Source organism: Stenella coeruleoalba, assembly GCF_951394435.1.
Source record: "Stenella coeruleoalba genome assembly, chromosome: 6".
NCBI classification, from domain to species: Eukaryota; Metazoa; Chordata; class Mammalia; order Artiodactyla; family Delphinidae; genus Stenella; species Stenella coeruleoalba.
In genome coordinates this window covers 109,620,691-109,729,058 of record NC_137151.1, presented here as the reverse complement: position 1 = coordinate 109,729,058, position 108,368 = coordinate 109,620,691, and the positions used below count along the sequence as shown (strand labels likewise).

The window sequence follows — 108,368 nt, the reverse complement described above, 5'->3', positions numbered from 1 at the left end:
TGAGCCCAAGGGCAAATCAGCGGATGAGAACTCTATGAATTCTGTGTGGGAGCAAAGGGGACAGGCACTCAGTCGACGGGTTGAGTCACTGTGAGCTGACTCAAATCAGGGTGTTATTGAAGCATTTGCGGGAGAGTAGGTGAGGGAAGGGCCACCTCTCCACATACCGGTTCCAATCCTTTATTTCTGGTTTTAGGGCTTCTTTGAGTCGCCCCCCACTGTGGGCCACCACCTTGTCGCTGATTGAGACCTAGTGCAAAGCTGCTTTGCCCCAGTGCCCTCCCCATTGCCCTCTGGAGGGGAAGTTCCAGGATGACCGAAATCTGGATCATTAAAGTGACTTTGATGCAAACTCTCTGTGACTTGCCCTGAGGCAGGATGGATCGGGTTTGGACCTGGCCACAGCCTTCAAAGTGAGAGAGGTGGGACCAGAACAAGGGTTGCGGTGAGGAGAGCACAGCCCCTCACTGCTGCCGGAGGCTGCTTCTGTCTTGTTTTCTTTCCAGTGACCATTCCTGAAGTGAGGAAAGCGAGGATGGGACCACAGCTGGAATGGCAGCCTTCTTTACACACATCCAGCTATGCTGTGTGGTCTAGTTGCCCATCCTTCCATGTCAGACAGGCCTGGACCCTGCTGTTGTATGAGGGTCTCCCACCTCCACTATTACAGCCCCTGCCAGGGCTCTCTCACTCTTTGTGCGCTCAAGAATCAACATAGAAGTGCTGTAGTCAAAGTGTACACACATTAAATGTTTTGCTGACTCTTGCCAGTTTGCTCCTGGTAGCGTAAAACCTTACAAGGGAGGGAGTCATCTGATCACTCGTGCTCAGCTCAGCCAGATACCAGAATGTCCTATTTGCAAAGCTTTCTACTTCCCACGGTACTCTCATACTCACACTCTCATACATCAGAGGTGTAAGCACGTGGGCAGATATCAAAATTTAGTTTCTCTAAAGAACTGGGACTTGGCCACACATCTCATCCATTTAAGCAACCCAGAGAAATTAAGTGACTAGTTCTTGATGACCCCGATTCTTGGTCATGCTGCTGTTTTTGCCCTCTCCCCCTCTATTCGTTGTGTTCAGGAATGGACCCAAACCCAACACTAGACCAGTCATATTCATTTGTACCTAGTTCTCATTAAATTGGGCAACCCCTGCTACGCACCCACATTTCCCCCTCATTCATTCCCTCTTTCTTTCCAAGACAGAAAATAGAGAGAAGAAGATGAGCATTTTTAAAACGAAGGTAAGTTTAGTTCTTATCATAGAGGGGCAGAGTATATGATTTGGATCGTATTATTTGATAGAAAATGGGAAGCCATTGAAGGTCTGTTGAGCGAGGGAGTGACACAATGAAAGCTGAGCTTAGGAAGAACAATCTCACATTCCTGCAGAGGATGCGTTAGGGAGTAGGAGAAAAGTGGCAACATTCTAGAAAGACTGTCGAAATAGTGCAGTGTGCCACACGAGGACCTGAACTTGAGTGAAAGAGGACATATAAGAGGGATATCTTGAAGGATGAATTAATAAGCCTTGGCAAGTGTTAGGGGTTGAATCCTGTCCCCCCCAAAATTCATAAGTTGAAGTCCTAATCTCCTGGACCTCAGAACATGACCTTATTTGGAAATAGGAGTGTTAACAGATATAATTAGTCAATTTAAGATGAGGTCATTCGGGTGGGCCCTAATCCAGTATGACTAGTATCCTTATAAAAAGGGGAAATTTGGAGACAGACATGCATAGAGGGGAGATGACGTGAAGAGATACAAGGAGAAGACGGCCACCAACAAGCCAAAGAGAGAGGCCTGGAACAGCTCCTTCTAGCCCAAGAAGGAACAAACCCTTATAACACACTGATTTTAGACTTCTAGCCTCCAGAACTGTGAGACAATACATTTCTATTGTTTAAGTTCCCCAGTTTGTGGTACTTTGTTACAGCAGCCCTAGGGAACAAATACAGGTGAGTTTTGTTTTTGTTAGAGATGTTTTGCCTTAGTGAATCACGATGCTGCGCATGGAGCAGGGACATCTGGAGCGTTGGTTTTTTTTGGCTGCATTGGGTCTTCGTTGCTGTGTGCGGGCTTTCTCTAGTTGCGGTGACCGGGGGCTACTCTTCATTGTGGTGTGCAGGCTTCTCATTGCAGTGGCTTCTCTTGTTGTGCAGCATGGGCTCTAGGCATGCAGGCTTCTGTAGTTGTGGCATGTGGGCTCAGTGGTTGTGGCTCGTGGGCTCTAGAGCACAGGCTCAGTAGTTGTGGCACACGGGCTTAGTTGCTCCACTACATGTGGGATCTTCCCGGACCATGGATCGAACCCGTGTCCCCTGAATTGGCAGGTGGATTCTTAACCACTGTGCCACCAGGGAAGTCCCTGGATGTACTCTTAAAGGTTAAAGTCAAAAGCCTATTCAAGGACATCACAACAGCAATTCTCTCCTACATCATTTCTTTTCCCCTGCATGCCTGATTATTTTCATCAATATATTAAGTATGCTGCAATATCTCCTAGATCTAATTTTTTTTTTCTCAACTTCTGTTTCTGGTAATTGTGCACTACGTAATTCATACTATCTCTCCCTGCTGAAGACAGCGTGTCTTAGCCTGATTCCTCCCAAAATCAAAGCCTGAAGTAAGGGCTTGCATGGGGGTCATGTAGATTGGGATTAAATTTCAAGATGAGGAGTGAGAGAATGGGAAGGGTGAAACAGAAGGCTTGGAAAGCTATTGAAGGGTGCATTAAGGAGTTATATGCAACTGAGGTAAGTTCTTGTGGGGACTCTCTTAGGCATCATGTACAATGCACCTCAGAACTGTCCTCTGAGACAGAGAAAAGGAAAGTATTTATCCTATGGGCCCATCCCCCACCGGATAAAGGGTTGCACTACAAGATGTTAATTTCCTCATATATCCAGGTTTTTCATGCATGAGAATGTCTGAGCAGAGTCCCAAGGATATCTAATGCTGTGGTAGCAGAGAGGACCCAGGCCAAAAACAAAAGATCTGCAGTGCAGGTAAGGCAGGTGGTATCAGATTACACCTGCATCTAGCTGGTGGCTGCAGTAATGGCTAGAATTAAAAGGTAACCCAAGAGGATGCAAAATGGGACAATAAATGGTGTCTAATATACCTTAAAAGCTGGATGGAAAAGTATCCAAAATCTTCTTAAAAACGTCAAGGAGGGCTTCCCTGGTGGCGCAGTGGTTGAGAGTCTGCCTGCCGATGCAGTGGACACGGGTTCGTGCCCCGGTCCGGGAGGATCCCACATGCCGCGGAGCAGCTGGGCCCGTGAGCCATGGCCGCTGAGCCTGCGCATCCGGAGCCTGTGCTCCGCAACGGGAGAGGCCACAACAGTGAGAGGCCCGCGTACCGCAAAAAAAAAAAAAAAAAAAAAAAAAAAAAAGGGTCAAAGAGCTAGCGAAAGAGTGAGGAGTAACTGACTCAGGTCAAGATCCAGGAAAGGAGCAGAATCCAGAGGTGGTAAACCCAATGCTCACAGTTGCTTTGGACTGGGGAAATTCTCCATTTTAAGAAGCAGACAAAAAGCTGATTTAGACAGCCTATGCAGCTAGAGTAGTAGATGTCAGTGTCCAGGCCTGTGAAAGGAAGAATTCGAGTAAACTGCTCTCTGTTTTGGTCTGGGACCAAGAAGCTAACTCTAGAAATAAGGGGAAAATGGAAGTCAATCTACCCTTGCTCAGATCGCAGCATGTCCTTGTAATTGTATTAAGGTTATATCAGATTGCTAGTGCTTTTAGGCACCTGCAGAAGTAAATGAAAATCCTCTAAGACCTTAAATTATTTCTACAAAAAATTTTTCAGATACTATAGTCTGCACAATAGATAACAGAAACAGACCCATAGTGACCCAATGATTGCAAAGCAAAACAACTGTGCTTTACTATGTTCAAGCATATCAAAGCCAAAGTGTAACTTTTGACAAGGATCTAGAAACCACAGAAAGTAATATGGAAGATTTTTTAAAAGAATCACACAAGTCAAAATACATGAGGCAAAAAATGATAGAACTGAAAGGAAAAACAGAAAAATTCACTTGTATAATTGGAGACTTCAACACTCCTCTGTCAGAAATTGATAAATCAAGCAAGCAGAAGTTCAGTAAAGATACAGATGACCTGAGCAGAACAATCATTCTATTTGATCTAATTGACATTTAGAATATACCACCCAACAACAGCACAGTGCACATTCTTCTCAAGCTCACATGGAACATTCATCAAGATAGACCACCATAAAACACACCTTAACAAATTTAAAAGACTAGAAATCATACAGAATACATTCTTAGACCACAATGGAATTAAACTAGAAATCAATAACAAAAAGATAGCTCGAAAATCTCCACATATCTAGAAAACAACACCTTTCTAAACAATCCATGGGCCAAAGAAGAAATCGCAAGAGAAATTTTAACGTATTTTGAAATAAACAAAAATAAAATATAATTTATCACAATTTGTGGCATGAAGTGAAAACAGTGCTTAGAAGGAAATTTATACAATGAATGCATACATTAGAAAATAAGAATGATCTAAAATCAATAAACTAAGTTCACACTTTAGGAAACTAGAGAAAGAAGAGCAATTTAAGTTTGAACCAAGCAGAAGAAAACAAATAATTAAAATTAGAGAGAAATCAATAAAATTGAAAACAGGAAAATAATACAGAGAAATCAATAAAACTCAAAACTGGTTCTTTGAAAAGAAAAAGAATCAAACAGAAATTCTAAAACTTAAAAATGTAAGAACCAAAATTTTAAACTAATTGAATAGGTTTAATAACAGATTAGAGCCAGCTGAAAGAGAACTGGTGTACCAGAAGATATGTCACAAGAAACTTAGCCCTTCCCTCCAAAAAATACAAAGAGGCAAATGGTGGAAAATGCAGAAAAAAGGGTAAGAAATCAAGAGGATTCAGTGAGGAGGTCCACTATTCATTTTAATTGAAATCCCAGAAAGAGAAGAGAGAGAATAGGACATAAGCAATATTTTAAAAGATTGTGGCTGAAAATTTTCCAAAACTGTTGAAAGATATCGATCCACTGATTCAAGATTACCAACAAATCTTAAGCAAAATATTAAAAAACTAAAACTAAGACAGAAAATATGACAAAACTGCAGGAAAACAAAGACAAAGGAAAAATTCTTAAAAGCAGCTGTGAATGTGGTGGAGGAAGGGATTATTTTCAAAGGAGCACCATTTAGTCTAATAATTAAGTCCAAGACAGCAACAATAGAAGCCAGAAGAAAGAGAAATGACTTCTTAAATGTACTGAAAGAAAATAACTGTCATCCTAGAATTCTATAACTAGCAAAATTATCCTTCAAACAGAAGGAGTTCCACTTCTGTCTGGGTTGTAGGAAACTCAAAAGATAAACACTCTCATTCTGACAACAAGAAAATAGCTGGTTTAACTATAGAATCATGTTTTCTTGAGCACATCAGAGGAAATGGTTGGGGGACACAATGAGTCTTCTAGGGTGCTGGAAATGTTCAATTCCTTGACCTGGGTTACATGGGTGTTCATTTTGCGATAATTTATTGAGCTGTTCATTTTTCTCCTATGCATTTTTCTGTTTTTTATATTTCAAAATTTACAAATTTTTTAAAAAGGAAATAAATGGGGTGAAGTGAGAAAGATGGCAGGGGCAATTGTGGAGGTGAGGAGAAGACTTTCCTGAGTATATCTTATTATATGTTTGATTTTTAAACAGCGTAAATATTTTACATATTCTAAAATAAAAGTATATAAAAATAAAAGCAAATTCTAATATTGAAAATGAACAAACTAACAAAATTATATATCAGATTAGTAAAAATGACTACACAAACAAAAGAATTATTTCAAATGACTTTAGAACACCATATTTTGATGGTATATCCCTAGGGATTATAAGGACAAAATAAACTACCCAAAGTCTTAAGTGTATTCACTGTTTTATTAGTAGAGTAATATCTATATTACCATTTGTAAATTATTGTATGCCTATGGTAGGATTAAACCGATAAATGATTATGTTAATGTTATGGGAAACCAAATTTTTCAGTGTAATAAAGAGATACAAGTATAAAATTAAGAGTTCAGTAAAAATCACAGCTAAATTTTAATTGGAAATATCAGTGTGTGTGTGTATTTGTGACGGTATCTTAATATCCTAGCTCTGTGCACTGAAAGGACCTAGAAGCAACATCAATCACCTCAGTAGCCATTATCACCCCTAGAGCCCAGACTGTGGTCTCAAAAGTCAGTTCTTACTAAAAGCTACCAAGTCTCTTTGGAGGAATGACTGCTTCCATGTCTAGGGCAAGGAATAAAAAAAATTAACCTGGTACATGTTGGAATGATAGAAAGCAAGGGAGCTTTCAGTGATTAATGGGACGTTTCAAAAGGAAAAAAGAATGAGTTTAAAGGAGCATTCACTTAATTACTTACTTTAGGACAATTTGAATATTACTGTGATTGACTGACACATATCGAATATATAAAAATCCATACTTCCATAGTAATGCTCAAAGATAAAAAGTCATAACAAATATTTCAGTTGTTAAGAATCCACCTGCCAGTGAAGGGGACATGGGTTCGAGCCCTGGTCCGGGAAGATCCCACATGCCGCGGAGCAACTAAGCCCGTGTGCCACAACTACTGAGCCTGCACTCTAGAGCCCACAAGCCACAACTACTGAAGCCCGCTGCCTAGAGTCCATACTCCACAACAAGAGAAGCCACCTCAGTGAGAAGCCCGCGCACCACAACAAAGAGTAGCCCCCCCACTCGCCGCAACTAGAGAAAGCCCGCGCACAGCAACGAAGACCCAATGCAGCCAAAATAAATAAATAAGTAAATGTATTTAAAAAAACACAAAACTTACTTGCCACTCTTGGCGGTAACTATTACACCAACTCATTACTCTGCAAATTAATAGTTAAAGAGAAGAAACTAAGAATGTATGCTACCTTTCCAGTTGGAATTGTATCTCAGGATATAACTAAGTGCAGTTGATGAGAGAATGCTCTTCTTTATGAAATAATATCAGCTAACAAATGTTAAAGGAGCGATAGAACTAGAAAATCACATTTTAGTCAAAGATCATCAATGAATGGCAACACCACTAGGTGAAAAGTTGCTGGGGAACTACTTCATGACAGAGATCTCGCTGTCTCTACCTTAAACCAGTGATCAATTATAGCATCACTAACAGTGGGACAGCCAGACATTATACACTTCCTGAAATGATGCAATTGGAGTCATACAGCATCACCTGTAAATTTTTTGTTTTAAAAAAATTTTTACCTGATCCAGTCAAGACTTAAGTTCTATTTTTCAGGAAATACAGGGGATATACAGGACATATACAGGGAAAATACAGGGAAACATATCACGAGGAAACAGTCACAAATCCTGAAGGTAGGGAGTTGTAAAGAAAACCTGACCTGGTATCTTCCACAAGAAAATGTCAAAAAATGGGGGGGGGGGGACGCACTGTTTATGTTAATTTAAAGAGAATTAAGAAACATAACCAAATGCAATGGTGGTCTTTGATTGACTGCTACTTTGAACAAAACAGCTGAAAAAAGGCATTTTTTGGAAACAATTTGAGCATTGTTTCCATTGTTTCCATTGTTTGAGCATTCCATTCCATTGTCAAATGGAAACATTTGAACTGAGCATTAAATGATATTCGGGAATTATCGTAAATTTCATTAGGTGTCATAATGGCATTTAGGTTATATGGGAAAATACCCTTATTTCTTGGAAATGCACATTGAAACTTTTGGAAGGGAACTATAATGTCTCTTGTTTACTTTTAAGTGCTAAAAAGAAGCAAAGATGGCAAAATAATCAATAACTGTTCAGCCTAGGTGATGAGTGTATGAGTACCATGCACCACCATCTTTTTTAATTTTTGTATTTTGGAAAATTTTTATGAACAGCAAGAGAGTAAAGTGATCAATTTTGACCTTTAGAAAGCTCACTCCCAAGCTTATTGGGTGACAAGAATGGAAGCAAAAGACTCGTTAGATGATTACTGCAGTAGTCATCATGAAAGAGAGAAGTCATATGGACTCCATCATATAGAGAGAAGTGGGCTGATGGGAGACATTTTGCAGGCAGAAACCATAGGATTTTGATAGGCTCGAGGTGGAAGAGGGCGAAAGAAAGGCGAGCCAAGGCTAATAACAAAAGCCAATATATATCCAATGCTTAGTATATGCCAGTGCAGTGGTTGTTCTAAGTGAGCAACGTGAGTTTAATTCCTGTATATCTTCACAACCACCTTGTGAGGGAGGCACTGTTGGCACCTCCATTTTACAGATCGGGAAACTTGGGCACAGAGAGGTCAAGCAACTTGCCCAAAGTTATACCCCTAAGTAGGTGGCATTGCTAGAAGTGGAATCCGAGCACACACGCAAAACCATTCCTGCTCTTAAGGATAACATCTGTACCATTAATTGAGATGCGAAAGAGTACATATTGTATTCACCTGTATGCTCCTCTTCTTAAGGTTTATACGACCCGGTTCACGTATCTTTCTTGGCCCCCACACAACTGGAACCCTTCTCGCCAACCCTGCGACTGGGTGATAGAGGTGGTGGTCCTTGGGGAGAAGCATATGTCAAGGTGAGGCCAAGTGCGAATTCTAGAGAAGCGCCTACTATTTGGGGTAGGAGGGACGGGGTGGGTAGGACCCCCAGTAAGACCGTGCTTTTACGCCACGAATGACGCAAATCAACGCAAGAGCCGGGGGTGGAAATGTCGTCACCATCCGCCTGGGGTTGGCGGAGTTGCCGCGAGAGGGGCGTGTAGACCCCGCCTCGGTGGGTGGGGAGTGGCAGGCCCCGCCTCGGCCCCTCTGGCAGGCTCCGGCCGGAGTCGCTGCGGCTCTGACAGCCGAGCGGGAGCGCGGAGCCCGGAAGGATGCGGCGCCCGCGGCGGCCTGGGGGTCCCGGGGGATCTGGGGGTCTCCGGGTGCTCCTCTGCCTGATGCTGCTGGGCAGCCGTCCGGGAGGCTGCAACGCCATTAGCGCCCACGGTCAGGAGGAAATGGGGGGATTGGGGGAGGATGGTGCCGGGAGCAAAACTCGGTGGGGGGCGTGGGGGGAAGTGTCACGCAGGTCGCGAGCTCAGGTAGAATGTGTGTGTGGAGTGGGGTAGGGGGAGGCACTGTGAGATGAGGAAGATGAGAGGGCGTCTGCGAGGAAAGGGGCGTAGGCCTGGAGGTGGGGCTGGGAGCTCGGGGGCGGGACCTAAGAGAAGCGGGCTCAGGGGAAGATTGCGGTTTGGGGAGAAGGAATGGGGGTGCATATGGACAGAGGGACCTAGAGACGGGATACAGGACCACAGGAGAAGCAAGTCCCTCCGAGGCGCCAAAAAGTGGCGACAGGAGCTGAGGGATGGAGGAGGGGAGGGAAGAAGAGGGAGCCCTGATCTGCCGGGAGAAGTCGGGGCCGAGAGCTCTGGGGTCCCAGCTTTCTGTACAGTATCAGGCCGAGGGAGGGGCCAGCGTTTCTCTTCAAGCCCAGAGAGGCCGATGGCTGTAATCTGATCTCCGATAAGAGAGGGACAGCTGGGGGAGGGGGCCGAAGAAGGTGAAGAGGGAAGGGTCGTCTCACGTCCCCCTCCCCACGGCCAGGCCTGGTGCTGACTCACGTCTGTGCGGACAGAGACAGTCAGCGCTGACTCACGGGTAGGGGGAGGGTGGGGGCGGGGCGCACGTGGGGGAAGGGGGCAAGCTCGCCGTCTGGCGTTCTTCTTCCCCGCCGGGCTTGGAGGCCAATGCAAGATACTTCCTGTGGCGCCGCGGGTGAGGAGGGTGGAAGATGAAGGCTGGAATGGCGGAGAGGTCACGTCCCTTGGAGACTCCTCACCCTGTTACCCTTCCCTCCCCCATCACTGCTTCCAGGCAAGCCCTCAGCGGCGCCAGGCTCAGAGCTTCAGCACCACGAACCGCCCCAGCAGTACAGGGGCCGCGGACTGCAGGGACAGCGTGGGGAGCATTGCCTTAGAGACACCCCGCCGCTACCCCTTTCCCACACGAAGGGGAAGTGTGCTGGGGTTCCCATCTCTTTTGAGCCCCAGGCCATCATAAGATGCTTGTGGAGATTGGGAAAGGAAAGTCCCCTTTTCCTCAGAATTTGGACAAAAACTACCCCATAGTAATTCTATGAGAGTAGAAGTATCAATATGATTATCCACCATCACGATTCCCATGCACCTGGAGGGCTTCTTCTCCCCATTACTCACTTAAGCTAACAGAGGCTTTTAGGGAAAGAATCCAGACTTGCAGATCTTTAAAATCCAAAGCCAGATCCTGTGCTTTCTTCTCAAGAGGAGGACTCTTCCTCCTCTCCTCCCAGCTTAAAGCCTTCCTTAGAATGAAAGAGTGGATCCCATCTGCTTCCCCCTTTTCTAGCCTGTTCATCCATCTGACCATTCTATGTGTGTGGGTGTCTGAGCCTCTGCTCACCTGTCCTCTACAGGCTGTCTGTTTGACCGCAGACTCTGCTCTCACCTCGAAGTCTGTATTCAGGGTGAGTGAGGCCCAAACATAGGATTTACAAAACAGGGTTGGTGGGGGTGATATATAATAAGAAAGAAGTGGGGTGGGCTGGAAGGGAGAGGGGGAACTGGGCTTGGAGAGAAGGGGGACTGGACTGGAGGAGCAGAGCTCTCTGAAGCCAAGAGAGGAGATTGAGGGAGTGCTGTCTATTTGCAGCCTGGACTTTGGAAGGCCTGTTGTCCAAGCCCCCCCACTGACACCACTTTTGTGCTCTTAGATGGCTTGTTTGGACAATGCCAGGTGGGAGTGGGGCAAGCCCGGCCCCTTTTGCAAGTCACCTCCCCAGTTCTTCAACGCTTACAAGGTGTCCTCCGACAGCTCATGTCCCAAGGTGAGGTCTAGATGCGCTGGAGGAGGGAGACTGTAACTTGGTTAGATAAGGGTGGGGAAGGGAGGGGCCACCTGACTCCAGGATTTCTCTCATGGAACATTCCTATCACACCCACTCTGGAACCTCACCTTCCCAGACCTTACTGGAGAAGGAGGCAAGACAGGAGTGGGGGTGGAACCCTAGAGATAGGCTGTTCACACTTAGACTCTCTGGAGGAATCCAGAGGAGGCTTCTAGAAGACACCACTGGAAGAGGCCAGCATTTATATCTTTAGGACCAACCCACTCTCTGGAACTGACTGAGTACTCCAGGGCCATGAATCCTGGAGTCTTCAGCCAGGAGAATACCCCACTCATCCAATTCACTCATTCAACCAATATTTATTGGGTACTTCTACATGGCAAACGTAGTTTTAGGTGCTTGGGATATATCAGGGAGTGAAACAAAGATCTCTGCCTACTGGGGTTTACATTCAGGGGTGAAGGGAGGGAATACACTAGAAATTAGAAAACACTAGTATGTTAGAAGGTGATAAGTGCCATGGAGAAAACAATTACAGCAGGTTAAAGGGATCAGAAATGGTGAGGTAGGATGCTGTGGTATTAAATTGAGTGGTCAAGATAGACCTTATTGAGACTGAAATTCAAATAAAGACATCAAGGAGGTGGGGATGCTTTCCCAGAAGGTTATCTCAGGGAAGAGTGTTCCGGGTGGCCAGGGAGCTAGATAGAATAAAAGCCCTAAGATAGGAGCGTGAGTTTGAGGAACACCATGGAGAACCCCTCTACAGAGTGGCTCTAAAGGAGTGATGGAGAGGCAGAGTAGAAGATGCAGTCAGGTAGGTAATGAGGGAAGGGATGCTCTGGGATTTTATATGAGAATGTATGGACATTGGCTTTACTCTGAGTAAAAGAGGAAACCATCACAAGGTTTGAGCATAGGGGTGCATGATCTCACTTCTACTTTAAAAAGATCACTCTTGCTGCTGTGTTGAGAATAGAATGTAGGGAGTCAATGGTAGAAACAGAAACACGAAACATTAAAAGCTATCACAGTAACTCATGTAAGAGATGAATAAGCATGGACCAGGGTGGTTGCAGGGAGGTAATGAGAAATGACAGAATTCTGCCTGTATTTTTAAGGTAGTGAGCATGATTTCATGAAATATTGGATAGGGCCATGAAAGAAAGGGAGTAGTCAAGGATGACACCTAGGTTTTATTGCCTGAACAGCTAGGTTGATGTACATGTCATTAATTATGCAGAAGGATCAACTTGGGGAAAGGGGTGTTCAGTTTTGAATACACTGAGTTTAAGATATCCATTCAATAACGTGGGAAGTTGAGTATATAAGATTGGGTTTTAAAAAGGAGAGGTCCGGAGTGGAGATATGAATTTGGGATTCTTTGGCATATAGATGGTAATTAAACCCATGAGGTGAATGAAATAACCAAAAGATTGTGTGTTTATGAAGAAAAGCCCTAAAGAATTCTATTATTAAGAGGACCAGAAGAAGGAGCAGAACCAACAAGGGAGTCTGAGAAGGGAGAGCCAGCAAGGTAGGAGGAAAAACAAGAGTGTATGGTGTCCTAGAAACTAAGTGAAAGTGTATCAAGGAGGAAGGAGTGATCAACAGTGTCAAATGATGGTGGTAGGTTAAGTAAGATGAGATCTGAGAATTGACCCTGGATTTAGATATGCAGAAGCCACTGGTGATCTTGATGAAAGCAGTTTTGGTAGAATAGTTGGGAATAGAATCCTGAATAGAGTGGATAAGAGGGAATGGGAGGAAAAGAACTGGATACAACCAGTATAGGTAACACTTTCAAAGAGTCTTGCTACAAAGAAAAGCAAAGAAATGGGGTGATAGCTGGAGGGGACTGTGGGATCAAACAGTATTTTTATAAGATGGGAGAAACTGCATCATGTTTGTATGTGAATGGGAATAATTCAGTAGAGAACAGGAGAAAATGATGATGTAGGAAATAGGGGAGAATTGTGGGGAAGATGTTCTTGAGTAGGTAGTAGGGGATGAAATCTAGTGCTCAAGTAGAGGAATTGGCCTTATACAGGAACACAGATAGTTCATCTAATGTTAATAGGCAAAAAAGCAGGTATAGATCCCAGGATATGAGTTAAGAGCAGTACAGATTATTAATCCAGAAACAAGGGAAAAGGAATGGGGGTGGAGAGTGGGAGATTATCCCTTTAAAAGAGATGACTGACCTTTCCTGAGAGCAGAGTTTCATGGAGGAAAACGGTCAAACAGGAGATCTGCCTCATGATAAGATGATGTTGATGAATGTTTAAAACAGGTGTATAGTGCTTTGGAGTTTTCCAAGCACTTTTATTTTCCTGATTGTACTTAATCTTACTTAATCTTACTACAGACCCATAAAGTATATATTATTCTCACTTTACAAATAAAGAAAACTAAGGTTCAGGATCAATAAAAAGAAGCTGAGGGCTTCCCTGGTGGTGCAGTGGTTGAGAGACCGCCTGCCGATGCAGGGGACACGGGTTCGTGCCCCGGTCCGGGAAGATCCCACGTGCCGCGGAGCGGCTGGGCCCGTGAGCCATGGCCGCTGAGCCTGCGCGTCCGGAGCCTGTGCTCCGCAATGGGAGAGGCCACAGCAGTGAGAGGCTCGCGTACCACCAAAAAAAAAAAAAAAAAAGCTGAATAATAATATTGATGATGATTATAATAATAGCACTTATTGAAAGCTCCCTATGTGTCAGGTACTATTCTAACCATTTTGTATTGTGTATTTTAATTATCGCAACAATTTTAGGAGGTATAAACCCTCATTTTTCAGATGAGAGAACTAAGGCTCAGATAGGTTCAGCTAAGGTTACACAATTAGTAAGTGGCAGAGGACTTAAACCCAGTCCCACTGGAAGCAGTCTCACTCCCAAATCTATACCTGAGCGTGGGAAAAGGACAGCTCAAATCACCCACCACATCTCTAGACCACCTCCACTGTTCCTCTGCCCTGCCAAATTCAATACACTGCTGGGTGGAGGGTGCAGTTTTGATCTACACTGGTCCCTGTTACTGGGCCCTCAGACTTTCCCAAGCCAATCTCAATCTCACCCTATTCTGTTCCCTGGCAGGACTGTCCTGGCACGATGACCTCACCCAGTATGTGATCTCCCAGGAAATGGAGCGCATCCCCAGGCTTCACCCTGCAGAGCCCCATCCAAGGGACAGGTAGGCATCATTTCTCATCAACTCTGTCATAGCAAGGCTGGTGGATCTGTGATCATCCTGATGGACAGAGGGAAATGGGTACAAAAATCAGCAGGCTGGGGCTTGGGTAAAAGAGGTTCTGGAGTAGTCAGTCATCTGACGCGCTCACATGCCCAAAGCGAGCTGAGCTCATCCCTGGGGATCCAGCAGAAGGGGGCCATTAAAAACTGTTTTAGGGCTTCCCTGGTGGCGCAGTGGTTGAGAGTCCGCCTGCCGATGCAGGGGACACGGCTTTGTGCCCCGGTCTGCGAGGATCCCACATGCCGCGGAGCGGCTGGGCCCATGAGCCATGGCCTCTGGGCCTGCACATCCGGAGCCCGTGCTCCGCAGCGGAAGAGGCCACAGCGGTGAGAGACCCGCGTACCACAAAACAAAAAAAAAAAACTGTTTTGTTTTGTGGTTTTTTTGCCTAACAAAGTCTTTTTTTAATTTTTATTGAAGCATAATTGATTTACGGTGTTAAAAACTGTTCTGAAACATTTGGACTTTTGGTATTTTGTTTTTGGTCTGGTTTGTCTTTTAATGAATTCATTTACTCAGCAAAAAATACAGGGTTATACTATGTGCCAATCACTGTGCTACTCTTTACGGATACAAAGTAGGAGAACAAGACAAATTACTTTTTCTCTAGTACTGACATAGGAAAGATATGTTAGCAAAGTTTCACCCACATCAGACTCAGATATGAATCAGATAATGGTAGTACTTGAACTGATTTCTGGGATGCATCAGGAGGTAGAGAGAGTGGAGAAGCTATAATAATTAGTACTACATGGTATTGGCACAGACACATATATAAGTACTTATAAGTACGTGTAAAATTATGTTCCTTTTTACAGTTTTTTAAAAATATACGTGTATCTATGCTTTTTCAAATTCTTTTCCCATTTAGATTGTTTCATAATATTGAGCGGAGTTCCCTGTGCTATACAGTAGGTCCTTGTTGGTTATCTGTTTTAAATATAGCCGTGTGTACAGGACATTTGGTATCTTAAAAGAAGCATCAAAGTAGTCATCATGGAACAAATTAGAATTTTGTCGGACTGAAGTTGTTAAATGTTCAGTTTTGTTACTATGTGGAATTGTATATGGTAGGAGGTACCATCATCTTTTTGTGGTTAGGGGCTCTGAAGGCATCATTCAGACCCTGTAAAGCAGAGGAAAGTAAATGACGGCTTGGGGCTCAGATGATGACACCAGGTGAAGAAGGCAGAGTGGGGCAGGGGGAACAGAGTGAGAGCGCACAGTACTGAGTGTTTGAATGCGTACTTGGGGACATGCCCACAGGGACAGTGTGGCAAGCCACAGACACAGTTCATCTAGAGCGGTTCCCAGCTGCCTTCCCCTTCTCCTGTTCTCCCCTCTCCATCCCTAGCCTCACGCTTCCAGCTCTGCGGCTGTGTTTCAGGGACCCAGGCATGCTTACCAGGGAGGCAATGACCTCTGCCCCAGGCTTGGCCCTCTGGCCCTTCCCCATGCTACTGTCTCCTCGCCTGAGGCTACCTCATCTCTTAAGAGAGCAGGCTCATTCTATGCTAAGCCTGGACCCACCATCTCTGCCTCGTAGGCTCTATACGCCCTCCCCCACATGACCAACACACACACACACACACACACACACACACACACACACGCATAAACACACACACACACTTTGCTTTCCTCCCCAGATCTGGCTTGGCGCCCAGGAGACCGGGTCCCGCTGGGGAGCTGCTTTTACAGGGCATCCCCACTGGCTCCGCCCCTGCTCCCCAGCATCGGCTTCCTCGACCTCCAGTAGGTAGGGGTGGAGCTGGGGCAGGCTCCCCCCTCTCCCCTTTGCAGGCTGAGCTGCTGCCCCCTCTCCTGGAGCATCTGCTGCTGCCCCCGCAGCCTCCCCACCCCGCCCTGAGTTATGAACCTGCCCTGCTGCAGCCCTACTTGTTCCATCAGGTGAGCCCTGGACCTCCGCCCCACTGCAACCCCAGTCCCCCATCCCTGATGTCTGCTCTCATCCGAATCTCTGGTCTCCCACAGTTTGGCTCCCGCGATGGCCCCCGGAGCTCAGAGAGCTCCCCAGGAATGGTCAGTGTTGGCCCCCTGCCCAGAGCTGAACCCCCAGCCCTCTTCAGCAGAACTGCCTCCAAGGGCACGTTCGGGGCTCACCCTGGCCGTTCCTATGGGGACCCTCCAGGGCCTCCGCCTGCTCAGCTTCTCCAGGAGTCAGGGCTGCTCTACCTGGCCCAGGAGCCACAAGTGCCCAGCAGGGCCAGGGCACCAAGGCTGCCAGAGCAAGGGGGCAGCAACCAGGCAGATGACTCCTCAGAAGGCTATGAGGAGGAAGGACTAGAGGGTCGCAGGGAGAAGCCTCCTTCCCCAGAAGAGCAGCCAGGTAACAGAGTCCGCAGCATCCGCTCCCTGCCTGTGGGGCTGCTTTCTGGGAGGTGGGGCGGGGAGGGTCCTTCCTGACTACCCACACATTTGTTAATTTGTCCTTAAAGTCACCTGCACACTCAGCTAATGTCTACCGACCACCTGCTCTATGCCAGGCACTAGGTAGGCAGTGGGGATACAGTGGGGGCAGTAGAGTTGACATGACTCTTCTTCAGCTGGGGGATCAAGGAGTCCCTGCTGGGCCTGAAGTTTGGTCTTGACACAGGAAGCTCTTTCCCCCGAAGTGTGGACAAGGGTGGGAAGGGGAGGGCATCAGTGTCCTGGTGTTTGAAAAGTTCTTAAATGTACCACCGGTCCCCCCCACCCCCAAATGCATCCCACAAGTTCATCTCGGCACCAGCCCTAAGCTCCGTGTCTGGCTCCCTGCAGATGTGACTCTGCAGAGGCTGGCAGCTGTGCTGGCGGGCTACGGCGTGGAGCTCCGTCAGCTGACTCCTGAGCAGCTCTCCACCCTCTCCACCCTGCTGCGGCTGCTGCCCAAGGCTGCAGGCCGAAACCTGGGTGAGTGTCCAGGCAGAGAGACTACCAGCCCCGTGGAGGCCCCATGCCCCACTTCTCAAGACCACAGCAAGCAACCTAGAGGGAAAGGGCCAAGGTCAGGGGAGGGAGTTCTTCTGAGACACGGAGTCATTGCCAGCCAAGGGCAGGGAGCAAGGGGTGGGGTGGTAAGCCGAGGAGTTAGAGCAGGAAAGGACTGGAGGATGGAAGCAATGGGAAAAGAAGCCAACAGGGGGTGTGAGCCGGGACCAGGAGGCACGGAGAAAGCTGGGCGGAAGATCATGAGGACCTAAGGAGGGGCATGGCCACTAAAAAGGAGAAGCCAATGATTGATGGGCAGAGGGAGGACTGAGCAGAGAATAGTTTTGAGAGGTGTGGCCAATAACAGAGGGAGGAGTTGATAAAACAATGAATTATAAGGCAGATGCACAGAGGCATGAGGCCATGCTTAGGACGACGCCAGCGATAGGTCTTGGTTACTGACGCGGGGAAAGAGGCCACAGCAAATGTAACAGGCTCAGGGCCTGTGGCCTTTTCTCCCACCTGCGTTGTGTGGACCTTGGCCTTGGCCCTTTGCCCAGAGTCTTGTTTTTCCTGTCTCTGCAGGAGGGGTTGTAAACATTGGAGCTGACATCAAGAAAGTGAGTTTGTGACACCTGCCTGACCCATAAGTGCCCAACGGCAGCAAACCCCTTGACTGAAATCTAAATCTCAGGACCAGGACCCAGAATCTGTGTCCTCCAAGCCCTCATTTCGGTGGAACTGAGGCCCAGAGGCTGCAAGTCATTGTTTACGGTCTCACCTCAAGTTGAAGGCAGAGCTGGGACCAGAAGCTAGAATTCTTGATTCACTGCTTTTTTACACTACAGTCATCTCAGACCACACTCTGAGGGTCCCTAGGGGAAGCGGGGGGACGCGAGCAGGCGGGCTCCTGACTGCCCTGCGGCTTGAGGCACTCTATCCGTTTCACATGTTGGATTTCTAAGATTGTGTGGCTAAACAAAAGTCGAAAAACCACGGCCTGCCTGTTCGTCTTCTCCCCTAACCCCAACTTTCCTCACTCCGGAGCTTCTCCCCACTCCAGCCCCATCCTGTGGATTATTACTGATCATGAATAATCACTCATTCAGTCCTTTTTTCATTCATTCATTCATCCACTTGGCTCACTTTCCTGGATGCCCTCTCTGTGCCCAGTGCTGACCTGGGCCTGGGGATAGAAAGAGAAACATGTCCTAAGCACCCCTGTGGGAGCTCAGCGTCCACAGTGTGGACCCCCTCCCCCCGACCCCTCCACCGTTAGAGACCATACCTCTGTCCTCTCTTCTAAACAGACAGTGGAGGAGCAGGTGCAGGGCGCAGACGCAGCGGAGCCTCCACCGCCCACGCCCTCCCTGCCCGGATCCCCCACTGCTGGTCCCACCTCCAGTAAAGCCCAGCAGGAGCTGAGCTCTGGATCCTCTGAGCCCCCCAAAGCTGCCGGCCCCCCTGCCACGCCCATCCTGCGAGAGGAGAAAAGTCCACCGGGCCAGAGCCAGCCCACGGCGGCAGGGCAGCCCTCGGCTCGGCCATCAGCAGAGGAATATGGCTACGTTGTCACTGACCAGAAGTAAGGGCTCCAGCCTGGGGCAGCCTCCTGGTCCCTTGGGTGTTGGGCTGGCCCGCCTGGCAGGAAGCAGAGAGCAGAAGTCCAGATGTGGAGTGGACACGGGGCTGGGCTGCTCTGCACCCCTGGAGGTTGTTTCAAGGAAGTGGCCTAGAGGGTCCCCACTTTCCTTCCTCTGCCGGCTCCCCACCTCCAGGCCCCTGAGTCTGGCTGCAGGAGTGAAGCTTCTGGAGATCCTGGCTGAGCATGTGCACATGTCCTCGGGCAGCTTCATCAACATCAGGTGGGGCTGTATCTGGCTGGGGCAGCAGGGATCTAGCAGGTAGCTTGAAGTGGGAGGTGGCTGGAGGGGCTCAGGGTAGGAGGGGAAGACAAACTGTGAGTAAGGTGCCAAGGTCGGCTCAAAGATGTTTCCAGCTGCACTGAAGGTACAGCCACACCCAGCCCTGCTGCTGGCCCCATCCAGTATCTTCCCAGCCTCAAACACCCCTGTATGGCATCTCTGATTGGTTTTAGCCCCATCCTCTAACAGGGAGAGGGCCAGAGAGGACCTCTCATTTTGAATCTGGCATCTGTGGTGGGTGAGGCAGTAACATACCTCCTATTCGGCAGTGTCGTGGGACCAGCCCTTACCTTCCGCATCCGGCACAATGAACAGAACCTGTCTTTGGCTGACGTGACCAAGCAAGCTGGTAAGTACTCCTTGACCCCAGCCTGAGTTGTATATATCCAGGCCTGTGGCTGGTGCTCCCCTTGAAATATTCGCAGCCCACATGGAACCTGCCTGCCACCTGGCATAGCATGACATGGGGTGGAGACCACATGGGGCTGGACAGAATCTGACCTACATCCTCCCTGCAGGGATGGTGAAGTCTGAACTGGAAGCACAGACAGGGCTCCAGATCTTGCAGACAGGCGTGGGACAGGTATGAGATAACTGAAGGATCAATCAAAGCCCCAGAGGGCTCATGTTGCCCACAAGAGATGCAGGCAAACAACAGGAGAATAGGAGCTGAGATCTGTCTGGCTGGTCCCCCAGCTTTGCCAAAGCAGCCCTCCCCCGTGCAGTTTTCTTTCTGACCAGCAGATGGCCCCAGCAGCTCCTCCCTGCAGGTCCAGCCTTCTCTCCGAAGTCAGCTTACTTGGAAGAATCACCTGAGATGACCATAGCTGTCCATAGATGTTCTAGAGCAAAGTCTCAAATTCCAAGGGAAAACATGACACAGAAAGGACACTGAACTCAAAATATGCTTCTATTCTGCATCCAACACTGATGCCTCACATTCTACTCTTTGATCCCTTGGGTCTCTCTATACTTCTCTGTATCCATTTTTAAATGCAAAAACTCCTAGGGAGGGTCACCCACTAAGTCTCTGGCAGTGCAACGTGGTTGAGTTGCCTCAATGGGGATTGAGAAGGAAGATCTTCGGCCTCCCCAAGTCCTTCTGCCTGTACCGCCATGCCCCTGCCTCCCAGCTTTGCCCCAGGAGATATCCTAGCAGGGAGTGGGCCATGGGACGGGGGTGGGGAGCAGCTCCTAAGTCTCCCCACACCACTGCCCCCCTTGATTCTAGCCTTGTTCCCACAGAGGGAGGAGGCAGCCGCCGTCCTTCCCCGACCGGCCCACGGCACCTCTCCCATGCGCTCCATGCTGCTTACTCTGGTGGCCCTGGCGGGTGTGGCCGGGTTGCTCGTGGCTCTGGCAGTGGCCCTGTGTGCACGGCAGCGTGCACGGCAGCGGGACAAGGAGCGCCTGGCCGCGCTGGGACCCGAGGGCGCCCACGGTGACACTACCTTTGAGTACCAGGTGTGCAGCCCCAGACGCTTGTTGATGAGAGGGAGTGGAAGGGGCTCGGGAGTCGGGGTCTCGCCTGGGATGAGGGTGGGGAGCTGGATGTCCAGGCAGGGGCTGGAGAAGCCGCAGTGGGAGTGCTGCGGGGCCATTTTGGATGGATGGGAACTGAGAGCAGATGGTTGCTGAAGTTCTCCCCAGTGCTGTGATTCGGGGGGGCTCTAGGCTTCTGCTCTGTGACATCCGAGGTTGTCATAGGCACCAGCCAAGCAGAACAGCCCCGAAAAGGATGAGAGCCATGGCAGAAGACCCTCCCCCAGAGGAAATGGGTTTCATTCAAAAGCAGTCAAGGACAAGCCTAGGGACTCTACTGAACTGAGCCCAGGACCCTGTGGGGAAGGATTCAGGAGACCTTGGACCCTGCCCCATCCTTCTTCCGCAGGACCTGTGCCGCCAGCACATGGCCACAAAGTCCCTGTTCAGCCGGGCAGAGGGTCCACCGGAGCCCTCTCGGGTGAGCAGCGTGTCCTCGCAGTTTAGTGATGCGGCCCAGGCCAGCCCCAGCTCCCACAGCAGCACACCGTCCTGGTGCGAGGAGCCCGCCCAGGCCAACATGGACATCTCCACGGGACACATGATTCTGGTCAGGACAGGGCATCGGCCCAGAGTGGGTGAGGGGACCGGACGGTGGGAGGGGCAGGGCTGGCAGTGGGGGCCAGCGCCAGGCTGTGGTGTCCCTGCAGGCGTACATGGAGGACCACCTGCGGAACCGGGACCGCTTGGCCAAGGAGTGGCGGGCCCTGTGTGCCTACCAGGCGGAGCCCAACACCTGTGCCACCGCCCAGGGGGAGGGCAACATCAAAAAGAACCGCAACCCTGACTTCCTGCCCTGTGAGTGAGTCCTGCTGACCCGCCGGCCCCAGCCCTCTGTCTGCTGGGAGCTCTGGAGGGCTTGGGGGCGGGGCCGGGCTCCTGGCTCAAGCTGAGTGGCAGAGGTGCCAGGACCCCAATGACTGGAGGGGCTTCTGGGGTGGGATGCGGGGTCTGTGCAGATGACCACGCACGCATCAAGCTGAAGGTGGAGAGCAGCCCTTCTCGGAGCGATTACATCAACGCCAGCCCCATTGTGAGTGGCCCCCACCTCCTCCCCGTTTTCATCCTGCCCCCATAGGCTCCATTTCTCCACCCAAGGCCCCAGAATTGTGAGCCTGATATCCTAGCATGGCAATGGGGCTTCTCAGCCTCCCCCAGAACCTGGCCCGCTCCCTTTGACCGAGCCTCTCCATGGTGGCATTTCCCATTCTGGCTCACGATGTATCTTTCCCGTCCCCAGATTGAGCACGACCCTCGGATGCCAGCCTACATAGCCACACAGGGCCCACTGTCACATACCATCTCAGACTTCTGGCAGGTGGGCTTTTGGAGGGAGGGCTTTTCCAGGGAGTAGGCGCCCTTGTGGCCAGCCAGGGCCAGCCAGGTCCCAGGGAGGTTAGAATGGAGCTTACCTGGGTCTCTGTTCCTAGATGGTGTGGGAGAGTGGCTGCACCGTCATTGTCATGCTGACCCCGCTGGTGGAGGATGGTGTCAAGCAGTGTGACCGCTACTGGCCAGATGAGGGCTCCTCCCTCTACCATGTATATGAGGTTAGCAAGACCCCGCGGCCAGGAGACGATGGGGGTGGAGAAAATGGATGGTGCACCACTCATGCATGTGTGAACATATGTGTATATAAACATGTGCATACACATATTCACATACATGCATATACATGTGTGTATGTGTGTGTCCAGTCTAGGGCCAAAAAGCACTTGTAAGGACCTATGATGAAAGGTACAGATAGATATAAAGCTATAAAACCACTGAAACTAAGGTAAGAAGCTAAGAGTCAGGAGTACAGTTTTGAGACAGGGGAGATAAGTATACTCAAAGGCCAAGATTGAGACCTACTTTTATTGAGCTTAACTTAGATCTGAGTTTCCTGGAGGCCAAAGCAAAGAAAGAAATGCCACCAGTCACATATATTGCTTATTTAAAACAGAAACAAACTTTTTCATTAGGAGAAAAGTTAGGTAGGGGGGAACTGGGCAGCGGCAAAGCAAGGGAAGGAGCAACATTCCTGACAAATGGGAGGTGACACCCCCCCCCCAATAAAACAAGAGACATTAATTGCACACGTCCAGTTTCTCATGAGCACTGGATAGCAGTTTTGCATCATCAGGTAAGCACGCAACAGTCTTTTTAAGTTTTAAAAATTGGTCTTGCTTGTGGTTAAAGAAAAAAATCAAATGAAAATATAGAATTTTATCAAAGTTTACGGTGTGTGTAGCACAGACACTTTGCTAGTCTCTGTGCAGAACAGGAAGGAGAAACTTTGAATTCAAGAGGCTCACAATATTGGGAATTCCCTCGTGGTCCAGTGGTGCTTTCACTGCCCTGGGCCTGGGTTTGATCCCTGGGGGATCTAAGATCCCTCAAGCCACGGGGCTCAGCCAAAACAAACAAATGAAAACTCACAATAGTTGTGTCTAGATGAAAAAGCCACCAGTTGTCCTGAGCAGTCCATAAGTGACACAAACAGCTAGAGTTCTTGGGGACAGCTGGAACAGTTGGGGTGGGCGGTTGGGTGAGCTTCCTGGAGGATTTAGAATCTGGCCTGGGAGGCCGGGAGGATTTGGAGATGCCCTGCCGCGCTCAGGCCTGCACCCCCCTCCTCCGCAGGTGAACCTCGTGTCGGAGCACATCTGGTGCGAGGACTTCCTGGTGCGGAGCTTCTACCTGAAGAACGTGCAGACCCAGGAGACGCGCACGCTCACGCAGTTCCACTTCCTCAGCTGGCCGGCAGAGGGCACCCCGGCCTCCACCCGGCCCCTGCTGGACTTCCGCAGGTGAGCGCCCCAGCGCCTGGGCGGTGGGGCGGCCCGGGGGAGGCTCCGAGGAGCCGGGGAGAGAGCTGCACAGGAGCAAGGGCCCGGGAGCTAGGCTCCCTTACCTTCCGCCAATCCATCAGGTCCTCCTAGGGCCCCAGGTCAGGTGAGGCAGATCCTCTAGCCTGACCTGGAGCCTCGGCCTCAGGTCCACTGGTGCCCCCTGCTAGACACCCCAAACCAGGACTGACTCTGACCTCCTGGACCCCGTTCCAGACACCACCCCCCAAACCAGAACTGACGCTCTGTCTCGCTGTGCCCATTCCTCCACTGCTGTAGTCCAGCCCCTGTCTGCTCTCTCTCTGCTGGCCAGCTGTCTCCTCCCTCTCTCTTGCACTCTTTTTCTCCCTGCCTCTCCATGTCCGGTGCTTTCTCCGTAACCCCATTCCCCCCAAGAAGGGCTCACTTTGTTTCTAGCTCTCTCCCTCTCCTCGGTCCCTGCTGCCTGTTTCCTCCTGTCCTGTGCTTCCAGGTGGCCAGCACTAGTCTGTGTGTCTGCTGTCCCCTCCCTGTCTCTCACTCCCTCCTGCCATCCCCCTTCTTTATCCCTCTGTGTCTCTTTGCCTCTATTTTTCTTTCCCTTTGTCTTTCCCTCTCTTTCCCTCCCTTCCTTCCCTCTTTTCTCTCCCCCCCTCCCTCCCCCGCCCACCTCTTTCTCCATCACTGTGTCTCGAAGTCTGACTCACTCTTCCCCTCCATCCACGTTTCCCCCTCTCTCCACCTCTCCCTGTTCCTTCTCCCTGCTCTGTTTCCTCCACCTCCCTCCCATGTCTGCCTATTTACTCTGCCTCTCTTTGTCTCTGTCTCCCCCCACCATCTCTCATTCTCTACATGGCTCTATCTCTCCCTGGCTCTATCTCCCCTCACTGTCCCCTCCCTCCTCCCTCTCTCTCTCTCTCTCTCTCTCTCTCACGGCTGCCAGTGTCATTTTTGTGATCTGCAGCTAGTATTCTCACTCCAGTTGCATAGTCACAAAAGTGATCATTGGCAGGTGTGGCCGCTGCATGGACAGGACATGAGGACGTGTGGGCCCAGGGACCACCCTGAAGGCTGCTGGGAGAGCCGGGGGCTGGGGAGACTCAGGCAAGGGGCAAATACTATCAAAGGGAGTGCGGGAGGATCTCTGGATTCTTGGGGACTCAGTGGAACCAGGTAGGGGCTGGGACAGGAGGCTAACAGGGTGACCTGCCCTGTTCTGATGCTGAAACCGTGACCAGGCCAGGCCTCCAGCATCCCCTGCCTGTCCCCTCCCTAGACAGGTGGCTGAGAAGTCTGCTGCCAAGGCTGGGGCCTCACCCACACTGTGGCGGCTTCCTGCTTCTCTGCCCCTTGCCAGGCTGGCCTGAGGTCTCTAGGCGCTAGGCAGAGAGCAGAGGGGCAGAGCCGGCGGGGGCGGGGGGCAGTTGAGGGAGGAACCTGGGGATAGTTTCTGAGCCTCAGGACAATGGTTTCTAACTGGGGTCCCCGGGGCCTGAGGCACAGGCTTCTCAAAAGCAACGCTAGGGGCATCAGAGCTATTTTTTTTGTTTTCCACATTTTAAAAATCTTTATAGAACTAGTGCATGGACCTGTTTTAAGGCTGCACAGGTTAGCCAAAAGGTTATATTTCTTTGCTTTAGGCTGGGATTATGTAAACTCAGTTGGCATTAGACACCCAGAACAAATTAATTGCTGCTTAATAAATATAGTTTGGTGAAGGTCCACCAGAGGCAAGGCAAAATAATTCTTTAAGTCCTAGAAAGTGACTCTGAGCAAGTTCCTTGACTTCTGTCTGTTTTCTTACCTGTGAAATGAGAATGATGACCCATACTTTAGGGGTTGTTACAAAAGTCAGTAGCATAAAGTCTGTAAAATCTGCTTTAAGTGCTTGGCACGTAGTAAGGGCTCTATTAATTCTAAGTACTGTTTCTTATCATTATTATTAAATGATTGGGAACCACTGTGGCAACTTCTGTTCAACCCCAGCCCTGATATACCAGCCAATATGCTAGAAAACCATGTGGACTCCTGGAAAACCTTTCAAAGTCACCTGGCCCCTGCAAGCCTTGAGGAACCAGATGGAGGACCACTAAGTTCCAAGCTTCCCCTGAAGTACTCTAATAACCCCTCAGAAGGTCCTCCCTTGCCCTGGCCCATTGGAGGTATCAGAAATCTGCAAGTGACTCTCAAAGCAGGAATGTCATAAGGGACAAGGGCAGGTTAGACTGGGCCACTGAGAGAGGAAGAAACCCCCTGCTCATTGCTGAGCTGCTGTGATCAGGGCAGAAGAGTCGGAGGTCCAGGTGGACCAAGTCTGAATATGACCCAACCACGGAGCACCAGTGTGGAGGCAAGACTTATCCAGGGAGACAGGCGCAGCATCATATTCAGAGCGGAGGTGTTGTCCTCCCCTCGCCAGAGGAACTCTGTGCCCAGGGCTACTACCCGACCTCACTGCTGGTGAGGACCACAGGAAGCCTGGGTGGCGAGTGGAATACCTTGGGCAGTTGTAGGGGCAGAGCAAGGATGTGGCAAGATTGACACCCTTGAAGTCACCAGAAAGCCCATCCTCCCTGAACTTCTGGCAGAGGTGGCTGTTAATATTATTATGTCTTATTATTAATCATACTATCATTTAATGAGCACCTACTGTGTGCCAGGTATTGCACTTAGTTCTTTACATGGATTATTTCACATAATCATAGTAAGAACCCTAAGAAGGAGGTTACTACTCTTATCATCCCCACTTTACAGGTAATAAAACTGAGGCTCAAAGAGGTTAAATCCGTTGTTCCAGGTACACAGCTTGGGAACATAGCTCATAAGTGATGAGGCAAGCCCAGTGCCACCTACACTATCTCTGGTTCTTTGCCTCCAGCCCTGACTCCTGTCTCCAGCCCTCTTCCCTCCTCTGCCATTGGCATGTGGGGAGAAAAGGAAGAAAGAGAGGCCCTCAGGTGTGTGTTTCGGTTCCCCTTTCCCTCTGCTGGTGCCCCCTGACCTCACGCCCATTTCTTATTGCAGGAAGGTGAACAAGTGCTACCGGGGCCGCTCCTGCCCCATCATTGTGCACTGCAGGTGCGTTCAGGGGGGCTGGGGTGGGGATGGAAGGGGACAGGACAGCCAGGCCAGAGGGCCCTGAGGTGGGGCATTCCTGGTTCCCACCCCCTCTCTGGTCCTGCTCCCTCAGCCCACCTCCCAAGCACACCGCCTGCCTGTCCCCTGGATGCCAGCAAACCACAGCCCATGGGCCAAATTCAGCATACCATCTGTTTTCTTAATGGCCCGTGAGCTAAGAATGATGTTCCCATTTTTAAACAGTTGAAGGAAAAAAAAAAACGTTTGACAGAGACTATACGTGGCCCACAAAGTTGAAAATATTTACCATCTTATCATTTACATAAGAAGTTTGCTGAATGAAAGCCTGGCCAGAGGCTGGAGAAAGCTATTCCCTCTTGCTGCCTCTGCCTCAGGGCAGAGCCAGGGCTATCCTTTTCGGTTAGCTCACTGCCCAAGAGACACCCCATGGGTCACAGGCTCCCCACTCGAGGCCCAATTCCCAGGACCCAGGGGCTATGACCGTTCCCTCATCCTCCACTCACTCATCCCACCCCCAGCCCCAGCTAACCCTAACAGCTCCACCAGTCTCCCCCTCTCCTCCCGGTTCCTGCTGGGTCCCAGACTCAGCCTGTCACCATCTCCTCTTTCAGTGACGGTGCAGGAAGGACTGGCACCTACATCCTCATCGACATGGTACTGAACCGCATGGCAAAAGGTGACGACCCCCTCCTCCCCGGCCACAGCTCGCCCACAGCCCAGCCTCTGATTAGCGTCTCCCCAGCCCCTGGGATCACAGGAGTTCGTGGAGGGCAGGTTGCCACACCCCCAGGCTTTCTCCAGTCCTGCAAGCCTCCCACCCCAGGATGCCCTAGGCTTTTGGGGTCCTACCCTCCTCTGGACACCCCCTGAGCAGCCCTGTGCTCCCCCTACCCAGGAGTGAAGGAGATTGACATCGCTGCCACCCTGGAGCATGTCCGTGACCAGCGGCCTGGCCTCGTCCGCTCCAAGGTAACCGTTCCTCCCTCCACCCACCTTAGCCACCACCCTTCCCCAACCAAAGTGGCAGCAGCCGGCCTCTCCTGTCTGCCTCCATACCCCTCCCCCGGGAGGGCTCCCTCCCCCCCACCCCACAAGCGACCTCCCCAAAGCACCCTCCACCCCCGGGGCAGGAGCAGAGGCCAGGACCCCCCATGACCCTCCTCCCCCTGCCCTTCCCCAGGACCAGTTTGAATTTGCCCTGACAGCTGTGGCGGAGGAGGTGAATGCCATCCTTAAGGCCCTGCCCCAGTGAGACCCTTGGGGCCCCTCCGTGGGCAGCCCAGCCTCTGCTCCCTCTTTGCTATGTGAGCATCTGTGTACTCACTCCTCACTTCCCCACCTGCCACCTTGGCCTCTCTTGGGCGTGTCTAGCCCTTCCAAGAGGAGCATGTAAAGAAGGGGAAGTGGGAAGGGGCACACCGGGAGCCCTGGCATCAGTCCCGTGGGGGAGCTGGCAGCTGGCCAGGAGGAGAGGAAATCAACCATTCCACCCCAGAGCCTCCTCCTGCCTGAGTTCCCTGGCCCCCATTTCCCACCACTCTGGATGCTCCCAATATGTCTGTGTGGACGCCCTCCACCCTCCGGTGTGGCTAGAATGGGGCGGAGGGGCCACCATGTCCAGCTCTTCCTGTTCTCCCAGCCCCTGCTGCCCGCTGACCTGCCTCCACGACCCACACTCTGGCCCTTGCCCTTCCTACCCCCTCCCCCGGCCCTCCCGCCGCCACATGCCACTCAACTCTCTCCCCCTGGCACAAGAGAACATTTCTAGAAAAATCTACTTTTGTATCAATGTGAATAAAGTTAGTGTGTCGTGTGTGCAGCTGCAACCCGGACTCCTACGCATTTCTGTCTGCTCTGCTTCCAGACTCCAGCCCCGGCCTCAGCCTGGAGCCGGGCCCTGCTGCCTTTCTCAGGAGATGCAGAGAGGGTGATGGGAGGGCCAGGCTGCCAAGTCACGCTCTCCAAGGCTTGAATGGTAGCTAATAACAATTAGGCAGTGGTTTTTTTATGCTGTGCTCCCTATGTGGCTGGCAGTCTCCAAGGTGCTTTACACCCATTAACTTGTTTAATCTTCAGGACACGCTACCAATTATTAGCCCCATCTTACAGACGAAGAGACTGCGGCACAGAACTTGCCCGAGGTACCACAGCTAGTTAAGTGGTGGAGTTAGGATTCGAACGCAGGCACGCTTGACCTCTTTGCCGCCGGTCCTCTCAGTTCTTGGGCGGCTGCTTCATGTCCTTCGGCCTCAGGAATAATGTACGTCGAGCAGGATTGAGGTTAGGACTAAACGAGGTGATGCAGGCAAAGTGCTCGCCACACCTTAAGCAAAAGTAGCTAAACTCTGATAGCGACTCGCAGACCAGGCCTACGAGATGTGACAACAGCCATTCACCTGGGGGCAAGGGGCACTTTCTCCCCCCTCCCCCATAGCGTTCCACCCTGTATGGCCCCAGGGGAGCCCTCATCTGCATGTCATGAGATGTCCTTGTCAAAGATGGTAGACGTAGAAATGAGGCAAGAGAGCCTTGGGCATGGAGGTACTCAGGAGTTAGGGCCACCTAACCTTGCCAGGGTTCAGACCCGTCACATGAAAAATGGGCGAGTACCACCCGTGCTGCGCAGGGAGCGAAGGGACCAGTGAGTGGACCACGGGCCCTTCACCCTTCACCTGTGCTCTGCGGAGGTTCAGCACCACTGGTGTTTCATCTCAAAGGCCGGAAGTGGGCAGAACAGCCATTTTACTAGCAGATTCTCTCTCTCTCAAGATAGAGGCTTGAAAGTCCTCTTTCAGGGCAGGCTGCTTCCTTGCTTTGAGAAAAATACAATATAGACCCTTTGGCCACTGAAGATGAAGCCAAGTGTTCATCCCGGAATGGAAGAGAGCATTGGTGGGGAGCCACACCTCCCTGCTTGACAATAGGAAGGTGCTTGTCAAAGGTGCCTGGGAGGGCATCTCTGCAGGTATCTGGAGAGAGAAGCGGGAGAGGTAACTGGCTTTCTCCTCCCTGGGGCCCTGATGAGTTTGGGGCCTGGACCCTGGGTGGGGTGGACGTGTGCCACTCCACATGGAGAGAGGCAGGCCTCTGACACTGCCCACTGGCCTTAAGCTAAGGAGACCTGTGGAGGGGCCTCAGTCTCTGGGCCTTGGGAGGTTTTTACAGGTTTTTCACCACGTGTTCCCGGCTTTCTGCTGGCCCCATGCTTTCAGTCAAGTCATTACTCAGTCTGGTCCTAGCTGTGCCGCAGAGTATTGGGTGGTGGGACCCTGCGTAAGGGGAACAGCAGCTACCTGGGGAGAGCCAGCTGTGGGGCCCCAAGAAGTGAGGGCAGAAGAATGCGCATTTCATGGACTTCTACAGCATACTTAGAGAGGGCCACCTGGTCAAAGAGGGGACTTCTGCTGTCAGCTGGGAAAGCTTGCAACCTCTGGATGCCTGGGCAATAAAGGGAGGTGTGTCACCCACTGGTCCCCCAGGGTTCCCCACCCCGAGAAGGGAAGCACAGGGAACACGGCACACCACCAAACTCTCGAAACTCAGCTTTATTGAGTTCCAGTGGCTCCCTCTTGGTCTGAGCTCAGCCCCGCTGGCTTTGATAGGTCTCTGAGACTCAACGGTCCAGGGTCTGGCAACACCCCGGCTCCACCACTCCCCTCCCCAGCCACCAGGCTCCCCAGGGAGGGAGGAGGAGAGGCAGCTTCTGTGGTGTTGGAGAGAAAGAATGGGCAGCGGGGTCAGAGGCCGAAGAAGCCATACAAGCAGCAACATGCCCAGAGCACCCATCACACACCAATTCCAGCCACACACCCGCCCCCCACCACCACCACCACTGAGAGGGCTAGCTTCCAAGCTCCCACGCCTGTCAGCCTTCTGAGACCACGCCCTGCTTAGCCGATCAGCCGTGGCTCATTCTCAGACCCCGGGACTGCCCGCAGGAAAAGAGCCTCTCCGAGATGCCACAGGGCCTTGATGGGTACACTCTAACCCTGGCGCTAGCAAGAGGTGTCAGGGGAAACAAAGCTCAGACCATTACCCCATCATCCACATTCTTGCCACCCCTGCCAGGGACAAATCAAAGGACACGATCGCCCCATCTCACAGTGAGTTAACAAGCCGACCAGGGCTGGAACTACATGTCCCAAGATGCACAGCTCTGTAACTGTGCACCACTTCTCCCAAGCATGATCTAACAGAAAGGAGGCATTGTGCGTTGCATTCTGGGACTTGTAGTCCCCAAGAGACAGCACCAAACACCCAGGGAAGCGTTTACAGGCTAAGACTACTTCCCACCCAGCCCCCACCCACCACCCAGGCCCGGCTCTACGCTCAGCATGGGCGAGGGAGAGGAATGGAGGGTCCCCTCCCAGTGCACAGGGTTGGGCGCTGTCCTGTTGGAACTGTGCTGCCATTCTGGGTCCCGGACATCCAGCTCAGAACACATCTGGGGAGAGAGCAGGGGCGGGGTGACAGGAGAGAGGGTCAGCAGCAAGCCGTGGAGGACGGAGCTGAGCATGCAGCCCTGGGCTAGCCCTGTGGCCTCTCCCTGAGCCCTGATGCATGGTGCAGGAGGATGGGATATGGTCCCCTCCTAAGCCTCCCTCCTGGGGCAACCTGGCCTTAACCCCCCTCTCCAGGATTAGCCGGCCTCACCTCTGGCTAGTCCCAAGGCCTGGGGCAGGCTGAGGCAGCAAGAGGAAGGGAGGAGGAGTAGGCTCCGGTTCCGAATCTGGACGGCCGAGAGGCTCCCGCCCCACCCAGCTAGCCTCCCCGGAAGACCTTATGGCCCTACTGGCCACAGAATCTTCCTCGCCACAAAGAGGCCTTCTGGGGGAAGCAAGAAGGGAGTCCCAGCCAGACGGCAGTGAAAGCAAGCGTTGCGGCCCACGGGGAATTGCAGAGAGAAGAGTGCGAGGGAGAAGCAGCACCAGGAGGGAAGCAACAGAGACGTCAGAGCTCAACACTGCGCAGAAACCAGGGTGGGGTTGTCTGCAGCCGGATAAGGAGAGCCGTGTCTGCCGACTCTGGCTCAGAGAACCTCAGGCCAAGTCCTCCTTCCTTAACATCATCGGCAACACAGGTGGCAGAAGACCTGGGCACGAAAGGCCTGACCCAAGCCACTAATGCCCCTTTAAACTCCCTGTCTAATAAGAATAAGTGAATCCTGGCTCCTCAGGCCCTCCCACTGCCCTGACACCCCCCATCCTGGGCTTTGCCAGGGACCTATCAGCCGTGGGCTGAGCACAGCAAATCCTGACTCCACGCTGGAGGGTGGAGGGGGGTGGACCTGGGAGGGAGCATGGAGGTGGAGAGGGGCTCCTGCAACTCAGGCCACGCCCCTCTCTGCTCTCCTGACAGTGAACAGGACCCCTGGCCCCCTGAATCGGGTGGGTTGGGCCTAGTGATCAGAGGATGAGGCAGCGAGAGGCCTTCTCCTCCGGAGATGGGCTGGGTTTGGCTGTGTCACCCCTTGCACCCTCATGGGTCTCCCCCATGCCTGGGTCGTGGTTCTGGGCCTTGGGCTGCCCCTGCCGTCGACGCTGTGCCCCCCGCCCACCTGCTGGTTTCTTCCCAGCTGCCTCCATCTCTGACAGGCTGTAGGCCATGGCAAGCTGCAGGTCCTCGTCATCCTCAGAGAGGTCGCTGTCAGGGGGTCGCGACACAGGGGTCTGCCGGACCTGTGTGGCCCCTGATCTGGAGGTGACAGACTGTTGCTGCTCGCGACGGCTCAGCTCCAAGCCCAGTGCCAGGTCATCCGGGATACCTGTGGGAGTAACAGCCACCATGAGCCAGGCTCTGATCCAGGCTGCAGGAATCCGGCCTCACGCAGCAGCCACTCTGACCACTTACAGCCCCTCCTCTGGAACTGGTGTGTGCATTTTGGCACCTAGCGTAGTGGTTATGAGCATGGCCAGGCATTCGGCTCCAGCAGGTATGAGCTGTCTCCTTTGGCAAGTTACTCAACCTCCCTAAGCCTCCCTTTCCTCATCTATAAGATGGGAATGACGTGAGTGCCTGCATCGTCAAATTGTTCCAATGATTAAATAAGAGAGCCCATGAAGAGCCTTTAGCACACAGAGCTCCCAGAGTCGGCGGGCATAAAAGGGTAGTCATGGTGACCATCCTGTACTGCGTGGCAGCGTCGTGGGAAGAAGAGTTCAGCTCCAGGAGCCCTGTGTCCTGAGTTTCATTCCTGGCTTTACCCTTTGCTAAGTAGGTCAAAGCCTTGGGCCTGGGGCTACTTGGGAGTTAGGGCCATTTAGCTGTGCTGAGGCTCAGTCTCCTCAAACGAAAAGTAGGGCGAATGCAAACTGCCCTGCTTTCCCCCGGGTGTTTTAAGAATACAAGGGATGTGGTATGTGCGCAAGTGCTTTAAAAATAGTCAAGTGCTCTGCAAACTCCAGGCACCCCACACATGATGACGGCGATTAGCTGGCCCTCTGAGACTCCACAATTCTCTGTCCCAGCCCCCTTCCCCGGGATCACCATCTCCGACCCTGCCAGTCTGGCTTCCCTGCCCCAGGGGAGTTCAGAGAGGAGCAGTTAGGGGAAGGGGCTTTGGGGCCTGGGGCTTCCTGATCGGGATTGGGTGGCAGAGCCGCTCCTCACCATTGATTGTGACAGACTTCAGCTGCCCGTCCTCCTCTACTTCCACCCGCTCCTGCCCGTTCTCCATGATCCTGGGGGAGACAGCACGGTTCATTCGGTGGGCGTGCCCGAGTCCTGCGGGCGCCTGTCCAGGCTCCGGGACGTCGCAGTGGACAGGGCAGTCTGCGCTCTGCCCTCAGGGAGCTGCTCTCCAGTCGTCTGCGGCTCCGCTCCACCCCCACCCACCCCACACCCCGTATGGTCCCAGAAGGAGCCCTCACCTGCGCGTCGTGATGCGGCGTCCTTGGACAAAGGTGGTAGATGTAGAGACAGAGCGAAAAGCACCAGCCCCAGGACTGAAGGAGAAAGATGAGGAGGAGAAATCTGGCATTGGGACAAAGGAGGAGGAGGAGAAGAGGATGTTAGACAGAGGCTGTACCAGGCAGGCTGCACGCACAATGGACCAGGAACCTCTGTGGGGTCTCCCCGGAGAGCTGCCCAGAGGCAGGGTTCCAGAGACACAGAGAGAAGGCGTGGGAAGGTGACACGCTGAGGCGAGGGGCTCCAGGACTCCAAACGCTTGCAAGCATGGGAAGGGACGGCACTTACCAGAGTGTCCAGGGAAGGAGGAAGAGAAGGTGAAGAAAGGGCCCGAGTGTCGGGCACTCCGGTTCTGAAGCTCTGAGAACGGGCCCAGGTCATCTGCAACAAGTAAGCAGATGAACCATCATCTGGTGAAAAGATCCCCCCACCCCTAGAATGTGTGAACCCTGCTCTGAAGTCTCGAAATATAAGCTGCTAAGCAACTGGGTACATTTCTGATGTTTTTCTTTTTTGCTTGGACTGATTTATAAATTAAATTCCTTTTTAGTATTATTATATGAAAAAGTTCCCTGGTCAATTCTGGCCACTATGAAGAATAAAGGAAGGGGGGTGGGGAATAGCTCCTTCAGTTTTATGCAGATAAGCCTGGTGTGATGTCAGGCAGACACAGCTACAAGCCCCGGCTCCGCCATCTGCTGTGTGACTGTAAGCAAGTTATCTGAATGTGCCTCAGTTTTCTCATCTGTAAATGTGGATAAAATTATCTACCTCACAGGGTTCATTTAACCATTCAAAAAAGTGGTATCTGTTGTTGTTTGTAATGGCATTATTACTGTCCCATGATGCTCTGAGTCTTGCTTTCATGGCTGTCACTGTGGAGGTTTAACAATGAATTATTGTTATCATTTAATAAGGCGAGTCTCTGAAGTGTCACTATAGGGTCACGCGGGTTCTGGAATGTGTAAGGTTCTGTCCCAGAGCTCACTGGATCCACCCACACAAAATCTTCTGTCCGTGGAATTCTGCTTCCCTCTCAGCCTCCTGCCTAAGGGCCTCCCAGCTGATGGAGAGCAGGCCTGGAGGGAGAAGTCGAGCTTATCAGAGGCCGCCCGAGTCCACTCACCAAAGAGCTCTGCAAAAGGGTCACCACTCCCGAAGAACTCCCGGAAGACCTCCTCCGGGCTGCGGAAGGTGAAGGTGAAGCCAGGGCCGCCACTGCCAGCTTCTGCCCGACACGGGCCAGTACCTGAAGGAGAGGCAGGATGAGGAGGGGGCTTAGGGCGTGCACCCTGCCCTGAGCCAGGGGCCCCCTTAAGGCACAGAGACTCCAGGGAGACTCCAGGAGCCTCGAGAGCAGAGTGAGAGCAAGCCTCCACTGCAGGAATCTGCCCTCCCGCTTCCTCCCTGACCCACTTCCATCCCTGGGCGCCCCTGCTCCACCTACCTGCCCCAGTCAGCCCTTCCCGGCCATAGTGGTCGTAGATCTCACGCTTATGCTCTGGAAAGAGAGAACAGATCATTTCTCCCTCCCTCTGGGATGACGGCCTCCCCTTCCAGGCTAGGCCCCTCAGAGGACTGGCCAGAGACTGACAATTGGGGGGCAGCAGGTTGCAGAGGGGACCTGCGCTACAGGTTTTAGCAGCAGCTCAGCCCTTCACATAGGGGCCCCTTCTCATCTGTAAAATGGACACAATAACAGCACCGACCTCAGAGTTGCAAGGATTAAATAAGATAATCCACCTTGCACAGTGCCTGATACATAGTGCTTCATAAATGTTAGCTAATCATTGCTATGTTATTATTAATCAGGGCCTAGCCTAAATGTCACAGAGAGACCTTTCTTGACTACCTAAAACTGCTGCCTATTATTCCCTATTCCCTATCACATCACCCTGCTACGTTCCTTTGGAATAATCTCGTCTATGCATTCACTTGCTTAATGTTGGCCTTCCCTGAACAGACTGTGATAAACCCATCAGGACTTGTAGGGCCTGCTCGTCCTCCATCGTTCCTCAGTACCCAACAAGGGCCGGGCACCATAAGCACTCAGTGAATATTTTTTGAATTAATGAATGAAAGGCCTGGACTCATATTCCTCGAGCAAGTTACTTCACCTCTCTCAGCCTCAGTTTCCTTGCCTGAAAAATGGGGGTGATAAATCCTGTCTCACAGGATGGCTGTGAGGACTCATGGAGATTACAACTACCAATGCCTGGCACAGAGGAGGCTCGGCACACCTTGGTTACCTGCCCTGCTTCCTTCCCCTTGTCAGGATCCATGCTGCAACTAGCAGACCCTGAGGAGCAGACACTGAGACAGGGGATCAGGGGAAGAATAAAAGGGTGCTTGACACACAGTAGGTGCTCCTCTGAATTGAAACAAACGAACAAAAAAATCCCAGAGTCCCTGTGGGAGGGGGGCACTTGAATGCCAGGTTGGAAAAGGCATGGAGGAGACTGGGGTGGTGGCAGCATGGCTTTGGGAAAGAGTGTGAGGGGGCATGAAGTGGCAGTGACAGGTGCTGCCCTGCCCTGACCCCTGACCCTGGCCCTTACTGTCCGACAGCACTTCATACGCCTCGGCCACCTCCTTGAACTTCTTCTCAGCAAACTCTTTATTATCTGGGTTCTTGTCTGGGTGCCACTGTAAAGCCTTCTTCCGATATCTGCAGGAAGTGGGTTCAGAGGGGAGGGTCAGGAGACAAACGCAGGCACTTCTCACTAGGGAACAGAACGACCCACTTCCTGTTAGCCCACCATAGCCCTTCCACCACTCAGATCCCGGTCCATGCCAGCTGCCAGGGCTGCCCCTGCAGCAATGTTTTAACGGAGTCCCCATCTCGCCCCTCTGCAGCCAGTGCTGGGACTATACACTTGTATTAGACATAAGGATGAGAAAGCCCCAGGCCTAACGCCTCCCTGGGGCTCGCTGGGGCTGGGGTTGCCAAGGACGTGGGTACATGTGGCCATGGGGGGGGAGGGGCACAGTGCTTGAGCATCTTTGCACTGCATCCCGAGACAGCCCACACCTAGAGGCGGGGGGTTGGCGTAGGAATAAAGGGAAAGGGAGGGGATGGCGGGGCTGTACTGGAAAAGAGCTCACACTGCACCTTCCAGCGGAGCTTCACGCTGTAGACTCTCTCCTACTCATCCAGGGGTCTCCTTCCTCCCTACAGGGGTCCCTCTCTGAGGGAGGCCCGTAATCCTCTCTAAGGACCTGGCTCTCTCAGCCCAGCCTCTGAAGGGCCCCAGGGTGGTGGAGCGGGGGGAGGGGGGTGAGTGGCTTTCTGGTGCACAGCGGAGGCACTTACGCCTTTTTGATGTCATCAGCGGACGCACTTCGCGGCACGTCTAGGATCTCGTAGTAGGATGCCATGGCAACTCGTCAGTCGTCAGGCGGGCCTCCTTGGGGCTACGGTAGAGAAGGTACAGTCAGGCGGAAAGAACCGAGAGCCCCTCCCCGGGGCTGGAGACCCCGGGGGCGGCGAGAGGCGCTCCCAGGGGGCCGCGGAGCCCGCTGGCTCTCCTCGCGGCGCCCGCTGGCTCTCCTCGCGGCCGGTGACTCGGCTCCCTCGGGCAGCCTTATCGGCCCTCGCAGGCCGGTGCCACGGGCTATCTCAGGGCCCAGGGCCGGGGCGCCCTATCGCGGCCCCCAAACGCCAGCAGTCCGGCCCAGGGCCCCCCAGCCTGACCGGGGCCCCCCGCCCGCACCTCCTCCGCCGGGAGTCCCTGGCCTCTTGGAGCGCCCCGCCCCTGCCCCCCGCCGGGAACCGTCTGGCACCGGCTGCCCGGCTCGCGGCTGCTGCGTAGGACGCGGCAGGCCCAGCTGTGCGCGCAAGCTTGCGTCAGCGGCACGGAAACTACTAGAGACCCAGAGGAGGCCGGCTCGGCCTGTCACCTTGGGGGGTGGAGGGGGGTGTGTGCTGCTGCAGGGGCTGCCGGGAGATGGAGGCGGAGCCGGCTATTTTGGGCTTGCACCAGGACAACGTCATCCCCAGATGGGACCTGGGAGACAGCGGCAGGCTCCATCCAGGAGTGACGCATTTGCCAACAAACAAGCCACCCAGCCCCTGGCCCCTCTGTGGCTTTCCTAGAGACAGGCTCGATGACCGAGGATTACTCATCCAGAGGAAATCACCACTTCAAGGGCTCACAGACTCCTCCTCTCTGGGCCTAAATCCTCCCCCTTCTTGAGATCCCTGCTCTAAGCCCCAGCCCTCAGAAGAGGCTGTCCGCCTTCCCTGAGTAGGTCACACCTGCCTCTCATAGCATCTCTTGGCAACCTTCCTCACACTGATCAGGGCATTTATTTGTTTGATTATCTGATTGACAGTCACCGCCCCCACTAGGATGCAAACTCCACAGGGCAGAGATTATGTCTTTTTTCTCACTAGAGTATTCAGGACAGTAGTGCGGTTCAAAAATATCCATTGGATGATTAAATAATGCACAGATGGGAACATGTTCTTAACAATTTTGACACATTTGGGAGATTAATGGGATTAATGGGTGGTTAATGGGGAAATGGGGGGAAAAAAAGGAGAGGAAGTTCCCCAGATTCGAGGTTTTTCTTTCCAAACTGATCCTGAATAGACCTCTTCCACCTTAGAGTGTTTTCTGGCTTCAGGCCTCATGGGAAAGTTAGAGAACCTTCTAGAACTGCTATCCAGGCCAATCCACAAGCATTAATTGAGCATCTTCTATGTTGTAGATGCTGCCAGGATGTAAAAAGAAGACTGCGGCCCAATCCCTACCTTCACAGAGCTCCAACTACCAGCCCATCAGTATAGACCACTGGGAAACCCCAAGGCTTTGGAAACAGACCTGGGTTTGCAACCTGGTACTACTGTGTGACAAGAAAACCTCTAAGGACTCAGTTTTTCCTCCCTAAATACAGGTAACGCCTAGGGCTGTTTGAAAGTCAAATGAGGTATGGTACATAGTAGGTCTTGGTACAAAGGTTCTCTGGCATCATGACTGGCCCAAGCAATACTGGTTATGTGTATCCAGAAGAATATTTTAGGCTGGGTGACCCAGAAGTGCTTCATCAAAGAGAAGGGCTTGAGCCAGACGTGAGAGAAGAGCCTGGTGTGCGTTTGTCCAGTTTTCCTGGCTGCTCACAGCCTGAGCCTCCTACCTACCTGCATCTGGCAAATGCCCATTGCGTAGGCTTTGATGGGAGCCAGGCCACTACCTGCCGCAAAACCCGACACTTGCTCTCCCAGACTTCCTGGCTCCAAGGTGTAGGCAAAAGCCGGATGTTTTGCCAGTTGGAAGCTCCAACTGGGACTTGGAATCTGGAGCAAGTCACAGAGAAGCAGGGGCAGTTGAGAATTCATTTCTGCAGTGGTGGCAAGCAGAGCCAGCAGTGGCCTCTAGTGTCTGGAGGAGGAAATGTCAGCCTCGATGCCAGGGTGAGAGGAGGCCTCACTGCAGTGGGTGGAGGGGCCAGGGGCTTTTTAAGCAGGATGTCATGTGCCCTGACCTTGACTGTGGTGCTGGCTGCCCAACTTCCCTTGATGCCTACCTGTTTGCGGAAACTTGTTTGGCAGCCCTTGTATTGATTCTGTATGCTACCCAGTGTCTCTCTAATTGTGTGTGTGTGTGTGTGTGTGTGTTGTATGTATATGCGTGTGTGTCGGGGGGTCCTTTTCTTTTTTTATTTTGCCAGAGTTAGTTCCTGCTGTTTCCTGACTGACCTTGGTATAAGAGGAAGGGATAGATTAGGTTAGGTCACTCCAAAATCTTCCAGATCTCTTTCTTTTTACTTCTCTTATCTCAACAGACATTTGTCTAGCACCCTACCATGTATGTGGTTTCATATTAAGAGTAGGAATACAGAGAGCTTTAAGTTTCAGTCCCTGTACTCAGGGAGATGAAAACCTCGTTGGGACACAGACAAATGACAGCCAAGGGAAATTATGTGGAACACATCTAGCAAGCAAAGGGTTAATTTCCTTTGTTCACAGGGAATTCCGACAAATGTATGAGAAAAGACAAACAATGCAGTTCTTTAAATGGGTGGAGGGCACAGACAAGACAGTTCACAGAAGAGAATGTACTGGCTTTTAAATATGAAAAGATGCTCAGTATCATTCATAGCAAGAGAATCATAAAGGAAAGCTGCAGCGGAATACTTTCACTTCCTGGATGATTGACGAAGGTCAAAAAGTGTAATGTGTTGTATGGACACAGGCGGGCTCATACATTGGTAGTAGGAGGGGTGTTTGGATATAACTTCTAAAGAGAGCAGTATGAAGTATATATCAAAAATCAAGGTATATAGGGGCTTCCCTGGTGGTGCAGTGGTTGAGAGTCCGCCTGCCGATGCAGGGGACACGGGTTCGTGCCCCAGTCCGGGAAGATCCCACATGCCGCAGAGCGGCTAAGCCCTTGAGCCATGGCCGCTGAGCCTGCGCGTCCGGAGCCTGTGCTCCGCCACGGGAGAGGCCACAACAGTGATAGGCCCGTGTACCGCAAAAAAAAAAAAAAAATTAAAGGTTAAATTAAATTAAAAAAAAAATTAAAGGCCTTTGACCCAGTAATGCCAATTCGAATAATTTGTGGTTGTACATATGTGCAAAGAAGCATGTACAAGGGTTGCAGCATTCTTTTCATAGCAAACGATTAAAAACAACCTAAATACTATATCATTAATAGCAGACTGGTTAAATAAGCAATGGTACAAGGTACTGTGGAATACTATATTGTCACCAAAAAGAACAAGGTATATCTATATGTACTGATGTGCACCATCTTCTAGATTTATTGTTAAGTAAAAAAAACAAGGTGCAGAGCAAAGCGTATTTAAATGCGTGTGTGCACACGTTAGTATATGCGTAGACGTCTGGAACGGAGGACTAACCAAGAGTGAACAGTGGCGGCTGCCAAGAGGGGAACAAAGGAAGGGGACTTATTGTTGCTGTTTGTAAATCTCTTTGGTACCTGACAAGTACTGAAGCATGTGCACATAGTAACTGGTCAAATGTAATATTTTTAAATCTAGCTGGGGAAATAGGATATCAGCAACAAGCTAAGTGCTATGGTACAAGGCAGTCCATGCCAAGTACTGAATGAGTGATAGAGACAGCCAGTAAGAGGGAGAATCTAGATGAGGCAGAGGTCTCCAGTGCTAGACGGGTTCTGGGTGACTGTGATCTAACCTGGAAAAAATGGCAACACTGAGGCCAGCAGGGGGAGGTGGCGTTCTGGAAGGAGGGAATGCAGCTTCGGAGGCAGGCATGCTCCTGACACATTAGAGGCGAGGGAGTAAATGTGCTGGGTGGAATCCAAGGTTGGGGCTCTGTCTCTTGTGTCTGCCTGCAAGAGGTAATTGTACCCTGGCTTTAGAAGCCGCAGGGATGACAGCATTCCCCTGCACTGAGGGAGTCCCCAGGAGCCAGGCTGGGTGGCGCTCCCAGCTGTCCCATGGAGATCTGGGTTGCCACCTTCCCACATCCACACCCAGTCCAACTTAGGCCTGCCAGGGCTTGCCTGCAGAGTTAGTAGCTGGGAGGCCTCACGGGGTCAGAGAAGAGGTGGCCATCCAGCTGCCCAGGGTGGGTTGGCTGGTACAGCCATCAGGAGGGGAACCTGGCCACCTCTGTGGATACCCAGCCGTGTTGGGTGGTAAAGACCTTCCTCAGGGCCCTCCCTCCTGGCCTCTCCCAAACCCTTACCTCACCTATTGGATGTCAGTGGCAGAGGGCTTTTAGAGGACACTGACAACCCCAAGATGTGGCCCCAGAGACACCTCTGCCCTTGTTCAGCCCTGGAAGCTGGGTCCCTCCTCCGCCCCACATGCCCTCTACCACAGTGCCTGGGCACGGAAGTGTCAAGCATCACCCCCTCCCTGCCTTCAAGGCACCTGAGTCACTGTCTGGGCACTGCAGAGCTGGCAGGCCCGAAGAGGTGGCGTCTGGAGACGTGCCTGTGTCTGCTGAGGGCAGGAGGGGAGGACACCCTAGGAAGGGGAGGGCAGCAGCATAAGCTTTGGCCCAGGCTGACCTGGGTTTCAATCCCAACTCCTCCACTTACTAGCTGGGTAACCTTGTGCAAGTCACATGACTTCTCCAAGCCTCAGTCACCACATCTATAAAATGGGCATTCATCCAACAAGTCTATTTAACAAATTTGAGAATCTATGTGTCAGACAGCATTCTGGGTCCTGAGCGTAGAACAGGCCTTGTTCCCATGGAGCTTCCAGTCCAGTGGGTGGGTACGATAACTGTATTTACCTCAGGATTAAAGAAGATAGTGTGGATGCAGGACCTAGTATACTAGGAGCTGAATAAAGGACAGTGATTTTTTTCTGGTGTTTGAAAGGCTCCCCAAATAACCTCTCTTTCTTCCCCAAATTTGAAACCAGTTAATAGAAAGACACAGGACAGAGATTTGAAATTCAATCCTTTCAGAGAGAGAGAAAAAAAAATGGGTTGGAGGATATAGCTGAGCTATTCAGGCAAAATGGGTTCCTAAATAATTAAGCTATCCTCCTAACCCAGAAGGCGTGGCAGAAAATCCACATACAAGGATTTTAGGGCAGCCACCTGGTTGGAAGTGGGGGCTTAAAGCTGTGCGTGTGGCATAGTTTGAAGAAAGGTGATTTGTCTTTATCAAAAAGTGATGAATGTGATGGAGATTACAGGGAGGCAAGCTCCCCCTTGACCCCCATTCCCCCGTTGTTGCTTCCACTGTACCACTTCTGCCTTAATGCCAGCTTCCGGACTCTCTACACTCCACACTGAAGAAGACAGGAGGGTGGGCTAGTGAGGACCAGCTGTATCAGACTACCCTGAGGCACTACTTCACATCCCCTGGCCTCACCAGGCTCTTTTTGCAGCCCTGTGCAGCTCGGACCAGCTTCACACACAGACAGCGCCTCACCTCCTGCCCAGGGATTCCCTGTTGACCCTGCAGCCCAAGTGTGTGCAACCTGAAGTACAGGCAAGTTAATGTTTGATGAGGCGAAGGTTTAACCAAGGGAAGAATGGAGCCAGTGCAGAAATTCCCCACCCTCACCTCCTCTCCTGCCCACTCTCCCAGGGAATGGTCTGAGATGCCATTTATCCAGCTACATCTCTAGGGTGAGTTCTCCCTCTTTCTCTGCTTGACCCACCTCGGCCCCCATTCTGCTCCGTGGAATTGCACTCATTAATGAAATCTGAAGTCAGATCTGCTTCCTGGGGAACCCAGGCTAAGATACCAGTCTTCCTATCTCTTATGAAGGAAAAGCCCCTCACCCCCATGGTTTTTCCCAAGAGGAAAAGACATTTGTGAGACACTAAGGCCATAGCACTTTATTCAGGACAGACGTGAAGGATTCCCCCAGTATTCATCCCCCTCCTCCTCTTCTCCCTCCCCCTCCACACTATCCATGCCCACCTCCTCGTAATCCTTCTCCAGAGCAGCCATATCCTCCCGGGCCTCGGAGAACTCACCCTCCTCCATGCCCTCGCCCACGTACCAGTGCACAAACGCCCTCTTGGCATACATCAGGTCGAACTTGTGGTCCAGGCGGGCCCAGGCCTCAGCGATGGCGGTCGTGTTGCTCAGCATGCACACGGCACGCTGCACCTTGGCCAGATCACCCCCGGGCACCACAGTGGGGGGCTGGTAGTTGATGCCAACTACCCGTGGGGCACCAGTCCACGAACTGAATACTGCGCTTGGTCTTGATGGCAGCGATGGCGGCGTTGACATCCTTGGGCACCACGTCTCCACGGTACAGCAGGCAGCAGGCCATGTACTTGCCGTGACGGGGATCACACTTCACCATCTGGTTGGCAGGCTCGAAGCAGGCATTGGTGATCTCTGCTACCGACAGCTGCTCGTGGTAGGCTTTCTCTGCAGAGATGACTGGCGCATAGGTGGCCAGGGGGAAGTGGATGCGAGGGTAGGGCACCAGGTTGGTCTGGAACTCCGTCAGGTCCACGTTGAGGGCGCCGTCGAAGCGCAGGGAGGCCGTGATGGAGGAGACGATTTGGCTGATGAGGCGGTTGAGGTTGGTGTAAGTCGGGCGCTCGATGTCTAGGTTGCGGCGGCAGATGTCGTAGATGGCTTCGTTGTCCACCATGAAGGCACAGTCTGAGTGCTCCAGGGTGGTGTGGGTGGTCAGGATGGAGTTATAAGGCTCCACCACGACTGTGGACACCTGCGGGGCTGGGTAGATGGAGAACTCCAGCTTGGATTTCTTGCCATAGTCAACAGAGAGCCGCTCCATCAGGAGTGAGGTGAAGCCAGAGCCAGTGCCCCCTCCAAAGCTGTGGAACACCAGGAAGCCCTGAAGTCCTGTGCACTGGTCAGCCTAGAACGTGAAGGCGAAGAGAAACATGGGATGTGAAGCACAGCTGACCAACAGCAAAGAACCAGCTCGTGCTGTTTGAGATTTCCCCAAAAGTTTCATAAAATCCTTGGAAGACTTTTCCAAGGGCACAAAATAGACCCTGATAAGGAGGTCCCACTCTGTCCTCCTTGTCTCTCTTCCTCTCTCAAACCTCCTGAAGCCTTCTACAGACAGCTCTCTTGACTCTTGTGCCATGGTCATTTTTGTCATCATAACTTGCCAACTCCACCCGGCTTCCTACCTGTGCCCCCTGATCTAACCAGATGTTTCTGGAGGGCTTCCTTACTGAGATGAACAGCCCAGGAACCTGATCCCTGTCCTTGCTGGAGGCTGAAGTTGATCAGAGGGCCTTGAGCTGGTATTGTTTGGATCCCTGTTTTTCACAGGGCCTTCTGCCCACATACCTACAATACAAGGTGGCATTCTGGGACTGCTTATGGGTGCTCATATCTTGGCCAGGCAGCCTATCAACTGGCAGCCACTCTGCCCAGCATCGGGCCACTTACTATAGAAGATAAAAGGGACACCCAGCTCCAGGCTGGAGCCCATACTCTGCCTCCCCTCCTCACTAGTCCTGATCCTGTGTGTTTAATGCTTGTCCAGGAGACTCTCCCAAGGATGGAAGGTGCGCTTCCCCTGTCTGGTCTCCAGACCACTTCACAACAGGAATCCAGATTCCCCCAGCCCTCAGCTCTTCTCTCACCAGCTTCCGAATCCGGTCCAGCACCGGGTCGATGAGCTCCTTTCCGATGGTGTAGTGGCCACGGGCATAGTTATTGGCAGCATCTTCCTTGCCGGTGATGAGCTGCTCTGGACAGAAGAGCTGGCGATACGTGCCCGTCCGAACCTCATCTGCAGTGGGCAGAATTTTAGGTCCCCCTCCCCTTGCAGCCTGGCTCCTGGAGCCCCAGGGTACCCAGAAGGGGTGGGGTCACTAGGCCCGAAGTTCTACCCTAGAGGAGCCCCATTCAGCCTGCTGTTATTGCCCTTGATCGTAAGTGTACTTCAACGAAAAGGAAAGAGATGTGGAGTGACCTTGAGACTCTGGAGCTGAGTGACAGCAGAGCTGGAGTTCTGATTCGCTGCAGCAACTGGGGACGACAAACCAGTGCTCTCCAATTATGGAGAAGGGCTTGCTGTGGTACCTGGGACAAGGCCGTGGCAGGGGCTGGTCATCACTCACCAATCACAGTGGGCTCCAGATCCACAAACACCACCCGGGGCACGTGTTTGCCAGCCCCAGTTTCACTAAAGAAGGTGTTGAAGGAGTCATCCCCTCCCCTGATTGTCTTGTCGCTGGGCGTCTGCCCATCTGGTTGGATCCCATGTTCCAAGCAGCAGAGCTCCCAGCAGGCGTTGCCGGTCTGCACTCCAGCCTGCCCCACGTGGACTGAGATGCACTCACGCTGAGTGGACAAAGGGCAGAGAGAAGCGTATCATGCCTAGACACGATTCCTGCCTTCCTTCCTTGCGTGGTTCCCTGGCTGAGAGCAAGAGTTCCTGGACTTTGCTCTCGGCGCCCCACGTCCCGGGGGTGGGGGGCAGTGGCGGCGGGCAAAACCCTCAGGGGAAGCAGAAGATGTGACCAGTTCTAAGATTATAGAGTCTTTGCTCAGTGACTAAGCATCTTGAGGAACATCGAGGGGCTCAGATGAGTCTGACAGAGCATGATAGGCAACACACCCATGTCCAGAAAGAAAGAAGGGGCCATTAGTAAGGAACACAAGATCCAAGTGAGGTTTCAGGGGTCAGGGACAAGGATGAGGTTTAGAAAAGCAGAAGGAACTCTGGATTCATGTTAAAGCTAGGAATGCCAGCAAGGAAGGGGAGAGTGGGCCTGGGATGGATGTGTGTGTGCTGTTCTTTCCTCTTGGGTGTGTGTGGTTCTGGAGTGATGAGGGGCTGGGAAGAGAGTTCTTCCTCACATGACTCAAGGCTGGTCAAAGAGTTCTTGGCCCCCGGAGCAGGACTGGGGTAACCTGCTTGGTCCTAGAAAAAGAGAAAGGTCATTGCCCTTCCTGGGGAGGCCCATGAGCATCAAAAAGACTTGACCCTCCTGCTTCATCATGTACTGAGCCTCCATTATCTGCCTGACACCGGGCGGAGACTGGGGATACATAACACCTAATACCCAGTCCCTGCGCTTAAGAAACTCACTGTCTGGGGAAGGGAGCGTTTCATATGATAACAGATACGTGACAGTGTGGTAAGTAGGATCCCAGAAAGTTTCTTCCTGCTTGAGAAGTATTTACGGCAGACTTTAACAACAAAACGAGCACCCACATCCATCAGATTTCCCCAAGCTTTAAGGCTTAATCATGTGGAGGGTGTAGAGAAATGAGAATTCTCAGGCTGCTGCTGGAAGCCCAAAGTGACGCATCTTTTTTGGAGAGTGATCTGGCAATATCTAGGAAAGCTGAAGATGCTCTAGAGAAATTCTCACATAGGTGCACAAGAAAACAGGTGCAAGAACAGTCACAGTACCATAGCAACGGAAGCCGATTAAACGTCCTTCAACAGGAGAAAATAAAGGATGATTCAGAAGTGGACGTGGATGAATACAGGAAAGAATCTTGGGCTTCCCTGGTGGCGCAGTGGTTAAGAATCTGCCTGCCAATGCAAGGGACACGGGTTTGAGCCCTGGCCCAGGAAGATCCCAAATGCTGCGGAGCAACTAAGCCCGTGCGCCACAACTACTGAGCCTGAGCTCTAGAGCCCGCAAGCCACAACTACTGAGCCCACGTGCCACAACTACTGAAGCCCGCGCGCCTAGAGCCCGTGCTCCGCAACAAGAGAGGCCACCGCAATGAGAAGCCCATGCACCACAACGAAGAGTAGCCCCCGCTCACTGCAACTAGAGAAAGCCCGTGCACAGCAACAAAGACCCAACACGGCCAAAAATAAAATTAATTAATTAATTAAAAAAAAAGAGTCTTGCCCCCCAAAATTCTTTTTTTTTTTTTTTTGCGGTACGCGGGCCTCTCACTGCTGTGGCCTCTCCCGTTGCAGAGCACAGGCTCCAGACGCGCAGGCTCAGTGGCCATGGCTCACGGGCCCAGCCGCTCCGCGGCACATGGGATCTTCCCGGACCGGGGCACGAACCCGCGTCCCCTGCATCGGCAGGTGGACTCTCAACCACTGCGCCAGCAGGGAAGCCCCTTGCCCCCCAAAATTCTTCATAGAAAAAAAGCAAGTTAAGAAGAATCATAATACCGTACTATTTATATAAATCTTTAACTTGTATGCATCGTTTACAGATAAATTTTTATATTTGCTATATATTCTTGGAATGTATTACAGAAGTAAAGAAAGCAAGGGAAAATATTAGCACCCAATTTGGAATAATGTTAGAGGAGGGAGGTGAATGCATTCAGAGAAGGATTCTGTTTCTTAAGCTGGGTAGCAGGTGTTCATTATATTATTCTTTATACCTTTTCTCATGTCTGAAATATTTCATAATGAGGATGCTTTATCCATAAATTTTACACTTCTCTGACTTTGTAAATATGACACAAGGGCCTTGACTTTTTATGATTTTTAGATGACTGGGATTAATACATAGACCACCTGTATCCCAGCCCCATTACTCCCCCACTTGCCTCTCTGTGGGCGTCTTCCCCTGGTGAAGTGGGGCGGTAACAAGAGCCCCTCCTAGAATCACTCTGCAGATGAAAGAATGCGTGTAAGTTGCCTGGCTCATTGGACAACACAAAGTAGGGTGCGCCATACCTGTCGGACCCCCTTACCAATTCCCCATCCCCCAACCCCGGGGGTCATAGTAAGAGAAAGTAATGAATTAAGCTGGGAGGGATTTCGGGACAAAGGACTCCAGAAATCCCCAGGTCCAGGAGGGAGGGCTGACTCAGCTCACCAATCACCTGGCTGGCAGGGCCAGCACCCGCTGCTGCACCTCAGAGCCTGCCCAGGCTCTGTGCACAAAGCCAGACCCTGTCCTGGCTCCCACAGCTGCTGGCCCACGCAAGGTGTGTCTGACCTGGGGTATGCCGGGGTCGCTGGAAACGATGCCCCTCACTCTGGGTTTGGGCAAAGAATTCAGCCCCTGGAATCACACAGACTTGACCTCAAACCGCACCTCAGCTTCTCCCATTCCCTTTTCTTGCCGGTGAAAATAGTATAATCTCACGCTCAGCAGGCTTTGTCATTAGGTTGTTTAGTTCTGTATAGTGAGCATTAATTAGGTGCCAGGCACTGTGCTCAGCGCTTCACATACACTATCTGCTTTAATCTTTACAACAACCCCCTTAGGTAGGTGTCTTTATTACCCCATTTTACTGACTCTCAGAGAGGTCAAACAACTTGCTCAAAGTCACGAGCAAAACCAGGAATATTCAGAGAGGGGACAGTCTGGGTCCAACCACACTCCTAACTGCCCTTCTATCCTGCCTGTCGGGGATCCGGGTAAAAGATATCAAATGAGCCCCATACACAGCACCCTCCCTCTCCCCACTGATATGTAGCTGAAATGAGGGGTCAGACCAAGGCACAGCAGAAGAACAGGACTATGAAGATATGTCCTTACAGCCGGGAGGTGGGACCAGAGGCCAGCAGGGGCCCAAGCTTTGCAGGAAAGTGCCTACACTTGCTGCCCCTGTCCTGCTTACCCCACTCTCCCTACCCCTAAATTCAGAGCCCTTCAGCAGCCCCTCAGACTCAGACCATGTCCTAGTTACCATGGCCTGTCCCTCTCTATCCCCTGAACATACCAGCACATTTAGGGGGCTGCACTCACATCTGGAAGTTTCTCTCCCTCTCCCCCACCTGATCTGCCCACACGCTGTAACCCCATGAACACCTGGACCATGGGACCCTCGTTTGCACACTCAGCCCCACCTCTGCTTACCATGCTGCCTGGCTGGGGGCTGGCTGGGGTCATCTGTCTGTCTGTCTGCTGCAAGTTGGAAGGCAGGGACAGGCCTGTGACGGACCCACAACTGCCGGCCTCTTTATCCTCTCTGGTCTGCTCTCGGGGAGGTGGGGGGTGGGAACTCCATTTCCTGATGGTTCTGCCTGGCCCTCACGGGTGAGAGGGGATTTAGAAATCAAGCCCCCTGAGCTCCAGCACTGCCCTCACCCCCAAGGTTGGTGAGGATTGGAAGAGGAGTAGGCGGGGCTAAGAAAAGTCTGCAGTGGACCAGAAATGATGAGTCCTAGGGCAAGAGGTCAACTCAGGGCCTTCTGGGTGGAAACTCAGAATATCACAGAACAGAGGGAACTAGAGCTCAGGTTAGCCCCGTCTCAAGCACTTAACTTCCTTTGCCTCAGTTTTCTCATCTGCAGAATGGGGAGAGGTAGTATTGTGAGATTAAGCAAGATAAACTTCCTTACATGTTTAGTCCAGAATTGCTGTTGTTCTCCACAGGCAAAGCAAGATGCTGAGCATCTTCAGGGCTATTCCTAAGTGTCTCTCCCTGTTCCAATCCAAGTCTTTGCTGTCCCAGCCTGGCCTTATTTCCCCACAGAAGGAGTCACCATATGGCCTTGGGCAAAATTATGAGATAAAAATGTTACTCTCGGGCTTCCCTGGTGGCGCAGTGGTTGAGAGTCCGCCTGCCGATGCAGGGGACACGGGTTCATGCCCCGGTCTGGGAAGATGCCACATGCCGCCTGTGCTCCGCAATGGGAGAGGCCACAACAGTGAGAGGCCCACGTACCGCAAAAAAAAAAAAAAAAATGTTACTCTCTCACATTTGTATCCTGCTCTGTAGTTCTAAAGGCAGCTTCACCCCTTATCTCCTTTGAGTCCCTCAACAACTTTGTGAGGTAGGCAAGGTGAGGCCTCCACTCCCAGAGGAAGAAAAGGAAATTGCAGCCCCTTATGTTTTGCCCAAGGTCACGTGGGAGTTAATTAGTGGTGGAATTAAGATTCTCTGGAACTCAGGCTCAGTGACTCTCCCCTTTCCACATGGCAGAGTTGTCAATGTCCCTCATCCCCCTGCTGTGTTTTTTTTTTTTTTAAATAAATTTATTTATTTTATTTTTGGCTGCGTTGGGTCTTCTTTGCTGCGCGTGGGCTTTCTCTACTTGCGGCGAGTGGGAGCTACTCTTCGTTGCGGCACGCGGGCTTCTCATTGCGGTGGCTTCTCTTGTTGCGGAGCACGGGCTCTAGGTGCGCCGGCTTCAGTAGCTGTGGCTCGCGGGCTCTAGAGCGCAGGCTCAGTAGTTGTGGTGCACGGGCTTAGCTGCTCTGCGGCATGTGGGAAGCCCCCCTGCTGCGTTTTTATTTTCTTTCTTCCCATCCTAAATTCTATGGGGCTTCCCTGGTGGCGCAGTGGTTAAGAATCCACCTGCCAATGAAGGGGACACGGGTTCGAGCCCTGGTCCAGGAAGATCCCACATGCTGCGGAGCAACTAAGGCCGTGCGCCACAACTACTGAGCCTGCACTCTAGAGCCCGCAAGCCACAACTGCTGAGCCCGTGTGCCACAACTACTGAAGCCCGCATGCCTAGAGCCTGTGCTCTGCAACAAGAGAAGCCACCACAATGAGAAGCCCTCGCATCCCAAACGAAGAGCAGCCCCCGCTCACCGCAACTAGAGAAAAGCCCGTGCGCAGCAACGAAGACCCAATGCAGCCAAAAAAAAAAAAAAAATTCTATGGTCAGTGGTCAACACTCCCTTGCACGTCCCTCAACTCCCTCTCCTCCGTCTAGCTTCAGTTTCCTCGTTTGACTAAACCACAACCCTGGTTAAATCCATTTCTTCACCAATTCTGTGCCTGCACTGACCCAGCTAAACAGTGGCTGTAGAAAAACCCAGAACCATACTGACTGATCTGACTTCAAATGCATGACCACTAACCTCAAATGGACCCTAAAGCTGCCTGGAAACCACATTACCAGTCTCCAGTCACACTTGCAGCCAGCACCGTGACCAGGAATAGGAATGCTAGATTTAGCAAACAGCAGCCCTACCCAGGAAGAAGATGCTAATGTGAATTTTCAGCCAATGTGGCAAATGGTGAGAGAGTTATCCTGAGGTTGGGTCTTTTTTCAGAGCCCTTCTCACCACAGCATACAAGGGTGCGACCCAGAATATTAAGATGGTTAACTCTGATTTTGGCTATGGACTGAAGTCTTCTCTCTCCTACCTGGAACTAAGAGGCCAAGATCCCTGGAGAGAAGACACAGCCAACCAACACTTCAAAGGTAAGGAAGCCCAGTCTACCCTGGGTTGATCCATGAAGCCATAGACCTCAGAAATTATTATCCAGATGAATGGACTTGGGACCCACTGGGCCCAGAAGTCTCCTGCTAGCACTCCAACTTCTCCCAACTGGTCTTTGAAGTTGGGCATCTCAGATTCAACCTAGACAACACTAATTCTGGAAAGAAAATTATCCCAAAGGCAGGCAGGGGGAGGGGTCTTATGTAAAACAGAGTAAAGAGACTGAGATTTTTTGATAGCATGTTAATGTGTCTGAGTTATAAAATGAGAGGTAATCTATACTCTTCGTTCCTTCAACAAATATTTATTGAGTGTCTGCTATGTGCCAAGCACTGTTCCAGATACCAGAGATACAGTGGTAAGCAAAAAGAGTCTGTGCTTTTTTATTTTATTTATTTATTTATTTATTATTTTTGGCTGCGTTGGGTCTTCGTTGCTGCGCGCGGCTTTCTCTAGTTGCGGCGAGCATAGGCTACTCTTCATTGTGGTGCTTGGGCTTCTCATTGCGGTGGCTTCTCTTGTTGAGGAGCACGGGCTCTAGGTGCGTGGGCTTCAGTAGTTGCAGCACGCGGGCTCAGTAGTTGTGGCTCACAGGCTTAGTTGCTCCGCGGCATATGGGATCCTCCCGGATCAGGGCTCAGACCTGCGTCCCCTGCATTGGCAGGCGGATTCTTAACCACTATGCCACCAGGGAGCCCCAAGAGTCTGTGCTTTTAAGGAGTTTATATTTTTGTGGGAAGACTTAATAACTAAACAAACAAGAGAATTTCAGATAGCAATGAACACGTGAAGAAAACAAAACAGGATAATGGCCCAGAAAGAGATGGAGGGCTACTATTGACAAGAAGCCACTCTCTAAGAAGGTGATATTTGAACTGAGCGATAAGGAGATGGCCACACCAAGATCTGGATTGTAGTGGTCCAGGCAGAGAGAATAGCAAGTGCAAAGGAGCAAGCCTGGTGTATATAAGGAAACCGAGGGAGGGAGGGAGGGGGCTACGCAAAATGAGGTCACAGAGGTAAAGGGGCCTGGCAAGGAGAATGGCTTTTATTACAAGTGCAATGGGAGGGTTTTAAGCAAGCCTCATTGCCTACTTTGTGTTTTGTTTTAGTGAGATTATTTCAGCTGCTATGTGAAGAATGCATTATAGGGATTCAAGAGTAGGAGAAGGAAGCTGGTTAGGAGGCTACGGAAGACATCCAGAAATGAGGGGCTGGTGGCTTGGACTAGAGTGGGGATGGGGGAAGTAGCTGGGTTTGAAGTAAAGTGATAGGACATGCTAATCTGGGGTGTGCAGACCTCACCAACAGCCTCCCCTGACCCCTGCCTCCACTTCTTCTTTGCTGGCATGGTCCTGATTTTGTATAATTATTCACCCTTCTACTTGGTCATGCCCAACTTGGTAACTTCCACTTGGCCTTTCCCTAGACCTAGGGCTAAGTAAAGGTTAGTCCAAACCATTCCTAGTAGTTCCATTCCCTCCTTCCAGCGACTAGTTTAGGCCTGGGGCCAGTGAGATATAAGGGAAAGTCTGCTCGGGTGCTTTAAGGAAAGGTTTTTCTCCCTGATAAAAAGAGATGTGGGAGGAAACCAAACCCCTTTCCCGCCCTAGGATGGTGTCATATGAGGGCATAATACTTGGAGCTGCTGCGGCCATCCTGTGATTAGGAGAGAAGATGCCGCCAGCCCACTGAGGATGCCAGAGCAGAAAGCTGGAAATACCGGACTTTTTGGTGACATCACTGAATCAACCCTGGACCCACCCTACACTCAAGGCTTCTTGTAGGATAATAATTGTACCCATTGTTTAAGCTGCTGGTAGTTAGGCTTTCCATTACTTGAAACTAAAACATTCTTACTAATAAAAGAGGGGAAGGAGAGAGGGAAAGAGGAATGCAGGATGATCCTAGGTTTTTACCTAAGCACTTGGGTGGAAGGTGATGTTGTTGACTCAGACTCGGAAGCCTAGGATAGAAGCAGGTTTGGCAGGGAGTGGGATGAGGGTAGTATACTGAGAGTTCTACTTTGAATGTGTTATGTTGAGCTGTCTAATGTGCTTTCAAGGTATGATGTCAAGAAGGCAAAGAGTCATGTGAATCTGAAGTTTAGAGGAGAGGTCCAAAGTGGAGGTATACATTTGAGAGCCATCAACGTATAGGTGATATGTCTTTCTTTTTGTTCAGTTCTTGCACTTCCGTTTGGCAATGTATATACTCTAGGTATTTTTTTTTTGAGTAACCCTAAATATGTTACAATCACTTTTTATTAAGGACACTTAAAAATATACCCCAAAGTAGAGATAACATAATAAAACCCCATATACTCATCACCCACCTTCAACGATTGCTCCTTCAGGGAGAAAAGCACATGGAGAGCCTGGGACTGAGCTATGGGGAATGCCCTTTAGAGGTAAACCATCAAAGACCACCAAAAAGGAGTGGCCAGAACAGAAACCAGGAGGGGAGGTGTCATCGAAGGCAAGAAGGAAGTGCGTCAACTACAAAACACTATAAGGGAAGGATAAGCTATGTCAAATACTGCTGAGAGGCTGAGAACGATGAAGAGAGAGACGTGACCTTTGGCTTTGGCAAGATGGAGGACACTAGAGACCTTGGCAAGAACATCTAAGTGGAGCATATGAACCAGGTCTGCGTGGACAGCAAGAAGGAGAGAAGACATGGAGATATTCCTTTGGAAAGATGGGTCTGTGAGGAGGAGGACAGCTGGTAGATGCTCCATCTGAAAAAGTGTAAGGATGTGCACCAAGGCTCAGCTCCACCTCTCCCAGATGGAATCAATGGAGACATTTTAAACTTTGATGACCTTGCTGCACTGCTCCAAGGTTGTGGTGAGACTCTGAGAAAGACAGAGATAACAATGGGCATGGTGAAGAGGGAGAGCGATCCAAAGAGAGAATGGACATCCATGTAGGGTAAATGGACTAAGCAATGCGTCATGAGGAAGAGTGAAGAAGTGCCTGGCATCGTCTTCTAGATTCTGTACATGTGAATGTCTAAGAGTTTTCCATCTGGTAATATGGACTGTTACCTGCACACCTACCCGGAGTTTATGCCCTAATTCAGGGGATCTGTATATACCCTGAGAAGATACATACACTCTCACAGCCATGCACATACACACATGAGGGTGCACAAACACACACGCACAATCAGAAGCAGAATCTATGTTCCACTAACACGCCTTGGGCATGTCTCCCTGAAACTTTGTCTTCTCCATTTTTCCTGCCAGGAGGCCTGCTCAGTGGTTGTGAACTCCTTGCTACAGGGGCCAGCGTAATGTAAATGTGTGATGTGGGTTGAGCATATGATGCTAAATGGCAACAGGCACTGGTCTTCTGTGTCAGGGAGACACAGAGTGATGAGGGCTGCCTGAAGTGGAGCAGCTTGTTGCCCATCCTAAGAGAGTAGCCGCCACCCAGCTGCATTTGTTGCCTATTGGTTTCCTATGGAGGCTGTAAGAAATTGCTACAAACTTAATAGCTTAAAACAACGCAAATTTATTATCTCACAGTTCTGGAGGTCAGAAGTCCAAAATTGGTCTTATAGAGATTGCAGTATTATGATTTAAAAGAAAACAATATATATGGTTACTCAGATGACCAAAATATATTTCTTATATATTATTTGGTGTTTGTCCACTCCTCCCGGCTCACAGTTCCCCAAACCCTGAGAATTCCCTAAGTGTTGAGAGTGATCAAGGTGTCTTTTGTTATGTTAATGAGGTGACTTTTGGACCCACCTAAGGAGGGGGGATGCTTGCCAGTGGAGCCAACTGAGTGATTAGAGGGTTAGAAATTTCAGTCCCACCACCCGCTTCTGACCTCCTGGGAGGGGCGGGCAGCTGGAGATTGAGTTCAATTACCAATAGTCAATGATTTAATCAGTCGTGCTTATGTAATGAAGCCTCCATCCAAACTCAGAAGGATGGGGTTTGGAGACCTTCCAGGATAGCGGACACATGGAGGTGCTGGGAGAGTGGCGCTCCTGGCGCTATGGAAGCTCATGCCCTTTCCCCGCACCTTGCCCTCTGCATCTCTTCCATCTGGCTGCTCCTGGCTTATATCCTTTTATAATAAACCAGTGATCTAGTAGGTAGAATGTTTCTCTGAACTCTGTGAGCCTCTCTAGCAAATTAATTGAACCCAAGGAAGAAGTAATGGTAACCTCTAATTTACAGCCGGTCAGTCAGAAAGACAGGTAACAACCTGGACTTGTGATTGGTATCCTGAATTGGAGGGGGCTGTTGGAACTTCCAATTTGTAGCTGGTGGGTCAGAAGCATAGGCAACAACCTGGCCTAGCGACTGGCATCTTAAGTGGGGAGTGGGTGACAGTCTTGTAGGACCAAACCCTTAATCGGGGAATCTGATGCTATCTCCAGGCAGAAAGTGGCAGAATAGAGTTGTTTTTTGTTTTTTGCAGTACGCGGGCCTCTCACTGTTCTGGCCTCTCCCATTGCGGAGCACAGGCTCCAGACGCGCAGGCTCAGCGGCCATGGCTCATGGGCCCAGCCGCTCCGTGGAATGTGGGATCTTCCCGGACCGGGGCACGAACCCATGTCCCCTGCATTGGCAGGCGGACTCTCAACCACTGCGCCACCAGGGAAGCCCTGAGTTGTATTCTTGAACACCCTGCTGGTGTCTGAGAATTGCTTGGTGGTGTGTGGGGAAGCCCCCTGCCCCACACACTGGAATTGGAAGCCTGCTTAGGGATAAACTCAAGGTGTTGGTATGGCTGTCTTCCTTCTAAAGACTCTAGAGGAGAATATGTTCCTTGCCTTTGCCATCTTCTGGAGGCTGCCCACATTCCTTACCATGGCTTCCTTTCATCTTGAAAGCCATCCATCTGACCTCTCCTTCCCTGACTCTGACTCTCCTGCCTCCCTCTTCCATTTATAAGGACACTTGTGATTACTTTGGGCCCACCCAGAAAATCCAGAATAATCTCCCATCTCAAGACCTTTACCCTAATCACATCCAAAAAGACATGTAAAGTAACGTAGTCACAGATTCCAGGGGTTAGGATGTGGACATCTTGGTGGGGAGCTATTCTGCCTATCACAATTGCTAAATGGGAATGCAGGCCTAGAATAGTCATATCTTCCAATTCTTTTCAAGATAAGCTGGAAATCTGGATTTTTACATGATTGTGCAGAAAAGAGTTAACATAGCAGAACTGAGACTTAGAAAGGCCTGCTCGCAAGGTTGGCCCTTGGCTGGCATCTGGGAACTTGGCTCTTAGAGTGCGCCCAGTCAACAGCTAACTGATAAGGATGGTTCATTGTGCCTAGATGGTGTGTGTAAATGATATGATTTATGCTGAACACCTGCTTTTCTTCTAAAGAGTCTGGAATTTTGGTAAGTGCAAGGCAGAGGTGCCTATGCAACCAGACCCCACTAAAAACCTTGGGTGCTGAGTCTCTAACGGGCTTTCTTGGGCAGAAACGCTGCAGGGAAACATTGTCCCATTTTCATTTTGGAGGAAGAGTACGCTGTGTGAGCCCTTATGGGAGGGAGAGGGCATAGATTCCTTCAGACTCTGCTTGTGTCTCTTCCCCTTATCATCCAGTTGTGTATTGTTCCTACATCACTGTAATAAACCTTAGCTGTGAGTACAAGTTTATGCTGAGTCCTGTGAGTCTGTTTGGCAAGTCTCCTAACATAGGGGTGGTCTTTGGGGATGCCCCAAAGACAATTCCTGATTTTTTTCATATTCTAAATGCTATGGGGGTTAACACTGTGGGCGAATTTGGCCTCCAGGCTGCTAATTTGAAACTTCTGACTTCTTAGAGTTTCACCTTAATTTTAGTCCCATCTCTGTAGTGAAAAAATTCACCTGACACACACTTAGCAAATCTTTACCACATGCTAAGCGCCATACTAGGAGCTACAGACACAAAAGTGAATAAGACACAATCCTTACCTTCAACAAGGTCGCTATCTAATAAGATGGACGTGTACAAGAATAACTGCAGCATGATGTGCTACACACGCTAAAATAAATGAATAAAATGCTCTAAGAGTCCAGACAACTGCATACACGGTGCTTTGCTGTGTATGTACACATCCCTCACTTCATCTGGTCCTCACAATCCGAAGTTATTATTCCAGTTTTACAAAGAAAGAAGCTGAACCTGAAGGGCAAATAGGTTTTGGATTTTGCCTAAGATAGCGCAATCTTCTTAAAATATTCATTCTGCTGGGGTTGGGGTGCACAAGGAAAAAAGAGGGCCAGGGAAGGTCTGCAAGAGGCCGTGTGTTCTGTAATCACCAAGGCTCCTTGCTCTGTAGAGACCATGACCCCATTTCCCAAAGCAGCCTCATTGTATGCCCTTGCCAGTTTTCTTTTTAATGAATGAGTCTTGTTCTCCCAACCATATGGTTAGTCTACTGGGAAAAGAGACCTTGTCATATTTCACTGTATTCCTTTCCATGCCTTGCCTAAGTAAGGTGTCGATTAGCTATTTTGTTGGTAGAAAGTTGCCATTGCTAGTTATTTTATCCTGATGTGTTGTTCTGTCAGGCAGCTCTGGCCCTAGGAAACACTCTGATAGGAGAGGCAGGTGAATCCTTTCTAAGTGACTAGCCTGGGAGACAGGTTTCTTAATGTGACCAATAGGCACACAGGGCACTTCTGATGATTTCCCCAGTGAAGGGAGACAGCTAGAAAATGTAAGGCATGCAAGGGAAAGCAGAAGTAGATTGAAAAGCCCATTCTTGCAAGAAATGGAAATGAAACGTAAAAAGAAGGAATAGCTTCAGCTGAGACCTCCACCTGAGCTCTGAGGGCGTTGAGATGCATGTCGCAGATCCTGCCTATGGCTTAGGGACAGAAGAGGGTGGGGAAGTCAAAATCAGCCATGATATCTGAATCTCCATTTCCTTTTTTCCTCTTTGGAGTCAACAAACGTTAGGATACCTCACAACAATGCTTTCTGGGGGTGGAATCATTGTCTCACCGGTGAAAATGCCAAGGACTCAGTGAGGTTAAGTCACTTGCCCAAGGTCACACAGGGCAGTCAAGATGCGAATCCAGGTACTGAGGGCTTCGGTCCAGAGCTCAGGCAGTTCTGGCAGCAGGAAAACGGGCAGGTGACGATGGCGAGGGCCGGCTAATAGTGACGGCGCTGATGACGGGGCCACTGACCGGCGTGTAGCCTGCGAGCCGCAGGAGATTCCGGGGGTCGGCCCTCGCAGACAGACTGTGGGGCTCGGCTCCGCGGAGCAGCCTAAGGGATCGGCAACCTGGGGCTCAGGCTGTGCAGCTCCTGGTCCTCGGCCGCCCACGGGCGTTGGCGAAGGCCAGCCATCCCGGCCGGGGACCAGCAGGCCGCTTGCAGCTGCAAGGGGTTCCTGGGGGACAGGCCAGAGCCAGGCAGTTGGCCGGAGCCTCCAGGGAGGCGGGTCGGGGAGGGCACCGGCGAAGGCTGGCTACAGCCACTTCGGATAAACAGTCTCTACAGCACCCGCCCTAAGTCAGAACACCTGAGCCACAGGCGCCCCCATGACGCAGGTGGCGAGACTCGTCCTGGCACTGCGCCCTGCGTCCCAACATCGGAGCTCAGGAGGTCTGAGTGTCGGCTCAAAACCCGGAGCGAAGGGTTAAAGCTCCGGTCGCTACCCCTAACCCACGCGGGACAGGTGAGGGACGGGGGCACGCCAGGGGGAGGGGACTCGCCCTGGCCCCACCCCTCCGGGCCGCCTATCTTTTGGGGGCGTGGCCTATGGGCTGCCCAGCTCCTAGTGGGAGGTCGGAGCGCGTGGGCCCGCCCCCCGCATATAAGAGCGGTGCGGCACTGCAGCTAGCGCAGTTCTCACTGAGACCCGTCACCCGGACTCTACGTGAGACCTACCGCCTGGACTCACCATGGTGAGTGCGGCCCTGCCGGCATCTCGCCCGTCCCTTAATTGCCCCTCTTCTTCGGGGAACCTCCCTCCCGGGATGCTCGGAGCCCTCCATCCGAAGTTCCTGGTCTCGAGGAGTTGGGGGAGTGGGGTGGGGGGGTGGGGGGGTGCATTTCCCCCACCCCACCCCCTCCCGGTGACTTTGGCTGAGCCACGTTGTCCACTTTCGGAGGCTGGGGAAGGGAGTGGAGTGGGGTGGGATTCTTCACGAGCAGAGAGGAGTCCTCCTGGAATCCCCTCCTGCTCCACCAAGCATTTTGTGCCCTAATTCTCCTGAGGGGAGTCACGCGGTCCCGTGCCCAGTCCTTTCCGCCGGCGAGGAGACCCGCTCGGCTGCCCTCCGCCCCTAGCCTCCCCCTCACTTCCCGGTCCCCGGAACTGACCAAACACGTGCTTGGCGCAAGAAGGTGGAGGGGGTCAGATTACTTGGTGCAGCATCCCCCTTTCCTCCGACTGTGTGTGTATCCCTCCTACCCACAGTCCCCTGTGACTCAGCACCCCTCTTCTGATCCTGGAGGGGTGGCGAGAATGGGGTTCAGCCTAGTCAGGCGAGCCGGATTCTCTCCAGCCGGAATCAGGGTGCACGGACGGGCAGAGACAGCTGGCGCTGAGCGAGAGTGCGGCCGGGGCCAGGTTGGGGGGAGGGGAAAGAGGTGTGTGTAGGGGGGTGGTATTTATAGCCTAGGGACCGGGACCGAAATCCAATCCTCGCTTTCCGCCGGGATGTAACTGGAAAGAATCTAGAAGGGGGGGGGGGGGGCGAATGCAGGGCCAAGGTTCAGGATGGCGCTCACCCTGCCCAGGGCAAGGCGGTTACCTCTGGGGCCTCACCGCAGGTTCCGCTTCCTTTTCTCGGTATTTGGAAACCGTCACCCCGCCATTTCGGTCTCGAAAAGGGAGGCTGCGCCGGCCCTGCGTGGCACCACTTTGGCTCTTCAGAGGTTAATTTCACACTGGCAGGGATGAGCCTAGGGCAGCGAGTGCCCCAGTACCCACAACCCGTATTGCCTGCGCCTGCCGTCTTTTGCTCTCTGCAGTCTCGGTGAGGGCTCCGCAGTGGACGAAGGTGGTGAAGACACCCAGGGTGTGGGGGTGGAGGTGACGAGCGCAGCCAGACGGGCTTGAAAGGCGGTGGGGGGAGGGCATCCTGCTGGCCAGCGTGGTCAGTTGACGCCTGGCTGGAAGGCTGAGACACCTCTGCAGCCCGAAAGAATGAAAGGGGGAGAGGGTTATACGAAATACTAGTTGTTCCATCCTCAGAGCAAAGAACTAATCAAGCTGGGAACCTCTAGCTATAAATTCATAGCTCCGGAAAACCTTCTGTCCCTCCTCAGGCTCTTGAGAAGCTGATTTGTGGGAGTAGGGATTGGGAACAGCTGAAAAATCGCTTGTCCTTGTCTCAGTTACTGCAGTGTCTGCCTGTCTCATACGCACTTGCCCTCTGCGTCCTCCCTGAGTGTCCTGTGAATGTAGCAGGGTCATGTGGAGCCACAGCTCTTACTTGACAAGGTCCCAACGGAGAAGTAGGCTGAGGGACTGGCCTGCCCTACTGGGTGCCTCCAGTTGGAAAGTCCTATGCAGGGGAGCCTGGGCAGGCTGCCAGCCTCTTTGACCTCTGCCCAGCCCCAAGCCTCCACTTTTGCCAACTGAGTGATCCTAACTGGTAGGTGATAGGGTGGGAGAGAGGCTCATGAGATAAGGACTTATGTATGTGGAGCTTATGCCATGTCCCCTCTCTTTATCCTTCAGCGTGAATGCATCTCTGTCCATGTGGGGCAGGCAGGTGTTCAGATGGGCAATGCCTGCTGGGAGCTCTACTGTCTGGAACATGGGATTCAGCCAGATGGGCAGATGCCCAGTGACAAGACCATTGGTGGAGGGGACGACTCCTTCACCACCTTCTTCTGTGAAACCGGCGCTGGAAAGCATGTGCCCCGGGCAGTTTTTGTGGATTTGGAGCCCACCGTAATCGGTGAGAGGAAGAGAGGGTGGAATTGAGGGGATGGAAAGTGACTCTAAGCTTCTCTCTGGAGAGAGGGTGTGTAGACCTGGCTTTCCTGGCCCTAAAAACCCCTTGCCCTGCTGGAAGCTAAAGAAGGCAAGCTGATTGCAGGCTGGCCTGGGCAGCAGGTCTGGGTTTCCCACACACACTGGTATCTCAGGCTGGCAGAAGGATGAGCTCTTCCATACATCTGACCACAGTTACCAGGCTGGGGGAGGGAGGTACGTGCTGAGCACAGCCTTGTGGTTTCTGCCCTAATGATGTGGTTTATGCCCTTCCAGATGAGATCCGAAATGGCCCATACCGACAGCTCTTCCACCCCGAGCAGCTCATCACTGGGAAAGAGGATGCTGCTAACAACTACGCTCGTGGTCACTACACCATTGGCAAGGAAATCATTGACCCTGTACTGGACCGAATCCGCAAGCTGGTGAGAACTTGGGATGGAAGGAAGGGAGCGTTTGAGAGGATGCTAATGGTCAGAAACATTTTTTCCCAGATCCATTTCTTTTTCTTTTCTTTTTTTTTTTTTTTGCGGTATGCGGGCCTCTCACCTCTGTGGCCTCTCCCGTTGTGAAGCACAGGCTCTGGACCCGCAGGCTCAGCGGCCATGGCTCACGGGCCCAGCCGCTCCACGGCATGTGGGATCTTCCCAGACCGGGGCACGAACCCGTGTCCCCCGCATCGGCAGGCGGACTCTCAACCACTGCGCCACCAGGGAAGCCCTCCCAGATCCATTTCGTGGGGTCATCTCTAATTGTACATGTCCCAGAGCATGCTGCAGCTATGGGATACTCATTAGTCTTTGCCTTGACTTCTGAGAAATTTTAGGCGTTTGTGAAGCCAGAAGATAAGAGTTCCTCAGGCCCCTTCCCTGCCCACATTGCTCTTTACTTTCTTGCCTTTCAGTCTGATCAGTGCACAGGACTTCAGGGCTTCCTGGTGTTCCACAGCTTTGGAGGGGGCACTGGCTCTGGCTTCACCTCACTCCTGATGGAGCGGCTCTCTGTTGACTATGGCAAGAAATCCAAGCTGGAGTTCTCCATCTACCCAGCCCCGCAGGTGTCCACAGCCGTGGTGGAGCCTTATAACTCCATCCTGACCACCCACACCACCCTGGAGCACTCAGACTGTGCCTTCATGGTGGACAACGAAGCCATCTACGACATCTGCCGCCGCAACCTAGACATCGAGCGCCCGACTTACACCAACCTCAACCGCCTCATCAGCCAAATCGTCTCCTCCATCACGGCCTCCCTGCGCTTCGACGGCGCCCTCAACGTGGACCTGACGGAGTTCCAGACCAACCTGGTGCCCTACCCTCGCATCCACTTCCCCCTGGCCACCTATGCGCCAGTCATCTCTGCAGAGAAAGCCTACCACGAGCAGCTGTCGGTGGCAGAGATCACCAATGCCTGCTTCGAGCCTGCCAACCAGATGGTGAAGTGTGATCCCCGTCACGGCAAGTACATGGCCTGCTGCCTGCTGTACCGTGGAGACGTGGTGCCCAAGGATGTCAACGCCGCCATCGCTGCCATCAAGACCAAGCGCAGTATTCAGTTCGTGGACTGGTGCCCCACGGGCTTCAAGGTTGGCATCAACTACCAGCCCCCCACTGTGGTGCCCGGGGGTGATCTGGCCAAGGTGCAGCGTGCCGTGTGCATGCTGAGCAACACGACCGCCATCGCTGAGGCCTGGGCCCGCCTGGACCACAAGTTCGACCTGATGTATGCCAAGAGGGCGTTTGTGCACTGGTACGTGGGCGAGGGCATGGAGGAGGGTGAGTTCTCCGAGGCCCGGGAGGATATGGCTGCCCTGGAGAAGGATTACGAGGAAGTAGGCATCGACTCCTATGAGGACGAGGATGAGGGAGAAGAATAGAACAGCTGCCTGGAGTCCACTCACTATGTTTATTGCAAAATCCTTTCGAAATAAACAGTCTCCTTGCACGGTTTCTTGTCCCCTCTGTGAGTGATTAAGCTTCTGCTGCCTCTTCCCCTTTTGTGCTGCTGCTGCTTCTGCTGCTGCCCTCACTATGTGCTGCTCATGACTTTTTCCCTTCCATGGCTGAAAGTGAGACCTTCAGGCCAGGAAAGAAAGACCTTCCTTGCCAGGCCCAGGAAACATGACCCCGTGTATGATCCTAGAGGAGCCCAGGATAGGGGGGAGATGAGGACCAAGTCTTGGACCTGTCTGTCCAGCCATGAGCTGTTAAAGGATCTGAGGCTTCACTTCTGTTCCAAGTAGGAGTTTAAGCCCAGCAGTTTCTGTATTTGAGAGTTAGACGGCTACCCTATTCTTCCCGCTGCTCTGCATTCACTGACTCTGGAAGCAAGGCTTGGCCCAGGTAACTCTGTGCATTATAAGGGCTTGGGAGTGGGGCTGAGCTGGCCCAGAGTTCCTGGGCATGGAGCCTAGTCATAAGCTTGGGGGATGGGAGGGAACAAGGGCGATCTCCTAGAGTTGTTTGTGTCACTGCACCTCCTAGCAGCTTTGCAAAGCTTACTGTTGGTCTTGCTGCTTTGCTGGGGCCTAGGGTTGTGCCATTAAAAGTCAGGTCATTTCCCCTCTGTTTGTGCTTTCTTTCTGGCCTCAGCCTCTGTGTTAGCTGGTGGGAGCCTCCTGCCAGGGCCCTGGGGAAAACTTCAACTTTGCTAATAGGCACCCTGGGACCCACACTGACGTCAGCAGTTGCGGGTGGGCACAGTGCGGGGAAGAAGCTTCAATCTCAGGAGCAGGAGATGCGAACCCTGCCCTTGCCTCCCCTCCCTGGTGATTCAGGAACACAGTGCCCTTCCCAGGGGAACAGCTTTCAAGCCCAGCAAGGGCAGGGCCCCTGTTTACTCAGCAGAGTAAGCAGGAAGTGGCAGCTGGATACTGCCACACCACACTGGCCTCATTAATCATTAACCATGTGTGAACTAGAACCATCTGGGAGAGATTCTGGGCCAAAATGGCTGCCACCTCCACTCCCCTTGCTCCCAGGCAGAGGCTAGAGACCAGTTACGTAGCTGTCCCAAAGACTCCTCAGGTGTCTCCACCCAGAAGCCGTTGCCTGGAAAACCAGCCGGGCTGCTCTGACTAAGCTACCCAGCCCTGGGAATGAAGAAATGAAAGTACGAATTGAGGGTGCTTAAGGCGGCCCTGGTCACAGTTCTTGGCATAGAAGCCAGCTCAAACCAGAGCATCTTGAAGTTTCTGAATAAGACAAGCTAGGAGAAGTATTGCCCACCACCAACCAGCCAGATCTAAGGTAGGCACACCTGCCTACGTACGTGGAATGATGAACTCACGCCATTCTTGATGCTACGCCAGTTCCTCTTCTCTCCAGGCTCTCCCTTGGAAATGGCAACCAGACTTTCGGCCCCCTGCACCTCTTCTCTCACTCCAGGCACAATGAAACTAAGATCACACCAAGCTACTTTCACTTTATTCTTCTATTCATACATTTTCCTGCTCCCAGATTTGGAGGCAGATCATGATGTAAGCTCAGCAGTCCTGCTCAGAGCCTTTACCAGATTCTATCAGTTCCCCTTTCCCCATTCCCCACCCTCACCCACCACTACCCAGTCAGGCCCCCAGTCCAGTTGTTGCTCTTGGGCGTAAGGGAGCAGAATCAGAGACAGAAGACTGAGCTGACTGTCCCCACCCGCCAGCTGCCCCCAACTACAAGAAAGCTGTCCTGGTTAGAAGGGATGGAGATTCCACTAAGGGGTGGGAGCTTCTTCCCAAGGCACAGGGCCACCTTCTCAACATGGCCACTGGTTTGTTCAGATCTGGGTAGTGTGCTGGCTCTGAGCTGGGGGCTGCAGTGCCTCCAACTGACTCAGGAGGAAAGGAACATGAGGGCGCTGCTGCGGGTCCACAGTCATCATTAAGGTTAGCAGCTGCCGCAAGGCTGAAGAATGCCTGTAGAAGGAGGAGGGCAGGGTGATGAGGGCAGCCATCCCCTGTGCTACAGCTCCAGCCCCGCAAACGGCTGGGAGGAGTCTGAACTGCTTTTGCTGCCCCCTTCATTGCTCACCTGGGGCTCTGTGGGATGCTTAGTTGGTTCTGCACAGCAAGGGCCACACTGTCACCCTTCTGGAACACCATGTCATAAGGGCCTTCCCCAAACATCATGGCATATAGCACACAGCCTAGGGACTAAGCATAACTTGGTTATTCCTTGGAAGGGGACCAGTGTAGATGATATCGCTCCCCTTAATTCTGTAGTGAAAGGAAACTACAATATGCGGACTTCAGTCACATGACACCACCAGGGCCCAGAGAAACTGCGAGTTAGCTGGAGGCCTCTGCACCCTGTGCTTGGACACTGCCTTCAGCCCTGACAGTTAGCTGTACTCACCCTGTTCAAAGGGCAGGATTATACCACTTCCTGAGCAACTGAGTACAGTGTCAGTGACAGTTTCCAGGAAGAGAGTCGAGGGCGGATGAGGACATACGTGGTTCCTGGGGCCCCATGCGCTAGAAACCAAAGACCTGTTCTACTCCACAGTAGGTACAGAGCAGCACTCCTCCCCACCCAGATTCCCACCCACATCCTCCTCACCCAGACATCAGTCCGCTCATCGATGACACAGTGGCTCTGCACGGAAAAGAGCTCCGGGGCCCGGTAGGAGATGGTGCACCGCTGGGCTGCCCAGTCCTGGAACAGTGGCCCCAGAGCTCAAAAGTGGGGCACAGGTCATGGTCATGTGACCAAATTGGGGCACGCACCAGAAGGGGTTGAGGATGGGGAACAGGTAGGCAAAGGAACCTAGAGACTCTTACCTGGAGGGTCAGAGCCTGGCGGGAGCCCTCCACGTGGATGCATGCTTGACTCATGGAACCCAAGTCCATTAAAACTGGCTGCCCCTCATCTCCAAGCAAGATATTGGTGGGTTTCAGGTCCCTGCAGGAAAGTGGAAATGAACCATGAGCGTCCTTGGACAGGAAGGCTGGAATCCTGAGCGGGGGGGGGGGGGGGGCGCAAAAGAATCATGGGGGCTGTTCTTTGGGAGGAGAGCAGAGACCTCTCATTTCTCTTGATGAGGCTCTTCCCTTCTGCCCAGCAGGTACACAGGAGCCTCCCACTGACCTGTGGGCATAACCCTTGGCATGAATAGCCTCCAGTCCTCTGCAGATACTCAGCAGCAGCTGAAGGATTTGCTCTTCAGTCAAGAAGTTGCCTTTGTCCTTCAGCTGTTCTATCTCGTCCCATAGCGTACCTCTCTGCAAAACAAGTTTCCCCACAGTTGATGTTTTTTTAGCCTCTGCTCCTTGAGCCTGAGTCCTTCCCCATGACAAAGCCTATCAACCATCTCACCACACACCCCACAGCCCCATCTGGGTTCCTTAAACCCCAAATCTGAAGTAGTCAAACCAGAACATGTTCTCTGCTTCCCAACGTGCTTGACCGCTCACACAGCCCTTGGCAGGTGGCTCTGTTGCAACCCCCTCCACAGCCAGGAGACTTTCTGACCTTGAAGAAGGGTAGCAGCAGCCAGGCCTCATGTTTAGTGCCTCGCTCCCTCAGACAATAAGCCACAAGGCGAAGGATGTTGGGGTGATGGAAGAGGCGATGCATGTCTGCTTCTCGTTGTGCCTCCTCCCGGTCCTGCTGCTCATGACACAGGATTCGCTTCAGGGCGTAGAACTGTCCATCATGTAACCCCTCCACTAGGTCCACATAGCTGAACCCACTGTGGGCCAAAGGGGTCAGTGAAGGACCACGGTCATTTCCCACACTGCTTGGACCCAGAGGAATTCCCTGGGGAGAAGGGTGGGGCGGGGTGGTGTCTTTCCCATTTAGTAGCAACCCTCCCAAGGTGTGACTCTAAAAAGAAGTCTGAAGATTATTATACTTTGAGCTCAAGACCAGGGACAGAGTCACCTTTTAGGTGCTATGATCTCTTTTTTTTTTTTTTTTTTTTTTTGCGGTACGCAGGCCTCTCACTGTTGTGGCCTCTCTGTTGAGGAGCACAGGCTCCGGATGCACAGGCTCAGCGGCCATGGCTCACGGGCCTAGCTGCTCCATGGCATGTGGGATCTTCCCGGACCGGGGCACAAACCCGTGTCCCCTGCATCGGCAGGCGGACTCTCAACCACTGCGCCACCAGGGAAGCCCCTAGGTGCTATGATCTTAATGCAGGGCTCTGCACATGACAGATGCTCCATAAATATTAAATAAATAACAGTCACCATTTATCAAGTGCTATGAACCAGGCCGTAGGGGAGACATTTGATATGCAGTATCTGGTTTAGTCCTCACAGCCCTACAAGTAAAGCATAATTAGCTCCAAAAGGCAGATGAAACTATGGCTTATCAAGGCCATACATGGTGAATCTAGGAAGCCTGGCTCCACAATCCACTTTCTTGACCACCACAGTAGCTGGGCTCTGTCAGGTGAATCAGAGGCTAGGCATCAAACTTTTGTGCCCCTATCATGTGCAGACTGCTGTCCTTCAAACACCATAACCCTAGGGACTAGTCAAATGATTTCCAAACACTCACCCCTCCCCCAGTTTCTGGATGAAGAGGTAGCGCTTATTGTCAATGATGACAGTTCCCCGAGAGCAGACACAAAGCGCGTGGCCCATAGTGTCTCAGTCATCCTCCTCAAGGACGGTCTGGGGCTGCCAAAGGGTTCGTCCAGGTTGAGGGGTCTCTTTCAGGCAAGTCGCTGGGGGTCCAGCGGATCATGCTGGAAGGAAAAGAACGGCAGGGTCGCTGGCCGGGCACAATCCAGAAAACCCCTAAAGTGGCAACATGGAGCGCTCAGGGCCACATCTCGGAACCTAGAAAAAACGGGCCCTGGCAACGCCGGCTCCAAGAAGGCTGGGGTCAGGTGCCTAAAAGCCTCAGGCCCCGCGGCGACTCCCAGGCCACTTTCTCCAACCCCCGCCCACCTTTAGGCGGCTCCCACTCCCACGCCCGTTGGGCTGCAAAGGCAGGTCATGGGGGGGTTCCGGGGGGGAGGTGCGAGGCCCGGACCCACCACTTGCAGAGCCCACCCCAGTCTCGGCGCGCTGAGCCCAGGGTGGGCCAGCCTGGACTCCCAACTCACCTGGCTTCGGCTGGAGGGAAGCGCCAGACACCGGAAACAGCGGTGACGTCATCAGCCCGCGCCTGTGTAACGGCCCGTAGTATGCTAGCAACCTCTGGGCACCCAGACGATGTGGGGGCGTGGAGTTGAGAGGCCCGGTGCTGGCTAGGCCTGCGGGAGGACGGGTCCCAGGACCCGAGTGAGGGTTCCACACCTGGCCTTCAGTACGGGTCAAGACGCAGGCACCTACGCCAAAGGGGAGCAAAGCCGGCCTCGGCCTGAGGGCCCCCAGGACCTCCATCTCCCAATGCCAGAGGTAGGGGGCGTCATATCTCCCGCGCACTGGGCAGCCAGCTACGGTCCAGCCCGAGGTGGATGCTGAGAGGGGCGGGTGCTGGCGGCCTGGACCCCTGGAGCTCTGATCAGTACAACCTTGAGGGCTCTGGCCTGTATCCCATTACCGTAGTCTCAGTGGTTAAGAGCTCAGGCTCTTGAACCAGTCTAGGGTCTGAATCCTGTCTTAATAGCCTATTAGCTGTGTGACCTGAACAAGTTACTTAACCTCTGGGAGGCTCACTTTCCTTCACTGTAAAATAGGTATAATAGTACCTAAGGTTAAGTGCATGAACTGTGAGGCCAGACTGCCTTGTTTAAATCCCAGCTCTACTAAACTAGTTGTGTGGCATTGAACAGGCTACTTAATATTTGTATCCTTCAATCTCCTCATCAGTAAAATGGAAATAATAATCATCTGCCTCATAGAGTTGTTTGGAGGTTAAATGAGAGGTAAAGTGCTTAGCACAGTATTTGACACATAGCTCTCAGCAGTGTCAATAAGCAGAAATTGATAATAATAATAATATTATCCTGGTCCTCACATCCCAGGCTTGGGACTGTGAAGGCAGGTGTAATGGAAATTCACAAATTCCCAAGCCTTGGAACCAGGCAGTTGTCCTCGACCTCTCTTGCCTAAGCAGGCAGGGATAAATTGGAAAGAGGTGCACATCCAAAGAAAATAGGATGGCCTAGATGTTCTCTTTTGTTGAAGCAGCAAAGGACTCTCCAGGAAAAAGATCCCTCTTGTAATCTGGTCCCCCCCCACCCCCTTTCCTCTGGTTTCCCTTGGTTCTGAACCTGTTTCTGACATTCATCTAGATTTAACCTGCTATGTGCCAGGCCCTGTGATAGAAGCAGAGGATTCAGGTTGGATGAGATTCTCCCCACCCTCAGGGGGCTCAGTGTAGTAGAGCACTGCTTCTCAATCTTTATTTATTTGGCTGCGCTGGTCTTAGTTGCGGCATGTGGGCTCCTAGTTGTGGCATCTGGGCTCTTAGTTGTGGCATGTGGGATCTAGTGCATTGGGAGTACAGAGTCTTACCCACTGGACCACCAGGGAAATCCCTGCTTCTCAATCTTGAGTTTGCTTAGGAGCACCTGGAAAACTTGTCAAAATACAAAATCTGATTCTATAGGTTTGAGGTAGGATCTGAGACTCTGCATTTCTAACAAGCTCCCAGGTGATGCTGGTGAAGCTGGCTCATGAACTGCACTTTGAGTAGCAAGATGTAGAGGATTTTACAAACTAGTAGAGTCGTGGGTAGCTGCAGGCTGTAGACAAAGTCCAGACTAATTCGCCTGGCAACTTGAGGTGGTCTCCGCCCACTTGCTCGCTGAGGTTCCCTCCCAGGAATCCGCCACGTGACGGTCGGACCACCGTCTCTGACTAGAAGAGCCCCGAAAGCGCCATGGCTCCCCAGAAGCTGCTCTGCCTTCCCTCCCTGCTGCTGCTACTCCTGACGCGGCTGCTGCCCCAGGTAGGATGAGTATCAAACCACCCGGCTGGGTGCGGGGAGACGGGATCAGATATGGCGGAGGAGAGAACGAAAGTGAAAACAACAGAATACTGGGAAGGGCTAGTTCCATCTCTGCTCTTGGCAGACGCTGACCCCCGACTCCAGACCACTGCTGAGCACCGTCTCTCCCCTTGCAGGCAGACACTCGGTCGTTTGTAGTGGATCGGGATCATGACAGATTCCTCCTGGACGGGGCCCCGTTCCGCTACGTGTCTGGCAGCCTGCACTACTTTCGGGTACCACGGGTGCTTTGGGCAGACCGGCTTTTCAAGATGCGAATGAGTGGCCTCAACGCCGTACAGTTGTAAGAAGTGCTCCCGAGAGTCATGGAAGGGTGGGATTTACTCTTCCTACCACCCCCTTAAGAAGGGGATCAGGACAGGAAGACTGGCTGTGTATGAGAGAGGTTCTAGCTCCAGGGCCTCCCAGCCAAGGGTGGGAAAGGGTGGGCCAGGACCTCCTTCCAACAGCTTCCTGGAGATTCCCTGCAAGGCCTGAGCCCATAGGCCTCCGCGGCATCTCCCTGCCTTGGTCCCTTGTTAACCTCTTCCTTTCTCAGTTATGTGCCCTGGAACTACCACGAGCCAGAGCCTGGGGTCTATAACTTTAATGCCAGCCGTGACCTCTTTGCATTTCTGAAAGAGGCAACTTTAGCAAACCTGTTGGTCATACTGAGACCAGGACCTTACATCTGTGCAGAGTGGGAGATGGTGAGTTAGTGGGAGAATGAATAGAAGCAAAGCCTCCCAAGTGCAGTTCCCAGACTACTCGCATCTGCCCCCACTCTAGGATCACTTCCATCACTATACTCAACTTCCTCCCTTCTTACCTCCCCTACTCCACTCCCAGACAACAAAGCCCAGTCACTTTTTTTTTTTGGCTGCCTTGGGGCTTTGTTGCTGCACGGGCTTTCTCTAGTTGCAGTGAGCGGGGCTACTTTTCTTTGTGGTGTGTGTGTGTGGGCTTCTCATTGCAATGGCTTCTCTTGTTGTGGAGCACGGGCTCTAGGCGCGCAGGCTTCAGTGGTTGTGGCATGCGGGCTCAGTAGTTGTGGTGCACGGGCTTAGTTGCTCTGCAGCATGTGGGATCTTCACGGACCAGGGCTCAAACCCATGTCACCTGCATTGGCAGGCAGATTCTTAACCACTGCGCCACCAGGGAAGTCCCCCACTCACTTCTCTGTTGTCTTTATGTTTGTCTCAGGGGGGTCTCCCAGCCTGGTTGCTTCGAAAACCTAAAATTCGTCTGAGAACTTCAGATCCAGGTGAGTTGAGAAAAAAAGACTTGACACAGAAAAAAGCGAAGGACAACAACAAAATGGGTCATTTGAGTGCCCAAAACGGAGATCATTCATTCAAATATTTAGTGTTTTCATCATGCCCAGCAGAATGCTAGGAACTGGGGGACCAGACAGACCCAGTCTGGAAGAAACATTAATTTTAAAAAACCCCAAACTTATAAGATTATTTAAAAATACTACACAAGAAAATAGACAAGGAGTTGAGATAGTGAATAACAGGGCCTCTTTTAGGTAGGAAGGCCAGAAAAGGCTTTCCTGAGAAGATGACATTTCAGTTACTCTAGGAAAGGGAAAACACCGGTCATATGAAGAGTGAGGTGAGAACGACCAGGTAGAAGGAATGATGTATTTTTTTTAAATTAATTAATTCATTTATTTTTGGCCGCGCCTCAGGGCTTGTAGGATCTTAGTTCCCAGACCAGGGATTGAATGGCCCTCGGCAGTGAAAGTGCGAAGTCCTAACCACTGGACCGCCAGGGAGTTCCCGGATATGGTATCTTTTAAGGCCCAGAGATAGGAAAGATCATGGCATGGTTGAGGCCAGCATGGCTGGAGCACAGTGGGTGAGGGAGAGTAGTATGACAAGAAATTGTAGATAGATAGGGACTGTTAATGCAGGATCTTACAGGCCACTGTAAGGGGTTTGCATTTTATTATAAGCACAGTAGAAAGTCATTGAAAGAGTTTAACCAGAATTATCTGATTTGTTTTTAGATTACGTTAGCCTGGATGTGGAAAATGGATTGAGGGGAGCAAGGGTCGAGGTGGAGAAACTTAACTGGGGGACTATGATTGTAGCTGAGGAGAGAGATGATGACTCCTGGACTGTGATAGTGGTGGAAATAGAAAGAAGAGAGCAGGACTGAGCTATAGGTTGGAGATAAAAGTCACCAGGACTCTATTGACAGATTTTGATGAGAGGGGGAGGGGTGGGGCCAGTGTGGGTAGGATGAGGAAAGAAAGGAATCAAGTTTCTGGCCAGTCAAGATGGTGGTGCCATTTACTGACTTAGGGACGACAGAGAAGACAAGGGGTGGCAAAAGAGCAACTTTAGGGGAAGAAACAATGGTTCTGTTCTGGTCATGTTAAATTTTTATCACTCAAGGGAGGATATTAAGTAAGCAATAGGATGTGTGAATGTGGAGCTTAGGAGTAGGTCTGAGCTAGAGGTATAAATTTGGGAGTCATCGGTGTAAGGATGGCATTTAAATCCATGCATACTGAGACATCACCTAGGGAAAGAGCATGAAAAAGAAAAGATGAGATGCCCAATATTTCAAGGCGTTCGGATTTCATTTCAGGTGCAAGTAGGAAGTCATTAGAGCAGGGAATAATTCTATCTGCTTTACACCTTTTAAAAAGTTTACTGTTTTAAAAAGGTCAAAATTCCTTATATCTGCTGGGGACTCTCCAGGTGCTGTTTCACTTCTTAGGGTGCTGGAGAGCTTTATGCCACTTATAGCATTTCTGAAACTCAATTGACTATGAAATACATTTAAAATGATAAAGTATTGATGGAAAAGCAACATGCAGTCTGTTTTTCTCAAGAAAACCAGTGACCTCTTCATTGCTGAATCCATGGTGATGTCTCAGATCTTATCCCCCTGGACCAGTCAGCAGCATTCAGCCCAGTTGATCACTTTGTCCTGTGAAATACTCTTCTCACCGTTTCCATGATACCACACTTATTTGGTCCCTGCCCCTCCCCCTACAATCGTTCCGACCACTCCTTCTCAGTCTCTTACTGATCCTTCTCCATTTCCCTTTCCACTAAATGCTGGGGTGTGTCAGGGCTCAGTCCTTGGACACTTCTCTTTTCCATATATATTTACTTCCTTTATGATCTCATTCATTTGCGTGGCTTTAAATTCCATCTGATAGCTAATGATTCTGAAATAAATATCTCCAGTCAGGACCTTCCCTTGGCTTCCAAAACCATATATCCAACTGCCTACTTGACTTCTGCATTTGGAGGTCTAAAAGGCACACTGATACAACTAAGTTCCCTCCAAACCAGCTATTCATACACTCTCCCTGTCTCAGTTAATGGCAAGTCCATTTTCCAATTCATCGGGCTAAACACTGTGGTGGAATTTTTCACACCTGTCTTTCTCTCAGGCCCCTCATTCAGTCCGTCAGAAAATCCTGTCAGCTTCACCCTCAAAATATATTGAATTCAATTACTTTTCATCGCCCCCATTGCCACCACCCTGGTCCAAACCACCTCTCTCAGCTGGATTACTTTAATACCTTCCTAACTGGTTTCCCTTCTTTGCCCCTCCCCCATGTAGTCTATTCTTAATTCAGCAGTCAGTGTGATCCTCTTAAAATATAAGTTTAAATATATATTTTAGATCATGTCATTTCTCTGTCTAAACCTCTCCAACAGGTTCTCAACTCATTCAGAATACGAACCATGGATTCCTTAAAATGGCCTATTAGGTCCTACCTAATTGGCCCAGTCACCTCCCTGACATCCACTCTTCTCCCCATTGTTCATGCTGGCTTCTCTGCTGTTCCTGTCTTGAGGCCTTTGCACGTGGTACTGCCTCTATCTTCCTGCAGAATGACCTCGCTGACGCCTTCCCTGGGCCACCCTCTAAAATTTAAACTCCCTTCACCCCACCATTTTATATCCTCCTTCCCTGCTTAATTTTTTCTCCTTGACATTAACACACTACATATTTTACCTGATTATTTAATTCACTGCCTCCCTCACTGGAAAGGAAATTCCACAAGGACAGAGATCTTTGTCCATTTTGTTCCCTTCTGTATCCCTAACACCTAGAACACTGCTTAGTGCATAGTGAGCACCCATAAATACCTGTTGAGTGAGAGTTAATGTATGCTTGGATTAAAGGAGGCAAAACCACCTGGGCCTCCTTTATACAGAACACAAAATGTAAAGGAATTAAATGTTTTAAGAATATAAAAATACCCTCTAAAATATCTTTCGTTGACTCCACCTTTGAGAGTCCGCTGTCTGCTAAGCATTGTCCTCAATGACAGGGATGCAGCAAATGAACCTGACAGACAAGGTTCCTGCTCACTAGTGGGGGAGACCAACGGGAAACAATTACAGAAATAAATGCTAATTATAATTTGTTAAGCACTCGAAAGGGAAGTATGAGGTGATGTGAGAGTGTGTAACAGGGGGATCTACCCTCATCTAGGATATCAGAGGTTTCCTTGGGGAAGTGAAATTTAAGAGCTGAAGCCTGAGTTGGAGTTGCTTAGGTAAGGAGGCAGAGGTCATGCATGAGTCTTCTGAGGGTGAGTCAACAGAAATCACCAATAGGAGTTGAGAATTTAAGGCATGATACCTAATATCATCTTTCATTTGATGACTTAAATCTCTTGGACTGTCAGTTACATCAGGGTGCAGGTCAGACATTCTACACTTTTGTAAACTCCCATGCTACTTCACAGCAATCTCAAGTATATATGATTACATAATAACAGCTCCATTTGATGTGTTTTAACATTTTTCTTACATTTAAAAAATGAATTTACAAGAAATACTGCTTTGTTTCCTATGCTCAAATTTCATTACCATGCAACTATACAAGTGCTTAGGGTTCAGAGATTCTCCTGACAAGTCACTGCTTCCCAGACACAGCTGTGGACAAGTGGGATGCAAAGTGCAGCCCAGAGTTCAGGCAGCACTGAAGTTGCTAGCACTGAGGCTAGGGGTGGGGGCTGCAGAGGTGGTGGTGCCCTGATGAACAGAGCACTGCCCCTTCCTTTAGACTTCCTTGCCGCAGTGGATTCCTGGTTCAAGGTCTTGCTGCCCAAGATACATCCATGGCTCTACCACAATGGGGGCAACATCATTAGCATTCAGGTACAAGTGGAAAGTTGACTGGGCTAGGGGAAGGAGGTGCCGGTGTCCTTAATTTCTCCACCTCATAGCTGACCTCCACTTTTCCTTTCCCCTGGCAGGTGGAGAATGAATACGGTAGCTACGGGGCCTGCGACATGAGCTACATGAGACACCTGGCTGGGCTCTTCCGTGCACTGCTTGGAGACAAGATCTTGCTCTTCACCACAGATGGCCCTGAAGGCCTCAAATGTGGCTCCCTCCAGGGACTCTATACCACTATAGATTTTGGCCCAGGTCTCCTGGGCAAGGGTTCGGAGTGAAGTCTGGGGAAGGGGCACCTGTTCCATGTTGCTCATCTTTCACCTTTGCCTCCTTTCTGCAGCTGACAACATGACCAAAATCTTTGCCCTACTTCGGAAGTATGAACCCCGCGGGCCATTGGTGAGGAGCCAGAGGGGAGGGCAATCAAAGCAGGTGTCAGTGTGGGAAATGGGTTGGGCTCGGTTCCCATCTGGCTCACAGCTCCTTTCACTTCATGCTGTAGGTGAACTCTGAGTACTACACAGGCTGGCTGGATTACTGGGGCCAGAATCACTCCACACGCTCCGTACCAGCTGTAACCAAAGGACTAGAGAACATGCTGAAGTTGGGAGCCAGTGTGAACATGTAACTGGAGACGCCGGGGCCAGCATGACTCTGTAACTGGGTGCTGGGGATGAAGGTTAAGATTCAGTGGGTCAGCTTTTACCTTTCCCCCTGCTCTCCCCCACTTTAGGTACATGTTCCATGGAGGTACCAACTTTGGATACTGGAATGGTGAGTCCAGATGGTCCCTGGGGTGGCAGCAGGGAGGCAGCAAGGAATTAGAATCTGCGGGCTGCACGGATTAGGATGCTAGAAGCTGGATATGGCCACTGCTGCCCCTGCTGATAGCAAAATTCTCTGCATGCATTTCTTTGCTTAGTGCCTATCACCTGAAAGATATATTGAATTAATTAAATTGGTTTGACCAGGTGCTGATGAGAAGGGACGCTTTCTTCCAATTACTACCAGCTACGACTACGATGCACCCATATCTGAAGCAGGGGACCCCACACCTAAGCTTTTTGCTATTCGAAATGTCATCAGCAAGGTGCCCCACCACTTCATTAAGCACCGAAAGCTTTTATTAATTTGGGGGGAGGGAGTACCCAAATTGTTTGTAAAGGGATCCCATAAATCAGTGGTTGTTGTCTGGGCCAGAGAGCCCTCTGAGCACCCTATGGCAGCATTTCTCACCCACCCAAATGGGATTCCCTGGGGAGATACACACAAATATATGTAAAATTACAGAACCTTCATGACCCCTGAAGCCCTTCCCTGGACCCCCAGTTAAGAACCCTGCACTAGGGTCTTGGAATAGGGGTTCTTTGTGTGGTTTTCCTATGGTTCCTGAGAGAATTTGGTCTCAGTTCCAGGAAGTTCCCTTGGGACCTTTACCTCCCCCCAGCCCCAAGATGATGCTTGGACCTTTGAGCCTACACCTGGTAAGCTTCTCTCCATTACTCTCTAATTCTACCCCTTTATTCTCTAAATAGCCCAGCCTGTCCTACCCTCTATTCTGAAAGTTCCCTCATATTCTGATACTTTCCCCTTATTCTAACAGGATGGGCATTTGCTGGCTTTCCTAGACTTCCTATGTCCCCAAGGGCCCATCCATTCAATCCTGCCAATGACCTTTGAGGCTGTCAACCAGGTAAAGCATAATCCCCCATGTGGTGGTTATGGCAACAGCTATACCGGGTGTTCCCTCAGCTATGCATCTTCCCCACAGTATCCTTTCTTATCTCTCAGCTTATAAACTTATTCTTACACACCCAGGACCATGGGTATATGTTGTACCGGACCTATCTGATCCATACTGTTTCTGAGCCAGCACAATTCTGGGTGCCAAACAATGGAGTCCATGACCGTGCCTACGTGATGGTGGATGGGGTGAGAACCTAATACCAGGCTATCTCTGAGCCCATTTCCTCTCCTCCCCAGCACACTTTAGTCTTAAATTTCCCATATCTACCTTTTCCCACTGCCTGCTCACATTTGAGGGGATAAGCTGGGATGAGGAAGAGTTTGACTAAGGATAAGGTTCCATTATGAATGGATAAGTGACAGAAGGGCTACATTCTCTTTGCCCTCTAAATCAGTGTCCTTATGTGGCTTCCTGTGTGGTGGCCACAGGCTAGATGCTGAGCTCCTCCCTTTCACAGATACTCTTATCCACAGGTGTTTCAGGGTGTTTTGGAACGAAACATGAAACACAACCTATTTTTGACGGGGAAAAAGGGGGCCAAACTGGATGTCTTGCTGGAGAACATGGGGAGGCTCAGTTTCGGGTCTAACAGCAGTGACTTCAAGGTGAGCTAGCTATGCCCACTCCCTTGCCCCCATACTCTTTTTTTTTTAATTTCATTTTTTTAATTATTTATTTACTTATTTGGCTGCGCCAGGCCTTACGTGCTGCACGTGGGATCTTTGTTGCAGCACATGGCATCTTTTTTAGTTGCAGCATGCAGAATCTTTAGTTGTGGCATGCAGGATCCAGTTCCCTGACCAGGGATTGAACCCAGGCCCCCTGCACTGGGAGCGCAGTGTCTTAACCACTGGACCACCAGGGAATTCCCACCCCCCATATTCTTATTGACCGAACACCCTTGGAAAGATAGGGGCCTAATAGAAGATAAACAAGAGCTATGTCCTGGGCTTCCCTGGTGGCGCAGTGGTTGAGAGTCTGCCTGCCAATGCAGGGGACGTGGGTTTGTGCCCCGGTCCGGAAAGATCCCACATGCAGTGGAGCAGCTGGGCCCGTGAGCCATGGCCGCTGAGCCTGCGCATCCGGAGCCTGTGCTCTGCAACGGGAGAGGCCACAACAGTGAGAGGCCCGTGTACCATAAAAAAAAAAAAAAAGTTATGTCCTTAGGGCTTAGGCAGCAAAGTAGCAGCTTGTGGGGATCTGGACATGGCCACTAGTTGCATCCCAGGGCTTGAGTAGGGATAGTTTGGCCTTAGAACTTAGAGAATGATGAATTTTCATTTGCCTTCTTCACAGGGCCTATTGGAGCCACCAATTCTGGGGCAAACGGTCCTTACCCAGTGGCTGATGTTCCCTCTGAAAGTTGATAATCTTGTAAAGTGGCGGTTTCCCAACCAGTTGCTGAAAAGCTCACATCCTCAAACTCCCTCTGGCCCCACCTTCTACTCTACAACCTTCCCAATTTTAGACTCAGGCGGGGACACATTTCTCTTTCTACCTGGATGGACCAAGGTATTGCTGACAGTGAGGGTGGGGCTGGGGAGTAGGGTGGTAAGAGAGGAAAATCTTGGAAGGAGGGAGAGCAGAAATTATTTCTCTGATTAGAAACCCCAAAGGGGACAATTCTACCCCTTTGAGAGCTGATCCTTTATATTCCTCTCCTTCCTCCTCCCCAGGGCCAAGTCTGGATCAATGGGTTTAACCTGGGCCGCTACTGGACAAAGAGGGGGCCACAACAGACCCTCTACGTGCCAAGACCCCTGCTGTTTCCTAGGGGAGCCCTCAACAAAATCACGTTGCTGGAGCTAGAAAATGTGCCTCTTCGGCCCCAAATCCAATTCCTGGATAGGCCTATCCTCAATGGCACTGTGCATAAGACACACATCTGTTCCCTCTCAGCTGAAAGTGCCTCTGAACCAATGGAGTTAAGTGGGCACTGAAAGAAAGGTAACCCTTGGACCTGGGACATGTAGTGGGCAGGATCCCTTGGTGCTAGTCATGGTGACCGTAAGGAAACAAAGGCCACAGGTCTGAATGTAAGTACAAGTGCAGTTTCCTTGCCAAACTTCATTGTGATTAAAATTCAAGAGCCAGTACCAGCTCCACACACCTCTATGGCCCTGGTTCCTGAATGTCCCTCACCTCAATCTTCCAAATACTCTCTGGTTTCGTGGGGAAGAAGAAACCAGAGGGGGCCAGTGTGTATGTGCCCTCTCAGAGCCTAGAGTTGGCCCCAGGTGGAGCTGTAAGAGATCAGGAAGAGGGCTTCCCAGCCCGACAGCGATGATCCTGGAGGCAGCGTGTGGAGAGGAAAGAAGTCAAAGTAGTGAAAGGGAATATGAGGCCTTGGAGGGATGTCCCACAGCTCCAGTGGCATCTGAACAAGAGGAAGAAAAATGGCTGGAGAGCTGTCCCAGAAACTTTCTAATCCAAGCCTTCCCTGTCCCTCCTCCTGCCACTTCTGTTTTTATTCCAAAGGTTCCCAGAGCATCTCAAATCCCCTCAACAGCCTTTCTGAACACTGAGCGGGCACGCATTCTACTTGTCCAGAATGGCCTCTAACTCATCACAACCTACCCACTCACGCCCACCCCCTCTACGTACCGAACACTGATGATGGCAGAGTCAGGGACCTGAGGGGTAGGGGCTCCCAAACGGGCAGCTAGTCGGTGCTCTGCAGCCAGAGCTCCCTGAGGGGAAGAGAAGTTGTGTTACGGACAAGGCCCCAGTGGTGGAGAGGGTACCCAAGAAGTGACACTGCACACCGGATCAGACCTCTAAGGAAGTGTTGCTGGGGAGGAAAGAACCTCCAGCCTCGCCTTCTCTCAGTCGCTGAGGGCAGCAAATCTCCGCTGCTCTCCTTGCTCCCACTGCTGCTCCTGCCGGTGCCGCCGGGCTGCCTTCCGCTCCCTTTTCCGAATGGCCTGCCGCGCCTCCATTTCTGCTGTCAGTGGCCCTGGCACCTGGAGGATTTCCAGGAAGGTATAAGGTAAGACCTATACAAACTATCCTTGGTAAAACTGCAAGAAAATAGAAAAGACCTAGCCAGGATCTCTGATGCCTTCCCACTCTGCTGCTTCCTCTTCCAGCTGACCTGAGCTTTGCTGTAATCATAAGCATCTGGATTCTTCTCCATGAAGCTCCGGGAACTCATCACGTGTTGATTTGTCGGCTGCAACCGTGTACGGTGGCCGGGTCCGGGAGTCCCTAGGTGCGAAAACCCAAAAAATGAGTTCAACGTCACCTGCCTCCGGCTCCTCCCAACATCACCCAAGCAGACCAGGGGAAACACTGCCAAGTAGCTGGTGCCAAGATCATCGTCAGGAGGGGCCGGCACGAGGGCCCTTACCTACTGAGCCTCTCCCAGCTGTGGCGGCTGCGTGCAGGAGGGTGAAGCCACCAGAGCCCAAGGGGGCACTGAGCAGAGACAGAACTCCAGGGTCTAGGGGGCTGGCAGCTAGCCGGAGCTTCAGCATCCCCCATCTCCAGCTTGGCAAGCAGCCAAGAGCACATCCCAGAGCTCCGGCTGACCAGGGGACTTGGCCTCATCTGGGGAAGGCCCCAAAGGGGCTGACTCTGAAAAGGCCTCATCTCCTTGAGGTTGCTGGGAAAGAGTCATTTGCGCCCCAGCCTCCAGGTCTTGGTTTCTCTCCCTCTTATTCCTTTTTCTCCTCCTCTGCTTGGGCAATACCTCAAATTCACAAAGATCCAGCAACCCCAGTGTCACCTCTACTAGCTCCAACTCTACCTGGGAGCCATCCTCTCCCTCTGACTCTGAACCTAGGGAAAAATTTGCTATGTTAGATCCATCTCAGGAATAAGCAGAGGGTAGAAGGTTGTGGGCTGCCCCAGATGCATAAGAATGTACAGAGAGAAAATCCAGATCACTTGAAATAAAACTGTTTGTATTTTGTCACCCAAGATAAAGTAGCCCATCAAGAGCTGAAGCCATTAGTATCACATGCAGAGATGCGGCTCGCAGCCCAGACAAGCACAGGCCCAGAAGAAGCTATGCAGGGACAAGAGTCCTTGGACATTCCCATGACAGCCTTAGGGTGGTGCACAACAGAGGAAAGCACGAGCAGTGACAGCCGTGCAGGCCAACAGCCTGCAGCGAGGCAAGCAGCCCTTAGCCCAAAACCAGAGCATCCAAGAAGACAGATAAATTATGTAAGATCCACACAACACACATTCAAGCATCGACTTCATGCTAAGACTTTTCAAAGTACTAGAGAGAACGTCAGTGAACAAAAGAGACGATAGATTTGGAAAAGTCACAAAACGTGTAATTGCTACCACATACCCCACACTATAAACAGACCTGTGTGTGTGTGTGTGTGTAGTATGTAAGGGTTTACCTATAAATAGGGAAGTGAATAAGTTATGACAGTAGGGGATTTGCCACTGCAGTTCTAGGACAGACCCCGAGAGAGATTTGACAATTGCCAGATGGTGCTCAAACCCTGTTTGGGAGCTTCCGCATTCCGCCCGAGTGCCTCATTTTCATCACTGCGGACCTTTCTTTCTTCCTCAATGGCCTTCCTTCCTCTCATTGTCTTCCAGTTTGTCTGAGGTAAATCCAACCTGACTGTCTCCCGGGGGTGTTCTTCTGCCATAAAACAAAAGATGGTTCTCAAATTTAGCTGAGGAGAAGCCAGCCCAGGTTTCTCTCAATGAAGATGCCATCGGACTGCAGTACGAGGGCTAGAAAATCATCTGGGTGCACAAATGAGAAGCTGAGGCTTGGGCTGGGAGGTTCGGGAAGGTCTAGGGAGTCTGGGGATCTGGACAGAAGGCTCACCGTGGACATGCGAGGTGGTCAGCTTATGGAGCACACGCTGTAGCTCTTGGAAGGTGGGTCTGCGGGTAGCGAGGGGGATATCCCAAAGTCGGGGATCCCACATTGCAGGGGAGCCTCATGGCCTCCAAAGAACAAGGACCGGCCAGAGCGGGGTGCACGCATCAGTATCGTCCCAGCCTTCTCCAGCACCTTAGCCTAGTCTGGCCCTGCCAGCAGGTCACGAACATCCTAGAGAAGAAAGTAACTCAGCCCTGCATCTCTTCACTTGCGACTTTTAAATCTCCAACCAAAACATGACCCACAGATCATGTGTAGGGAGTGGGAGGCAGAAGATAATGGAGGGGGCTTTCCTGGTGGCACAGTGGTTAAGAATCCACTTGCCAATGCAGGGGACACGGGTTTGAGCCCTGGTCTGGGAAGATCCCACATGCCGTGGAGCAACTAAGCCCGTGCACCACAACTACTGAGGCTGCACTCTAGAGCCCTCGTGCCACAACTACTGAAGCCCATATGCCTAGAGCCCATGTTCTGAAACGAGAAGCCACTGCAATAAGCCCGCGTACCGCAACGAAGAGTAGTCCCCACTCGCCGCAACTAGAGAAAGCCCGTGTGCAGCAATGAAGACCCAATGCAGCCAAAAAGAAAGAAAGAAAGAAGATAATGGAGGGAGAATGACAGGACTAAGAATCCTGGGCATTCACCCCATTCTACCTTCATCTACCCAAAAATAACCAAGACGGAGGATACAGGAGCCAGCCTCCCTACTGTGACATTTAATCAGTTGAGAGGGAAAAAGTGTAGATTAGAGGAGCACCAGATCTGGACACTTAACTCACCTTATATAGCATGTCTTCACTGTAGCGCCTCAGGTTGGCTCCAGCAGAGCGGGAAGCCGCACCCCAGGCATCCCGAAGCCCCTGGGCTGTGCCCCACTTGGCCCGCACTGTGTAGCAGTAAAAGGTTTTGTGTGTCAACGCTTCTTGTCTGTAGACAGCACAGACTCAGTACTGGAAACCAGCTGGTACTCCCAGGCTACCAGGATCCATTCCATCCTTACCCCATGCAGCACCCTCTCACCCTTGGAAAACAGCACCAGCAAAGTGCCCAGCGGCAGCCATGAGCACCACGCAGTCCCTGGGACCTCCGCTTTTCAGGTTTTGTAGCAGCACTTCTGCTGCTTCTGGGGGCACCTGGATGACGGAGGAGCAGCACGAACATATCTGTGGCACTTACTGACAGCAAGAAATAAGTGCCAATGCTAAGTGCTTCACATGCATCATCTCTTTTAATACCACTTATTTGTCTCCATTTTACAAATAAGAAAATTTGAGGGCTTCCCTGGTGGTTGAGAGTCCGCCTGCCGATGCGGGGGACATGGGTTTGTGCCCCGGTCCGGGAAGATCCCACGTGCCGTGGAGCGGCTGGGCCCGTGAGCCATGGCCGCTGAGCCTGCGCGTCCGGAGCCTGTGCTCCGCAACTGGAGAGGCCACAACAGTGAGAGACCCACGTACCGCAAAAAAAAAAAGAAAATTTGAGGCTTGTGGAGGTAGTCAAGGTCAAGTGGTAGAACCATAATTCAAACCTAGATTGGTCTATTTCCAAACTTAATTCCATTACACTTGACCCTTCTAAGAGTCAAGCCAGTTCAATCCAAGACTGTGCTGTCAAGTGTGATACCCACCCCCAACAGGAAAGAAGGAAAGAATTGAGACACGGACTGTGCTGAGGGAAAGTCTAGGCTGAGTATACAGAAGGCTGGAGTTGACCACACGACCTGTGCAGGCACTTGCCTGGCGAGGGCCTAGGACACAGCAATAGGCATCAAGAAACTGGCCCTGGGCATTCTGGAAAAGAACCCGATGCGGGTGGAAGCCTCGGGGTCAGTCAGGCTTCTCAAACTCAGCCCTCTCCTCATCCAGTATCTGCAAGTCCTCCTCACTGGCTGAGTCCGAGTCTTCTGATCCTGAGATGCTGGAAAGATCTCCTGAGAACAACATGAGATACGCAAGTTTGGTGCCCCATCTTTGACCTTTCCTCAAGCTCCTAAACTAGGGTCTTTTTCCATCCCCATGACCTATCCGCACACAGGTCTCCCAACAGTCATCACCTGTGGAGCTCTGCTTTTCAAAGTCCAGGGCAGACCGGAGAGGCTTGTCCTTGAGATGCTGCTTTAGGTTAAACCGATGCCAGTCAAGCTTATAATGTTCCCTCTAGCAGGAGGCAAAGAAGGAAGCACAGTGTGGAAGCATGGCCCAGCCTGGCCTTTTATGGTATCCAAGACCTCTAACAGAACTCCAGAAAGTATGACCAGGTAACGCTAACTTTCTTAGTTAAAACATGGAACTTTATTCATTAAAGACAAAATGTCTACCTCTCCCCACCCACGATTACACCTTTGCTTCCACCATTTAGCTCTGTACCTGGTCTTTTACCTGTTCCTGGTGGTTCTGGAAGGTCTGGTCACAGGATGAACGAAACAACTTCTCTGAAATATCCAGAGGACCCTGGAGTGGTTTTCTTTCTGGGCTTATTCTCTCCCCTGAACCTAAATAAGGGGAGGGTAAACAGAGGTAGAAAAGGAGCCCAAATCCACAGTATCTAGGATTACATTCAGTGTCTGATATACAAAGCAGAGGAGGATACAAAAAGAGATGGCACGTCCTTGCCTTCAAGGAATTTACAATCTAGTAATAATGAAGCGAATAGCACAACAATCACCTTATACAATAAATATGCTTCTGAAAAGATGTACGTAAAATGAATATAAATCAAACATTGTATGTAAATTAACCAAAGGGATTGTTTAGAGAAATCCTAGAAAATGATTTCTGGTAAAGTTAAAATTCTTTTTAACTGTGCAAAAATCACTTCCCAAATGCCACTTTTTTAGCTTATATTTCCAATTACAGTGTGCAGTTTGTTTTTTAAAAAGGTACAAGAGAAACAGCCAAACTAAAGCTGTATGAAACCAAGAGTAAGTTGTTTTATATTTAGCAAGAAGGAATGACTTGATTGGAATAGCTAAATTTGGACTATGTCAAGGAATTTTGAAGTGTTTTTGCAGGCAGTGGTGGTAACGTGATGAGGCATAAACAATGGCAAGAGACTTGTTTGGAGACAATTCAGGAGCCTGTTCTGGAAATCCAGAGATCGAATGAATTCTTTTTTTTTTGACCAAAATATAGATTTTAATTTTACACGTACAAATGTTGCCTTAAATTCATAACAGTTAAGAAACATATACACAAACTTCAGCTTAAAAGGAAAAGTAAAAAACAAACACTCTGCGGTTGGGGTTTGATAAACTTTATCCAGTAGAAGGAAATGTCAACAAGGGCTCCTAAGCTGGGAAACACCAATAAAAAATGTGTTCCCTGAAGGAGCAATAAGCTCCCTTTAAAGAGCCCTGTCACGTCCCTCACGGGTCCACCCCAAACCTTCCCAGATACCTGGACAGGAAACCTGCAGAGCCTGGGCTAGAGCCTCCCCGGGAGCGTGGCTCACCAGGCGCAGGCCCTGAAGGACCGGAGTATCCGCCTTGAGGTCAAACAGGGAGACCGACACAGAAGCCTGGGCTGCAGCTGGAGTCGGCGACATGGCTGAGCAGAAAGGCGGTTAAGAAACAGAGCTCCCCAAAGCAAGATCCTATGCCGCGTCTCCCGCCAGCATGACTTGGTCTCCCCCACGCCGCAAGGCACCACGGCCCTCGCCCTGGTGACAGGGGTTAATACGTGACCCCAGCCCGCTTTCTCACACCACCCAGTCTCGGACCACACAAGAGTGAAATGGGGGCGCATTCAGCAACCAAATCCAGTCCAACAGAATTAAAATCACTGAGGTTCATTAACCAACCGCTCCTCATTACCCGTGCGACGACCTCCAGCAATGACTAAACCGCGTGAACTCGTCCCCGCCCTCAGAAGCTGCCCCAAAGGTCCCGGGGAGCCGAGTAACACGGCCTCCTACAGTTCGAAGCACGGATTTCTGCAAAAGCACAACAATCTCGTCACTACGGGGCAGCAAAGAGGACAAAAGGCGTCGCCCGCACCTGAACCCCTCCCCACGTAGAGCGCACAATTGGTCCCCTGACTTCCAAGACCCGCCTCTAACCTTTAGTCCTGCCCCAGACGCCGAGATTGGCCGTCGTGTCTCCACCCATCATGTTCATTGGTCAGGCTAACTGCGGGTGACAGTGAGTGGCAGACGCCGGGCCTACTGCTCCGGGTCGGGCTGAGCCCAGTGGAGCCGACGGAGCCCCTGGAATCACCCGGGTCACCGTCCCTGAGGTGAAACGCGAGACCGGATACCGAAATCTCACGGCCCGGGTCGGGCCTGGCCAGGGGTGCCCTCGGAGCCCTAAGTGAGCTCGCGGCGAGTAACGGGGGAAGGGGCGCCGCGGGCGGGGCGGGGGCGCGCAGCCGGAATGTTTTGATAGCGGGGGCGCGCGGACGGGGGCGCGCGCGAGCGACGGGGCCGCGCGCAGGGCTGTCCGCTGTTGGGAGCCGAGCCTTTGGCCGGGGGCCGGGCGATCTGGGGGCGTGCTGGGCTCGGGTCGTGGCTGCTGGGTGTAGGGAGGCAACCCAGCCCACCTGCGGTATCGGCTGTCGGACTGGATTGATTCCTCCAACGTTCGCAGGAACCCCTGAACCCAGGCCCGGCTGGCAGGGGCTCTATGGGCCCTGGGTCTACACTGACCCAGTAAGTGGTGAGTTCCCTGAGGGCTTGGTCAGCTTAGGACCCAGGGTTCTCACTAACCCAGGGAATCCCACCGGGGCCTGGCTGGGCAGGGCTCCACAGCCACGGGGTCTGCACTGACTGGTTGAGTGCCACCTAGATCATGCCTGGCTCCAGGACCAAGGTAACCCACAGTTCACCCAGAATCTAGGTCTACACTGACCCAATCAGTATATCCCATCCAGGAACTCTGCCTGCCTGCTGGGCCTTTGGGGCTAGGGAAGCAAGGGAAGGAGTTGACCAGAAAGGTCCTCTTTAGAAAAGACTCTCTTCTTGGCTTTTGGGTTTGGGGCTTCGTGGACCTTGAACGGTCCATCTAATTTCTGAGGCTGAAGTGGGGCAATGGAGAAACAGTCCAGCCCTGTACAGACTCAGTCTCCACAGGTTCATTTAGACACTTCTTGGGACCCTAGAGTTGAATGAGTGGCCGTGTATAATACAACCAGAGGAAGCACGCATAGCCCTAGGCTGGAAGGGTGCCTCTTTCCCACTGCAGCCTCCCTGCCCCTTGCTTGGCCGCCCCTGAGTATGGGGTGTCGGGGGGTGGTAGGGTTGGGTTTATTTCTGTTCCCACTCCCCACTCTCCGGGGCCTGACACCTTCTCCTCCAGCAGCTGCAGAGCCAGGGCATCGAGGGCTGGAGTGGAGCAGACACTGCCCATGGAGCTGGTAGGGCCATGTGCTTATCTCAAATCTCTGTTTACAAAGTGCTTCCAAACTGCTAGTCTCTTGGGAGACCAAGGTTTCTCTAGGAGGGGAGGGGGAGGACCCCTTCTCTCCAGTGAATAGAAGATGAAGCAGACCCCCCACAGGGCCAGAATCTGCCTTCAGGCCAGCAAGGCCTTGGTAGACATTCAATAAAGGCTCTGGGAATGACTGACCTCATTGGTCAGTGAGGGCCTCCCAAGCCCTGAGCTTGCTGCTCTCCTTGGGTTACTGCTCTTTCTCTGCCTTTGATCCAAGAAGACTGGTAGTGGAGACCAAGCCCAGGATTCCTTCTCACTCATTTCTGGTCTGGTAGGCAGGGGAGAAGACGAACAGCACCAGGTGTCTGAACCTGGGTCTCTCCTTCCTCATTACCCACAGGTGGACAAGGTGGACAGGGGGCGGTGGTGATGGCGCAGTTTGACACTGAATACCAGCGCCTAGAGGCCTCCTACAGCGATTCACCCCCCGGGGAGGAGGACCTGTTGGTGCATGTCCCTGAGGGGAGCAAGTGTGAGTTCCTGGACATGACGGCCAGAGCTGGGGCTTGGGGGGAGAATTGGTGGAGGAACACTGAGGGAGCAGGGGCTTCCACTTCTTCAGGGCTCTGACGTCTCTGCTCCTGTACCCACAGCACCTTGGCACCACATCGAAAACCTTGATCTCTTCTTCTCTCGAATATCCTTTGTGTCTCTGTGTTGGAGCTCTGGGACCTACAGCCCCTCTCTAAGCCAGGCCCCTGATGAGAAGTCGGTGTGGGTATGGTTCTAATCCTTTTCAGACACCTTGAGCCTGAAAGAGGCTAGAGAAATAATGATCATTATAAACAATGATACCTCACATTTATCAAGAGCTACGTGCCTTGCATTTTGTAGTGTTAGTTTATAAGGAACCTCTCTGAGTGTGATTCTTTTTGATGGTATGCTAATAACCATAATAATTAATGTCATTTGACTTATTCTGTGTCAGTTCTGTGTTAAATACTTTATATGCACTATCTCAGACCTAATAATCCTATGAGGCAGGTGCTATTATTCCCAACACACCACTACAGACAAAAGCTTAGAGAGGTTAAGTAACTTGGCCAAAGTCACACAGCTTGAAAGTCATAGAGCCAGGACTTCAGCTCAGGTATGTGACACCAAAGTCTGTACTTTTTTTTAAATTTAAAAAATTTTTTTATGCCGTGTTGGGTCTTCATTTCTGCACGGGCTTTCTCTAGTTGTGGCAACCAGGGGCTACTCTTTGTTGCGGTGCACGTACTTCTCATCGTGGTGGCTTCTCTTGTTGCGGAGCACGGGCTCTAGGAGCGTGGGCTTCAGTAGTTGTGGCTCACGGGCTCTAGAGCGCACGCTCAGTAGCTGTGGCGCACGGGGGGCTTTGTTCCATGTGGGATCTTCCCGGACCAGGGATCGAACTCATGTCCCTTGCATGGGCAGGCAGATTCTTAACCACTGCACCACCAGGGAAGTCCCTGTGCTCTTAATTGCTGTCTATACAGACCACTTTCTCTTAACAATTACACGTTTATAATCTACACCAGAAGAATGGCTTCACTTGTATGCTCATCGGGGAGATCTTTGAGCTCATGTAAGTATAAGAAGGGATGGACGATGTGGTGAAGGAATACATTTCAGTGTTTCCTCTCTTTGAGCTCAACGCCTGGCCCAAACCGCCAATGCAAGTCAGTCCTAGGCTCAAAACTCTGCAAACATTTAGAGTTTAAGGACTGGGTGTGACACCGTTTTACAGCCTTATCTTTTTTAATCTCGCTTATAAGGAAAGCTTTCCAAGTCCTGTCTCTTCCACAAAGAGAAGTCAGACTTGATCATTTCATCAGAGCTCCCGTGGAATGGGCATGGTTCAGGCAGGAGGTATCAGAGATGCCAGCCACTCACTTGAGAAAAATGCCTCTGTTCTGCCTTGGTTGCACCTTAGGCCTGCTGCTGAGTAGAGAGCCTGCTAGGAGGAAGGAGCCATATGGCTTTGCCAAATGTCAAGGGGTTGGGAAACCTTCCCTCCATAAGAAAAGAGTTCAAATCCGCAAAGGGCTTCTAACTACCATCTCAAAAGGAAATCAGGTACTGGGGACCACAGACCACAATTTAAGACCTTTGAAGGAGTCCAGCGAGTGGCGGCAGAGATTACTATGAGGTGGAAAAGCAGGCTGATTCTGTGGTGCCTGAAGCTAAGAGCAAAAAAAGGAGCTGGCTTGGGTCCCCTGCGGCCAAGCAGTAGAGAGAGCCCACACGGAGTTCTCCAGCCCATTTCCCCAGAGGCTGCTCCCTAATTTTGGTCTGGCTTCCAGACTCTTCCTTTTTCCCATGTTATTTCACTGGTATCTCTCGGACTGCGCCCTCTCTTCCCAACTCCCCAGGCAGTTCCTCTTTGTGGTTGCGTTCACCACCTTCCTGGTCAGCTGTGTGGACTACGACATCCTATTTGCCAACAAGATGGTGAACCACAGTCTTCACCCTACCGAGCCTGTCAAGGTTACTCTGCCAGATGCCTTTTTGCCTGCCCCAGTCTGTAGTGCCAGGTAAGTGCTGCAGTTCAGAGGGCACCAGAGCCTGTTGTTCAGCTTGCAGGTGGGGAATGGAGTGGAGTGTGAGGCAGTAACGTTCCCCAGAACACAGGCTCAGGCTCAGCCTCTCCAAATCCTTCAGGACAGCAGCATGTCTGCCAAGGCTCCTCAAGGGCCACTCCTCCTCCCCTTCTTTTCCCCACCAGGATTCAGGAAAATGGCTCCCTTATCACCATCCTCGTCATTGCTGGTGTCTTCTGGGTTCACCGGCTCATCAAGTTCATCTATAACATTTGCTGCTACTGGGAGATCCACTCCTTCTACCTGCATGCTCTGCGCATCCCCATGGTGAGGCTGGGAAATTGGGCAGTTACAACCACAGGCCAGGACGTCTTCTGCAGCTTGGGAAGTGGGGGGGGTTGTATTCCCGGGCATCGGGCAGCCTCAGCCGTCCTTTGCAGATCAAGGAGCATCCGGTTAAAGGCTCCACTCAGAGGACCCCTGAGCCTCACAGCTCATGCAGGGCAAGGGGCCGAGGCAACAACCCCACCTTCCATCCCTCGTCTCTTCCCCACCCCATAGTCTGCGCTTCCATACTGCACGTGGCAAGAAGTACAGGCCCGGATTGTGCAGACCCAGAAAGAGCACCAGATCTGCATCCACAAGCGTGAGCTAACAGAGCTGGACATCTACCACCGCATCCTCCGTTTCCAGAACTACATGGTGGCACTGGTTAACAAATCCCTCCTGCCTCTGCGCTTCCGCCTGCCCGGTCTCGGGGAGGTTGTCTTCTTCACTCGGGGCCTCAAGTACAACTTCGAGCTGATCCTCTTTTGGGGACCTGGCTCTCTGTTTCTCAATGAATGGAGCCTCAAGGCTGAGTACAAACGTGGGGGACAACGGCTCGAGCTGGCCCAGCGTCTCAGCAACCGCATCCTGTGGATTGGCATCGCCAACTTCCTGCTGTGCCCCCTCATCCTCATCTGGCAGATCCTCTATGCCTTTTTCAGTTACGCCGAGGTGCTGAAGCGGGAGCCGGGGGCCCTGGGAGCACGTTGCTGGTCGCTCTACGGCCGCTGCTACCTCCGCCACTTCAACGAGCTGGAGCACGAGCTACAGTCCCGCCTCAACCGAGGCTACAAGCCCGCATCCAAGTACATGAATTGCTTCTTGTCACCTCTGCTGACACTGCTGGCCAAGAACTGCGCCTTCTTTGCTGGCTCCATCCTGGCCGTGCTCATTGCCCTCACCATCTACGACGAAGATGTGTTGGCTGTGGAACATGTCCTCACCACTGTCACGCTCCTGGGGGTCACCGTGACCGTGTGCAGGTGGGCCAGGGGAGCAGGTGGGAGCAAGCCAACTAGCATTCCCGGGGGCTTATGTCTCACCATGACCCTGATCCCACTAGGTCCTTTATTCCGGACCAGCACATGGTGTTCTGCCCTGAGCAGCTGCTCCGCGTGATCCTCGCTCACATCCACTACATGCCTGACCACTGGCAGGGTAATGCCCACCGCTCGCAGACCCGGGACGAGTTTGCCCAGCTCTTCCAGTACAAGGCAGTGAGTGGAGTTGGAGTTAGGGCCTGCTAGAGACTGGCTGATAGCCTGGTGGCGAGGGCTGGGCTCCCTCCTGCTCTCTTGTGACCCTGATCCCTTCCCTTTTAGGTGTTTATCTTGGAGGAGTTACTGAGCCCCATTGTCACACCCCTCATCCTCATCTTCTGCCTGCGCCCACGGGCCCTGGAGATTATAGACTTCTTCCGCAATTTCACCGTGGAGGTCGTTGGTGTTGGAGATACCTGCTCCTTCGCTCAGATGGATGTTCGCCAGCATGGGCACCCCCAGGTATTAGGAAAGGAGGGAGGGGGGCAGTTGGCCAGAGGTGATGCTGGCATATACAGTGTCTTTGGGCAAACTGCAAAAAGGCACCCTCTGAGCCAACAAATCACAAAAAGGCAGCCCTGCCTTGGGGCAACCCTGTACCAGGGCACACACTGCTTTGTAAACAGGAGCCTGGGCTCGATTATAACCTTAAACTTGCACCCTTGGCCAAGCTCCCTGAAAGGCACAAACCAAGCAGCTAGCCTGGCATGTGGCTACTCGTGGGGTGGGCACCAGGGCCCCTGGACAAGATACAGCAGTGCATTGTGGTCTCTGCCCTCCAGGGGCAAGGCCTCCCCACTAGCAGGAAAGGTACAAAAAGGGTTCCTGTAAGGGGACAGTCCTGCTCACTGCAGCCTCCCTTGTACAGTGGCTGTCCGGTGGGCAGACGGAGGCCTCAGTGTACCAGCAAGCCGAGGATGGGAAGACAGAGTTGTCACTCATGCACTTTGCCATCACCAACCCTGGCTGGCAGCCACCACGTGAGAGCACGGCCTTCCTCGGTTTCCTCAAGGAGCAAGTTCAGCGGGACGGAGCAGCTGCAGGCCTTGCCCAAGGGGGTCTGCTCCCGGAAAATGCCCTCTTTACGTCCATCCAATCCTTACAATCTGAGTCTGAGGTGCGTTCCTAGGGACTGGGAGATGACAGGAAGAGTGGACTCCAGGAGCTGGGAGGTGGGACATGCGCATGGGGCGGAAGGGCCTACCGGGTCAGTTTCCTTCTGTCCAGTCTGTGCCACCGGGTCCTAATGTGCAGAATACTGGGGAACTCAGAGGCCTCCCTATGCCCTGAGAATTCTACCCACTCTTTTCTTTCATAGCCACTGAGCCTTATTGCAAATGTGGTAGCCGGCTCATCCTGCCGGGGCCCCCCACTGCCCAGAGACTTGCAGGGCTCCAGGCACAGGGCTGAGGTCGCCTCTGCCCTGCGCTCCTTCTCCCCGCTGCAGCCTGGTCAGGCTCCCACAGGCCGGGCTCCCAGCACCATGACAGGCTCTGGGTGAGTAGAGGTGGGCCATGAGAGGAGGGCATGGCAGTAGCCCCCAGCAATTTGTGTGGGTCTCAGAAATGTTGATGACTGCTGTCTGTGCTGGGGGGCAGGGTGGATGCCAGGACAGCCAGCTCCGGGAGCAGTGTGTGGGAAGGACAGCTGCAGAGCCTGGTGCTGTCGGAATATGCATCCACTGAGATGAGCCTGCATGCCCTCTATATGCACCAGGTGAGTGGGCTGGAAGGGGCAGGGTCGTAGAACCAAGGTGGCGGCTGAAAACAGAGGGTTTTAGATGTGAAGTAAGACCTGGGTTCAAATCTCTTCTCTGCCATTTACCTGCTCTGCAATCTCCATTCCCACATACATCCTCTTCCTATCCTTTTTAGCCTAGCTTACTTTTACCCAGGCCTTTTCCGCACTTGTGGTTTCCCCTGCCAAGAACCTACTTCCCTGAGATATCCACAGGGCTCCCTCCTTCTCATTCAAGTATGCTCCTTCTTTCCCCATGAGACCACCTCTGGCCACCCTGAGTAAAAGCCTCCCTTGCCTACCCTCCTGAACCTTCCTGTTCTGTTTTTCTCTCCAAAGCATTTAGCACCATGGGACATTGTATTTTTCCCTTATTTATTTGTTTATTATCTATCCTTCCCCACTTCCCCCAAGTATATAAGCCCCACAGGAGTTGGAATTTTTGTCTATTTTGTTCACTGCTGTATCCCTAGCACCTAAAAGAGTTCCTGGTACTTAGATTCACAACCAATTTGTTCCAGAATCAAATGACTGGGGAAAATGAGAGCTATTACAATTTATGCACAGGCTTGTTCCAGGGATCTGCTGAGAATTTAACCTGTAAGATATCATGTGTATGTTACACATTATTAACACATCAGATACTCTGGGTCAGTGATTCTAGGTGAGGCAGTATAAATGGGAACTGGCCGATACCATGGTGGAGGGTAGCTATTTCAGACAGATATTCTTTTGTCCCCAACTAATGAATCCCCCACTTCTCAGCTCCACAAGCAGCAGGCCCAGGCTGAACCTGAGCGGCATGTGTGGCACCGCCGGGAGAGTGATGAGAGTGGGGAGAGTGCCCCCGAAGAGGGGGGAGAGGGTGCCCGGGGCCCCCAGCCTATCCCCCGCTCCGCCAGCTATCCCTGTGCTGCATCCCGGCCTGGAGCTCCTGAGACCACTGCCCTGCATGGGGGCTTCCAGAGGCGCTACGGAGGCATCACAGGTATCCACTGGGAAGGACACAGAGTCTTCAGGGAAGGGTGGTCCTTCTGGGGCCTCTAGGGGACGAAAGAAGTCAGAGGGACCAGACCCAAGGAGACTAATCCCTCCCCCGCACTTCCCCCTACCCCCAAAAGCCCCAGCACCCTTCTCCTCGTTCCTGTTTGAGTTCATTCTAAGAGTATTTACTTGTATCTTTAGATCCTGGAACAGTGCCCCGGGCTCCCTCTCACTTCTCTCGGCTGCCCCTTGGAGGATGGGCTGAAGATGGGCAGTCAGCATCAAGGCACCCAGAGCCCGTGCCCGAAGAGGGCTCAGAGGATGAGCTTCCCCCTCAGGTGCACAAGGTAAGGGCTTCAAGACCCCAAAACAAATGCCAGAAGCAGTAACTTGCAGGCTGAGGTCAAAACTTCTCATGTGAAGGGAGGTGGGCCTCTCAGGCAGAGATACTGCAACTTCCCCACCAAAGTACACTTCCTTTTCTTCCCTCACCTGCTGTGAAATCCAGGACTTGATTTTTCCTTTGCTTACCTCCTTAAGAATCAAGTTTTCCATTTCCTTTATCTCCAGGCTTCTGTTGTGTAAGCAGATAGCTGAAGACTATCTCCATTACCAACCCTTTTCTCTCCACAGGTATAGACGAGGCTGAGGAGGGTCCCTATGCCCCAGGATGGAGGCCACCGTTGCCCTGCCATCCCATCCGCCTGCCATGGAGGGCTCCTCTGAGTGTTGCCTGGCTCCACGCGTGTGGTGTTTGTGTGTCTGTGCCTGGCCAAGGAAGGTGCCAATGCTGGGCTCGCCACAGCCCCAGGAGAGAGATTGGGGGCCTAGGAACCAGGGCACACAGGACTCTAGCCTCATCCCCAGGACACCCCTTGGCTCAGAGTGTGGTGCTAGAAACTGGTCCCCAGCCCAGCCCCAGTACTGCCACCTTTGCACCCAACCCTGCAAGTCTCCAGAGGACTGCCCACCACAGAAGCTGCCAAGCAGGGAGAACCTGTGCCAACTGTGGAGTGGGGAGGTGGGCCTGGACCCTCAACCTCTGCAGCCGCCCTCCCCGCACCCTGAACAGATGAGCAGCTCAGGCTGTGGCCCTTACCTCACCCCCAGTTCTCTCCCAGTGCTGCAGCCTGCTCACCTCTCCCCTGCTTCCTGCACATCACTGGCATGTGTGCCACTTGCTCCTGTTCCGTTCGCTTGTTCCCCTTCTGTTCAGCTTTTGCTTTGTCTTGGTGTGGAGGCTTTAGCTCCTAGCTCCCCTCATGCTATCTTTTGACACTAAGAAGGAAGTTTCTAAATTGCAGGAGCAGGATGGAAACTCTTTGCTGCCCTCTCCAACTTTTAAGATGGGTCCCCCGGGAGACTGAGGCCTTCCTGGCCCCTATTGCTGCTTATTGTACCCCGCCCCACCACCTGCACATGGGATGGACAGGGCTGGAAGTGTGCCCTCGACTGGCTGCCTATCAGCAAGAGAGCTCTGGCCTGCATCCCACTGTCCCTTGAGGGGGATGGAGGGGCGACAGGACGTCTTCGCCTTGGGCTGCCGCATTGCATGCTGGGACCCAGCTCCTTCCCTTCGCCCCACCCCTCACCCAGCTGCGGTCCGCTGCGGGTGAGCGGTGAACTACGCTGCCCGAACTTACAGCGGAGTGGGGTGGGGACCGTGTACAGCTTGACAACCCTTAATAAAGAAGGGATTTTGACCAGGTCGCGGCTTGTTGTCTCGAGTGGCCAAGGTTCTGGGGGCAAGCGGGGTGTGGGGTGTGTGTGAACCACCCAGGTGGCTGGGGACCGGGTCGGCCATGTGGGAAAGCTGGCCAATGCGATCGCTTGGGTATACCGACCTACTGGGCGAGCAGAGGGCAGCTTCCGATCCCTGGTTCCGTGGAGGTCAAGGACTCCGGCAGGACGTGCGGTCAGATTTCCCGCCCTGAGCACGTGACCATGCCGACTCCGCTGTTCTATTTTGCCTTCCCTAGCTTGCACCATTCCCCCGCCCCTTCGGAGACACTCGGCCAATGGGGCCCTGGGTAGGAGCTGGGAGCGGCCCTGGTGGGCGGGGCTGCTGCGGAAGAGAGCGGCTGGAGGCAGAGGCTGAACATTCCTGTGGGCCCCGACTTGGCCAGAGGGTCCCCGGCCGCGAGCTAGGGGCGGACGGCAGAGACGGCGTACGTGCCCGGCGTGAGTGCGTGGCGGCGGCGCGTGCGCGAAGCGAGGGGGTGGTGTGGCCGGGTCCACGTTCGTCCCTGCCGCGCGACCCCCGCGGCTTAGCGCCCCGAGGCTCCATGACCCGAGATACCCGGGATTCCGCGCCCCGCCCCGAGCGGCCGGTCCAGTTCTCCTGTCCCTCAGTCCCCTCAGCCTCGGCCGGCGGCCACGCATTGCCATGGTGACTGTGGGCAACTACTGTGAGGCCGAAGGACCCGCGGGTCCGGTCTGGGCGAAGGGTGGCCTCAGCCCCTGCTTCTTCTTCACGCTTGTACCCTCGACGCTGATGGGCCTGGGGGCTCTGGCCTTGGTGCCGGTTCTTCCCTGCAAACGTCCGGAGCGGCCAGGTGGCGCTGACGCGGTGTCTTGGGCGGCCGGCCCTCGCGTAGCTCCTTACGTGCTGCAGCTGCTTCTGGCCACACTTCAGGTGGCGCTGCCCCTAGCCGGTCTGGTTGGCCGGGTGGCCGCTGCCCAGGGTGCCCCACTGCCAGGCTACCTATTGCTGGCGTCTTTATTGGGGACTGTGGCCAGCGCCTGTGGCCTGGGGCTGCTCGTGGTGGAACGGAGCCAGGCACGGCAGAAGCTAGCAATGGGCGTCTGGATCAAGTTCACGCACAGCCCGGGTCTCCTGCTCCTCTGGACTGTGGCTTTTGCAGCCGAGAACTTGGCCCTAGTGTCTTGGAACAGCCCACAATGGTGGTGGGCAAGGGCGAACTTGAGCCAGCAGGTGAGTGACCTCGTGGGGGGAGGGGAAGCATGGGTAGCGGGTGCTGGGAAGAAAGATGGCATGTCTGGTCACACTGGCTCCATGCTTTCGAATGCCTCTAAAAAAGGACAGAAAGGAGGGGCCAGCGCTGCTGGGAGCTGATAGCCAGCTGGTGGGGAGTGGCTGTGCTGAGTCACTGTGGATTTTTTTAAAAGCCTATTAGATGCTGGGCCCCTGAGGAGGACCTGGGTGTGTGCCCTACCCCAGTCCCCAGATGTGTTATAAGTAGTAACAATGGGATTCTGGCCCTCGTTGATAGTCTCCCCACATATGTTTAATTCTAGGTTCAGTTTAGCCTGTGGGTGCTGCGGTATGTGGTCTCTGGAGGGCTTTTTGTCCTGGGGCTCTGGGCCCCTGGACTTCGTCCCCAGTCATACACCTTGCGGGTCAATGAAGAGGATCAAGATGTAGACTGGAGCCAGGTACACCTCAGTTTCTGAAACTTCGGATCTATCTTAATTCCATTCTCTGTCATCATTTCTTCCCACCATAAAAACCCATTTCTTTCCTAAATCTCAGTTTGTGCCCTGTTAGCTCTACCCCATCAGGGATAGCTTGTTGGTCTGTTACCGTTACCTGGGAGCTGTAATCCCATACATTTTCCCTAGAGGCTTTCTGGCTAGTGCGCTTCATTTTGATTTCTGAGCTTCCCTCCCTTATGCGTTTCACCATCCTAGGTTCAGTCAACAGAGGGGCCACCACGGTCTACCTGGCAAGACCTTGGCAGGAAACTCCGCCTACTGAGTGGCTACCTGTGGCCTCGAGGGAGTCCAGCTCTGCAGTTCGTTGTGCTCATCTGCCTGGGGCTCATGGGGCTGGACCGGGGACTGAACGTGTTGGTCCCCATCTTCTACAGGGACATAGGTGAGGGGGAGAAGGGTTGTCAGCTCAGCACTCTGGTCTTTCATTGGCCTGGTTGGTGCAGTGGACTAGCCTAGGGAAGTGGGACAGAGTTGGGAGCTGGGTGGTCAGAAAGAGGCTGTGGCTGATTCCTGGGGCGGTTTCTCCTGAAGAGGGTTCTAGGGTCCATAAGTGGGCTCGGACTCGTTTTCTCCATAGTGAACTTGCTGACCCAGAAGGCACCTTGGAGCTCCTTGGTCTGGACTGTCATCACCTATGTCTTCCTCAAGTTCCTCCAGGGGGGTGGCACCGGCAGTACAGGTATGAGGGACTCCGCTCTCACCTCGGTTGGTATTGGCCCCTCTCCCTTCTCCCACAGGCGTCCTTCCCCCAGGCCCCTTGGTGCTCTCAGACCTTTCACATGTTGCTGCTGGGATGACGTCCTCAGGCTTCTCAGCCCTACCAAGGCCTCCCCTGGCTTCCCCCAGGCTTCGTGAGCAACCTGCGCACGTTCCTATGGATCCGGGTGCAGCAGTTCACCTCGCGGCAGGTGGAGCTGCGCCTCTTCTCCCACCTGCACGAGCTCTCGCTGCGCTGGCACCTGGGGCGCCGCACGGGGGAGGTGCTGCGGATCGTGGACCGGGGCACATCCAGTGTCACGGGGCTGCTCAGGTGCCAAGCCAATGGAAAGGAAGTGTGGGAGGGCGGGTCTGGAGACGCAGGGGTGGAGGGGCTGTCAGGAGAACAGACCCAGCTTGAGGAGCTGCTCCTCTGTCCTCTTTTTTTTTTTTAATTGTAAACTTAATGTACACGTGCTCTCGTAATAATTCAAATAAAGAAGACAGAGCAAATCTCTTTTGAATTCCGCTCACTTCTCCAGAGGTTCTCACTCCATTCAGTATGTTGAGTTCTGCTTTTTTTTGCATTTTTTTACATATAGACATGCAGACTCACAGAACTAATGTGGTATCGTGGAGGTTTTTCCTAAAATGAATGGTGTCATGACGTAGACGTCATTCTCAGAATGGCCTTCTTATCAAAATGTTAGGGAGATGTATTCTAACCCACACATGAAGATCTTCCTCATTCATTATAATTGATCCAGAGCATTCTATAATTTGGGCATCCTATGGTTTATTTCGCCATCTACCTGTTAAGGGGCGTTTAGCTTGATTCCAGTCTGTTGCTGTTGAAAACAAAACACTACGCTGAAACCCCCTAGGGAGAGTTGCTGGCTCCGAGCCCTTAAACCTTTCTTCGTTGCTTGACTTTACCTCCTAGCTACCTGGTGTTCAATGTCATCCCCACGCTGGCCGACATCATCATTGGCATCATCTACTTCAGCATGTTCTTCAATGCCTGGTTTGGCCTCATTGTGTTCCTGTGCATGAGTCTTTACCTCGGTGAGTGCTGCTTGGTGAAACCACCTCCCTGAACTATCTGCGGACTCCCTTGGGCATGAGCCCTGCTCCCACTCAGGTGACCCAGCTTTGGGAGACTGTAGATCAGTGGACCCGCATAGCCTCCTGCTGCTCTCCAATATGACGGGTGAGCCTCCTCTGCTGAGGGAAGCTCAGCTCACCCTGGGTGGAGGGAGGGCTGGGGAAGGGCATCCTGGTCACATTAGGTGCCCACTGTGGATGCGAGTCAAGGACGAACCTCATCTTTGTAACAGCATGCAGCTTGCGTTCATTTGTTCACCACAACCGTTTTCACACAGGCTTTATGCAGCCTGCAGTGAGGTCTTGGACACAGCCCCTTCCCTCAGGGAGCTTAAGACTCCCTCCCCTTTGGAATCTGGATCCCTGGGCTGTAGCACAGGGTTAGCGCGCATGTGACCAGCGGCAGGCATGCACATGGTCTCCGCTGCTGGGAGTGATGTCTTGCTCTCTTCTTCTCCCTCTCCCTCCTCCTGTCACTCTCTAGCCCTGACCATTGTGGTCACTGAGTGGAGAACGAAGTTTCGACGTGCTATGAACACACAGGAGAATGCTACCCGGGCACGGGCTGTGGATTCTTTGCTAAACTTTGAGACGGTAACAGAGGCCTTGGTGGCAGTGTTGTGAGGCTCGGAGATGTGGAAGAGTGTGCCTGGGACCATTGGGGCTGATAAGCAGCTGGGGGGTGCGAGGTGTGCTGTTTACAATTAGGGAGGAAGGATGGGGAATTGAGCTGAAAGCTGTGGCCGTGTGGAACAGCGGTGGTTTGAATTCATCAGGTGAAGTATTACAATGCGGAGAGTTATGAAGTGGAACGCTATCGCGAGGCCATCATCAAATATCAGGTGAGGATGCTAGTTGGAGGCCTACTGAGAGCAACAGCCTGGCCTTGTGGAATTGCCAGGACAGAAAGGAGTAAAATTTGGGCTGTGAGGTTGAAGGTGCCCAGGGCCAGGTTGGGATTTGGTGACTGTCAGCATGTATGTGATATTCCTTCCTCTCATGTCGTGGCCCCAGGGTTTGGAGTGGAAGTCAAGTGCTTCACTGGTTTTGCTAAATCAGACCCAGAACCTGGTGATTGGACTTGGGCTCCTCTCTGGCTCCCTGCTTTGTGCATATTTTGTCAGTGAGCAGAAGCTACAGGTGAGGGAATTGTGCTGGGCCTGGGGATGAGGGGACCGGGGTCTTTGTTTAGGCCACCAGGTTCCTGGGTGGGAAGCAGGGAGGGTGATAGCCACTGGGCAGGGTGAGAGCCCGCAGGCCTCCTGTGACTCCTCTTCCCTTGATGTCCACAGGTTGGGGACTTTGTGCTGTTTGGCACTTATATCATCCAGCTGTACATGCCCCTCAACTGGTTTGGCACCTACTACAGGTAACCTGACCCTGGCCCTCACCTGTTCAGGGTGCACTGTTATTTCTCCAGCTCCTCAGAGGAGCTCCAGCCAGCATTCTTCTTGCAGGATGATCCAGACCAACTTCATTGACATGGAGAACATGTTTGACCTGCTAAAAGAGGAGACAGAAGTGAGTGAGGAGACAGGAGCCGGGTTTGTGGGGAGCGGGAGCCTGCGTGGCGTTCTTTGTGTCTGGAGAATACCAGGCCTGTAATGGCACACATTGGTGGCACTCTCCCAGGTGAAGGACCTTCCTGGAGCAGGGCCCCTTCACTTTCAGAGGGGCCAGATTGAGTTTGAGAATGTGCACTTCAGCTATACCAATGGGTGAGCCCCTCCCCTTTCACTGTCCCCCAGCCCCCTTTTCCGGTGTCAATTTACACACTGCCTTCCTGCCCCTCCTTCCTGCTTCTCAGCCCACCACTACCTGGAAAGAGAGCCTGAACAAGAGAGGGGCAGGGCCCAGTAGTGGCTCTAGTGTCGGAGGGGGCCCCTGGCAGTGCAAGCAGGCCTGCTGAGCATGCCCATCCTTCTTTGCAGGCGGGAGACCCTGCAGGATGTGTCCTTCACCGTGATGCCTGGACAGACACTGGCCCTGGTAAGAGGAGACCCAGCCAGTTGGCCCAGACTCCTTGAGCTTCCCTTATTCTAGTGCCCGTGGTAGCTTGGGACCAAGGCTGTGGAGTTAGCCCTGTCATGCCAGGTTACTGGAGTGACTGTAGCAGCTTCCATGGACATTGTGGCCTCTTGGAGAGAAAGATTTAAAAGCCAATGGGCCTTAGAATGTTTTCCCTTTGTTTCTTATGCAACAGGTGGGCCCATCAGGAGCAGGGAAGAGCACAATTTTGCGCCTGCTCTTTCGCTTCTATGACATCAGCTCTGGCTGCATCCGAATAGATGGGCAGAACATTTCACAGGTAAGGATGCTTGGGAGAAGCCTGTAATTTAGAGGCCTGTGTGTGAAAGAATGGCAGGTGCTGGGCATCCAGGGAGTGGTGGAGGAGCTGTCACCCCTGCAGAAAGTTGGGCCAGGAGACCTCAGCCTTTCTAGCAGTAGACGACCTGCATAAGAAAAGTAGCCATGAGAATGAGTGGTATGGTGCTGTATGAGGCACAAAGATCTGCAGCAACCCGGGAAGCAGGGAGAGAAAGTGTATTTTCTCTTTATCGATGGGGAAACAGACTCAGAGAGGTTAAGTGATTTGCCTGCACAGCTAGGGTTTAGGAAGGTGGAGGCAGGATTCTCACGCAGGGCCTCTCATCCCATATGCTTCCCACCATCCCATCCTACCTTCCAGGCCTGGGTGGGTCTCAGAGGCCAGAGCATATGGTCTTTTGGCCCCAGGTGACCCAGGTCTCTCTCCGGTCTCACATTGGAGTCGTGCCCCAGGACACTGTCCTCTTCAATGACACCATTGCCAACAATATCCGCTATGGCCGCATCACGGCTGGGAACGATGAGGTGAAGGCTGCGGCTCAGGCTGCAGGCATCCACGACACCATTATGGCTTTCCCTGAAGGTGAGCCTCCCCTGCAGAGTCCCCCTCCTGCCCAGTTCAGTCCCGTTACTCCCTCTGACCTCGGTTCCACCTCTTCCTTGCCCATCTGGTCACAGAAAACAAGTTTATTACTGTGACTTGAGGGAAGTAGGCAATTTCCACAGGGTACGATACGCAGGTGGGTGAGCGGGGACTGAAGCTAAGCGGTGGGGAGAAGCAGCGTGTCGCCATCGCTCGCACCATTCTCAAGGCTCCAGACATCATTCTGCTGGACGAGGTGAGGGCCCTGAGTGCCTTCTCCCCTCCTTCCTCCCCGACCCGTGCCCCAGCCATTCTTGCTGGGCACCGTCTCCATCTAGGAGAGCTAGCACAAATCCATGTTTCACAGAAACACCTTGCAGTTTTCAAGCGCAAAACAGGTTCTTTTTGATTCCTGAGGCTTTGGCCAGCAGCTCGCATCCTCCTCCCACTGGGGACTTGGGTGGCCGGGGCAGTTTTACCCAGTCCCTCTCTGTAGGCAACATCTGCGCTGGATACATCTAATGAGAGGGCCATCCAGGCTTCTCTGGCCAAAGTCTGCACCAACCGCACCACCATCGTGGTGGCACACAGGTACGGGACGGGCAGCGGGCAGCGGGGCCCACACTGGTGGTGTGGTAGGTGACTGATCTCTGACCTCTCAGGCTCTCCACTGTGGTTAGTGCTGACCAGATCCTCGTCGTCAAGGATGGCTGCATTGTGGAGAGAGGACGGTAAGGGACACAGTAGGATGAATAGGGAAGGGCCTCTGAATTGAGGGCCCCAGGAAAAGGTTGTGGAATCCCAGGGCTTTCTGGAAGGATCTCCCTCGCCAGTTCCCTGTCATCTCATAGACTAGTGGCGAGGACTCTTGGGGTAAAACTGATAGTTGGTTGGGACTTATGTTTTTCTCCTTGGCCCAGGCACGAGGCTCTGTTGTCCCGAGGCGGGGTGTATGCTGACATGTGGCAGCTGCAGCAGCAGGGACAGGAAGTCTCCGAAGACACCAAGCCCCAGACTAAGGCCTGGTAACAAAAGTATGCTTCCCTCCCAGAGCATAGCCGAGGGAAATAACACTGTACCCCTCTTCCCTGCCATATTTCATCCTGGTCTTGGTGCTAGCTATAGTGAAGGAAAGGGGCCTTTCAAAAAAGCACTTTTGGGGGAAATAAAAGTGTGGACTGAGCTGGGATCACTGTGACTTTCTGGTGTGGGGGATTGCAATGGGCCTCCACCCTTAGATCAGCTGAGCATTCTTGACAGGACTCTTCTGTTTTTGGTTGGAGAGGAGAAAGAAACACACCACTTTGGTGTCTTACTGACTGCCAAGATTCTTTATTCTTTCTAGCTCCCCCTCCCAGCCCCCTACATGTGGGGGGAGCCGCAGTATATGGTGGATGTCAAGATGCAGGGGGCCATGTGGGGTCTGGCCAGGGCCCAGCCAGGGAACAGTTCAGAGCTGTTCTCTCCCATGCAGCTGGAGAGGCCAGCAGAGCCATCTGTAGGCTCAGCTCCACAAGCTGTTTCTCCTGATGCTCCCTGCAGGTGGCCTCCACGTCACTCCTCCTCATCTTCACTCTAGGCTGCTCCGGGCCTCCTCTCCCTGTGGACCCTAGAGATGCGAGGGCCACAGTCCTCCTCAGCTGAGCCTCCCTCCCCAAGCCCAAGGCCCTAGCACAGGTTGCAGTTGGACGGCTTCAAGCTGCGGCTCTGAGCCTGGAGCAAGGGGAGGGGAAGGAGAGGAAGACAGGGTTCGACGTCAAGGAAATGAGGGGGACAGTCCTCACTGCAGAGCTCAGCATGGGCTGGAGTCATATTGAAAACACAAGGATAACCACCATTCCCAAACTCTACTACTTGGAAGAGCACCCCCCAACCCCCCGTAAACTCCTTACTTCCTCCCAGCGCAGGGCCTGTCTCTACCCCATCCTCATACCTGCCGCTGTCGGTATTCTGCCTCGCTGGCTGATAGTGCTTGTGCTAAAGCTAAGTCTTCTTCCTCCTGAGAACTGGGAGGGAGGAACAGCTTAAGCTGGATGACAGTATCTAAAATGTGAGCATCTCATCTGTTAGGCATCACTGTGCTGAGCACTTGTGAGTATTATCTCAATTTTCATAGGTAGGGTTCTATAAGGTATTAGTACTGTCCCCATTTTATAGAGTGCGTTAAGACTAATGGGTTAGAGAACTTGTCAAAGGTCACATACTGTAGTTCAAAAGCTTAATTGTGAGCCCAAGTTCCTAACAGTTATCCTGCATTGGATGAGAGTGGTCCCACCTACCTCCCTCCAAACTGAGCCCTTGCCCACGTCCCACCCTCTTTCACCAGAGAGAAGGTACCTTGGGACCTGGGGTTTGGTCTCTGCCAGGGACAGTTCCAGGGCTCGTTGCAGAGCCTCATCCTCACTCTGCAAAAGGAAAAATAAGACCAGCTGCCTTGGACTTTACTCTCTGTTGGGTTTGCTTCTGTCCATCTGACCCCTGCCCAACTCACCAAGCCATTTTGCAAAGCAATCACTGGAGAGGCTGTCCGGGATGGAGACTGAGCTGTGGCTCTATGGCAGACATTCAAGAGGCTGAGGTCAGAGATGTGAAGGGAAAAAAGGAAGAGGAGAAACAGGCAGGCCTACCTGCTGGCAGAGGTAGATGAAGGCAAGGTCTGGTTTGGGCTGGGGATGGTCTTTGTAGAAGAAGCTAGGCCTTGTGCTCTGGAGATGGCAGCCAGTCTGTAGGGAAGAGACACTCTTGGCATGCCTGCAGACACGGTCAGCTTGCATGTTCCTCCCTGGCCTGACCAAGGAAGTCTGGAGGGGAACTCCTCCACAAGGTCTGGAAAACATGCACTTCAAAGGAAATAAAAAGACTCCCTAGCCAAAGGGGACAGGTTGATGCTTCCCCACTATAATGACAGAGGTTGAGTCAGTTTCAGAAGGATGGGATGGTCCCAAAGGCAAGTAGATGACTTGGTTGCAATTACCCTGCCCTACTTGTGGGGTGCCCCTCCCCAGAGCAATCATGGTCCAGTGGGTGACGGTGCTTGATGCAGAAGTTTCGGCCACAGTGGTCGCAGGTCAGTTTCATCATTTCCCGCTGCCGGCAGCCAGAGCGTTCACACTTATTGGTGAAGATCTGAGGTGGAGTAGGGAGGATTGTCTCTGCTGAGACTCTGATCCCCTCTGATCTGGTCCTAACAGTTGTACAGACTTCCAAGCAACTGTAGTCCCAGGTGACCATGGTGAACCCCTCCAACGCTTACCTTACGCTTTTGCTGAGCTGGATCAGAGCGGCAGTCTCTGTCAATGTGTTCCCCAACAGCACGGTCAGGGGGCTCCCCTCTGGCCACAGGAACAGGCACATTACAGAGTGGGCATACAGGTACCTGGATATCCTACAGTCAGGGAGCAGGGGTCGGTCTGTGGCCTACTCCCAAACCAGCCAAATCTCTGGTCCTGAAAGAACCTGGACATGACCCCCCATAAACGCAAAAGGAAACAATGTTCCCAGCACTGAGCCTCAGAAAGACAGTAAAAGAGAGGAAATGGGAGGCAGAGGGGTTCCAGAGATTCTGCATGCCATCCTCCATCCGCCCCCTTTCACCCGCAGACCGCCCCCTCACCTTTTGGTAAGCAGATCCACAGTGATGCTGGGCGTAGGCCACGTGGTCTGCGCAAAAGATGCCCGAGCAGGCGTCGCACTTGAGCGGCAGAAAATCTGCAGGAAGTGGGTTGGACTGCAGGTCCAGGGGGACCTCGACCTCCTTCCCGCTCACTCAAGCCTTCCGCTCAGGGGAACGAAAACGCCGCAGTACTGGCAGTGAACTGCACCCCTGACCTAGTCCACTATCTCCTAAGCCACGCCCCAACCTCGAGCCCCGCCCCCCTCGGGCACTTCCAGCCCGGGAGCCCACCCTTCCCGCCACTTGCAGTTCCAAGCCCGTCTCCGCCCGGCCCCGCCTCCCGCCTGCTCCGCCCCTCACCCCCTCACCCAACCGCTGACAGCTCGGCTCCGAACAGTGAGCCCCAAGGTCCGGAAACTCCATCGCCGGGCCGGACGGGGCCTGCTGGTAGAGGAAGCGATGCTGAGCTCCTCTAGGGTTCCCGCTCCGGGTCCAAACCGCGACCCCCCACTGTGGGGGGACTCGCTGTCCCACCCCTTCCTCCCCACTGCCCAGCCCGGGTTACCGGAGCGTCAGCGCCTCCAGGCCCGCAGCTCCCACTCCTCCCCTGGCGCGCGCGGGCGCGCTGACGTCGTCGCGCAGGGCGGGCACGTCCAGCGCAGTCCCCGGGGGGCGGGGGAGCGTCCCGGAAGAGCCGATCACACCCCACCTCTTGTTGCGTTAGGCTGGAGGCTGGATGGTTTCTCTTGGGCGCGGGCCTACCTCCACGAAGGGCGAAACGGCAGGCGAAGGCAAGGACCGATGACATCTTGGAGGGATGGGGTGTTTTGGGGTCTTTCACAATTGGGTCCTTCGTCCGCTTTTCACTCTACACTCTCCGACTAGCCGTTTCGTTCGCAGCCACTGCTGTACTTACTCTCCAGGAGCTGACAACTCCCTTGTTTCTGTGAAATACACATTTCTCTTCAGGGCTGTAGCTCCTCCAAGTTTAGCTTCGGTGTTCTTTTGTGAGACTTCTCTGACCCTCCTCAGTTTGAGCTAAGCGCCTCTCTTGTGGTCTCCCTGGTTCTGTTTTAGCACTGTATCACCTTATTGTAATCAGCTGTTCCCTCACTCCCCTGCCTACCCCTGCCCCACATAAATATACTGGTAAGTCAGGGACCACGTCTGCCTTGCTTTGTGTTAGGTAGGCCCCAGCACCCAGCTCAGTGCCTGTGGTTTTCAGACTTCAGTGTGAATCCAAATCACCTACAAGAGCTGCTGTAAAATGCAGATTCCTGAGCCCCCAGGGCTTCTGATTTAGTAGGAAGTGTAGGAGAGAATTCTGACAGATTATCCATGTACTACACTTTGAAAAACACATGCCTAGAATATGCTGAATGCTTATTAAATATTTCTTGAATGAAGCTAGAGTCACTGGACTGACGTCCTGCTTTACCTTAGGGAGCCCCAGGTTGAGACCTTCTGTTTCAGCACATTTTGTTTCTCACATGCCTCTCTGGCCCCTCATGCGTGGGCTTGGTTGCACTCTTATTTTCCCAAAAGTTTGGGCATGGGGACAAGTAAACAGGTGAAATAAACTTAGAGTTGAACAGTGTCCTCCAAAATGGAGACAGAACCAGGCTACAGCTGGAAATGAGGAGCCAGCCTTCTTCTCTTCTCCCTCTCCCTCTCCAACTTTTGGCTCTGTTTCCCTGTGTCTGCTTCTTACATTCTTACAGCTCTAAGGCTGGTGAAAATTAAAACCATTTTTTCCTGGTTCCTCAAGCAGAAGGCCTAATTTCATCTCTGACTGGGCCTGATTGCCTTGACTTGGATTATCTGCCAAGTCCTGACCTGTGGCCCAGGGCAGGGTATGTGTTGTTCTGATGGGCCAGGCCTGAGTCTCATGTTTGGGGGAAGTGAGTCAGTTTCACCTAGAGTGAAAATCACCAAGCTGGCTTGGACAGTCCTTCCAGAAAACCCAAGAGAGTCCATTCAATTCCTTCCTTCCTTCATTCAACATACTGAGTGTCCTCCCATGTGCCTGTCACGGGATGATACATGCATAGACTAGGATCTACCAGGTAATACGGCAGTGCATTTCAGGTACACCCATTCTGGAGTTGACAAGTGTTATTCAAGCCAAAACCTGAAGGGTGAGTAGATGTTGGCTAGGTGAAGGCCAAGGGAGAAAGGAGCGGGATGGAAGGAGATGGTATTCCAGACAGAGGAAACAACAAGGACAAAAACCTGGAGATAAGAGGGAACAAGATCCTTTAGATGAGCTTTTTAAAAGCTTATAGCATTGGGATCTTAGAGTGTAAGAGACAGCTTAGCAGAAGATGAAGCTGAAGAGTTAGCTGGGGTCAAATCTCAGGTCATGGAGGCCACGTTAGTGTTGAGAATTTTAACATGAACATAATAGGAAACTGTAGATAGCTTTAAGCAGAAGAGTAACATGATCCAATTTGTATTTTGGGAAAGTCACTCTGGCTTCAGAGTGGGGAACAGATTGGAAGAAGGGAGACTAGGTAGAAGGCTGTTGCTATAGTAGAGACAAGAGATGATGGTGTGAACTAGGGATGATGCTTAGAATTAAAGCTCAGTATAGAGGTTAGATATGAGATAGAAATTTTAAAATAAGTAACTTTCCAATATATCACTGAAAGAATAAAATGGTAAAAAGAAAGAAAGAAATTCTGTTCCCAGAGCAACCATAAAATACACAGAACAATTTTTTTTTTTTTTGCACATGCCATGCGGCTTGTGGGATCTTAGTTGCCCAACCAGGGATTGAACCTGGGCCCTCAGCAGTGAGAGCACTGAGTCCTAACCACTGGACCACCAGGAAATTCCCTCAGAGAAAAAATTATGACTTTGTCTGTGGGAAACACCTTGACCTACCTCTATGCAGAAGTTCAGCCCAACATTCAGTGAGTGTATGGAACACCTTTGGCCAATCTTGCAGGGAAATTTTGTCAGCTCCTTCCTTCAACCCATCCTCACACCCTGGGGTAGGCCCTGGGCAGCCATGTTTCTGCCAAAGATGATTGGTCTGGGAGTGGTCATCTAACCCACATTGGGTAACTA

At 52.1% G+C, this 108,368-nt stretch overlaps 9 protein-coding genes and 1 pseudogene across 29 annotated transcripts; 5 read left to right on the top strand and 5 right to left on the bottom strand.

The window, feature by feature from the left end:
* Positions 1 to 8,508: 8,508 nt before the first annotated feature.
* On the top strand, positions 8,509 to 28,226 carry PTPRN (protein tyrosine phosphatase receptor type N). The gene is made up of 23 exons (XM_079923595.1): positions 8,509 to 9,051; positions 10,499 to 10,549; positions 10,796 to 10,909; positions 14,023 to 14,119; positions 15,829 to 16,090; positions 16,175 to 16,529; positions 16,961 to 17,092; positions 17,696 to 17,730; positions 18,421 to 18,695; positions 18,889 to 18,975; positions 19,305 to 19,384; positions 19,554 to 19,618; positions 20,281 to 20,499; positions 20,927 to 21,127; positions 21,228 to 21,375; positions 21,537 to 21,610; positions 21,818 to 21,895; positions 22,008 to 22,127; positions 23,203 to 23,369; positions 26,412 to 26,465; positions 27,098 to 27,162; positions 27,382 to 27,455; positions 27,667 to 28,226. Exons 1-23 carry the CDS (start codon positions 8,937 to 8,939, stop codon positions 27,736 to 27,738), a joined length of 2,940 nt encoding a protein of 979 aa, XP_079779721.1. The 5' UTR covers positions 8,509 to 8,936; the 3' UTR covers positions 27,739 to 28,226.
* A 993-nt stretch (positions 28,227 to 29,219) lies between these two features.
* DNAJB2 (DnaJ heat shock protein family (Hsp40) member B2) lies at positions 29,220 to 37,294 on the bottom strand. Of its 3 annotated transcripts, none has more exons than XM_079925415.1 (10): positions 37,109 to 37,294; positions 36,709 to 36,809; positions 35,954 to 36,063; positions 34,843 to 34,896; positions 34,522 to 34,644; positions 33,684 to 33,776; positions 33,356 to 33,458; positions 33,096 to 33,166; positions 32,044 to 32,250; positions 29,220 to 29,455 (listed from the first exon to the last, which is right to left on the bottom strand). In XM_079925415.1, the coding sequence occupies exons 2-10, from the start codon at positions 36,771 to 36,773 to the stop codon at positions 29,232 to 29,234; spliced, it is 1,050 nt and encodes a 349-aa protein (XP_079781541.1). In that variant the 5' UTR covers positions 36,774 to 36,809; positions 37,109 to 37,294; the 3' UTR covers positions 29,220 to 29,231. The 3 variants fall into 3 exon arrangements, with proteins under 3 accessions (XP_079781541.1, XP_079781543.1, XP_079781542.1); XM_079925417.1 differs by lacking the exon at positions 29,220 to 29,455 and adding an exon at positions 29,474 to 30,930 and having other exon boundaries at positions 37,109 to 37,270; XM_079925416.1 differs by lacking the exon at positions 29,220 to 29,455 and having other exon boundaries at positions 29,474 to 32,250; positions 37,109 to 37,281.
* A 49-nt stretch (positions 37,295 to 37,343) lies between these two features.
* Positions 37,344 to 63,427, top strand: LOC307188382 (tubulin alpha-4A chain). Of its 2 annotated transcripts, XM_079925414.1 has the most exons (5): positions 37,344 to 37,642; positions 38,109 to 38,294; positions 60,599 to 60,821; positions 61,133 to 61,281; positions 61,761 to 63,427. In XM_079925414.1, the coding sequence occupies exons 3-5, from the start codon at positions 60,641 to 60,643 to the stop codon at positions 62,730 to 62,732; spliced, it is 1,302 nt and encodes a 433-aa protein (XP_079781540.1). In that variant the 5' UTR covers positions 37,344 to 37,642; positions 38,109 to 38,294; positions 60,599 to 60,640; the 3' UTR covers positions 62,733 to 63,427. The 2 variants fall into 2 exon arrangements, with proteins under 2 accessions (XP_079781540.1, XP_079781539.1); XM_079925413.1 differs by lacking the exons at positions 37,344 to 37,642; positions 38,109 to 38,294 and adding an exon at positions 58,760 to 58,814.
* On the bottom strand, positions 42,701 to 58,813 carry LOC307187840 (tubulin alpha-1D chain-like; annotated as a pseudogene). Its single transcript has 6 exons — positions 58,798 to 58,813; positions 58,232 to 58,297; positions 58,035 to 58,102; positions 44,926 to 45,148; positions 44,446 to 44,594; positions 42,701 to 43,703 (listed from the first exon to the last, which is right to left on the bottom strand). The product of its transcript is annotated as a tubulin alpha-1D chain-like (transcript).
* Positions 63,428 to 64,382: 955 nt separating the features above from the next.
* Positions 64,383 to 67,934, bottom strand: STK16 (serine/threonine kinase 16). Of its 3 annotated transcripts, none has more exons than XM_079923596.1 (8): positions 67,901 to 67,934; positions 67,348 to 67,537; positions 66,316 to 66,535; positions 65,932 to 66,065; positions 65,625 to 65,745; positions 65,404 to 65,499; positions 64,876 to 64,997; positions 64,383 to 64,760 (listed from the first exon to the last, which is right to left on the bottom strand). In XM_079923596.1, exons 2-8 carry the CDS (start codon positions 67,431 to 67,433, stop codon positions 64,622 to 64,624), a joined length of 918 nt encoding a protein of 305 aa, XP_079779722.1. In that variant the 5' UTR covers positions 67,434 to 67,537; positions 67,901 to 67,934; the 3' UTR covers positions 64,383 to 64,621. The 3 variants fall into 3 exon arrangements, with proteins under 3 accessions (XP_079779722.1, XP_079779723.1, XP_079779724.1); XM_079923597.1 differs by lacking the exon at positions 67,901 to 67,934 and adding an exon at positions 67,832 to 67,855; XM_079923598.1 differs by lacking the exons at positions 65,404 to 65,499; positions 67,901 to 67,934 and having other exon boundaries at positions 67,348 to 67,643.
* Positions 67,935 to 67,977: 43 nt separating this feature from the next.
* On the top strand, positions 67,978 to 78,584 carry GLB1L (galactosidase beta 1 like; the record flags this gene model as incomplete). 5 transcript variants are annotated; one of them, XM_079924158.1, is made up of 17 exons in its annotated part: positions 67,978 to 68,195; positions 69,567 to 69,693; positions 69,870 to 70,036; positions 70,292 to 70,442; positions 70,936 to 70,996; positions 74,782 to 74,876; positions 74,975 to 75,149; positions 75,238 to 75,296; positions 75,400 to 75,521; positions 75,631 to 75,671; positions 75,869 to 75,987; positions 76,307 to 76,381; positions 76,501 to 76,590; positions 76,716 to 76,829; positions 77,118 to 77,249; positions 77,941 to 78,156; positions 78,321 to 78,584. In XM_079924158.1, the coding sequence occupies exons 2-17, from the start codon at positions 69,625 to 69,627 to the stop codon at positions 78,582 to 78,584; spliced, it is 1,950 nt and encodes a 649-aa protein (XP_079780284.1). In that variant the 5' UTR covers positions 67,978 to 68,195; positions 69,567 to 69,624. The 5 variants fall into 5 exon arrangements, with proteins under 5 accessions (XP_079780284.1, XP_079780285.1, XP_079780286.1 ...); XM_079924159.1 differs by having other exon boundaries at positions 69,555 to 69,693; XM_079924160.1 differs by having other exon boundaries at positions 69,528 to 69,693.
* A 299-nt stretch (positions 78,585 to 78,883) lies between these two features.
* ANKZF1 (ankyrin repeat and zinc finger peptidyl tRNA hydrolase 1) lies at positions 78,884 to 85,426 on the bottom strand. The gene is given in 21 exon segments (XM_079924163.1): positions 78,884 to 78,958; positions 78,960 to 78,982; positions 78,985 to 79,021; positions 79,249 to 79,334; positions 79,464 to 79,469; positions 79,473 to 79,607; positions 79,739 to 79,789; positions 79,791 to 79,888; positions 79,994 to 80,125; positions 80,128 to 80,424; positions 81,107 to 81,253; positions 81,446 to 81,547; positions 81,550 to 81,640; positions 81,644 to 81,673; positions 82,282 to 82,429; positions 82,523 to 82,635; positions 83,236 to 83,325; positions 83,329 to 83,429; positions 83,553 to 83,655; positions 83,878 to 83,990; positions 84,895 to 85,426. Coding segments are annotated over 21 exon segments (2,112 nt in total). The 5' UTR covers positions 85,043 to 85,426; the 3' UTR covers positions 78,884 to 78,897.
* A 215-nt stretch (positions 85,427 to 85,641) lies between these two features.
* Positions 85,642 to 95,532, top strand: ATG9A (autophagy related 9A). 6 transcript variants are annotated; one of them, XM_079924067.1, is made up of 16 exons: positions 85,642 to 85,805; positions 86,793 to 86,847; positions 87,265 to 87,396; positions 87,518 to 87,561; positions 88,409 to 88,473; positions 89,261 to 89,422; positions 89,614 to 89,755; positions 89,990 to 90,738; positions 90,819 to 90,972; positions 91,078 to 91,257; positions 91,664 to 91,912; positions 92,114 to 92,292; positions 92,394 to 92,511; positions 93,298 to 93,520; positions 93,718 to 93,863; positions 94,150 to 95,532. In XM_079924067.1, the coding sequence occupies exons 3-16, from the start codon at positions 87,294 to 87,296 to the stop codon at positions 94,153 to 94,155; spliced, it is 2,520 nt and encodes an 839-aa protein (XP_079780193.1). In that variant the 5' UTR covers positions 85,642 to 85,805; positions 86,793 to 86,847; positions 87,265 to 87,293; the 3' UTR covers positions 94,156 to 95,532. The 6 variants fall into 6 exon arrangements, with proteins under 6 accessions (XP_079780193.1, XP_079780192.1, XP_079780195.1 ...); XM_079924066.1 differs by having other exon boundaries at positions 86,790 to 86,847; XM_079924068.1 differs by lacking the exon at positions 85,642 to 85,805 and adding an exon at positions 86,134 to 86,150 and having other exon boundaries at positions 86,790 to 86,847.
* A 7-nt stretch (positions 95,533 to 95,539) lies between these two features.
* Positions 95,540 to 102,856, top strand: ABCB6 (ATP binding cassette subfamily B member 6 (LAN blood group)). Of its 2 annotated transcripts, XM_079924071.1 has the most exons (19): positions 95,540 to 96,451; positions 96,775 to 96,912; positions 97,168 to 97,354; positions 97,550 to 97,651; positions 97,819 to 98,002; positions 98,612 to 98,733; positions 99,257 to 99,366; positions 99,549 to 99,614; positions 99,787 to 99,912; positions 100,065 to 100,141; positions 100,230 to 100,293; positions 100,405 to 100,490; positions 100,704 to 100,761; positions 100,976 to 101,080; positions 101,509 to 101,683; positions 101,827 to 101,939; positions 102,180 to 102,274; positions 102,346 to 102,414; positions 102,604 to 102,856. In XM_079924071.1, the coding sequence occupies exons 1-19, from the start codon at positions 95,903 to 95,905 to the stop codon at positions 102,710 to 102,712; spliced, it is 2,535 nt and encodes an 844-aa protein (XP_079780197.1). In that variant the 5' UTR covers positions 95,540 to 95,902; the 3' UTR covers positions 102,713 to 102,856. The 2 variants fall into 2 exon arrangements, 1 of the variants encoding a protein (XP_079780197.1); XR_013828685.1 differs by lacking the exons at positions 101,827 to 101,939; positions 102,604 to 102,856 and having other exon boundaries at positions 102,346 to 102,410.
* A 152-nt stretch (positions 102,857 to 103,008) lies between these two features.
* Positions 103,009 to 105,906, bottom strand: ZFAND2B (zinc finger AN1-type containing 2B). 5 transcript variants are annotated; one of them, XM_079924072.1, is made up of 10 exons: positions 105,862 to 105,906; positions 105,665 to 105,737; positions 105,297 to 105,391; positions 104,937 to 105,068; positions 104,658 to 104,809; positions 104,311 to 104,406; positions 104,175 to 104,256; positions 104,021 to 104,088; positions 103,617 to 103,689; positions 103,009 to 103,396 (listed from the first exon to the last, which is right to left on the bottom strand). In XM_079924072.1, exons 2-10 carry the CDS (start codon positions 105,717 to 105,719, stop codon positions 103,352 to 103,354), a joined length of 798 nt encoding a protein of 265 aa, XP_079780198.1. In that variant the 5' UTR covers positions 105,720 to 105,737; positions 105,862 to 105,906; the 3' UTR covers positions 103,009 to 103,351. The 5 variants fall into 5 exon arrangements, with proteins under 5 accessions (XP_079780198.1, XP_079780199.1, XP_079780200.1 ...); XM_079924073.1 differs by having other exon boundaries at positions 103,009 to 103,292; XM_079924074.1 differs by having other exon boundaries at positions 104,175 to 104,235.
* Between the last annotated feature and the right edge of the window lie 2,462 nt (positions 105,907 to 108,368).

Coding starts and splice junctions, on each gene's coding strand:
- ATG9A (XM_079924065.1), top strand. CDS start 86,283: ATGCCTGGCTCCAGGACCAAG. Junction 86,304..86,789: donor TGCCTGGCTCCAGGACCAAG/GTAACCCACAGT, acceptor CTTCTCCTCCAG/CAGCTGCAGAGCCAGGGCAT. Junction 92,293..92,393: donor AGCACCATGACAGGCTCTGG/GTGAGTAGAGGT, acceptor GCTGGGGGGCAG/GGTGGATGCCAGGACAGCCA.
- ABCB6 (XM_079924071.1), top strand. CDS start 95,903: ATGGTGACTGTGGGCAACTACTGTGAGGCCGAAGGACCCGCGGGTCCG. Junction 97,355..97,549: donor CATCTTCTACAGGGACATAG/GTGAGGGGGAGA, acceptor TTTTCTCCATAG/TGAACTTGCTGACCCAGAAG. Junction 100,762..100,975: donor CTGGACAGACACTGGCCCTG/GTAAGAGGAGAC, acceptor CTTATGCAACAG/GTGGGCCCATCAGGAGCAGG.
- DNAJB2 (XM_079925415.1), bottom strand. CDS start 36,773: ATGGCATCCTACTACGAGATCCTAGACGTGCCGCGAAGTGCGTCCGCT. Junction 34,897..35,953: donor GTATGAAGTGCTGTCGGACA/GTAAGGGCCAGG, acceptor CTCTCTTTCCAG/AGCATAAGCGTGAGATCTAC. Junction 33,777..34,521: donor CCCTTTTGCAGAGCTCTTTG/GTGAGTGGACTC, acceptor TACTTGTTGCAG/ATGACCTGGGCCCGTTCTCA.
- ZFAND2B (XM_079924072.1), bottom strand. CDS start 105,719: ATGGAGTTTCCGGACCTTGGGGCTCACTGTTCGGAGCCGAGCTGTCAG. Junction 104,810..104,936: donor CAGCTCAGCAAAAGCGTAAG/GTAAGCGTTGGA, acceptor ACTCCACCTCAG/ATCTTCACCAATAAGTGTGA. Junction 104,407..104,657: donor CACCCCACAAGTAGGGCAGG/GTAATTGCAACC, acceptor TCTTCCCTACAG/ACTGGCTGCCATCTCCAGAG.
- LOC307188382 (XM_079925413.1), top strand. Junction 60,822..61,132: donor TTTGGAGCCCACCGTAATCG/GTGAGAGGAAGA, acceptor ATGCCCTTCCAG/ATGAGATCCGAAATGGCCCA. Junction 61,282..61,760: donor TGGACCGAATCCGCAAGCTG/GTGAGAACTTGG, acceptor CTTGCCTTTCAG/TCTGATCAGTGCACAGGACT.
- STK16 (XM_079923596.1), bottom strand. CDS start 67,433: ATGGGCCACGCGCTTTGTGTCTGCTCTCGGGGAACTGTCATCATTGAC. Junction 65,500..65,624: donor GCCAGGCTCTGACCCTCCAG/GTAAGAGTCTCT, acceptor CCACTGTTCCAG/GACTGGGCAGCCCAGCGGTG. Junction 64,761..64,875: donor AGCATCCCACAGAGCCCCAG/GTGAGCAATGAA, acceptor CTCCTTCTACAG/GCATTCTTCAGCCTTGCGGC.
- PTPRN (XM_079923595.1), top strand. CDS start 8,937: ATGCGGCGCCCGCGGCGGCCTGGGGGTCCCGGGGGATCTGGGGGTCTC. Junction 19,385..19,553: donor TGACGTGACCAAGCAAGCTG/GTAAGTACTCCT, acceptor TCCTCCCTGCAG/GGATGGTGAAGTCTGAACTG. Junction 21,611..21,817: donor ACATCAACGCCAGCCCCATT/GTGAGTGGCCCC, acceptor TCCCGTCCCCAG/ATTGAGCACGACCCTCGGAT.